Below are 144,179 nucleotides of genomic sequence, written 5' to 3' on the forward strand. Positions count from 1 at the left end.
GGCCAAAATATATACCAGGATGGGGATCTGGGGGCCATGGATACCAGGATGGGGTATATTAGTACAGAATTAGGGCACATTACCCCTATAACTGTGTCAGCAGCAGATCCCCACCATAACAGTGTGTCATGACACTTTTTGCTTCAATTTTTTCCCCCTACTCCAAAACCTAGTTGTGTCTTATGGTCCAGCCACCCTCCGCCTGCTGGCGCCCCAATATTACTAGTATCTGCATCGTGTGAGTGAATTGTATGGGCTTATAATGCATATAGGGGTTTCTGTATGTGGGCTCATACTGCATATCCTTGTAGATTGTGAGCCCTCGCAGGCAGGGTCCTCTCTCCTCCTGTATTAGTTGTTTAAGATTATTGTGCTTGTTTTTTTATGTAAAGGCCATTTTTCCACATGTAAAGGCCATGGAAAGGGTGGCTTTGAAGGTGATCATACTGTATATGTGGGGGCTGTGTGCAAGATCATACTGTAGGGCTGTGTGCAGGGAATCATACTGTACGTAGGAAGACTTAGGGGAATCATACTGCATATATGGGAGCTGTGAGGAAAATCATACCATGTGAGGAGTTTCGTCCTGTGTTTGGGGAGGGCTCTGAGGATCATACTTTCTGTGGGGGATTATGGGGGTCATAAGTCTATGTGGGAGGCTGTGTGTGGGGGGCTTTGGAGACCATCATAACGTGTGAGGGCCGATGAGGAACATGTGCGGTGTGGAGGGAGTCGCTGTGAGATCCATTATACTGTGTGGGAAGCTGTGGGACAGATACTGTGTGGACAGCTGTTGGGCCCTCATACTGTGTGGGGTCCCTCATACTAGGTGGGGAGCTGTGGGTGCCATCATACTATATTAGGAAGCTGTTGGGCCCTCATGATGTGTGGGCTCCCTCATACTAGGTGGGGAGCTGTGGGTGCCACCATACTATGTTGGGAAGCTGTGGGGACATCATACTGTGTGGGGTCCCTCATACTAGGTGGGGAGCTGTGGGTGCCATCATACTATATTAGGAAGCTGTTGGGCCCTCATACTGTGTGGGGTCCCTCATACTAGGTGGGGAGCTGTGGGTGCCATCATATTATATTAGGAGGCTGTTGGGCCCTCATACTGTGTGGTGTCCCTCATACTAGGTGGGAAGCTGTGGGTGTCACCATACTATGTTGGGAAGCTGTGGGGACATCATATTGTGTGGGGGGGCTGTGGGTCCTCATACTGTGTGTGTGGGTGCCATCAGTGGGGCCATCATACTGTATGTATGGGGCTGTGAGGAAAATGAATTGCCCACCCCTGATCTATATGTAGTGAGCGCCCTCTAGCGACTGCAGGAAGAAACGTATCATTGAATGGACGTAGTCTTCATCAGTAAGACTTGACAGAATTTGATCTACTCCTAATTTCCCGGTTTAGAAAATTCAGATTAAGATATTGGTGCATAAGAGTAATAAAACAAGACTCAACTAATTAAGAACACATTTCCTTTAATTATAAAATACTACCTCTACATGTTATCACATGCCGTACTGACTTGTCTTCGTTATATATTTTATAATATATACAATAGAAAATAAAAGGGAAAAAAAAAAGTGCAAGGAACGGCAAATAAGGCATACACAGTACTTTGCTATGGATCAACACACTGGACTTTAGGAAGCGGTTACAAAGGCTAATGCAGTATGTTGTGCTTGGTATGGGATATATAGATGAAGTATAGTAACGGTATACAATAGGGCACCATGTGGCGACTGATGCTTGTGCTGCCCAAGACAGGAGAAGCAACCGTACTGACTTTCCTTGAAGTATTACATATATTGTAGCACGGGTGACAATACTTATATGTCCAAGACACAACTAAAAGTCACGTGTGGAAGTAGATCCAGGATGAGACAACCTTAGAGGATTTGTACAATCACTTTCACTGCACTGGGTTGTCTAGGGTAAGAAAAACATAACTATTTTGTCAACATTTTTTTTACATTTTAACCCCTTACATTTTTGAGGTTTATGATTTGTATTCCGAAGGTTCTCAGTTTACGCTTTCTGCACTCATTATTAGTGCAATGCAGGGGTGATAGAGGGCAAATGGTGCAAACACCTTCTAATAAAACTATTAGAAAAATGAATAAATAAAAAATATTCCCCCAAAGCTGGACAACCCTTTTAAGCCGTGGTTCCTCGGTGTCACGATATTGTATGAAATGTAACATGATTTTGTAGCTTGCCTGTAAGACCCATGCTGCGGGCTAACCCCACCCTCCCCCTTTTCCTTCTCTGTTTCTGCTGTGTGTAGAAGAGGTTTTTATTGCTTCTTGCTGCAAATTCCAGGTTTGGAGCGACTTACTCCTCTGCTCCCACCAAAGGAATTTATACGACCACTGTAGTTGCAATAGACAATTGTACCAGCTGAAACTGGTCTGACCTTTCTTTTAAAACATGAGGCTCTTTGTCCTAATCTTGTAAGATTCTGGGCCACCGATTTGGGCTAGAAAAATAATAAGTATATCTTGCTAACCTCCATCGGCGGATCTATCCGCCACTGTAAGCCTGAGCCTCTAGTTCCAGCAGGGACAGAGTACGGATTTCTCCGGAGCTGTATGTCCCCATTAGCCCAAATTTGGTTTCATTGGAAAGCCAATGGTAAAATAAGAAGAAAGCTGGGTGTGTTATGATTCTGACATGTTTGGGAACGAAAATACGAGACTTCTAAGAATTAGAGTTAAATTTGGCAAGTCTGAAAAGAGAGGACGGACTGGGTAAACCAACCCCTTTAGTGATGTCACGAGGCTGGGGTTTAAAAGTCTCTACCCTTAACCCAGCCTTCAGTCTGAGTTTTTTATTTGAGGAGCTGTTTCTATCCCGACCTCCTGATGCACTGGGACATTTGGGGTTCCACCTATCAGCATGGTTTTGCCTGAAATGAACTGAGAATATGTGAGTTTTACCTATTCTCATTTAATCCCTTTATTTTATACTTACTTTGTACATATTTTCAATGGTCTCATATTGTAACATCTTTATATAACTTTTTATAAACACTGCCTTAAATCTTTTATGGAGTATAATATTTAAAATACTAGATTCGTTCTTCTGCTCTAAAACGTACCCTAAGTCTTTTGAAGGGAATTACGCTACTGTTTTGGGTTAGCTTCGGACCCGTTTAAACGAAACTGGTGGCAGCATACCGTGTGCTGTGCTTTTGGGAGTCGTTGTAGCGACTGCGGCGTTGATAATTATTGTTCCTGCCTGAGTGGGAGTAGTTATATCGCCTCGCTGCAGCGTGCCCAATAGCCAGTACATAGCAGGCAGCCTTTCTGGCGACTAATTACCCTAGGTGCAGTACCTAATCTGACCTGAGGGTAAGGGGGGCGCCAGAGAGCTGCAAGTTCAAGCAGAACTGTAAAGCGGGATATATATAAATCCCTGCAGTTCGTGGTATATTGAAGAGCAGTGGGATAACTAGAATAAGCCCCTGCTGTAAATTAAGAGGTCCATAGACTTGTGTGTGTTTTTTCATCACATTGTAGCAGTGGAGGGATAACTAAGATAAGCCCCCTGCACATGTGATAGCCGTCTGTTGGCCTAAAGTCACCCCAACCCGTGACGTGTGGGTGACGGTTACAGTGTGAATTGTGACATTCGGTACAGTTTCTCGGAACGCCATCACACAGCAAGGCCAGTTTTTTTTTTTTTTAAGCTGAAGCAAAGAAAGGAGCAAAAACAGCTTGGCAGCAGTGTCACAATCTCAGGCTGAAATATTAAATGCCTTTTTTTAAAAAGTAAGGAAAAAAAAAATACTAAAAAAAAAAAAAACTTTATTGGGATTATATGCAGAGCGGCATAAAAATCTTCCAAATACTGTAACAAATACATAAAAAAAAAAATATATAATTGAAGTGGTTTTCTATGATTAGAAAAATGGTCCTTGTGCCCCCCTTATCCACAGGCTGGGTCTGGTATCACAGCGGAGCCTCATTCCCTTCATTACTGCAATGCCACGTACTGCCTACGGACAGAAGTGGCGCTGTTTCTGGAGGAGAAAAAACAAAACAAAGCAGTAGACCCTTTTTTCTAATTCTGAAAAACCTCTTAATGCTGGAATACAATGGGATTATTTTGGAGGTGGGGGTTGGGGTTATGCATTACCCTGTAAACCAACATTACTAACACCCATGAAGCACAGTGAGGAATAATATTTCACACAAATAGAAGGTTGTGAAAGACAAAACTTCAGGTGACATCAAGAACGTGTTCTCCAGATCGTCAGCAAAATGTCCCATCTGTATAGGAAGTCCCGAAAAATCGAAGATGGAGATTATCCCCGTGCACCTACAAGGGCAAACAAAGATATGAGGAGTCCATGAGTTTTCTATGAGAAGAGAAATACAGGTGCAGCAGAGCCGAGATTGTCACTTGGCTCCAATCATGTTTTATTCTAATGGAAAAACACTGAAAATAAAGTCTCCTTATCGGAAAAATGTGTGCCGATTTCACCAGCTGACATTTCATTTGTAGGAAAGTGTCTGGCGAAGAGGGATAGGGCAGTTGGACTTCAACATGTCCCATCCCTCAGTTTTCAGAAGCGATAACGAACCATCTATCTGAAATGGGAAAAATACTCCAGAAGGAAACAAAAAATTAATTCATTAAAATTCCATATATATGAAATTTACACATTTTTTTTTAGAGAGAAAGCATTCATTTTTTTAGACTTGAAATTGACAGCAAACAGAACAATCACGGATACAAATTGCCCCCTATAGAAAATCTACGGCTAGCAATAACATTAGCGGCAAATCCTTGCCACTCTCCACATATCAAATACAACATATCATATAGGGAATTAATCCAGATTAAACGCAACTGTTCGGCTCGGAATATTTTTCTGGATGAAAGTAAAAAAAAAAAAAAAAAATAGAAGAAATGCAAACGAAACCTCAGGATGCATTACATGTACAACGGATTACAGCCCACAATTTGGAGATATTGTAAATGTCATTAAAAAATACATTCCCATACTTAATCAGGATACAAAACTCACACGGATAATTAAATAACAAAATATGCTATACAGCAAAAAAAAAAAAAAGCGCCTACATTGGGATCCATATTATCACCAAGTTTATTTGATAGTAATCAATGTTTAATAAAGACGGGAGGTAAAAAAACATGGTTGGAGGTCAAAGGTTTTTTCCAATGCGCTGCCCAACGCTGTTCAGTGTGTCAGTTTGCGTCCGAAACAAATAAATATCAATCGCGATGTAATCTTTAAGGAATTTCAGATCAATGATTTTATTAACGGCAATGATACTTGTGTAGTTTATCTTATTGAAGTTGCTCTTTGCAGATTACAATATGTGGCTTGTACAACATGCCCCTTCAAAACAAGAATCAGACGCCATTTATCTGATGCGGCTAAGGCTACTTTCACACATCAGGTTTTCACTGTCAGGCTAAATTTAAAAAAAACAGAACCGCAGAATGTTGCCGCCAGATCGTTTTTTTTTTTTTTCCCCATAGACTTGTATTAGCGCCGGATTGCGCCGGATGACCTTGCGTTTCCTCCGGTTTTTGCCCGGCAATTCTACCATTTCCGGTTTCTTGAAAAAACATCCATAGCAGCGTTTTTTTGTTTCTGGCGAAAAAGCCGGAAGTGACAGATCAGGCGCTTCCGGCTGTTTGCTAGAGTAGAAGTCTATGGGAGCCGGAAGATGCCGGATCCAGAAAATGATGGATTCTGGCACCGGATTCCGTTTTGTTTTTTTTAAACTGAACATGCTCCAATTTTTTGTATCCAATAATCTAGATATGCTAGTCGGATCCGTCAAAAAAACGGATCCGTCGCATCAGTTTTGCCCAATCTGCGCCGGATCCAGTTTTTCCAGCATTCGCCGGATTGTGCCTGGCGCTGAAAACCTGATGTGTGAAAGTAGCCTAACCCTGCATATTTTTCCTCCTCTGCAGGATCCAGACACTTTTTCAAGAAACATAAAAGGTGACACTTCTGGCTTTACTTTCCGTGGTATAGAAAAGGTCTACAGACCCTACAGAGGTGGAGATCACAGAAAAAAACTCTTGCTCTAGAATAGAGAGTCCTTTTGGATCTTCACACTCGAAACGAGAGTACCATATGGGTATGGGATCTTATTCTACACTATTAGGACGATAGATCCTTGTTGGACATTCCTCTGTTATTGTGGGTTTGGTCTTCCTCAGTTTTTTTAACTTTTGTGTGGTGTTTGAATAATGATATTTAATTATTTTTTTCACGATTATTTCTTTGTATATCCCTATAGCCAGCTGAATGGTCTTTAAAAATCATTGATACTCTTCAAATCGGATGTGCAGAAACTATAAGAACAGTGTTTCTCAACTCCGGTCCTCGAGAGCCACCAACAGGTCATGTTTTCAGGATTTCCTTACTATTAGGGCCCCTTTCCACTTGTGTGAGAAAAAAAACGGTCCGATTTACGGACCGAAAAAACTGATGTAACGTCTGCGAGTGCCATGCGAGTGTCATGCGAGTGTCATGCAATTTTTTTATCGCAACATCCGTATGACATCCGTATTGCTGTCCGATTTTTACGCACGGGTCTCCTTTGAAAAGCCGGTAATTCAGCGCAGAGTACAGTAAAATCACAGTGACAAGTTAGATTAGAGTAGATATATACACATAGAATAGGTATATATACATATATATATATGTCAGGGAGACACCTATATATATATATATATTTATATTTAATGCAGCGCGAGATAGCTTTAAAGCTGGTAATTCAATTGCCGGCTTTTGCTTTCTCCTTCACAAACCCGACATGATATGAGACCTGGTTTACATACAGTAAACCATCTCATATCACCTTTTTTTTGCATATTCCACACTACTGTTAGTAGTGTGTATATGCAAAATTTGGGCGTTCTAGCTATTATATTTAAGGGTTAAATGGCGGAAAAAATTGGCGTGGGCTCCCGCACAATTTTCTCCGCCAGAGTAGTAAAGCCAGTGACTGAGGGCAGATATTAATAGCCTGGAGAGGGTCCACGGTTATTGCCCCCCCCCCCCCCCCCCCCCGGCTAAAAACACCTGCCCCCAGCCACCCCAGAAAAGGCACATCTGGAAGATGCGCCTATTCTGGCACTTGGCCACTCTCTTCCCATTCCCGTGTAGCGGTGGGATATGGGGTAATGAAGGGTTAATGCCACCTTGCTATTGTAAGGTGACATTAAGCCTAATTAATAATGGAGAGGCGTCAATTATGACACCTATCCATTATTAATCCAATTGAAAGAAAGGGTTAAAAAAATACACACACATTATTAAAAATTATTTTAATGAAATAAAAACAAAGGTTGTTGTAATTTTTTATTTAACGCCCAATCCACTCAGTGAAGACCCTCGTTCTGTGACAAAAAAAAATAATAAACCAACAATATACTTACCTTCCACAGATCTGTAAAGTCCAACGATGTAAATCCTTCTGAAGGGGTTAAAACATTTTGCAGCCAGGAGCTTTGCTAATGCAATGCTGCTCCTTGCTGCAAAACCCCGGGGAATGAGTCTAAATATAGATCAATGAGCTATATTTAGCTTCATTTGCGGTGAGGCGCCCTCTGCTGGATGTTCATAGATCGTGAGAGCTTTCCTTGAACGAGGGTCTTCAGTGATTGGATTGGGCGTTAAATAAAATATTACAACAACCTTTGTTTTTATTTCATTAAAATAATTTTTAATAATGTGTGTGTATTTTTTTAACCCTTTCTTTCAATTGGATTAATAATGGATAGGTGTCATAATTGACGCCTCTCCATTATTAATTAGGCTTAATGTCACCTTACAATTGCAAGGTGGCATTAACCCTTCATTACCCCATATCCCACCGCTACACGGGAATGGGAAGAGAGTGGCCAAGTGCCAGAATAGGCGCATCTTCCAGATGTGCCTTTTCTGGGGTGGCTGGGGGCAGATGTTTTTAGCCAGGGGGGGGGGGGGGCCAATAACCATGGACCCTCTCCAGGCTATTAATATCTGCCCTCAGTCACTGGCTTTACTACTCTGGCGGAGAAAATTGTGCGGGAGCCCACGCCAATTTTTTCCGCCATTTAACCCTTAAATATAATAGCTAGAACGCCCAAATTTTGCATATACACACTACTGACATTAGTAGTGTGGAATATGCAAAAAAAATGGGGATATGAGATGGTTTACTGTATGTAAACCAGGTCTCATATCATGTCGGGTTTGTGAATGAGAAAGCAAAAGCCGGTAATTGAATTACCAGCTTTAAAGCTATCTCGCGCTGCATTAAATATAAATATATATATATATATATAGGTGTCTCCCTGACATATATATATGTATATATACCTATTCTATGTGTATATATCTACTCTCATCTAACCTGTCAGTGTGATTTTACTGTACTCTGCGCTGAATTGCCGGCTTTTCTAAGGACACGGGTGCGTAAAAATCGGACAGCACTCGCATGGTGCGAGTGCTGTGCGTTTTTTTTCTCGCACCCATTGACTTGCATTGGCGAGTCTCGTCCGAGAATCTCAGCAATACGCAGCACGCTGCGATTTTTTTCTCAGCCGACACAGATTTTTCTCAGTCCGATTTCGGCTGGGAAAAAAAAAAATCGCAAATGGAATGTCACCTATTGAAAAACATTGGTCCGAGTGCAATCCGATTTTTTATCGGATTGCACTCGTCCGTTTTCCTCACAAGTGGAGATGAGCCCTTACACAGATGATGGAACTATTGCCTGTGCAAGTGATGAAATTATCACCTGTGCAATACTAAGGAAATCCTGAAAACTTGACCTGTTGAGAAACACTGTATAAGAACATATTCAGTCTCTATTCAGGCATGCCGTGACTAAGGCGGATGTGGAAACGCGTTGGCTGAATGCTGCTCTATGCGCTGTAGTGGTTTACCAGATTACCCTTCTGTTTCACCTTTGGATTAATAAATATATGGAATTTTAATGAATGAAATTTTCTTTCCCGCTGGAGTATTCTTCCCTTTTGGACTGGCTGCTCTACCCGTTCCATGCGGGGATAGATGTGGAGAAGCCTAGAAACAGGTGAGCTGACTTTTCATTTTACAAATCTATCTGAAGTGTGAGCAGTTTACTCCATGGTCTCCATTCAGAACAAATGCACATTCGGCAGGTGTATAAGGTGTATGGACAGGCTATGTGCGGGGCTGTGTATTCATATCCACCACCAGGAGACAAAGATGGTGTCCAGGAGAAGGAAACACAGGGAATGGGAATTTTGCGTCTCCCTTGAGTTTTACTGGACAAGCGACTTTTTAAAAACCAAGTAGCAATTTCAGTTCTGCTACATCTTTAATGGCAGTGAATATTCCTGGGGTTGTACAGCCCCCATAGAAGGCAAAAAGAAGAAAACAAAATAATAGTTTTATGAAGCCAAAGAGAACACAAATTTACTAAGTCTGCACCCTAGATAAAAAAAAAAATATAAAAAAGTTCATACAACTGTCACTCCATAACAGTCAGAAATCAGACAAATGTATATAAACAATAAACGTTCAGGTACACAACTATGACACACACTATTTTGGGGTATATCTGACTACATAATGCATCTCTTATCTGTATTACGGATTTCATTTTCTGCATTACACTGCACCAAATGTCTATAGATCTAACTTTCAATGTTGCATTGTAATTAACTTTGTAAATCTACAGAACAGACCAAAAGTTTGGACACACCTTCCTTACCTTATTGCTTAGGTTTCAATGGCGGAAATGTTTTACCTCTTACCAGCAAATCAGAAACAGAACATCAATCTACATTCCCCATTTTCTCTCTAAACATGTAATGTAATTTGTGCCAACGGATATCAATCAAAAATGACAATTTGTCCATGAAATTGGGCACCCAAAAAAAAACCCTGAGGTTGAGGACAGTCTCACACGTCCAGATTTTTTCCGGTACCGGAATTATCCGTGTCCTTACCGTGAACATCAGTGTGGCACATGTGCGGCAGCCGTGTGCCAACTGGGTACCACATGGACTGTGCAGGAGACAGCGCTACAAGTAGGCGCTGTCCCCTGCATCTGGTGCTGAAGCCGCCATTCATATCTTCTCTCCAGCAGCGTTCGCTAGAGAGAAGATATGAAAAATACTTTTTTTTTTTTTTTTTTTCGTGTTTAAAATAAAGATCCCTGTCCCCAACCCCCTCCCAACCCCTGTGCGCCCGCCCGCTGTTACTAAAATACTCACCCGGCTCCCTCGAAGCGTCCTCTCCGCGCCGCACCTTCTCCTCTATGAGCGGTCACGTGGTGCCGCCCATTATAGTTATGAATATGTGGCTCCACCCCTATGGGAGGTGGAGCCGCATATTCATGACTGTAATCGGCGGCACCACGTGACCGCTTATACAGGAGAAGCTGGCGCTGAGAGGACGCTGCGAGGGAGCCGGGTGAGTATTTTATTAACAACGGGCGGGCGCACAGGGGGTGGGAGGGGGGTGGGGACAGGGATTTTTCATATCTTCTCTACAGCGAACGCTGCTGGAGAGAAGATATGAATGGCGGCTTCAGCACCACGCTGGGGGGACAGTGCTTACTGTAGCGCTGTCTCCTGCACGGCACACGGACTGCACATGGACAGCGTCCATGTGCGGTACGTGTTTTACACGGACCCATTGACTTTAATGGGTCCGTGTAATCCGTGCGCTCCCACGAACACTGACATGTCTCCGTGTTTTGCACACGGACACACGGTCTGTGAAAACACGCTGACAGAGACACATTGATTTTAATGTGTCTACGTGAGTCAGTGTCTCCGGTATGTGAGGAAACTGTCACCTCACGTTCCGGAGCCACTGACGTGTGAAACCGGCCTTATGTGGAGCCCAAGTTACGATCCATTCTGCCAACGTGTGGATCTCGGATTCTAATAGATCCAGCAGACAAGTTTCGCTCACATGAGAGATTTAGTAAAACCTACTGGGTGTGGTGCCATTACTGTAGTGGTTGATCCATGTTGGTTTCCATAGTTTGATATATCTCTTTAAGAAACAGCAGAGCAGTGTCTTCTGAGGTCCTACAAGGAAAAATATATATATGTCACAAGGGCAATGTCACAAGGCCTCCCGACTCTCCAGACAGAGGATGTCCATCCGGATATGATGTTAGGTGCTACACAAGTTCTCACCCCTCACAAACGTTCAGTAGCTGGAAACTATTTGTGGACCACCAAACATCCTAAAACATCAGGCCGATCCACATAAAACTCTGCGATGACGAGTTAGAACATCATTGCACAGACGGAGATAGTTGCCAAAGACAGCCAGACAACCTGTGCAGGAGGCAGAGATGGTTTATAGCCATGTCTGCCTTCACAATCACTGTATAAACCATACCGTACAGCTGTGCTCAAAAGTTTACATACCCCGGCAGAATTTTTGCTTTCTTGGCCTTTTTTCAGAGAATATGAATGATCACACCAAAACTTTTTCCCCCACTCATGGTTAGTGGTTGGGTGAAGCCATTTTTTGTCAAACTACCATGTTTTCTCTTTTTAAATCATAATGACAACCCAAAACATCCAAATGACCCTGATCAAAAGTTCCAGATCCTTTGGTGTTATCAATAGTCTCTGAAAAAAGGCCAAGAAAGCAAAAATTCTGCCAATGTATGTAAACTTTTGAGCACAACTGTATGTACAGAATCCCCCTCCGTTCCCACAGATCATGTGATCATTAGATGCCAAGAGAGAGAGAGAAGGAGCTGCTGGGTCCTAACAGACTCAGATCCGCTCCATAGAAGAGAATGGAGACTAATTTTGCCCTGTAACTGGGGCTAATAACCCAGCCCCAGTAACATGGAGAATCAGCAATAATAAAAATGTATTTAAAACCATGATATGCCCTCAAAAAGGTCTGTTATCACCATAAAGGGGGAAAGCAGAATGTGTGAAATAGAAAAATAAAAAACACACAAAATATGTGACTGATCTATAAAAATGATAGCTATGAAAGGGGAAAAACCAGTTAAAAAATGAATTTCGGTCGTTCTTTCTGGTCTCAAAAAAAGACAATAAAATCCTGAAATGCAGATAAGCAACTCCTTTTGTTTCCGTTTAATTTCTGCCGCCTCGATATCAGTCGTATTTGCAAAGGTCCCATTAAAAAAAAATTAAAAAAAATAAAAAATACACATATTTGGTATCACTGCGTTCAGAAATGCCTGATCTATCAAACTATAAATTAATCTGATCGATAAATGGTGTAACGAGATAAAAATCAAAACGTCAGAATGACAGTTTATTGGTTGCTGCAATATTGCAATAAAATGCAGTAATGGGAGTTCAAAACGTTCCATCAACAAAAATGTCATCTCAAGGCGCAAAATATAAGCCCTTATGAAAAATGAAAACATTACGGGTCTCCGAACATGGCGAGAAAAGCAAGAAAAAAAAAAGTGACACATTCCTGGCATCTTTTTTACCACTTAAAAAAAAAAAAAAAAAAACTAAAAAATAAACTCTACGTGTTTGGTACCAACGTATTCATACTGACCTGGGAAGTCAGGACCATTTCAATTTTCCCCCCTTAAGTATAACCAAAAACTATTGCTATTGTGCACCATAACAGTCCCTCCCTTACCTCCCACCCAAAAATACTCCGCCCTCCCAAAGTGATGTAATCCTATCCTTAGACATAAGGTATGAGCACAAATAAACACCTAATGATTCGTTACACACTCGGGTGCCAGCGTCTCACGAGCAGAGCTCCTTCCATTACGGACAGGGAAAATATTATAGGTACATCCTTGGAAAAGTCTGGAAATATTGGAATCGTTTGCCCACCAAGCTGGATATCTGGCTTCTCCTTCGTTAGCATAATGAAGAATTTTAATTAGGATGGGTCTGGGAGGCCTACCCACAGGCCCAGGTAGGAACTGTATGCGCCCTCTCCACCGTGACCAAGGGAGTTAGGAGTAAGGACCTCTTTCCTAAATTTATCTAGGAGACTTTCTTTTGTCCGGGTCCCATCCCCCCTCTTCCACCTTTTCCGGCACACAACTAGCCTTATGTTATTATGTCTCAGGTGATTTTCCAAGTCGTCTCCTTTAACAAACAGGGCCGTCATGGCCTGTGTGTGGTTCTCAACATCTCCGCAGACAGGGGGGAAGAGCATCCTCCATCTCACTTACTCTGCCTCTCAACCACTCCCTTTTGTACATCATGACGGATTATGGAGATGGTTTTCTTGGCTATATCCCACCTGGCCAGCCTCTGTAGAGTAGCATTACATTTATTGACTGTGGTGAGGACATCCATCAATGAAGGCGTTTCGCCCGTGAGTACATCATCAGGGGCACTATTATTTCCATAGGAGAGTTGGAGACTACAGGGGATTCCTGTGAATGAGTGGCCATTTCATGGGAACCATCATGTTCCTGTGCTGGGCAGGCGCCTTCTTGAGAGTAGGTTTGCTGTTCTCCCTCATATTTCCCCAGCTTCTTGCTGCGCGTCATGGTCCCGTCACAGCCCCAAGTCTCAAGTTCCCAGTACCAGGGGCTTTAGATATCCACCTTTACCTCTGTTACCTTCACACAGATCCTCAGGAACTGACTGTTGGAACAGGCACTAGGACTCAGGGAGGTCGCACGATCCTTCAGCCGAGAGGTGCACAGATTTACTGCCGTTGTCGGGTGGCAAACCCCAGATTGGAGACCGGCAAGAATTCTGCAGCGGTGTCTGCTCCGGGCACAGTACGGCGCCCACACACCAAGTTGGCTGCCGCTGTTCTTCCCACGCGTGGCAGCTTCAGTGATATAAGAGCGCCACAGGACAAGTGTCAGGCACCCACATTACCTACTTACAGCCCCGTCACTTCCTCTCCCCATCCGGCTCCTTAGGGTGTATTTTATTCTTGTGATTAGCGGATTGTAGGGGCTCCATTCCAGCACGTCTGATCAGCTGCAGCATAACCATGGCCCCAAACCCTGGCACCTTTTAGTGTAGCCCATCTCCCTTTCCACCCTACTATAGTCCATGTAATATGTAGGTGACTGTGGTCGTTACCAGTAACATAGGTGACTCTGTAGTGCAAACAGATATTCGTTGAAGCTCTCGATCGGCTTCTCCTGGAGAACGTAGTCGTATCGCTGACCGCCATTTAACATCCCCACATCGAGCTGTACCGGCTCCTCCTTCACAGTAACATCATCTGACGCTACAACTACAAAAATAAAATGTCATTAGCATCACACACTGAATATTGCGTCCTAACGCCAAGATATTTCTTGTCAATTTCAAATGGCGCATTAAAGGGACAATCTATGGCAAACACAGTATCTGAGTGGGTGTGAGCAATAGGGGTCTGTTATTTGTGAAAATTACAATATCTCAATAACTAGGGGGCAAGAAATAGATTTTGGGTAGACTTCCCGTTCAGAAACTTCTTAATCAGAGTTCTTCCTCAACATTGACAGATGTAAGTTTTGCTGACTGCCTGCAGTCACCACCAGAGGGAGTTATTCAGCAGAGTATGCAGAAAGCTCCCGTGCTCCCTCTAGTGGTGGCTGCAGGTAGAGAGAAAGTTATCATTGAAGTCCATGTTAATTCACAGAAACAGGATTCTATATATATTTTTAACTTTTCAATCTATATATATATATATATATATATATATATATATATATATATATATATATATATATATATATATATATATATATATATATATATATATATATATATATATATATATATATTTGTCTAAGGGGTACTTCCATCTGTTTGTCTGTCTGTAACGGAAATCCCGCTTCGCTGATTGGTCACGGGCAGCCGCGACCAATCAGCGACGGGCACAGTCCGGCCGCAAATTCACCCTTCCCTACTCCCCTCCAGTCAGTGCCCCATCCCTACTCCCCAGTCAGTGCCCCCATAGCGGTTTAGCAGTCTGTTAAACGAACTGCGCTATAACACGGTGTAACGCAGTCTGTCAACGCTGCTATTAACCCTGTGTGACCAACTTTTTACTATTGATGCTGCCTATGCAGCATCAATAGTAAAAAGATCTATTGTTAAAAATAAAAAAAATCATTATATTCTCACATTCCGGCGCCTTTCCCGCTCCTCGCGATGCTCCGGTCCCAAGAATGCATTGCGGCAATGACCGGAGATGACGTAGCGGTCTCGCAAGATGATGACGTAGCGGTCTTGCGAGACCACTACATCATCATGTGTTATTGCCGCCGGAAGGTGAGTATATAACAATTTTTTATTTTAATTCTTTTTTTTAACAGGGATATGGTGCCCACATTGCTACGCGGGCTGTGCTATATACTACGTGAGCCGTGTTATATACTGCATGGGCTTTGTTATATACTAAGTCTCTGTGCTATATACTACGTGGGCTGTGCTATATACTACGTGGCTGTGCTATATACTACGTGGCTGTGCTATATACTACGTGGCTGTGCTATATACTACGTGGCTGTGCTATATACTACGTGGCTATGCAATATACAACATGGCTATGCAATATACTACGTGGCTGTGTTATATACTACGTGGCTGTGCTATATACTACTATACATATTCTAGAATACCCGATGCGTTAGAATCAGGCCACCATCTAGTCCTGTATATGCAGCATTCTTTTATCTGGAAGACACCTGTAAGTCATTAATGGGATTGTCCACCCTTAAAGCGTTATTCCCCAAAAAATCAAGTTATCCCTTAGCTACAAGATGGGGAACAACTTGTTGATGGCTAAGGTCAATGCCCTCTGGGACCCCCAGGGATCACAAGATTTGGGGCTCTGCTCCTTTCAGGAAGGGGCTTCCAAATGCCAACCTTGGAATTCCAGAGGTACACATGCCCATCCTACATTCCATTCATTGACTACGAGACTGGCAGAAAATAGCACATTGCTCGCAAATCCTATAGAAAATGAATAAAGTGTAACGGAGCATGCACATCTCCAGCTCCAAAGCCGAGTTCTCGAGATCACTGTGGTTGGACCAGCAGTGATCAGCAAGTTACCCACCAATCCTACGGTCAGAAGCCCCTACAAGGCATGTGTAGAGCGTCACTTACCAGGCATAGCTTCTGGGACAGGTGCAAGTTCAGAAACAGGCAACTCGGCAGCTTCTACAGTTGGAGGTGGTAACGTAGGCACAGGGGGCCGGGTAAATGTCTGCCAGGCTACCCGAAGAGACCCCAAAATGTCTGTACCCATTCGCGTTAGTCCTTCTTTCAGTTCTGTGAGGAAGAAAAAGAACATTACTCATAGATGCATTAAAAACATGGATTCCTTAAAAGGGTTGTCCAGTCTTGGAGTAAAAGTCTGCAGTCTCTTTATGTGACCGCAGACTTCTGAATCCTCACATAGCACAAATTGCGCTGCCTGTATTATCTGGTACCGGCGGCCATGTGACCGCAAGTATGCAATTTGTATACTTCAGGCCACATTCTGACTAGTCGTGTCTGGTCTCACTCAGCTCATTTGTATTGAGCGACCCTGCGTATGTCTAGTAGGCATGTGTCCACATCTATGCAAATAACATGTACCCTCCCGCTTCTGGTACTGGAGAGTCCTCCAAAATCAAAACTTCTCTTTACCTACTCTGTTCTCCTCCATTCTATTACTAATTATTGCTGTGTTCAGGCGACCAGTCCCATAGATAACTGTACAGATAGGACCTCCATTACCTAGATGCATCCTCTTCCTGCCTTTATGGTGAGGGATCAGCATTGGCTCAAACTCCTCTTCCTTCAGAACCATGGGTTCAATCCTGTATGCGACTGGATCAAACTGCAAACATTAAAGAAAAATAGAAATGGAATATTTCAGATTGTTTTTATTTTTTACTGTTACATAGTGGAAAAAAAAAACAAAAAAACCTAAATTGCGATATATGAAGCTACTTACTGGATGATAGATATTGAAGAAACGTTTACAGGTGGGGAACTGGTAATTGGGGTCAAGCCTCTTCAATCCTCGTACAGTCAGAAACATCCCGATTGGAGAACCCCACGCAAAGAATATTTCCGGGTTGAAATTGAGATGTGGGTAATCGATTCGGGCCTGAAAAATAGAGCAGAATAGTTTCACGTGAGCTTTGAACGACTGTCAGGGATAGAGGGTAGACTATTTCATACCTGGAGGACTCACTCTGGCAGAGGAGAAAGTCAATCACCACATAATAAATTGCCTCAATATCGTGGAAAGTTCATGTGAAGTACATAGCTTCTAGAAGAGCCACCTGTATTTGCTTCAAAACCACAGAAATCGCAAGCCAGGATCCTTCACCCCTCAACACTTCAAGCGTGTCTCAGGGCAACTCGTGGCGGACAGTCCTGCCATCCCCACCCCCAGCCCACTTCTCTGTGAGCAGTGCCAGGGGGAAGACTGTTGTCATTCCTCAGTATCCCTCCCTCATCCATGGTCGACACAGTCATCTGCACAGTCCGAGACAATAACGGTGCAGGAAGGAAGACGTAACCATTCCAGCGACACCCCCTCACCCAGGTGCTCCAGTGCCATCTTCGGGACTGTGAAGAAGGCGTCAGGGTCACGTCTAAAAGCACTAATCCTTTCCCTTCCTCAGACCCTCTTCATGGCAGAGGGGGCAACATAGGAAAGCGCAGCCCATGCAACAACAGGACACAATTAAAACGGGAATTTGTTAATTTAAAGATAGGCATAGAAGCTTTATTTAAAAGACAGGCGCCCTACGGCTGGATAGCACCCTGTTTATTTTCAGCCATTACTCGAGCCCCCTTATTTTTCAAAATTTAGGCCATGGCTTCGTTCTACTCCCATTTTCTGATTAAACCACATCCCCAGCCACGACTTAGTCAGTCATTCAGAGCAGCAGAGACTCTCTCGCGCCTTTTTGACTAATCCCTGGTCTTTTTTTACTTCCTATTAAGCGCAGGCTAACAGCACGCCTTTTTTCTGACTCTGCCCCTTCGTCCAGCTGATGCCATTGCTCACGCGGTCTGCAGCCTCCAGCATAGCTCCAGCCGAAGCTGTCTAGGTTTCTGGCTCAGCTCTAGACTCACGCGCAATCCTTCTCTAGCACTCGGATCCCTGCCCACCAGGTTTTCCCCACACAGGACAAGGCAAGCCCTGTTCTGGCTGTCCGATCTTTAAAGGGACTCTGTCACCTGAAATTGGCGGGACTGGTTTTGGGTCATATGGGCGGAGTTTTTGGGTGTTTGATTCACCCTTTCCTTACCCGCTGTCTGCATGCTGGCTGCAATATTGGATTGAAGTTCATTCTCTGTCCTCCATAGTACACGCCTGCGCAAGGTAATCTTGCCTTGCACAGGCGTGTACTACGGAGGACAGAGAGTGAACTTCAATCAGTGCAGCCATCACACCTATAGAGTTTGTGGGTCATTCCAAAATCATTATAGCGTTAGTATGGAATTAGTCTACTACAAGACTGCTCACAGATCAGGATACGGCTTCTGTTCCGACCGCAGCAACTCAAACAGGCAGGTATTTCAGAAATCCTCCCTTCCAAGGACTAGCATGCGCCCTCTCCTCCGAGTGAGTGGCTGCCTTATTTCATTCAGTAACCAACCTAACCAAGGTATCCCAGTACTTGGTAGAGGTCCCAACACAACTACCTGACAAGCCCTCTGACCCTGCGGCTCTGATCCTTTCCCAAGATATATCAGACGCATGCAGCTATGGCAGACCATGTAAAGGTTCAGAAAGCGGGCACATTCGAGCTCCACGTCTGGACCCCTTTGCTGCCTACATCATCCAGGATTACTTCCATGTCTCGTTCCTCTTTCCCCGAGGTAGTACCGTCCTCCATCTGAGTCAAGAGTCCTATCTAGATTCAAACCAGACCCTCCAAGCCTGAGGTCGCCGGTCATTTAGATCCCTTGTCCCTGGCAGGGTGCACCCGCCTATAGTATATACAGGAACATCACACCTGTCCCTATGGTCAAGTCCACAGATCCACTAGAAATGTGCCACAACCACGATTTATTAGTACTATACCCCTGTCATTGTCAAGACAGTGCTTCTGCGGTAGCTAGTAGGTCAGAAACAATGTGTCACCAGACTCCTACCACAGTTATTAAATGCTATACAAACGGAGAACCGTTTTAACTCTTTCCACCATCTTACTGAGTCAGACCCACCAGCTTCCCAGAGCGTAGCTACGGAGTGGTTACCTATGCGTCAACCGTCTGGTACTCTGTCCACTCTCTGCAGTGTGTCAAACACACCAACCTCAATGACCACAGTTAGACCAATTTTTTCCTATGGCAACAACTGCCTGGTGCTTCACCAGTTCCATGACCATAGCTGTGGAGCGGTTACCTATGCAGACTTACACCGGTTCTCTGTCCACTATCCATAGAGTGTCAGACCTACTAGCTCCCATTCTTCGCATCTATGAAGTGGTTGCCTATCCCGTTAACTGTCTAGTTTTCAATCCACTATCCACAGTGTTTTTGTCGTCTTTTTTGTTTCCACAGAAAGGGACCACTTCAAGTCTTATCAAGCTACAGGCATGGTACTAGAATTATACAAGGAAGTCCAAGACTATTATTTTAGGCAATTCAACAACTACACATATCAAACTTAGAAACGAATAATGAATCGAATACCGAAGCATAATTAAAATTTGACTTTATTTATAATTAAAACTTAATAAAATAAGCTGAGATGTCACAATAGGGGACGCTTATAGGTGGCACTCAAAATACATAAAATATAATATGTGTACTTAAATTTATAATGACTTCAAAGTACCATGGGGAGCAATGGATAAATGGAATGAATCGGGTAATGTGCACAAACATCAATAATACACTTCTTGTACAGACAATAGATCACTATTATGGTGTTATTCCTTGCTATAAATAATGATTAAGACCATAAAACTCTCAGAAGTAATGGTGCTATGTTATAGGTGTATGGACTAGGTGCTGCCCTCTTAAATTAATATTTGCAACAGTGTGAATGAATCAACAAATAACGCAGCCCGTAACGCTGTGTGAATTACCTAGAGCACCTAGGAGAGACGCGGTGGAAAGAATAGTGATAAAGTACTTAGTGCTTTATTTTATTTACCTGGTTGTAGTTATACTATGAAAGAGCCTTCCCTTCAGATGGCTGGTCATCACAGCCACCCTGCAAACGTTATCTTGCCTATCCCTCCTGCGGGCAGAATCTTTTTTCACAGTTGGTGCCAAGATCCTTCCTCCTAGCGTACGAATTCTCGTACGAATTCTCGGCCCTTCTCCTTGGATCAGAATTTAGTTCTCCGGCCCACCTCGGGCGAAGCATCTCCTGACTGGAAGGAGCCTTTTTCTCCCCCCCCTTTCTGTTTCCGCTCTTGACCTTCACGATCAGTGGTAGGCAGTGTCCTTGGATACTTGTCTCCCGGGTTGAGGAGCAGTCTTTAAAGAGCTCACAGCCCTGAGCCGCTGGAAAGACCCTCTAACATCCCTCCGAAGTTCAGAGTCTGCAGTATCTGCCATAACTGAGTTACATAATCTCCAGAGATCAACTCTAAATAGGGTATTCTTGTGTTTTTGGGTGCCAAATTAAAATGTTTTCTCCGCAGCCTCACCCCTGGTGTCAACCTTACGGTCTGGCCCAGAAGACCCGGTTTTGGTCCAATGGAGTCTTCCAGATTGTCCCGAATTGCCTTCTCGTGATCCTCGTTTGTCCAGCACTGTCCTCCAAGGGTCCTCTCTTCCTCCTGAATTGTCAGCCTCCTAGTTTACATCATGGCTGCAGAAGCCGCAGCCTTCAAGGTGGTTACACCAATTCCCTTTTAGGCACTTTGTACCTTTTCATCTCTTTCTCTGGATTGGCCTCTTCTCAACCAGGATCTCGTCAGAGCTGCGCCTCTACATTTCCAGGACAAGACTCCTCAGACGCTCGGACTTTCTTTTTTTGTGGTTTCTGCAGGGGGTCGTCCTGCTTCATATACCTCCATTGTCCGATGCACCCGCTTTTTCTTATCTTCGGAAAAGACTGATCTCAATTAGGATCACAGCTCCCTCCTCATGACATTGGAAGCTTAATGGGCTGTTCATCCTTGGGCCTGCTAGGCTGCTTCCTGGTCTTTGGTCCACACCTTTCCACACATGGTTCTCCTATGCTTCAGCTAACACCAGCGCTAACATGGGGGCCCTGCATGCAACAATGAACCGGCCTTACACTGTTTCTTTCCACACCAGGGACTGTTTCAGGTCGTCTCATGGTTTCCTGTGTCCCCAATAAAGCGATAGAGAAAAGAAGATTTTGGGTACTTACTGTAAAATCTTTTTCTCTGAGACTTCATTGGGGAACACAGCACCCGCCCTTGTTTTACCCTAAATTGAACCAAGAATGGCACTCTCTTTTCCAGCTGCTTTCTCACAAATTGGTTTGCTCTCTGCCAGTCGGTGGGTGTAGCCTGCTTGGGGGGTGGAGTTAGCTTGTTTTTCTGCCTAGTCGCAGTGTATAATAAAATATGATATACACAGTGAAGGAAATAATTATTTGATCCCTTGCTGATTTTGTAAGTTTGCCCACTGACAAAGACATGAACAGTCTATAATTTTAAGGGTCGGTTAATTGTAACATTGAGAGTCAGAATCCAGAAAATCACATTGTATACATTATATAAATTTATTTGCATTTTGCAGTGAGAAATAAGTATTTGATCCCTCTGGCAAACAAGACTTAATACTTGGTGTCAAAACCCTTGTTGGCAAGCACAGCAGTCAGACTTTTTTTTTTACAGTTGATGATGAGGTTTGCGCACATGTCAGGAGGAATTTTGGTCCACGCCTCTTTGCAGATCATCTCTAAATTATTAAGATTTTGAGGCTGTCGCTTGGCAACTCGGAGATTCAACTCCCTCCATAAGTTTTCCATGAGATTAAGGTCTGGAGACTGGCTAGACCACTCCATGACCTTAATGTGCTCCTTTGTTGCCTTGGATGTATGTTTTGGGTCATTGTCTTGCTGGAAGACTCAGCAACGACCAATTTTTAATGTCCTGAAGGAGGGAAGGAGGTTGTCACTAAGGATTTTACGGTACATGGCTCCATCCATTCTCCCATTGATTCGGTAAAGTAGTCCTGTGCCATTAGCAGAGAAACACCCCCAAAACATAATGTTTCCACCTCCATGCTTGACAGTGGGGATGGTGTTCTTTGGGTCATAGGCAGCATTTCTCTTCCTCCAAACACGGCGAGTTGAGTTAATGCCAAAGAGATCAATTTTTGACTCATCTGACCACAGCACCTTCTCCCAATCACTCACAGAATCATCCAGGTGTCTGGGGACGGACCTGCACATGTGCCTTCTTGAGCAGGGGAACCTTGCGGGCACTACAGGATTGTAAACCTTTATGGCGTAATGTGTTACAAATGGTTTTCTTGGTGACTGTGGTCCCAGCTGCCTTGAGTTCATTAACAAGTTCTCCCCGTGTAGTTTTAGGCAGATCTTTCATCTTCCTCATGATCAAGGATACCCCACGGGATAGGATTTTGCATGGCGCCCCAGATCGATGTCGATTGACAGTCATTTTGTATTTCTTCCATTTTCTTACTATTGCACCAACAGTTGTCTACTTCTCACTCAGCATCTTACGTGTAGTTTTGCAGCCAATTTCAGCTTTCTGCAGGTCGATGACCTTGTCCCTCACATCCTTATAAAGCTCTTGGGTCTTGCCCATGTTGTAGAGGTTAGAGTCTGACTGATTAATTGAGTCTGTGGACAGGAGTCTTTTATAAAGATGACTATGTAAGACAGCTGTCTTTAATGCAGGTAATGAGTTGATTAGGAGCTTCTAACTGGTCTGTAGGAGCCAGAACTCTTAATGGTTGTAGGGGGATCAAATACTTATTTCTTACTGCAAAATGCAAATACATTTATACAGGGTGGGCCATGTATATGGATACACCTAAATAAAATGGGAATGGTTGATGATATCAACTTCCTGTTTGTGGCACATTAGTATATGTGAGGTGGAAAACTTTTCAAGATGGGTGGTGACCATGGCGGCCATTTTGAAGTCGGCCATTTTGGATCCAACTTTATTTTTTCCAATGGGAAAAGGGTCATGTGACATCAAACTTATTGAGACTCTCACAATGAATGGCTCAGAGAAAAGGATTTTACGGTGAGTACACAAAAATCCCTATTTCTCCTTCGCCTCATAGGGGGACACAGACCGTGAGACGTCCCAAAGCAGTCCCTGGGTGGGGACAACGTCAGATCAGGCCCTGTGTAACCGCTACTTACAAGTACGCCACCTCGGCCTGCAGAGTCCTGCCTAGACTCACTTCTGTGGAAGTGTGGGAATTATAGTGCTTCAAGAATGCATGCGGACTGGACGAATCCGCAAGCTTGCAGGCGTGCCTTACGACGCCTGGTGCCTAGAACCCTCGATAGGCTGACATCTAGCACGGAAGGACTCCTGGATGGTGAAACGAATCCACCATGTTATTATGGCCTGATGAAACGGCTAAACCCTTCCTGAAAACGTCAGGAAGCCTTCGAGACGTACCTACTCAGAGCACTCACTTCGTCCAGAATATGGGGAACTCATTCCATTTTGTGGACTGGTGCCGAAAGAGATGAGGGAAGAACTATGCCCTCATAACAGTGGTAATACAGTACCACCTTGGTAACAAGGGATGGGGATGGCCTGAGGACAACCTTGCCTTGAAGGTAATAAGGGAAAAAAGTCTGAAAGAGCAGAGCAGCTAGCTCCAAAGACTCGTCAGAGAGGATATTGCAGAGAAAAAAAAAAGGGCGACCTTCCCTGATAGTAAAGTCTGCCCGGATGAAAAGGAGTCTACTGTAAGACTCCTAGGACCATTAAGGTCCCAATGATCTAATGGCATGTGATAGGGAAGAACTACGTGTGAAAACTCCCTGTGAGAGGGTCCCTACTTGCAGTTTTGCTGCAATAAGGCGGGAAGATACTAGCTCCGCAAACAAAAACTGACGTGGTCAGTACGGATCTCGGAGGATCACTAGGGCCCTTTCGGCTTCCAAAAGGCTTTCAGAAGTAGTGGAAGGGGAGTTATGGAAACTGGTACCACGGCAGAACCAGAGCATGCAGTGCGATGGCTCTTGGATCTCGAGGCAGAACCATGAACTCGAGTACATTGGCATTTAGTCTGGACGCCATCCGATCTACAACTGGAGCTTCAGTGAAGGCAGATCTGATGGAAGACCTCGGTGAAGTTCCCACTGACTTGAGGTGGAACCCTGACGGCTGAATTTGTTTGCCGTCCAGAGTTCTACTCCTGGGATATATACTGCCGAGATCACTGAATGATAGATCTCGGCCCATCAGAGAATGTGAGGTGCCTCGGTCATGGTGCCTGACCGTGGGTACCTGCTAGATGATTGACGTATGGCACCGCCGTGGCATTATCCAATTGAATTCGGATAGGGTGACCCGCCAGAAGGCAGTGGACCTGCTGTAGGACTACCGTTCGGATCTCCAGAGCAATGATAGGGAGAAGAAGACTGGCATTGGTAGTTACTGATAACCATTGAACCGAGAGAAAGGCCCTGGATGAAGAAGGGGCACAGAGACTATCGTCTGAACGTCTGTTTGCCTTGCTGAAAACGAGCGGAGCGAAGGAAACCGCTTCCATTGTCATCACCATTTTTCCTCAGAACCCTCCTAGCAAATCGAATAAAATGAGCGGAGGAGTAATCAAGTGCGTGAGCTACGTGTTGAAGGGCCATGACCTTGTCTCGAAGGAGAATTACCATCCTTCTGGAAGTGTGCAGGATCATCCTCATAAGATATCTGCTGGGCTGGAAATGAGGAGAACTTGTCTAAGTTTAGCTGCCAGCCCAGGTGAGAGGGTATCGCAGGTGATATAGACGACTCGGCGTAGTCTTGGAAGGGCGGCTAGACAGTCGACCAAACAGGGCAGGACGACCATGTCTCTAGAGTGCAAGAGAAACATGACATCTGCCATGACCCTTGCGAACACTCTGGGTGCGGAAGCAAGGCCAAAGGACAAGGTTGTGACTTGAAAATGCTGTTCACGAATGGAAAAGCGAAGGAATTTTTGAAGAGGGTAAGCATCCCGAATGTCGATGGATGCCGGAAACTGCAACTTTTTCTGTTGAAGTAATGGCTGAGCGGAGGAACTCCATCCAAAGAAGGAGGACCATGTCAAAGGTTGTTAGAAGTTTGAGGTCCAGGGTCGGTCTTACTTTTCGTAAAGTGGGAAAATATTCTGAAAAGTTCCCAGGCTCGAGTTCATATGAGGACATCCAGGGCGCCTCACCGCATCTGAAGGTAACTACAGGTCATTGACCTACTTTCCATTCATTCGCTGGGGTTTTACTGGCATGAGCACAGCTGCATTAGCAGAGCTCCTGCTTGTAAAATTAGTTAACCCCTTCAGATGGATTTACAGCGTGGGACGAGACTGATCATCGGAAGGTATGGGATATTGCTTTTTTTTTATTTTACCTTTTTTACAGAGCGAGGGTCTTCAGGCGGATTACCAGTATAATAAACTATTCCAACAACCTGTGTATTTATTTCATTAAAAGACTTTGTAATACTGTGTGTGTTTTTTACCCATTTCATACTAATGGATTAATAATGGATAGGTGTCATAATTGACACCTCTCCATTATTAATCTGGCTTAATGTCACCATACCATAGCAAGGTGACATTAACCCTTCATTACCACATCCCACCGCTACACGGGAATGGGAAGAGAGTGGCCAAGTGCCAGAATAGGCGCATTTTCCAGATGTGCCTTTTCTGGGGTGGCTGGGGGCAGATGTTTTTAGCTGGGGGGGGGGGGGGACAATAACCATGGACTCTCTCCAGGCTATTAATATCTGCCCTCAGTCACTGGCTTTACCATTCTGGCGGAGAAAATTGCGCGGGAGCCCACGCCAATTTTTTCCGCGATTTAACCCTTTAATTTAATAGCCAGAGCGCCCAAATTTTGCACATACACACTACTAACATTAGTAGTGTGGAATATGCAAAAAAAAGGGATATGAGATGGTTTACTGTATGTAAACCATGTCTCATATCATGTCGGGTTTGAGAAGGAGATGGGAAAAGCTGGCAATTGAATTACCAGTATATATATATATATATATATATATATGTATATATATGTGTGTATGTGTGTGTGTGTGTGTGTGTGTGTGTGTGTGTGTGTGTGTGTGTGTGTGTGTGTGTGTGTGTGTGTGTGTGTATCTATATCTATATATATATATCTATATATATCTATCTATCTATCTATCTATCTATCTATCTATCTATCTATCTATCTCTATATATATATATATACACCCCTATACTATGTGCAGACATTTATCTTGGCTATTCTATTCAGTGTGATTTTACTGTACTGAATTGCCGGCTTTTCTAACACCGCTGCATATTTCTCGCAAGTCACACTCCTGGTCCGTGTGTAATCCATATTTTTCTGGCCCCCGTAGACTTTCATTGGCGTATTTTTGCACAATACGATGACAAACGCAGCATGCTGCGATTTTCTACAGCCGTAGAAGACCGTATGATACGGATCAGTAAAATATGGCTGATAGGAGCTGGGGCATAAAGAAGCATTGTACCGTATTCAATCCGTATTTTCAGCACCCCTCTTACGTCTGTAAAACACGGTAGTGTGACGCCGGCCTTAGTGTCAACCTCCTAATGGCAGCAGCATACACCACGGTCTGTGTCCCCCAATGAGGTGAAGGAGAAATAATTGTGCTATGCAAAGTGATTTAAGACACAAAAAAATAATAAATGAATAATGTAGGCAGTGTATCAACTTATACATACACATACATACACCCACACTCACTTATAACTATTCGCAGACCAAGGCTGAAGCACATCTGACTGTTTCTTACCTGTCCAATTCCCACATCGCCGTATTCATAATTGGCCATACTGGAAGTGCTGCCAGACATGGACGGAGGTGGCGTAAATTCTTTCTTTGGAGACGACCCCGGGGCCGTGCATTTTGTGTCCTAGAATTAAGAAGTAAATAAAGATTAATTCTTCTGTTTTCAATAGTTTTATAAGACTCATTTACTGCAGAGAATCTCGTTTATTAAATGCCCGAGATTGGAATTAAAATATAAGGTCACTCAAAAGTATGGAATCTGCTAACATGGAAATCAACATTAAAAAAAAACAAAAAACAAAAACAGCCCAAGAAAATACTCACATGAAGAGGAGGTCTTCTGTGTTTTATATAGTGGACAATTTTTTGCCTTGGTCCCAAAGGAATGCCCATATTCTCCAAGTCTTGCTCAGAGCACAAACCCTATACACACAAGGGGCAAAATTAGTCTACAGAGCCGCACCTCTCAAAAAGGACAGTAACCTCATGGGTTAAACTTAGGAACAGCCGGAAGGGTCAGACTCACCAAAGCGTCTATGTCCATCTTTTCTCGCTCAAACACATGAGTGAACTCCGGCAGCTCCAGCTGATTCATGACGTCTTCCAGCGTCTGCTTGTTTGTCTTTAATTCTGATTTCAGTACGGAAGTCTGCACAAAAAAAGAAAAAATATTCACATTTAGGGTGTCCCAATGTATAGGATCACCCATACCGCCAAAGCGGCACCAATAACCATAGCGGCAAAATTGCACTTCTGCAGTGGATCGAACTTTATAAAGTCCTACAAAGAGTAGGGTCTCGCGTAGAGGTGGCCGCTAACCGAAAAGGCGGCCTGTGCCATCGTGAAAGGTTCAGAGGCTTGTAAAAGCAGTTAGGATGAAGGGGAGCTGGAGGACCACCTCTTACCTGATGGCACTCGTGGATTTCCTTTTTCATTAGCCGGCCTGGCGCAATATCAGACCAGCTAATCAAAAGAGGAGCAACGAATGCCGGCAGGTAAGAGGTGGTGCTCCTACTCCAGTTCTGTAGCCATAGACCACCGTCATGTCTGATGGTATAAGAAAAAAACAAAACTATAACAGCTGAATCTACACGCTGGAAAGTAGGAGCGAGTGGTCTAGGTTACCTTTGCCTTGAGAGGAACATTTTCTTCAGCATCCACTTGATTAGTGAGCAGATCAAAGAGAATCAGAGATCCTATAGAGGAGACAGTAGTACGGTGTCACAATGGGCATTTAGTCTTTTTAGGGATCATATTCCAGTAATAAGTTTATTATCCCACCTCAAAAAATATATAATTATATTATGGCTGCAATAGGATAAAACCAGGAAAAAAAAAATCAAAAGGGCCCTAACTTTGTAAATACATTGTATTACTTTTCATAGAGTCCAGAGCTGCAATCGCAATTCTGCTGGCCGTCACAGTCAACAAGCTGGTGAACAGACACCCCCTGAAGTCCTACAATACACAGGACAGTTAGTTTTTTCCTGTAGAGTGTGTGGTGTAAAGATGGCACCTCCAAGACTGAAAATCACCAAGGCATACTCTCGGCAGGCATTAAGCCTGCAATGAATTCTGGGAGATCTCAGCTCTGAAGGTTTGAAAACTGTAAATGTGAGCAATAGAAATCTGCTTTAACCCCTTCTCACAAATGGACACAACTGTACATCCAGATTGTACGTGATTTCCCACGTTTAGTTACATCTGAGGGATGGATTGGGTACAGTAGTTATGCCATGGTCATCCACACCAGGAGGCGGCCATTATACACAGCTGCGCTCCTGCTGAGTGTGCGGAGATCGAAACCAACTCCGATCCCAGCACTTTTACCCCTTCAATAATGAGAGGGGCTTGTGAGGAGGACTCCCTTTGTCAAAAAAAAAAAAAATGAATAAATAAGTATCACCGGAATTGTATTGACGTGCAAAATGCACTATGTAAAAAAAAAAAAAAAAAAACTTATCACTGACAAACAATTCCAGATTTGATTGTCTTTGAAAGGTTCAGGATTGCTACCAAAAGACTTAAAAAGTGATCAAACGAGGTTGTATATACCCAACAATGGTGCCAGTAAAACAACTGCTTTTCCCACAAAAAAAAAAAAACAACAAAAGCAAGCCCTCATATATCTGCAGAGAAATGGCAATTACGGGTCTCAGAATATACTGACCCATAAAAAGTAAATATTTTTTAAAGCATTGCTCGTGCAAAACTTACAAAACTTTTATAAATCTAGAATGGTCATGACTGTATCGAGCCGCAGAATAAAGATAACACGACAATTATATCCAAGGGTGAGTGGTGCATATAAAAAAAAAAATGTAGAAACTATGTCTTTTTTTGTTTATTATGTCTCCCATAAAGTTTATCACGAGCGATCAAAGAAAACTACAGCTTGCCACACACAAAATAAGATATCATACATTTTAACCGGCGGGAAAAAAAAAAAGAAAAAAAAAAAGATTTGTCTGGGACTACAGCGATCCAAAAGCAATTTATTTTTTTTCAGAGAAGTGTAGTAATTGTATAAAGGTAATAAAAGAAAAAAGAAAAAAAAAGAAAACTGCAGAATGACACATTTGGCAAGAAAGCTGACATGAGATCATATCACATGTAATGATGATGATTTTCTGACCCAGATTACACATGAATCACTGAACGGGCAAAGATCAACACAAACCGACTGCACAACTATATTGTGGCGCCAGGTACAAGATTCAGCAGCTGATACAGAGGCTTCACCTAGAAGACAACGTGACGGGCTTCATCCCCATACACAGAGATGGTGTATGTGCGAGGTGTAAGAGCACGATCACACTGCGGCCATTTCACAATCTCGGCCGGACCCTGCCCCTATTCATACTGACGTCGTAGGATACGTGGTAAGGGCTTAAGACCAATGGATACACGTTGTCGTTGTGGGACGGCCATTTTTACCCACTCTTTCTTATGGTGAAGCCATGAACACTGACCTAAACTGAGGCAAGTGAGGCCTGCAGTTCTTTGGATGTTGTTGTGGGGTCTTTTGTGACCTCTAGGATGAGTCATCGCTGCACTCTTGGGGTAATTTTGGTCAGCTAGGCACTCCTGGGAAGGTTCTACACTGTTCCATGCTTTGCCATTTGTGGATAATGGCTCTCACTGTGGTTCACTGGAGTCCAAAAGCTTAAGGCCATGTTCACACGATCCTTTTTTTCATGCGGAATTGCCGCGATTTTCCCGCTGCGGGTCCGCAGCTGTTTTCCATGCAGGGTACATTACATTGTACCCTATGGAAAACAGGAACTGCTGTGCCCACAATGCGGAAAATCAAAAAAAAAAGCCGCGCTGAATAGCTGCGGGAAAAAAGAAGTACCATGTCACTTCTTTTCTCGGAGCCGCAGCGGTTCTGCACCCATTGACCTCCATTGTGAGGTCAAACCCGCAGTAAAACCCGCAGATGAAAAAAATATCTGCGGGTTTTACTGCGGTTTGTGGTGCAGAACCGCTGCAGCAGGAAGTGCGGGGAAGCGGGCGGAAGTGCGTGGGCGGAGTGTGGCTGCCCCCCCGTGCTCCGATCCCGCCCCCCCGTGCTCCAATCCCACCGCCCCGTGCTCCGATGCCCCCCCCCCCAGTGCTCCGATGCCACCCCCGTGCCCTAATCTCCCCCCCTTATACTTACCCGGCGTCCCGGTGTCCGTCCGGCCGTCTTCTCCCTGGGCGCCGCCATCTTGCAAAATGGCGGGCGCATGCGCAGTGCGCCCGCCGAATCTGCCGGCCGGCAGATTCGTTCCAAAGTGCATTTTGATCACTGAGATATAATCTCAGTGATCAAAATAAAAAAAAATAGTAAATGACACCCCCCCCCCCCTTTGTCACCCCCATAGGTAGGGACAATAAAAAAAAATTAAGAAATTTTTTTTTTTCCACTAAGGTTAGAATAGGGTTAGGGTTAGGGTTAGGGGTAGGGTTAGGGGTAGGGTATTTTCAGCCATTACCCTGAAAAACTTCCTAGAAAACACACAGACTCTGCATAGAAAACTGCATAAAAAAAAGGATCAAAAAACGCATCAAAAAAGGACAAAAAAAGGACCAAAAAAAGGACCTGCGTTTTCTGCCAAGAGCTGCAGTTTTTTAAAAAACAGTCCTGAAAAAAAAAGGATGGAAATCAGGAACGTGTGAACATACCCTTAGGTTACTTTATAACATTTTCCAGACTGAAAGATCTCAATTACTTTGATTCTCATTTGTTCCACAATTTATTTGGATCACGACATGATGTCTAGCTTTTAAGGAGCTTTTGGTCTACTTCACTTTGTCAGACAGGTCCTATTTAAGTGATTTCTTGATTGAGAACAGGTGTGGAAGTAATCAGGCCTGGGTGTGGCTAGGGAATTTGAACTCAGTTTCCCAAAGATGTGATAAAGCACAATTAATTTAGGTTTTAAGGGGGGAAAGGAGGGGGGCAATCCCTTTATCACACAGGGTCCTTTAGGTTTGGATTTCTTTTTTCCTTAATAAAGACCTTCATTTAAAAACTGCATTTTGTGATTACTTCTGTTATCTTTGTCTAATATTTAAATTTGTTTGGTGATCTGTAACATATTAATGTGGCAGACATGGAAAAGAATAGGAAATCAGGAAGGGGGGGGGGGCCCAAACACTTTTTCACACAACTGTACAATAAAAAATAATACATTTACAAAATACATCAAATTCAAAACTGTAACTCATCTAAAAAAAGAAAGAAAAGGAAATACAAGCCCTCATGCTGCTATATCGATGGGAAAATTAAAAAATATATATATTTAAAAAATATAGCAAAAATGAAAATGGGAAATGGGCTGTATCCTTGAAGGTTAATGCCTAGAAGACCACTTTTGCTTGGATATTGAACTAGTACTGTATGCAGGAAACGTGCTGGGTCTCTTTCTCCACTGTAACATTAAAGGCCACCTTACCACAAATGTTATGGCCCAATACGTGGCCCATGAAGGATAAGTACCTCGGGCGACATGTTGCCCTCTATCCACCTACCAAGACTGTGTCCTGTGACTGAGATTCGCCCCTTGAATTTGGGGTTCCTCTCCAAGAACAGGCGGTAGATGCGATTCATCTCCCCACACACGGTGTTCGCGATGGTCTGGCAGTACGTCGGGCTGTTGTAGAAGAACAGGTCCAGTATGGTCTCATTGGTGAACTGCCGGAGGCGGCAGATGCTGGGCAGCGTGATCCTCTGGATGTCACTAGGGAGCATTAATAGAAGTCAAATTAAAAACAGATAAAAAAAAAAAAGGAAAACTTTTTTACAGTTAGGGACAATGAGAAACTGGGGTGTTTTAATCCCTTCACTACGGGGCGATTTTCCTTTTTTTTTTTTTGTGACTTTTTATTTTTCCCCCTTGTATTCTTACAAGAACCATAACAATTGTTTCCTGTCTACATAATCGTACGAGAGGTTGGTGGGTTGTAGTTTAGAATTACATTTTTCACTTTACAATATAATGTACCGAGAAATGGAAAGAAAAAGAAATCCAAAAGTGAAATGTTGAGAGAATAAAACCACTTTTTCGCCACTTTTTATTGGGCGGGGGAGGGGTTTAAGACATTCACTGTGCGGTAAAACTGACCAGGCAGCATGATGTTCCAGGTCAGTGCGATTACAAAGATACCAAACTTGTAACGTCCTTAACCCATGCCATACCTTGTGCCCGTATCACATATACTTATGTACCACGGTTGAGAACGGACATTGTATCTTTCATCTGGTTGATAAAATGAACGTTCCCCTTAAAGGGTTACTCCCATCTCGAAGATCCAATCCCTATATATAGTAGGTGTATTATTATTATTATTATTATTAATAATATTAGCAAATACCTCAAATTAGAAATGTAGTATAGTTCTTCTGATTAGCTATGTCACCTACCTACAGAGCACTGCAGTAGCTTAGGTATCCATAGTTACGACTACTCATATAGTTCGTTATTTAGCAGTTAGTGGACGTAACCATGGATATCTAAGCTATTGTAATGCCCTACACATGAGGCAAGTGACTTAGTGAATCAGAAGAACTATACTACATTTCTAATTATAGGTATTTGCTCATATTATTATTACTACACCTACTACATATTGGGATAGGATCTTGGAGATGTTATCTTAATCCTCTAAGTGAGATAATCTTCGGTGACAAGTTATCGAGATGGTGCGCTGCGAGGCATGGTAACCTTTGCTACTTATATCGCCCTCTTCCAAGTCACGTCAGCGGTGTCCATGCAGTGGGGCGGTGCACGTACTTGTCAACTCCGGTGGCATCAGCATGGAGAGCGCTGTGCCAGTCCACGGGGAGAAACTCTACCCGTCCGATCCGTTCTTCTTCTAAGGATTTCTTAAAGTGCGCGTGGAGCAGATTCAGAGATACAAGTCGGAAATCATTTACTGAGAAAAGTAAAAAAAAACAAAAAACAATGGAGGTCAGGTACATGACGGCCAGTGATGGAGACGGCGATCCATGCTGACTTCTTTATGTGACGGTACTCACCACATTGCACAATACTTCGAAACTGTAAGTCACAGGCCGGGCCGATGCCATGAACCATGAAGACCAAGTGATCAATCTGGGGTGGCTCACCTAAAACAAAGTGAATTGGGGCTTAATGGTCTGCTGGAAGCGGGGGGAGGTAAAGCTGCCGGATTCATGGTCTGGACTCGCAGCTGGGATACGGAATGATCAGACATTTTTATAGTTGTGTGATAACAAGTAAGAAAAATCCAAGTTTCAGGACATAATAATCACCCCCTGAATCCAGGAACTTGCGACCTAAAGGAATGTCCGGCTATATTTCCCATTGAGAGTGGATATATCAGCCCGATAATCCAGCACCTACCAAGTGCCACAGTTATGGAAGGTATGAGATCTGCTGTCCTTGCTAACAGGCTGCAGTGGTAACATCACAACTACACTGCAGTCAATCCCTGAGCTCAGCAGCCTGTGCCATGTACGACAGAGCTGGTGATCGGCTGCAGTGGTCACACACACAGTAGTTGTCAGATCACCATTGCAAGACCGGGACCATGGTTCTGTTCCAACAGAAAAAGTGAGTAACGCCAAGATCAGTATTTTTAACCAGCGGCTCCTGGGAGGAAAGAAGAAGTTAATTTTCTCCCAGTAGCCGCACTTTCAGTAAGGCAGCCGGCCGGCATTGTAACCTGGTTATGGAGGAAAAATAGAGTTTTTCCGATGTGACAGATTTCCTTTAAAAATTATAAATGGAAAAGCCCTTTAAAAATAAACACTCCAGAAAATGTATTTTTATGCCCAGAACAGTGCCCAGAGGGATGGAGCACGACTACCTGCGGTGTTCTTGGAGTCGTGGAATTCTCTAAGTAATGTTTCGCTTCTAGGCGCACACGCTGCGTCATTAACAGACGTCTACATCCCATAATTTGCGTGTGAAGGCAAAACTCACCTTGAGGTATCTCCACCGAGATATTGTCTACTCCTCTCTTTACAGTCCGAGGCCGACCCTGCTCACTTGGGGTGGCTCCCCATTCATCTACGATTCCTGTTGGCTGGTAGTGAACCATAAGCTGCAAATTAGAAAGACAGTAAGAGGACCAGAAATTTAATCTGATCACTATTCATATATTAACCTATAGGCTGTATATATTCTAATAAGAGACCTCAGCTGCCTACAATAAACCATGTCTGAAAATCCAGCATGTGTCCAAATAGGAGGAAATGATCAAGCCAAGAAGCGGACCCCACAGCGGTCCCACCAGCCCCTTCATTTTTTTACGTATTTCACACTCTAAACTTAGGCCCCTGATTCACCAAGGCTCGCATTTTTCACACCGGTCCTGATGAAGGGAGGGCTGAACCATGATGCGGAAATTTCAATAAAAGCTGTTCGACCCAATAATGTTGCGCATCTTTTAGCTGCCGAGCGTCAATAGAAGAAAAGTACATTTCTCTATTAATTTAAGCCACTTTTATCGAGTCAAGAATTTCTGGGCCCCGCTTAGCCTGGACCTCTGCCCTTAATTAAGTTCTACCCACTTTTTCCAAAAAGTTGGTAGAGACTGGTGTAAATCTACTAAAAGTTGAAAATTCTTTGCAACATTTCAAAAACATTTTTTTTTAAGCCAGAATGCTTGCGAAAACTGAGGAATATGAAACTTATTCCTTGCAACGACAGAGTCTGCAGGTAGTTCACATCGGCCATAGTTAGGGTGGACCGAACCTCCTAATAAAGTTAACTTGAGTCACTGAAACTAGGAATAAAAAAAATGTATAGTAAATAAAAAAAAATAAAAAAAATATTTTATTTTGATTTTTTTAAACAATAATAATAGCCGCTTCCTTTCACAAAGAGGAAAGCAGAAATGTTTTGTTCCACTTTATCAAGAAAAAGAATATATATAAAAAAAATCACTGACATAGCTGCACACAAACATTTACAGCATTGTGGGGTTGCAATTGCATTGAAAAAGTCGTCTTCATTCACCTTGGGATTATGCAAAATAATTAGGTCTCTAGATGGCGATTCCAATCTCTTTTTCCACTCATTTCGGGTTACTGCCTGCATGAAGGCATCCTGGGAGGGTAAACAAATATTAATTTACAGACATGTCTATGGAAAATTACTACTGACATAGAACCTATATGGGAGTTACGGAAACAGACAATTTCAGCCATGAGTGATTATGCCCCTAGGGATCAACCACAGGCACTGGATGGACAGCGATTTTCCTGGTAAGGTCAGATATTTGGCTGGGATGCCAGGAGCAGAGTCTTTTAAGGAGGGTCATTTCTGATGAAGACCCCTTCCCCACAGTCTTTCATTATATAGAATAATATAATAGGAAATGACCTCTAAGATCTCACTGAAGTTCTCTGGATACGGAACATATTTGCTGTCCTTATCCCCTTTGTAGAACCAGGTGCATCTCTGTACGACGGAGTCCTCTTCATCCCAGTACACAGACAGTCGCCTGCGACTGCCCAGGTAAACGTCATATCGGCCACCACAAACCGGCACAACAATACCGTTTGGATTCTCTCCTGATAAAAACAGGGGAAAAAAAAGAGAAACATTATAGAGCCGGAAATGTTACAAAATTCAGGTCGAAGAGCGTCAAAATGACTATGATGGCACCAAATCCTCAAGTTCTGGAGCTGCCCATGAACAGATGTCAGAATCCGCCAACAACCTAAAGTCCATGTGGCTGACGATCCTGCACTAAATAGTGGGCAGACTTCTGCACTTCTATTTTTAAGACCCATTTAACACTCCAGCACGTGGACCTGCAAGTTCAGAGCTCAGTGATAGTCTCCTCTGAAGCTGCTCCCTTGGTGGACATAAACCTAACTTGCTAAAGGTACCTTCACACTGAACGATATCGCTAGCGATCCGTGACGTTGCAGCGTCCTGGCTAGCGATATCGTTCAGTGTGACAGCGACCAACGATCAGGCCCCTGCTGGGAGATCGTTGGTCGCTGCAGAAAGTCCAGAACTTTATTTCGTCGCTGGACTCCCTGCTGACATCGCTGAATCGGCGTGTGTGACGCCGATCCAGCGATGTCTTCACTGGTAACCAGGGTAAACATCGGGTTACTAAGCGCAGGGCCACGCTTAGTAACCTGATGTTTACCCTGGTTACCATCGTTAAAGTAAAAAAAACAAACACTACATACTTACCTTCAGCTGTCTGTCCTCCGGCGCTCTGCTTCCTGCACTGGCTGTGAGCGCCGGCCAGCCGGAAAGCACAGCGGTGACGTCACCGCTCTGCTTTCCAGCCGCTGTGCTCACAGTCAGTGCAGGAAGCAGAGCGCCGGGGACAGACAGCGGAAGGTAACTATGTAGAGTTTGGTTTTTTTACTTTTACGATGGTAACCAGGGTAAACATCGGGTTACTAAGCGCGGCCCTGCGCTTAGTAACCCGATGTTTACCCTGGTTACCGGCATCGTTGGTCACTGGAGAGCTGTCTGTGTGACAGCTCTCCAGCGACCAAACAGCGACGCTGCAGCGATCGACATCGTTGTCGGTATCGCTGCAGCGTCGCTTAGTGTGAAGGTACCCCAAGATCATATTGAAGGACCCAGGGGGGCCATTGTTTCTTTTTGCAAGTATAGTAAGTAAAATAGTATAGTTTATCCTTCCAATGTACATTGGTCAGCACATGAGCTGTATACACCAAAACAGTGGGTGAATATTAATCAGAATTATTTCATCATTTATTATTTTAATACCAAATGGGCCAACACGTGTTGGTATATGTGCAATGTGGGACATCACTATGACGCATGGTAAGGTTTTAATACTAGAGGTTAGGACTATCCTGATTTGGGTCACCGAGGCGCTGGTGGGATGGCCTTTTTGATTAAAAAAAAAAAGCGTAAAGCGGTGTTTACAAAGTGCCCTGTGCTATTAAAATGCACTTTTAGCCTTTACTTATAGCAGGGTTTATGTTCCTGTTGTCTTCTTTTTTCCTGTTAAATGGCCAGTGTGAACATTCTCCTTTTCTTTCATACCAACTTGTGTGCCGGTTCGTTTTTTTCGATTTGGCGCCCCATAAAGTCAAGTTTTAGGAAAAACACACAGACTTTTTTTTTTTTTCCTCTGCCATCCAGCTACACCCTAATGTTGTAAAACCAAAGCGCAACAATGGTGGTCATAGCCGTAGGCTCATCGAGCAGCCAGATTTTACATTAGTAGACCCATTAAGGATTGGGCATGTAAAACTCAGCATGTTCCATCTTCTAGGTCAGTGTTCCCCAACTCCGGTCCTCAAGAGCCACCAACAGGTCAAGTTTTCAGGATTTCCTTAGTATTGCACAGGTGATGGAATTATTGCCTGTGCAGGTGATGCAATTATCACCTGTGCAATACTAAGGAAATCCTGAAAACATGACCTGTTGGTGGCTCTTCAGGACCGGAGTTGGGGAACACTGCTCTAGGTCCTAAAGGCTAGGATGTTGAGGATCCATTACACATTTATTCTGCCAGCACCTACCCACAATCATGAATTGTCTATGAGGAGATTACCATCTCGAAGATTAAAAGCTTAACTAATGTGCTAAACTTTATAATTAATGAGATTAAATCTCAAACACGTAAATCCAATTACTCCGATCCCGCTAGGTACAGATTCCTCCATAGCCGACAGAGGATGTTACGAATAAGCCACAACCACAGGAATGATTTTCACACCATTTAAAGCATCATACGTGGTCAGATATAATGGTTTTGTCACCACAGATCTACTATTCATCATTAATAATTAGAGCTATGCAGATATTAAAGGGCTGGGATTACTGCAGTGAATATAAGAAAATAATGCGCCTGCTCTGGGGTTGCCATGGTAGTGTCAGTGGCAACAGATTTCTACTCATGTGACCTCTATTTATAAAAAGCTTGAGCGACGGTCACATGACAAGCCAGAGCAAGCGCAATGTGTACAAGACAGCAGTTTGAGGGGGGGCGTGGCCTGACTTCTGATGGTGCAGGTTGCATAGTGTGGGAGCTCCATTCCCAGGACTCATAAAGCGGCACACAGCAGTGCACAGACGGTGCTTTCTCCTCCAGAACTCCCCACTCCTGCTCCTTACCGTTCGGTGAGTGTATGGGGAAATCTAAAGCCGGCACAGGGGACCCTTCCAGGCGCATTGTGGACTTCTTTGCAGCCACCCCTCAGCAGCCTCAGAGGCCCAAGATGGCGCCGCTTTCTCCTAGATCCTCCAGAACTGCACGCCGAGGCTCTCAGTCTTCTGCCTCAAGCACAGCAGCGGCTGATCTCTCAGAGGCTCCAGTTACAGCAGGGCTGCTCAGTCATGCTTGGTGACCTCCGTACCTCCCTGCAGGAGGATATGCGTTCCATGATGGCAGAGCTCAGGGGGGAGGTGGAGGAGCTGGGAGGCCGCACGAATCATCTTGAAAATAAAATGTCTGAACTGGTAGCTTCTCACAATGATTTGTGGGAAGTTCATGATAACCTGCAGCTGCTTGTTACCAAAACTCATGCTAAAACCCTGGATTTGGAAGACAGATCCAGGAGAAATAATGTGAAACTAAGAGGCATTGCTGAATCAATTGGGGCTGATGATCTCAGAGCCTTTCTACAAGACTTTGTCATATCTGTTCTCCCACTTTATTCCAAAGATGACGTTGTGATCGACCGTATTCATCGGATCCCTAAACCCTCAGGCCTTGACCCTGCGGTACCCAGAGATGTACTAGCTCGCATCCATTTTTTTGTTATGAAGGAGGAATTTCTGCAAGCACTAAGATCGAAGCCGTCGCTACCTGAACGATTTGCTACCATTGCAGTGTTCCCTGACCTGTCTCCGGGAACTCTAGCCCTCCGCAGGGCTTTTGCACCATACACCTCAATCCTGAGGGAAAAGGGTATATTATACCGCTGGGGTTTCCCCACCAAACTTTGCATTCGTAAAGACGGTTCATTTACCACGTGCCTATCCCCGTCGCAAGCAGCCAAGACCCTGTCCCAATGGGGTTTTGACCCTCCTGTGCCCACTCCTGCCTCTGCTTCCACCAAACCTGGAGGATCTGGTCCCCGGAGACGCCGTATTACCCCTGACTGGAAGGTCGCCTGAAGTGTCTATTTTAACCATTTCCTGGCTGGAAGAATTTATTTTTTCCTTTTTCCCGCTCAGTTCTAGTTCTCTTTTTCTTTTTTCTCTTCTTTTTTTTTGCTTGCTGAGTTTTTTGCTGAGGCTGGTTCCTGGCAGGACTCCGCTCAGCATATTGCCCCATTGGTGAACTGTTTTCTATTTTCACCTCAGACTCAGGATTTCCCTGGATGTTCCCTTGTTTAAATGTTTGGATTTTGTATGTTTGTTTTTCCCTTCTCCTCCTTCCCTCCCTCTCCCACCTCCTTTCCCTCTTCCCCCCCCCTCGTCGCAGATGGAGTTTGCGAGGTATCCCACGACAGGTTTATGCTTTTTTTGTGGGTAATGGGTTTGCGTATCTTCTTCAGCAAATTGTGTAACATATTACAATGAGTATTTCTTTATATTCTATTAATGTTAACGGCCTCAACTCCCCTGGTAAGAGATCGATTGTCTGGCGTCAGCTCGCTAAATCCAAACACGATATTATATGCTTACAGGAGACTCATTTACTAGAACGGGACAATATAAGAATGTATTCGAATCTATACCCCCACCAATTTTTTGCGAATGGGAAGACCAAAAAGGCTGGGGTGGCAATTTTTTTTAGCAAGGTTAACTCTTTCCAGCTAATTAGTTCTACAGCCGACCCCGCGGGCAGATACATTATAATTTTATGTTTAATCAACAATACCCCTTACACCATTGCCTCTGTGTATGGCCCAAATTTTGGTCAGGTTAAATTTCTAAATAATTTATTTCAAATCTTAGGTAATTATCAGCATGGTCATAAATTAGTTGCCGGAGACTTCAACATTCCAGTATCCAAGAATCTGGACTGTTCATCGTCGGCCGTGGCCAGGGGTGATGCGGGCCAGCTAATTAGCTCCTACAATTTACACGATCTCTGGAGATATCTCCATTGTAATGAGAGAGACTACACATTTTGGTCCCCTCGTCATGGTTCTTACAGTAGAATTGATTATATTTTAGTAGATGATGTCGCTCTCCCTCACTGCATGTCTGCAAATATAGGTAATATCACTTGGTCTGATCATGCTCCTGTGTCAGTCTCCCTAGAAGACCCTCTTGCAATCAGACCCCCTTCACACTGGCGCCTTAATGACCACCTTCTCTCCGAGCAAGCGAACTCTACACTAATTGAAAACTCTTTGCAGGAATTCTTTGCCTTTAATGACTCGGCGGATGTGCGTGAGGACTCCCTCTGGTTTGCTCACAAGGCAGTGGCTCGTGGCCTTTTCATTAAGATGGCTGCGACAGCTAAACGCAAGTATAACCTAAACCTTCAATCTGCCTTGGCTGAAGTGGCCCGGCTGGAGTCTTGCCACAAAGCCTGCCCCTCCCCTCAATTATTTTCCAATCTTTCTGATGCACGCCTGCGCCTTCGCCAGCTCCTCCTCCATAGAGCAGAAAATTCGCTCAGGAAATCGAAAGCCAAATTCTACTCCATGGGTGACAGGGCAGGCGCCTTACTAGCTAAACGCGTTAAAAAAAAAGAAGCCCAAACCAAAATTGCTTATCTTCTTAAGTCAGATGGTTCTCGGATTTACAACCCAATCCATATCGCTGAAGAATTTGCCTCATACTACTCCTCATTATATAACCTAGATTCTGACGTAAATACTCCTCAACCTTCTCAGGACTCAATTAACGCTTTTTTGAATAAAGCGAATCTCCCCACTGTTAATCCGGAGCAGTTGTCGCTCCTTAACCCCTTTACCCCCAAGGGTGGTTTGCACGTTAATGACTAGGCCAATTTTTACAATTCTGACCACTGTCCCTTTATGAGGTTATAACTCTGGAACGCTTCAATGGATCCTGGTGATTCTGACATTGTTTTCTCGTGACATATTGTACTTCATGACAATGGTAAAAATTCTTTGATAGTACCTGCGTTTATTTGTGAAAAAAACGGAAATTTGGCGAAAATTATGAAAATTTCGCAATTTTCCAACTTTGAATTTTTATGCAATTAAATCACAGAGATATGTCACACAAAATACTTAATAAGTAACATTTCCCACATGTCTACTTTACATCAGCACAATTTTGGAACCAAAATTTTTTTTTGTTAGGGAGTTATAAGGGTTAAAAGTTGACCAGCAATTTCTCATTTTTACAACACCATTTTATTTTAGGGACCACATCTCATTTGAAGTCATTTTGAGGGGTCTATATGATAGAAAATACCCAAGTGTGACACCATTCTAAAAACTACACCCCTCAAGGTCTTCAAAACCATATTCAAGAAGTTTATTAACCCTTCTGGTGCTTCACAGGAATTTTTTGAATGTTTAAAAAAAAAAATGAACATTTAACTTTTTTTCACAAAAAATTTAATTCAGCTCCAATTTGTTTTATTTTACCAAGGGTAACAGGAGAAAATAGACCCCAAACCTTGTTGTACAATTTGTCCTAAGTACGCCGATACCCCATATGTGGGGGTAAACCACTGTTTGGGCGCATGGCAGAGCTCGGAAGCGAAGGAGCGCCATTTGACTTTTCAATGCAAAATTGACTGGAATTGAGATGGGACGCCATGTTTCGTTTGGAGAGCCCCTGATGTGGCTAAACATTGAAACCCCCCACAAGTGACACCATTTTGGAAAGTAGACCCCCTAAGGAACTTATCTAGAGGTGTGGTGAGCACTTTGACCCACCAAGTGCTTCACAGAAGTTTATAATGCAGAGCTGTAAAAATAAAACAAAATTTTTTTCCCACAAAAATTATTTTTTTAGCCCCCAGTTTTGTATTTTCCTGAGGGTAACAGGAGAAATTGGACCCCAAAATTTGTTGCCCAATTTGTCCTGAGTGCGATGATACACCATATGTGGGGGGAACCACTGTTTGGGCACATGGGAGGGCTCAGAAGGGAAGGAGTGCCATTTGAATGCAGACTTAGATGGAATGGTCTGCAGGTGTCACATTGCATTTGCAGAGCCCCTAATGTACCTAAACAGTAGAAACCTCCCACAAGTGACACCATTTTGGAAACTAGACCCCCTAAGGAACTCATCTAGATGTGTTGTGATAGCTTTGAACCCCCAAGTGTTTCACTACAGTTTGTAACGCAGAGCCGTGAAAATGAAAAAAAAAAAATCTTTCCCCCCAAAATTATTTTTTAGCCCCCAGTTTTGTATTTTCCCGAGGGTAACAGGAGAAATTCTACCCCAAAAGTTGTTGTCCAATTTGTCCTGAGTACGCTGATACCCCGTATGTTGGGGGAAACCACTGTTTGGGCGCATGGCAGAGCTCGGAAGGGAAGGAGCGCCATTTGGAATGCAGACTTAGATGGAATGGTCTGCAGACGTCACATTGCGTTTGCAGAACCCCTAATGTACCTAAACAGTAGAAACCCCCCACAAGTGACCCCATATTGGAAACTAGACCCCCCAGGGAACTAATCTAGATGTGTTGTGAGAACTTTGAACCCCCAAGTGTTTCACTACAGTTTATAACGCAGAGCCGTGAAAATAAAAAATCCTTTTTTTTCCCACAAAAAATATGTTTTAGCCCCGAGTTTTGTATTTTCCCAAGGGTAACAGGAGAAATTGGACCCCAAAAGTTGTTGTCCCATTTGTCCTGTGTACGCTGATACCCCATATGTTGGGGTAAACCCCTGTTTGGGCACACGGGAGAGCTCAGAAGGGAAGAAGCGCTGTTTTACTTTTTCAACGCAGAATTGGCTGGAATTGAGATCGGACGCCATGTCGCGTTTGGAGAGCCCCTGATGTGCCTAAACAGTGGAAACCCCACAATTATAACTGAAACCCTAATCCAAACACACCCCTAACCCTAATCCCAACAGTAACCCTAACCACACCTCTAACCCTAATCCCAACCCTATTCCCAACCGTAAATGTAATCTAAATCCTAACTGTAACTTTAGCCCCAACCCAAACTGTAGCCCTAGCCCTAATCCTAACCCTAGCCCTAACCCTAGCCCTAACCCTAGCCCTAGCCCTAACCCTAGCCCTAACCCTAACGGGAAAATGGAAATAAATACATTTTTTTAATTTTTCCCTAACTAAGGGGGTGATGAAGGGGGGTTTGATTTACTTTTATAGCAGGTTTTTTAGCGGATTTTTATGATTGGCAGCCGTCACACACTGAAAGACGCTTTTTATTGCAAAAAATATTTTTTGCGTTACCACATTTTGAGAGCTATAATTTTTCTATATTTTGGTCCACAGAGTCATGTGAGGTCTTGTTTTTTGCGGGACGAGTTGACGTTTTTATTGGTAACATTTTCGGGCACGTGACATTTTTTGATCGCTTTTTATTCCGATTTTTGTGAGGCAGAATGACCAAAAACCAGCTATTCATGAATTTCTTTTCGGGGAGGCGTTTATACCGTTCCGCGTTTGGTAAAATTGATAAAGCAGTTTTATTCTTCGGGTCAGTGCGATTACAGCGACACCTCATTTATATCATTTTTTTATGTTTTGGCGCTTTTATACGATAAAAACTATTTTATAGAAAAAATAATTATTTTGGCATCGCTTTATTCTCAGGACTATAACTTTTTTATTTTTTTGCTGATGATGCTGTATGGCGGCTCGTTTTTTGCGGGACAAGATGACGCTTTCAGCGGTACCATGGTTATTTATATCTGTCTTTTTGATCGCGTGTTATTCCACTTTTTGTTCGGCGGTATGATAATAAAGCGTTGTTTTTTGCCTCGTTTTTTTTTTTCTTACGGTGTTTACTGAAGGGGTTAACTAGTGGGCCAGGTTTATAGGTCGGGCCGTTACGGACGCGGCGATACTAAATATGTGTACTTTTATTGTTTGGTTTTTTTTTTATTTAGATAAAGAAATGTATTTATGGGAATAATAAATTATTTTATTTTTTCATTTTGGAATATTTTTTTTTATTTTTTTTTTTTACACATTTGAAAATTTTTTTTTTTTTACTTTTTTACTTTGTCCCAGGGGGGGACATGACAGATCGGTGATCTGACAGTTTGCACAGCACTCTGTCAGATCACCGATCTGAGAGCAGTGCAGGCTGCTTCACAGTGCCTGCTCTGAGCAGGCTCTGTGAAGCCACCTCCCTCCCTGCAGGACCCGGATCCGCGGCCATCTTGGATCCGGGGCTTGAGCAGGGAGGGAGGGAGGTAAGACCCTCGCAGCAACGCGATCACATCGCGTTGCTGCGGGGGGCTCAGGGAAGCCCGCAGGGAGCCCCCTCCCTGCGCGGTGCTTCCCTGCACCGCCGGCACATTGCGATCATCTTTGATCGCGGTGTGCCAGGGGTTAATGTGCCGGGGGCGGTCCGTGACCGCTCCTGGCACAGTGTCGGATGTCAGCTGCGATAGGCAGCTGACACCCGGCCGCGATCGGTGGCGCACCCCCCGTGAGCGCCGCCGATCGCGCTGGACGTACCATCCCGTCCATGGTCATAGGGGCCCACCCCACATGGACGGGATAGTACGTCCGATGTCAGAAAGGGGTTAACGGCCCTATAGAAGCAACTGAAATCTCCCAAATAATCAAAGAGGCCAAAAAACGCTCTGCCCCGGGTCCAGATGGCTTTTCCTTCTCATACTATTATTATTATACATTTTTATAGCGCCATTTATTCCATGGCGCTTTACATGTGAATACGGGGCAAATATAGACAAATACATTAAACATGAGCAGATAACAAGGCACACGAGTACATAAGGAGGGAGGACCCTGCCCGCGAGGGCTCACAGTCTGCAGGGGGTGGGTGAGGATACACTAGGAGAGGGAAAAGCTGGCTGTGCGGCTGTTCAGTAGGTTGAGGATCACTGCAGGCTGTAGGCTTGTCGGAAGAGATGAGTCTTCAGGTTCTTTTTGAAGGTTTCTATGGTAGGCGCAAGTCTGATGTGTTGGGGTAGAGAGTTCCAGAGTATGGGGGAAGCACGGGAGAAGTCTTGGATGCGGTTATGGGAAGAAGAGATGAGAGGGGAGTAGAGTAGGAGATCTTGTGAGGATCGGAGGTTGCGTGTAGGTAGGTACCGGGAGACCATGTCACAGATGTATGGAGGAGACAGGTTGTGGATGGCTTTGTATGTCAGTGTGAGGGTTTTGAACTGTAGTCTCTGGGCGATAGGAAGCCAGTGAAGGGCTTGACACAGGGGAGAGGCTGGGGAATAGGTGGATTAGTCGGGCAGCAGAGTGTAGGATGGATTGGAGTGGTGCCAGAGTGCTAGAGGGGAGTCCAGAGAGTAGGAGGTTGCAGTAGTCGAGGCGGGAGATGATAAGGGCATGCACTAGCGTTTTTGCAGTGTTGCAATACTACTCTCATTTTCTCACTATCCTCTCTCCTTTTCTCATTCGTTTATTTAACTACTGGCGCTCTATGGGTACTATTGAGAGAGAGGGTCTGGAGGCTTGTATCTCGACACTTCCTAAACCTGGGAAACCTATGACCTCTCCTGGCAATTTTCATCCCATCGCCCTTCTAAATTGTGATGTAAAGATATATGCTAAGGTCTGGGCCAATAGGTTATTGTCGGTGCTCCCATCCTTGGTTCACTCAGACCAGGTTGGGTTTGTCCCGGGTAGGCAAACTAGAGATGGTACGAGACGCTTGATCGACCTGCTGGATGTGGTGGAGAGGCGGAGCCTCCCCAGTGTGTTCCTGTCTCTCGACACGGAAAAGGCGTTCGATCGGGTGCACTGGGGCTATATAGCATCTACTTTGCACAAATTTGGTCTTACTGGCCAGATTTTTTCAGCTATTATGGCTTTGTATTCCAATCCTTGTGCCTCAGTTCGCTCAGCCGGCTTTAAATCCCGTATATTTTCTATTTCAAATGGGACCCGGCAGGGTTGCCCCCTCTCCCCCATCATCTTTGCTTTAGTCATGGAGCCCCTGGCGGCTGCGGTGAGGCAATGCCCTGACATTAGGGGGGGTAATGGTGGGAAGTCAGGAGCACAAAATTGGCCTCTACGCCGACGATGTGGTGTTGTCTTGCTCTGCTCCTCTACAGTCACTATCTGCAGTGTCTTCCATTCTTACCCAATTTGCTGAAGCCTCCTATTATAAGCTAAATCTGTCCAAGTCCACAATTTTTCCCCTATTTATCTCTTCCTCTCTCCAACTTCAAATCCAAAATATTTACCCTTTTATATGGTCTCCGCTCGGATTCACTTATCTAGGTATTCAAATTACCCATATTAAAAACATTGTTCGACTTAACTGTGATTCAACCCTCCACGAAATTAAAAAAGAAATTGACCAGCTTGCCTGCTCTCATCTATCCTGGATGGCTAGGATACAAACGTCTAAGATGTTAATTCTCCCTAAACTTATATATCTTTTTAGATGCCTCCCCTTCGCTATCCCCTCTAAGTACCTCTCTGCTTTTCAAGCAATTATTGACCGTTTTATTTGGAATAACAAGCCACATAGAATAAAACGCTCCCTAATGTCTCTCCCATATGCCAGGGGAGGTCTTGGTGCCCCTAATATCCACCTTTACCACAAAGCTGCTCTCCTAGACCCCCTTAAGATTTGGTGGGAGGGGAACTCCTCCCTCCAGTGGCTCCATATTGAGTCGTGCTTTGCCCCTAGGGGTTCCCTCAAACTTTTGCTGGAGATCTGTTTGCTCCAGCCGCCCAGTTGGAGCTCCCCTCTTAAAACAATTTGCTCCGCCACTAAGGTCTGGACAAGTCTCTGCCCTACTTACCTCCCTTTTATATTTGACTACGTCTCTATTCAAGCATTAGAATACGCAATAGATGGTTTGTCTCTCTCTGCCTGGGGGGACTGCGGAATACACCGAGTGAATGATCTCTATAATGAGTCGGGCCTGAGATCATTTGCGGACCTCACTGCTCGCTATAACTTGCCTCCTAGGGCTTTTTTTCAGTGTTTCCAAATTCGTAGCCTCCTTAAACATTGCAACTCCTTCGGTGTGGCCGTGTCCCCCCTGGGTATGGAGACCCCAATCCACAGATTTTTCAGACCAAACACGTGGATTGATCATGGCATTTCCATCATTTATAAATCCCTCCTCTCCCATGATTTCTCTGAGAGACTCCCATTTATGTCCACTTGGGAGGGTGCCCTTGCATTCGAGGCTTCCCCGGAGGATTGGAGCATGGCTATGCTGCATCCTTCCAAATTCTCTTCGTGTCTTGGTCACCTCGACCAAAGCAAAAAAATTCAGCTCCTATGGTACTTCACTCCTGTTAAATTAGCTAAATTTTATCCCTCCTCTGCCCCATTATGCTGGAAAAATTGTGGTGTTTCTGGTTTGCTGGCTCATGTATGGTGGAGTTGCCCTAGTGTGCAAATATTTTGGCGTCAGGTTGAAGCGATTCTTTCAGAGGTGACCCATCTTCCTATCAACCTAACTGGCCCTCTAGCAGTATTGGGTATATCTCTCTTGGACTTCCCATCTTCCCTTCAACCCATTATTTCTAATATTCTTGTAGCGGCCCGACAATGTATTGCAAAGCACTGGAAATCTTCTAATATTCCCTCCAGACCTGAATTGATATCCAAAATTAATCTGCACTTTAGTTATGAGTCGATTACTGCGGACTGTCTTGCAAAAAAGAACAAGGTCCTTACGTGGTGGGACCCTTGGGTCTCCTCACCCTTTATTTCCTCGCCTGACCACCATCCCCCTTCTTCTGCCAGCTGACTCAATTGTTTGATATCATAGCTATGTATGCACCCATGTATTGTAATTTTTTTTTGTTTCATTCTTGATCGTGGATATTTACATTTATGTCTGCCTCTTCCCCTCCCCCTTCCTCCCCCTTTTTCCTTTCCTTGTTGCATTTTAATTGTACTGTTTTCTCAATAAAAATTGAATGGTTAAAAAAAAAAAAAAGCCAGCAGTTTGAAAAAGTTTCTTAAAAAGAAAGAAAAAAAAAAAAAAGGACTGAAGAAGAAAACACAATAAGGACAGTAATTAGGTCTACTGTAAGCAGGAAAAAAAAACGTATCCTATAATAGGACATTTTCATTTCAAATTTTGCAGGTTTTTACAGGATTTATCACCTATCCAAATGATATGATTGCTGGGAGGTCCTATCGTTGGGACCCTCACATATCTGGTGCATTTCCAAGTCCCCCCATGAAGGGAACACTAGTGCTCATATGTGACCATTCTCTTCTACAGGAATAAGGATATAAAAGAAGAAGACAGCACATAGAAGTGAATGGACCGATGGTCATGCATGCTCACCACCACTACATTCACAAAAGGAACTTGAAGAGGAGTATTCGCATCTCCAAGATCCTATCCCGATATGTACAAGATGTAATGATAATAATATTAGAAAATACCTCCATTTAGAAATGTACTAAGTTCTTCTGATTCGCTATCTCTCTCACTCCATGTGCAGGGCATTGCAGTAGCTTAAGCATCTATGGCTACAACCAGTCATATTAGTGCCAGTTAGTTAGTGCTCATAACCATGGATACCTAAGCTACTGCAATGCCCTGCACATGGGGCAAGTGACATAGCGAATCAGAAGAACTATACTACATTTCTAATTGGAGGTATCTGCTAATAATATTATTACACCTACTACATATTGGGATGGGATCTTGGAGATGGGAATACCCCTTTAAGGATACACATTTTCACGGTGGTCTGAGTATTCAGATCCTAGAAATATTTTATATTTGAGCGTTGTAGAACTTTTCATTGCTAATCACTTAAGGGGGGGTCTGTTGATGCATAGACAGATACAGAAACACACTCAGGTTTCCGTCATACATATATGTTTCCATGATGGAAACCCCTATAATTGCTGCATCAGTGGAAAAGTTGCACAACTTTATAATAAACCTTATGCTAAAATAAAAAAAGAAAAAGGGACAATAGAGAGATAGAGAGCACAAGGTATGCTACAAAGCTGGAGAAAATGTTAGATTATTTTACATTGAAACCCCCCCAAACTCTACGCGACCTGTGTGAACGATGTTTTTGGTAATCCTATAGGTGCACCCATACGGGAGGTCTTCTACAGGGCTTCCTTACCAGAGCAGAACGCTGCCTCCAGTATGTCGGAGTCCTCCTTGCTGAAGGGGTTCCAGGAGCTTCTGCCATCATGTGTCCTGGCATAGAACCAGTGCGGGGCCACCACCTCGTAGTACATTGTTGTCTCCATCGTCTCAGTAGAGACCGGGTACAAGATCGGTGGAGGGGTCTCCAGTATATTGAATGTGTCCAGTGACGCCATGTGCTAGAATGACAAAGTAAACTAATGAAAGAGTCAGCGGAGGCGATGCTGCACTTACACAGGCCGGGGATCCTTCTTCTATCTGACTAATATCACAGAGAAGACTTTGTCCCCTCCTTCCACGGTGTTACGTAAGATCAGCTCTGTAGGAAAAGCTGGGGGGGTTGGTATAAACACTTAGACTTCTATATTGACCATGGGAGGTTTTGACTATTGTGTTCAGAAACCAGTATGTAGAAATCAGCTAAAACTTTGCCAACTTCTTTACGGATCGTTGTTTGCACATAAAGGGCAACTACGTTTTCTGAGAACTTTTGGCACGTTAGAGACTTGGGTGCCAGATCCTGAGACTTCCACCAATCACTGAAATAAAGTTGGTGACACACTGCGCTCCTCCAAGAGTGAAGACCAGGTTTTAGCAACCTCTGAAGATCTCAGCTTCTGGACACCCACTGATAAAAACGTCTGACGCTTCTCTATGACATTTCAAAAGTTTAATTCTAGACATTCTACCCTCTAATGATTGTATGTCTCATCAGAAATCTTACTACAGTCAAACGCTGGAGTAAGGTACTCCACCGCTTGTCATGAATTAGCTGTGACGTCAGACCATTTTGACAAAGCTGGGCAAAACTGGCATAAAACCAACAAAAATGGCAAAATTATTCGACAACCTCATGGGGCGCAAAACTGTTGAGACTTATCAATCTTTCATGCTTTTTTCTTGTGACCATCAACTAATAAAGCTGGAGAAGCAAAAAGCACAAATAGTGTCTTATCTCAGACAAATGAAATAAAATATTGTAGGTACGCTCACCTGATCGGGTTGGGACAGTCACAACTCCCATAAAACCATGTAATGGCTGCTGCTGGACCACCAATAACATGCCGGGCAGAAAAAGAGGACTACGTGGTTCAGAGTCCGCGCTGCCCTAGGTTCAAAGGTGCAGTCACACACAAGGATAAAGCATGAATGCGGTTTGTGTCAACGCGTTTCAAGGTTTCTGTCAAAATTACATATTTTTGTATTTTGCGTTCACTCTGTATATGCTACAATGACGTGGTATCATGACTGCTAAGATTCGCTACTTAGAGCCTTTTTTCCGAATACATTGTCCATATATTTCTGCAGTTTTTGAGTTGTATGCTCATTGTGGTTTGGTCTTGATGAAGAGCTTTGGAAACCTTGAAACGCGTTGCCACAATAAACCCCATTCATGCTTTAACCTTGTGTGTGTCTGCACCTTTGAACCTTGGACAGCGTGGACTCAACCACCGTATTCCTCTTTTTCTGCATGAAATTTCTGGTGAAGAGACTTTGATGAATCGGGGCCACAATGTTTTGACTGCAGTGGTGACATCACGTAGTCAGCGCACATCACCGCTGTAGCTAATCACTGAGCTCAGGATCACAGTTACCCGAACATGATTCGGGTCAGTTTTTACTGTCCCCAGTCTCATAATCGCTGTTATTGAGAAAAAAAAAAAAGGCTGATTTCCCCATTCATTTCTCTCTCCTCTGAAATGATCTAGAGGAGAAATGGGGTCCCCCAAGCCCCACGGTAGCTCCACCATCCCCAGCCCTCCACGTTTTCTTCCTGGAAGAAAATGGAGAGTGCATGCGTAGTGCGCCTGGCCCGCCGAGATCTGCCAGACGGTACCCGACAACAATACAAAATTTTTCCTATTGGTTTATTTTGATCATTGTGATAGACCCTATCACAGTCATCAAAATAAAAAAAAAATAGTAAATCAAATTCCCCTTTGTCACCCCCTTAGTTAGGTAAAAATAATAAAACTAAAAAAAAAAAATGCATTTTTCCCCATTCTTTACAGTTATGGTTGGGGCTAGGGTAAGGTTGGGGTTACGGTTGTGGTGTTGGGGCTATAGCTGTGGTTAGGGTTAGGATTGGAATTAGGGTTGGGATTAGGGGTGTGTCGGGGTTAGGACTGTGTTGGGGTTGGAGTTATACAGTGGAAACCCCCCAATTCTAAGTACATCAGGGGGTCTCCAAACCCAACATGGCACCCGCCATTGATTCCGCCAATTTTGCGTTGAAAAAGTCAAACGGTGCTCCCTCCCTTCTGAGCCCTGCCATGCTCTAAAACAGTGGCTTTCCCCCACATCGGCGATATCGGCGTACTCAGGAGAAATTGCATAACACATTTTGTGGTTCATTTGCTCGCGATACCCTTGTGAAAATAAAAAAGTTTGGGTCTAGTAAATTTTTTGTGAAAAAAAGTTAAATGTTAATATTTTCCTTCTATACCTCTTTAGTTCTCGTGAAGCACATGAAGGGTTAATAAACTTCTTGAATGTGGTTTTGCGCACCTTGTGGGGTGCAGATTTTTTAGAATGGTGTCACTTTTGGGTATTTTATGTCATACTGACCCCCCCAAAGTCACTTCAAATGTGAGGTGGTCGGAAAAATGAGAAATTGCCGGTCAACTTTTAACCCTTATAACTTCCTAACAAAAAAAAAATTAAAAAACTGTTTCTAAGATTGTGCTGATGTAAAGTTGACATGTGGGAAATGTTATTTATTAACTATTTTGTCTGACACGACTCTTTACTTTAAGGACACAAAAATTAAAAAAAGTTTGAAAATTGTTAAATTTTTAAAATTTTTGCCTAATTTCCATTTTTTCCATAAATAAATGCAAGTCACATCCAATAAATTTTACCACTAACAACTGTCACGAAAAAACAAATCTAAGAATCAGTGGGATACGTTGAAGCGTTCCAGAGCTATAACCTCATACAGTGACAGTGATCAGACTTGTAAAAAAAATGGCTTGGTCATTAAGGTCAAAATTGGCTCATTCACTAAAGGGTTAAAGTGGTTGCCCCCTTTCTGGGAGGGGGGGGGGGGGGAAGAGGGAAATAAAAAAACAAAAACAAAACAACCTTGGCTTTCCTCACCCTACCCTGGTCCAGCGTTGTGTCTCCATCACTTGCCCTTATTTGGCTGCAGCGGTGACGTCTTTCCTGCACATGACTAGGCAGTTGGTCACCAATCAGCCATCATGTGTGGATCATCTGTACGTCATCACTAGTGGAGATCGACCAGCAAAACAACCAGCATGGCGCCACTGAAGACATGACGGATTTATTGGGCCTTATTGAGACATCAGTATTTTTCGTCAGAAGTGGCACAAAAACTCAGAAGAGCTGCAAATCTTCTATTATACCTTCTCTCTCTCTGTAGGATCCACTACTGATTTTTGCTTAACCCCTTTACCCCCAAGGGTGGTTTGCACGTTAATGACCGGGCCAATTTTTACAATTCTGACCACTGTCCCTTTATGAGGTTATAACCCTGGAACGCTTCAACAGATCCCGGTGATTCTGACTTTGTTTTTTCATGACATATTGTACTTCATGTTAGTGGTAACATTTCCTTGACATTACTTGAGTTTGTGAAAAAAAAAAAATGGAATTTTGGCAAAAATTTAAAAATTTTGCAATTTTCCAACTTTGAATTACAGAGATATGTCACACAAAATACTTACCATAATAAAGTAACATTTCCCACATGTCTACTTTACATCAGCACAATTTTGGAACCAACATTTTTTTTTTGCTAGGGAGTTATAAGGGTTAAATTTGACCAGCGATTTCTCATTTTTACAACACCATTTTATTTTTTAGGGACCACATCACATTTGAAGTCACTTTGAGGGGCCTATATGGCTGAAAATACCCAAAAGTGACACCATTCTAAAAACTGCACCCCTCAAGGTGCTCAAGACCACATTCAAGAAGTTTATTAACCCTTCCGGTGTTTCACAGGAATTTTTTGAATGTTTTTTAAAAAAAAAAAAAAGAACATTAACTTTTTTTTTTTTTTCACAAAAATTTTTTACTTCTGATACAATTTCTTTTAGTTTCCCAAGGCTAACAAGAGAAATTGGACCCCAAATGTTGTTGTACAATTTGTCCTGAGGAGACCGATACCCCATATTTGGGAGAAAACTACTGTTTGGGCGCATGGCAGAGCTCGGAAGGGAAGAAATGGTGTTTTGGAATGCAGACTGATGGAATGGTCTGTGGGCGTCACATTGCGTTTGCAGAGCCCCTGATGTACCTAAACAGTAGAAACCCCCCAACAAGTGACCCCATATTGGAAACTAGACCCCCCAAGGAACTTGTCTAGATTGTGGTGATCACTTAGAACTCCCAAGTGTTTCACTAAAGTTTATAACGTAGAGCCGTAAAAATAAAAAACCTTTTTTTCCCCACAAAAATGATTTTTTAGCCCTCAGTTTTGTATTTTCCCATGGGTAACAGGAGAAATTGGACCCCAAAAGTTGTTGTACAATTTGTTCTGAGTACGCTGATATCCCATATGTGGGGGTAAACCACTGTTTGGGCGCACGGCAGAGCTCGGAAGGGAAGGAGCACCGTTTCACTTTTTCAACGCAGAATTGCATGGATTGAGATCGGACGTCACAATTCTAACTCCAACCCTAACCCCAACACACCCTTAAGCCTAATTCCAACCCTAACCACACCCCTAACCCAAACACACCCCTAACCCTAATCCCAACCCACCCCTAACCTCAACACACCCCTAACCCTAATCCCAACCCTAACCATACCCGACACACCCTTAACCCAACCGTAATCCAAACCCTAACCCCAACTCTAGCCCCAACCCTAACTTTAGCCCCAGCCCTAAGTTTAGCCCCAAATGGAAATAAATACATGTTTTTATTTTATTATTTTTCCCTACCTAAGGCGGTGATAAAGGGGGGGGGTTTGATTTACTATTTATTGCGGGTTTTTATGATTGGCAGCTGTCATACACTAAAAGACGCTTTTTATTGCAAAAAATATTTTTTTGCGTTACCACATTTTGAGAGCTATAATTTTTCCATATTTTGGTCCACAGAGTCATGTGAGGTCTTGTTTTTTTCGGGAAGAGTTGTCGTTTTTATTAGTATCATTTTTGGGCACATGACTTTTTTTTGATCGCTTTTTATTCTGATTTTTGTGGTTAGGCAGAATAAACAATCACATCGCGTTGCTCCGAGGGTCTCAGGGAAGCACGCAGGGAGCCCCCCTATGCTTCCCTATGCAGCCGGAATGCTGCGATCATGTTTGATCGCAGTGTGCCGGGGGTTAATGTACCAGGAGCGGTCCGTGAGCGCGGCTGTTCGCGTTAGACGTACTATCCGGTTGGTGGTCATACGGGCCCATACCACCTCGACGGGATAGTACATCTAATGTCAAAAAGGGGTTAAAAATACTGAGGCAAAATACTGACATGTGAATAAGGCCAAGTTAGTCATCTCCAGTTTCCTGCAGTGTGGCAATTTCTAAAGAATCCTGGACAGTTCTTATAATTGAGTATCTACAGACAATATTTCCATTCCCAGTGATGCAATAGTTTTCACCTCTCAAAGAAAACCAGGTCAAAAGTGACCAGTTTTTGCTCTTATTTTATTCCCACTGTTCCCTTGAGTATTCAGTCTTTGTGGGTTTATATATAATTAATTTTACCATCCAGCTAGAGAAATGGATTTTTTTTTTTTTTTTATTTGCTGCTAATTTTTATGGTCTTTACAAGGGCACGTGGCTCTAGGGTGACAATGCAGAGCAGCCTAAAGACACGCCCCAGAGGATCCTGTGAGCCACACCCCCTAGGTAAAGACTACAAAACATTTGCACTATGTAAAAAGAGCTATAACAGAACCAAAGACAGACAAAAAATTCTTGGTGGGAGAAGATAAGTAAGAAGAGATCACGTGAAGCATGTGCAGGACATGATCTAAAGGCATCTATTTAACTGAGTAGATGAGGGTAACGTAAAGGCTATCAAAATTGCAGCATCAGTGGCTTTACATTAAACAGTGAGCAAATTACAAACATAAGAATAAAAAAGTTTAAAAAGTTATGTGCACGCTGAATATTTATTCTGAATTTTCAGAGCAAAAGCGCAATGTTTTTGAGATACAGAAAGTTTACTCTTAATTTCAGTTCCAAAAAAAAAAAAACCTTTGTGCACATAACCCAAGTTGGAATCCACCAATAACATATTAGAGAATAGATTTTGTAACCCAGACAAGCATTTTGGGTAAGCACTGACATACAAAAGCAAATTTTAGGACATTGACGGCCAACTATGATGCCTAAAATGGACACGGTTCAAAATTGTGCCATTTAGATGTGTATTCAAACTGGCGTTTCAAGCTCAAATTTTCAGACAAGATGAAGATTACAAATTCATACTCAACTGGTTAGATGTTAAATGACAATCTGTCCCCCTGAGGGCAATATAATGTAGGGACAGAGATCCCGATTCCAGAGATGTGTCACTTAATGGCTTTCTTGCTGTAGTTTTGGATAACAGATGTCTCAGCTGCAGCTCTGCTAGTCTTCTCAATGATGAGCTCTGTCTATCCGCCATCTGTATCACACACTATTGGTCAGAAGCTTTCTGTCTACACTGTGCATAATCAATCTTGCCAGTGGGGGTTAGACAGAGCTCATCAATGAGAAGACTAGCAGAGCTGCAGCAGAGAAAACGGAGTTTATCACAACTACAGAAACAAGCCAAGTAAATGACACTGCACTGGAATCAATAGCTCTCAAACTGAGAAGTATAACCTGATGACAGAATACATTAAAGATGGCCAATGACTGTATTCCGGCTGACCACGCTGTTGTGGCTTTTCTTTAGCTTTTTTTATGAAGTCACAAAAGCATTTTCTTACTAAGCAGATACCGTATTTTATTTTTGATGCATGTATCAATTGATATGAAGGGGGACGACAATGAAATTTTATTTTTTTTTTCCACAATGCAAATTGGGATCAGCTGACTAATTTGTATGGGAGCCTCCTGATAGGTGGTATTTTAATGAGATAAGCCACCATCAAATGGTGTCTGGCAGTGGCTTCCTACCCTTTTCCAACCAAGAACACATGCACACTTTACAGTTCCAACAAGGTACTGAAGACACATCTTTTCCGTAATTTGGTAAATTATAAAATGTTGAATCCACACCCAAAAATAATGCAAAAAAAAACAAAGCAAAAAACATCATCAGGTGTAGCCGTGTATCCATATAGCCTACTCTTGTGGAGTCTAGGATATTTCCTGGACTAAATTCTATACATCAAATTCTATTGCCTTATCTTCAGAAGCAGGATTTCGAGAAACACAGATGTAGGATTCTAAAGCATTTTTGGGAAAAACAAAAAACAACCAAACACTCACACAAATTTGGCGTTTTTGTAAGGAACGACTTATTGTAGATGTGTGAACATTGACTCCCATCAAAGAAGCGGCATTCTGAAGGTCTTTCAGAGTCGTCAATGGCTGCAGCGAGAAATCCTCAACTAACCTCCTGAATACATGGCTGCACAGCTTAGGAGGGCGACCTGACCTTGGTAGAGTCTCTGTAGTGTGGTAGGTCTTCCATTTGACAACGATACTGCGCACTGTGCTTACGTGGAGAGTCAGTGCCTTTGAAATTTTTTTATACCCTTCTCCAGCTTTGTAGAGCGCTACAACGCTGTCCCGCACGTCTTGAGAAAGCTGCTTGTTCTTCATGTTGCTTTTGATGACCACCAAGGAACAGTACCCGAGGCTGATCTACAAGTTAAACAAACTTTAATTACACAGCGAAGAATATGGGTTGATTTCTAGAAAAAAAAGAAAGAGAAAGTTCTCTTATTTAAGGTGCCTGTAGCTTCTACAATACTGAAGGCAATGTCCAATAACTGCCCCTATATCAGAGCTTGTGTTGGCTTAACGTGACCCACTTGCCCGAGAACACTTTCAGTCCTAAAAAAAAAGACTTCTAAAAGGTCGGCCATTTTTATCTGTCGTGAGCCAGCTATTTGCAGGTCGCAGTGCAGTGAGCACTTGTATGGCCAGATCAGAGGAGTACACAGCCATTTGTCATTATGCAAGCATTTCAGCTGGGTCAATATGGAGCTAAACCCATTCCATAACATCTCTGATGGATGTGTTGGCAACGCACAGCTGATTGATGAAAGTGAAAAAAAAATAAAAATGATAAGCTTAAACACGGCATTGGCACCCAACATAAACCTGTCATGAGTTAAGTCTACCTCTCCTGCAAGCCTGTAGAACAAAAGTGACAATACGTAAGCAGATGTTGGTGGGACAACACTCCAGCCTTGGACTTTACCAAAGTATCGGAAGCCTTTTCTAGGATCACGTAAGTGTTTGAAAGTCGAGCATAAACAAACAATGTCTGAAACAAAGTTCAGCATCTACTCATCACCTTCATTTTTGGCACCAATCATCTAAAAAGGTATTGGAAAACCATTTACAGGATATATACAGCTTGTACCGATAGCCTGTATCTTCTGGTGGCCAAGCGACGAGGCTTGTGAACATGAGCAAGTCAAAAACGGTACGAGATGTATGGAAATGGACATCATGAATGCTTACGGTGCCACAGAATCTACACAAAAAAAAAAAAAACAGTGCTGTAAATGAAAGCGATCCTGGTTATACAACCCACAAGTTGACCAGAAGTGCTCAATCTAAGTAGCTTTATACATGTATGGTACATGACAATCTTTGACCATGTCGTGCTGAAGTCGAGCTGTCCAGATGGTCATTGATTCTAATTGAAAAGTCTTCAAAAGGATATTGTAAATCCTAATGGAGAACTTGAACTTTGTAGAAATATTGAGTACTTAAAGATTTTTTTTTTAACAGTGTAAGTCTGCAATAGCTTCTCATCTAGACCTGACCGGAAATTGGTGGCTTGACAAAGACCTATCTAATAAGGTTGAAACGTATCCGTCTCCCTTTATTATGTGACACATTAATAAAGACGAAGCTTTTTTTGCTACTGTGGATGCAGTTATCGCTCTCTCTGTAACTGATGGAAGAAACACAAAGCCGGAGAAGGGTACGAGAAAATTCCAAAGTGTTGGTCCACCACCAAGGTGCACTGTTGTCCTGGCTGCTTGCAGACAATCACAATCGTTAACTGTGGGACTGTTGGTTCTTCATCAGCTCAACAATAGACATTTGGATGTATTGTAGACTTCGATACATCATGAGGTTTTCGTTTTAAGTCATCTTTAGTCTTGTATATCTTTTTGCACTGGTGGATTTTGCACCAAAATCAGTCAATATGGGGTACAATGTTTGATGAATTGGCACAAATTCAAAAGATGATTATTCTTTTGGCTCTTTTGCATCTTTTTAGCGTAAATTAACAAAAAAAATGATTTGATCCTCTAAATAATCTTTAAAATGTTAGGTACAAAAAAAAAAAAAAAAAAGTTTGACAGATTTTTATTCTTCACTAAGGTTCTGGACTGTAAATGAGCATAAATATTAATAAAGAGACCAAAATGTTGAACATCTGGATAACCAAAACCACACACAATGGCAAAATTAAATTAAAAAAAAAAAACAAAACAAAACAAAACAAAACACAGAAGACACCAAGTAAGGATAACTTTAAAAAGGGCCCAAAGAAAATAATATATATTTTTTTTTTTTTTAAAGTGTCTGTTAGAGAACCATTTTTATTGCAGAAAAAGTGTGCAAACACAATAAATCAGACCCTATGTTTCTTCTTCATGGTGCTCGGCATCCTAAAAATGGATTACGGTATTGGTTTGGGAAAATCAGATTCTAAAGACTTTATTGAGGAATTCTGAGTTATGAGAGTAGTCATCAATTTTATATACTCATCTCTTAAGGCCACCATGCACATTAGATAAAAGATGTCCAAATCCAACAATTTCAGAAGGACTGGTCTGTCATTTGATGTGTATGGAGGCCCCCAGACTCTCACCAACAAATGAGATTGAGGAAAATCAGCATTGAACAGTTGAACTATAGCTTTCTTTTTGAGAAAATAAGCCTAGTTTTTGAATGAACATTCAACTGAGACAAGCATTCTTGTGTATGAGGGAGTATGGAAAGCGGTGGTGTGAACATCTCAGTGCTTTGTCAGAGTATTTCGTCCAGAAGCTGCTTGACCTTGTCTTCAAAATGTAGAAATCTTGGCCAAAAGTTAGGAGAGCAGAAATGTTGAAATTGGTGCCGTAGGTTAGGAGCGAAAGGCTCCCTATAGGGAGGGAGTACAACATCAGTGTTAGAGAAGCTGTGCCGACGGGAACCTGTTCATAAACATAGGACATCGTAGATCAACCTTATGGACCAGCACAGCCGACAGACCCACCAACAGCGCAGCTAAGCTGGAGAGCGGTCACAGGAGCCGCTTGTGTGCTAGAATCAGTGGCCATAGTCCGGCACAAGTAATAGAGGAAGACGATCAAGCTTCGTTATAGAAGCGGGGAAAGCTTGTGGGTCTAGGGACACTTGGATGTTACATCTATTTGAGCCCTAATATAACCTGGAGTTGTGAATAAATCGGCACCATGGCCGACACAGAATAACTAAAGACCTATTCCCATTTCATAAAGTGAAGACCTATCGCTAGGATATGTCATGACTTTACGATCAGTGGGGGACCGACCAAAGATCTTTATTAATGGTGTAGATGGGAGTTTCCTTCACTGGGACATTTCCATCCACCCTCCACAGAACGGCCCTATATGGGTAAATGTGGCCACAGATCCCAGAGGTGGCCAGGAAACCTGCTGCGGAGAGAAAGAGAGGAGACAGATCACTTCATCCCTTTACGAGATGGGAACACCCTTGAACACCAAAAAAGTTGTTGGTTATTCACATTGGGAAATGGTGGTCTGAAGCCACACCACCAATTAGCCTCATATGAAGGTCCCCTTATGTCTCACTCACGTTTTTTTTTTGTAGCATTTAAGAATGGAAACTGATGCGTGATATGGGGGACACACAAGGCGCAGCACAGAAATGTCTGAGTGAGGAGTAATTCAAGCTGTAAAAAAAATAAAGAAAATGAAGAACTTCTCTGAAGACCTAAAAAACAGCCAAAAATGTAGAAGAAAAAAAAAAAACCAACTCATCCAAAACGTAGCTTTCAGGGGTTATTCCTCCCCCGAGATTGGGGCTTGGCATTCCTGAATGGAGTAGAGATATGCAAGCTCATCCTCCACTCCATTCATGGTCAACGTGACTATAGAAGAAAGTCATATACAGTACTTAGCTATATCAGGCAGTCCCATAGACAATGAACGGAGCAGAAGAGGAGCATCACACCTCCGCTGCATGCAGGACGCTCTAGGGGTTCTAGAGTCCTAATCTTAAGATTGTCATCCCCTATCCTGCAGCCAGGCACATATGGAAGAGGGCCCCTGTGCAAAAATAGTATGGGCTCTTTGTAGTCAACTAGTGGGTTTGTAAGAGAAGCCGCTGTCGAACCTGAAGTGGACCCGCTACCTCTTGAGCCCTTTTGGCAACTGCACATGCTGCACCAATGGCAAGTCTTCCTGTCTGGATAACAATTGTTTTTTCTGGAGAAACTCTTTAAGATCATAACTTTAAAAGTCAAAAACGTATCTGCCCTCCAGGATCCCCCTGTGATTTCCCCTCACTTGTAACAAAAATTCTCTTTCCTATTAATACAACTATTAAAATCCACTAAAGACAGTTGGTAGTTTCCCATCATATTAACTTTTAGATCCACAATCGCCCACAGAAGTTCCCATCACTAGACTGTAGAGCAACTCACTAAAATTATTCTAGTTCTTCTACATCAGGGGTGCACAGACATTTTTTTTTTTTTAAGGCATAAGGGTTGGATTTTCATCTTTTTCTAATTTAGGCTACAAAAACTTTTGCTGCCAATTTTCTTTTCACACAGTATATGAGGGATTATGCTTGTTTGTTTAGGGCGGGAGACCGGTGCAGTCTGGTAATAGGCTGTACGGAAATCCGGGTAGCACGTCAAAGGAAAAAAAAAAAACGGACCATATTTCATTAGTGATTTTCATCAGAGTTTGCCCGAGCGTACGTGGGGAAAAAAAAAAAAAAAAAAGTCCTCCACCTTCTCCTAACAGTCCGTGAAAAATTGGAATTCACTCAGACGTCATCTGAATGCAGCCTGATTTTGTTCACAAATCAACAAAGAAATGTAAATACCCCTCTAAGGATGAAAATTCTTTACAACAAATTCAGTCCCAGCCAACCCAACAAGTTTCGCCTTGGCAGGCTTCCTCAAAGGGCTGGGGTTATAATCGGATGCACAGTACAGACCAAAAGTTTGGACACACCTTCTCATTTAAAGATTTTTCTGTATGTTTGTGACTATGAAAATTGTAAATTCACACTGAAGGCATCAAAACTATGAATTAACACATGTGGAATTATATACTTAACAAAAAAGTGTGAAAGAACTGAAATTATATTCTAGGTTCTTCAAAGTAGCCACCTTTTGCTTTGATGACTGCTTTGCACACTCTTGGCATTCTCTTGATGAGCGTCACACTTTTTTGTTAAGTACATAATTCCACATGTGTTAATTCATAGTTTTGATGCCTTCAGTGTGAATGTACAATTTTCATAGTCATGAAAATACAGAAAAATCTTTAAATGAGAAGGTGTGTCCAAACTTTTGATCTGTACTGTACATCAATAACATTGATACTTACCTTATGATTTATTGTGGAGCCACAGACTGCAGCCGTGAACAGTCAGTATTTCTAGTGACTGATTAGGATAGCTAATATAAAGTAGGAATCTCCAATTTAGGAGTCTGATTGCAAAAACAAAATAAACAATACAGGATCACTGTAGCAAATTTTAAGGTTATTGACTACTTTTTTAATTGAGATTGAATAAAAGTCATGTTTTATCACATCTCTTAACATGGGGTCCATTTACCAGTTTGAGTAATTTGCTGTAAATTATTTTTTTCACAGACCTATATACTTGCATTTCCGATTTTGTTCGACCCTTGTATCAAAATCAGATACGTCTCTGTTATTTTTCACTTGGTCCATGAAATATCGCGGACATGTCAATGACCCTTTTCAATAATATAGCTACGAGCGATATCTGTGAAAAATACAGATTGAACTTTTAAGGGAAAAAACGGGAGTCTGAATGAGACTGAAGTTGCAAGCTGCTAGCGGGAATGTCACAGACGTCGCGACAGTTCAGTCCGGCTGTACACGGAGCCTCAGTGACTGTAGGTATCTCGATGATGTCACCGCCAGTCACTGAGGCTGCACTCGCAGCAGTTCATTCCCCAGTGGTTCTCAGCCTGGACGGTCGCATCTTGGCACCGTCCAGGTTGAAAACGGTTTTTCTCCCATAGATTACGGCATGGGACATAACGACAGACAGATATGGTATATTGTTGTTTTATTATTTTTGGTTTATTACAGGAGATCGAGGGCTTCGGTGGAATTAGGCGAGGTCGTAAGTATGGTTTAATTGAGATTATTAAAGGAGTCTGTCATTTTTTCAAATAAAGGACTTTATTCTGGCTGTCTTTATTTATAATACAACTATAGGATTAGTAATGGATAGGTGTCTTATAAACGCCTCTCCATTACTAAGCCGTGGGTTTGATGTCACCTGGCAATACAAAGGTGACAACAACCCCACAAATATGAACCCCACTTGCCACCGCTACAGGGCAAGTGGGAAGAGCCGGCAAAGCATCAGAATTGGCGCCGCTAATAGATTCGCCTTTTCTGGGCAGCTGAAGGCTGCTATTTTTAGGCTGGGGCGGACCCCATATATCCATGGCACCTTAACAGCCTGAGAATACCTGCCCCCAGCTGTCTGCTTTAGCAAGGATGGTTGTCAAAAATGGGGGGACCCAAGGCCATTTTTTAAAATTATTTATTTAAATAAATAATATGGCGTGGGACCCTTCTTTTCTTGATAACTAGCCTTGCTAAAGCTGAGGGTTGCAGCCTCCAGCTGTGAGTTTTGCCTGGCTGGTTAACAAAAATACAGGGGAACCCACACAGTTTTTTTTTTTTTATTATTATTTACAGCGCAGAAATTATTTACAGCGCAGAAGCGGCTGATGAAGACTCCCATCCGTCGCTCCTACTGTCACTGTTATTAGCAGCAGCAGGTGTTGGATGATGGAAGCAGTTGTCCCATCAGCTGATAACAGTGACCGGAGGTAAAATGATTTCACCACCGATCAGAAGCGGTGTTTGCCGCGCTGCCATGCACAAAACAGCACGACAAACACTCGGTGTTCAGGCAGCCGAACCTGAACAGTAACACAGACTCCCTGGTGAAGTCTGTGCGCAAACAGTAGGCGTTTGGTACGGTTGCCGAACTTTACTGTACGGGTTCGCCCATCTCTACTGTTTACATCCAATCTTGAACATATATGCAAATGACACAGGCGCATGGCTCGTTGCACTGGGCCGCTCGTTGCAGGTGATGCAACCTGCCACCATTTCTTTTCATATGGACTTTACACCGTCTTCCAACTTATTATGCAAATGCTACTTTTCTTCCGATTTTCCTAAATGGTGGATGCAGATGTGTCTGTACAAATGTTCAATTCAACCGTTAAAATGTGATTTATCCTCTATTTGACAAACCTCCCAATAAGATTTTTATCAAAGTAAAAAAAACCTCAAACCGTATTGTTCCAAATTATTCTGCACAGCAGAGTTGTAAAGAGTTGAAAATGGTCATTTGTTGAATTTTCAGCGTTAAGCGGTCACATTTACTGAAATCAAAAACATCTTAACAGGTTTCAGGTTAACATAGGACCCCTTCCTTGATATCACCTTCACAATTCTTGCATCCATTGAACTTGTGAATTTTTGGAGAGTTTCTGCTTTTATTTTTTGTCTTAAAGTCAGAATAGCCTCCCAGAGCTGCTGTTTTGATGTGAACTGCCTCCCATCCTCCAAAGGTTCTCTATAGGGTTGAGGTCAGGGAAAGATGGTGGCCACACCATGAGTTTATCTCTTTTTTGCCCATAGCAGCCAATGACTTGGAGGTTTCCTTGCAGAATGAGATGGGGCATTATCATGCATGAAGAGGATTTTGGATGGCATGGTTCTTTGTTTTGTACCATGGAAGAAAGTTGTCAGTCAGAACTGCTATATACATTGCCGAGGTCATTTTCACACCTTCAGGGATCCTAAAGGTGCCAACCAGCTGTTTCCCCATAGTTCTGGCCCTAAACATGACTCCAAGACATCACAGCATGGTTGGAACATGGTGACCATCCAACTATCCACTACTCCATCCATCTGGACCATGCAGGGTTGAGAGGCACTCCTCCATAAACAAGGCTGTTCTTGGCTACATTCACACATTCAGTATTTTACCTCGGTATTTGTAAGCCAAAATCAGGAGTGGGTAAAAAATACAGAAGTGGTGACGTATTTCTACTATACATTTCCTCTGATTGTTCCAATCCTGATTTTCACTTAAAAATACTGATATAACATTCTGACCAAATATTCAAAGTGTGAACGTGGCTATTAAATTAGTAGTCATGTACATCTCGGCCTACAGCAACTGTTTCTGCTTGTGAGCACTGTTTAGGAGTAGCCGAATAGTAGGTTTATGCACAACTGCAAGCCTCTCGGATCCTACACCTTGAGATTCCTGGAACTTCAAAGCCACCGGCAGCTTCAAATATCTTTTTGCTGGTTTGTAATGGTAATTTAGCAGCTGCTCTCTTAATCTGATAAATTTGTCTGCCAGAAACCTTCCTTATTATGCCTTTATCTGCACAAACCCATCTGTTCTCTGCATCAGTCACAAATCTTTTCACAGTACAATGATCTTGCCTAATTATAAATGAAATATTGAATGTTTTCATACCTTGCTTATGCTTTATGACAGCAGATAGATCATTTTTCATTCCCATGTGGTCAGTTTTATAGTTTTGAACATCCTTCGTAGGGCTCTTTCAGACGTCAGTGTGTCCGGCACGTGTGGCAACAGTTTTCACACGTACTGGAGGCACTTACACAAGTAGACCCATTCAAGTGAATGGGTCTGTGGACATGTCAGTGTGTTTCCATGGACCATGTCTCTGTGGGCAAAATACGCTGACATGTCCTTTTTTTTTTTTTTTTAACAGCAGCACGGGCCCCAAAACGGCCTGCACATGCGCACACTCATGACACACAGACGACATCAGTGTGTCATGTACCGGCGCCTGGGAATCAGCACTCTACCCCGGCGTCGGGTGCTGAAGACAGCTCCCATCATTCTCCCCAGCACTGCCGGCGATCAGCACTAGCAGAGGACAATGTTGAAAGTTGTATTCAACTGATAGCAGCAACAGCAGGTGGTGACTGATGGGAGTATTAATTAGCCGCCGCCTGTGCTATAAATTAAAAAGGAAAAAAAAAAAAAAAAAAAAAACACATGGTTTCCCTGCATTTTTGATAACCAGTCAAGCAAAACTGACAGCCATCAGCTTCAGCAAGGCTGGTTATCAAGTATAGAAGGAACTACATACCGTATTTTTTAATTAAATAAATTATTTTTTTTAAAAACAGCGTGGGAACCCCCCACTTTGACAACCAGCCAAGCTAAAGCAGACAGCTGGGGGCTGGTATTCTCAGGCTGGTAAGGGGCCATGGATATTGACCTCCCCCAGTCTAAAAATAAAAGCCTGCAGCCGCCCAGACAAGGCACATCTATCAGATGTACCAATTTTGGCGTTTTGCCCTGCTCTTTCCACTTGCCCTGTAGTGGTGGCAAGTATCAGGATGTGTGAAAGAGTCCTTAAGTAATTTTCCTATAATTGAGCTCACCTAATTATCTCAGGTGTTTGAGATAGATTTCAGTGATCCAAAGACTCTGATGCACCAACTAACCATGAGTTTATCGGAAAAATAAAATAAAAAATAGCCGGATTACTTACCGGTAATGCTATTTTAATGAGTCCACGACAGCACCCACTGGAGAAATAGGGATCCGCCCCAAGGAACAGGAAACCTACAGAAGAATAAAAGGGGCAGTCCGCCTCTCCTCCTCAGGAGGAGGACCGCCAGTATTAGGCAAATATTTACAATATATCTTAAACTTATTTACTCTATAAGAAGTAATTCAATTGATTTTTATTTTATTAGGGAGGGATGTGACTGGGTGCTGTCGTGGACTCATTAAAAGAGCATTACCAGTAAGTAATCCGGCTATTTACTCTTCGCCACGACAGCACCCACTGGAGAGATTTCCAGAGACCAACACCTGGGGAGGACCACCATGCTGAGGATAGTCCTGCCAAAGTGTAGGCCAGAAGTTGATGAAAGATCTCGCCTAAAGTGGTTATAGAAGGTAGAGGGAGCCAACCACGTTGCCGCCTTACATATGTCCTCAATTGGAACGTTTCCCCTTTCGGCCCAGGAAGAAGCTATGGCTCTGGTGGAGTGTGCTTTAATGCCGTTCGGGGGTTTCTTATTTTTAATGGAGTAGGCCAACCGGATAGCATCTCTTATCCACCAAGATAATGTGGCTCTTGTGACTCCATACCCCTTCCTTCTGCCCTGGAAGGATATGAGTAGAGCCCACACTGCCTCCAGCTACTAGTTCTTTCAATATATTGTAAAACTACTCTCCTGACGTCTAGAGTGTGAAACTTTTGTTCTTCGGGAGTGGAGGAATCTTTAAAGAAAGTGGGAACATGTATCTCTTGTGATCTATGGAATTTTCCCGCTACCTTAGGGAGGTATAAGGGGTCTGGTTTTAAAATTAGTCTGTCCTGAAATGTTAGAAGGAAAGGTGGATCTATTGATAGGGCCTGAATGTCGCTGACTCTTCTAGCCAATGTTAGTGCTACCAAGAAGGCCGTTTTTAACGATAGGTGTTTTAGAGACGCTGTATCTATAAGCTCAAAAGGAGGTTCTGGTAGAGTCTAGGACTAGGTTTAGATCCCAAGGAGATACTCTAGCGATGTGGACAGGAGTAACTCGTTCACAGGCCATGATGAAACGGGACACCCATTTATTCTCTGCAACATTATGGCCATAGAGGGCGCCTAGAGCGGATACTTGGACTTTTAGCGTATTAACAGAAAGACCTAACTCTTTCCCTTTTTGTAGGAATTCTAATATAGGTCTTATTGGAATTTCTGAGGGGTTGGAACTTGTATGGAACTGAAGAAATTTTTTCCATATTTTGGTATAAATCTTTGTAGTAGATGGTTTCCTGCTAAGCAGGAGTGTATCGATTAGACCTTTTGAAAAACCTCTATAATTTAATATCTGCCTTTCAAATTCCAGGCCGTCAAGTGGAGGTTGTCCACTTGGGGGTGGAAGAAAGGTCCCTGAGAGAGTTGGTCTGGGATTGAGGGAAGGACCCATGGATCTGTCACTGACATTGATTGCAGGCACGAGAACCACAGTCTCTTGGGCCAAAATGGTGCTATTAATATTATTCTGGCCTGTTCCTCTCTGATTTTCTGTATGATTTGTGGAAGTAGAATTATCGGAGGGAAAGCATATGCCAGATTGAATTGCCAAGGTATTTGAAGAGCATCTAGAATGTCCGGGTGGTCTGCACAGGACCGAGATGCAAATTTCTGTACTTGTCTGTTTTGTTTCGTAGCAAACAGGTCTATCTGGGGCCGGCCTCATAATAAATGTTATTTTGTGAAAAATGCGAGGATTCAGACACCATTCTCCTTGATGTAGAGTGTGTCGACTTAGAAAGTCTGCCTGTTGATTGCTCTCTCCTTTGATGTGGATGGCAAAGAGGGACAACAGATGCTTTTCGGCCAGGATCAAGATGTTCTCTGCGGAAGACATCAGAGCGTCTGACCGAGTACCCCCTTGTTTGTTTAAGTAAGCCACTGTCGCAGTGTTGTCCGAACAGACTCGGACGTGGTTTCCTTGAAGCTGTGGAAGAAATTGACGTAGTGCATAGTTTACCGCATTTAGCTCTTTTAAATTAGATGAATATAGGATCTCTTGTTCATTCCATATTCCCTGGCAGAAACACATATATGCGCCCCACCCGTGGGGACTAGCATCAGTAGTCAAAGTGTGGGATGGTGTTATCAACCAAGGGTCACCCCCCGCTAAATGCTTACTATCTAACCACCATTATAAGGATGCTAGGACCCCCTCTGATCAGGTTATTTTTGATTCGAGGTGGCCAAGGAGTTATTTCTGTTCCCGAAGAATTTGATGTTGCAATGTTCGGGTATGGAATTGTGCCCACTGGACGGCTGTAGTACAGGTTGAAAGGGATCCTAATAAGGACATTCCTTTCCTCAGAGACATTCGGGGTTTGTGAATGGCAGCAGATACTTTTTCCTCTATTAGAGATATTTTTACCTGAGGGAGTAGACATCTTTGTTTTGTAGAATCTAGATTGAACCCTAGAAATGTCTGGAGGGAAAGTGGGATAAGTCTGGATTTTGGATGATGATGATGAAGTTGATGATCCAGCCCAGGTCCTGTAAAGATGAGACAGTGTCAGCCAAGCGTTTAGCACACTAAGGGACGAATTTCCGACAACTAAAAAGTCATCCAAATAGGGGATGATTAAAGTGTCCTTTTGACGAAGGTAGGCCATCACCTCTAACATTACTTTGGTGAAGATCCTTGGTGCCGTGGAGAGACCAAAGGGCATGGCCGTGTACTGGAAATGATGAATCTCCCCTTCGAGTTTTACTGCGACTCTGAAGTATCTTTGATATCTGTTATGGATAGGGAGATGGTAGTAAGCATCTTTCAAATCAATGCCGCCCATTTTACAGTTTGGATAGAGGAGCTTAAATGGTGGATCTAATGGATTCCATTTTAAATTTATAATTTTTAATAAATGTATTGAGTTTTCTAAGATTTATAATTGTTCTGAACGACCCATCGGGCTTAGGGATTAGAAATAATGGAGAGTAGAACCCACTACTCTCTTGTCCTCTTGGTAGTTTCACTAAGACATTTATATCAATGAGACTTTGAATCTCAAGTTCAAGGGCCCTTTGTTGTATCGGTGAGCCAAGGTTTGTTATTATGAATGAATCGTGGGGAATTCGGAGGAATTCTATCTTAATTCCTTCTCTAATAATATTTAAAATCCACAAATTTGATGTTATCTTTTGCCATTGAGGCAGGAATAGTTTTAGCCTACCACCTACAGGGGTGACCGGTGTTTTAATATTTATTGTCTCTACGGAAGGGGGGCCTTTAAACATAGTACCCCTTTGTTTTTCTTCCTTTGTGGCCCACCGCGATGGTCTTTCATTTGGTCTTCTTTTACCAAACGGTCTTCTCCTGAAAGTCTTCCTATAAAATGGAATTGAGAGGTCAGGGAAGGCTTTTTTCCTTTCTTTTGCTTTTTTAAAGGATGTCATCCTGAGCTTTCCCGAAAAGAAACTCACCCTCGCATGGGATAGGGATAGCACAGATTTTTGTCTTTGACTGCGTATCTCCCTTCCAACTCTTCATCCATAAGGCTCGTCGGGCATTATTCACTAGACCTGCTGATCTTGCTACAAGACATAGAGTGTCAGGTGATGCGTCAGCCATGAAGGCTGCAGCCCCTCTAATCAATGGTATAGTGTCTTGCACTTTCTGTCTAGAAACTCTTTGCTCTACCTGTTGATCCAATTGATCAATCCAGAGAAGCATGGACCTAGCAGTACATGCACTGGCAATAGCCGGCTTAAATATATCTGTGGAAGCTTCCCATGTTCTTTTTAATGCCGATTCTGCTTTCCGGTCTAAAGGATCAGAAAGTAGGCCTGCGTCTTCTACTGGTAAGGTGGATTGTTTTGAAGTGGAGGCGACTGCTGCGTCCACTTTTGGAAATTAGTCCATGATATAAGCTCATCATCGCTAAACGGGTACTTCCTTTTGGAGGCTGACGGGAGAAAACCTCTGGTCTTGTTTTTCCCATTCTCTCCTTATCAATGCTTTCACGGCAGGGATAAACGGAAACGCTCTCCTTTTCCTCTCCAACATGATATTTTGCGTCGTTTGGTCATCCTTTGTATCTTCACAACCTATTGTATTTCTGATTGATTTTACTAGGTTGTCAACCCCATCAAGGGGAAAACAAGACCGACCTTCAATTTCAGATGGTACTGAAGAGGAGGATGATGCATGTGAAGAGTCTGAGTTGATTACGCCATCATCATCGGACTCAGAGCTGGACACTATTTTTTCTACTAGTTTTTTTAGGAGGTGCATTTGATTGGGTGATGGCCTGTAACTCTTCCCTGAATATGACCCGTATATCCGTAACGGACACGGATGGTCCCTGCATGGTTTCACTAATGCATTGCTTCCAGAGTTTTTTAGGATAGGAATCTGGGAGGGGTTGATCACACAACGCACACTGTTTAAGTTTGGATTTCTGTTTCTTTTTGGCCTCGGGGGGAAAATGTTGTGGAAAAGAGCTTCAGCTTAATAGGTAGAGGGTTTTTACACTTACCCAGTGAAGCTATATGGTACCGGATCAGGTGGCCAAAGCGCCGTTCTGGACTTTGAATCTGCTGCATCACTCTTACGGCTGACGTCCGAGGACCTCCTGCTGGCTGAATCACTCGCTGGATCCACTGTCTTGCCTGGGGATGACAAGTTGCATCGCCTGTGCGCCCGCAACCATCCCCCTTATTAAGCAGAATATCAGCGGTTTTTTTTTTTTTTTTTTTTTACTACTAGCGCGAAACCACGCTTTCCCCAACCGCTGTGCTGTATGTCCCGAAAGTGCTAAGATCACGTCCGGTTAGGCAATGGAGTTTTCCGCCGGTCTGCGCATGCGCGGCCGCATCTCACCTCGGCCCACGCTATGGAGCGGCGTTCCCAGCTGCTGCTGCTTCTGGCGACTGTACGGTGAACCCCCCTATGTTGTCCGACGTCCCGGAGCTCTCCCTAGCCCGCACCTCACCGCAGTGCTCGTCAGTGAGACCGGGTGGCCTCTCCCGGATCCAGCCCTCACTGTGCCGGTCAGACGAGGGGGGAGCCGTCAAACGGAAACTACCCCGACGCTGCATCTGGACCGCATCCCCTGCCGTTCCCGCAGAGACCGCACAGGCGGATCCCCCTGGCCCAGGTATGGTCTTCTGAGAATCCGGAGAATCCAGAGATCCTGTCCCCTGGGAACAGGAAAACTAAACTGAGGAGGAGAGGCGGACCGCCCCTTTTATTCTTCTGTAGGTTTCCTGTTCCTTGGGGCGGATCCCTATCTCTCCAGTGGGTGCTGTCGTGGCGAAGGGTAAAAAAAAAAAAAAAAAAAAAAATCACATTTTATGATACTTAAATACAATTTGCATAATAATTTAGAACGCGAGGTAGGTGGCCGCATGAATACACCAGTTACATGTGAGCCAGGCCTGGTGCCCAGTTTCAGACGCAATGTGTGAATGAATGAATGAATTTGTTCCTGAGAGTTCTAATTCCCTAATGAACAAACAGTGACCGTAAGACATCAATATCCATTTTTTGGCAAAGTTGGGTAACAACAACATGACTGCCGTTAAAGGGAATACCTGTCTCTGATCACTCCTGCATCCGAAGGTGAGCTGGGTCGGTGACATCACCTCCATAGAGATCTGCCGACTTGTGCGTGTGAGCGACAGGTATCGGGCATCTGCTTTATTCTAATGAAAAGAACATGTGCGTGTTACCTGCCACCTACGCACACGAGCCAGCAGATATATGTGGATGTGATGGCACAAGCCCAGCTGTACCCCTGATGTGAAAGTAGACCAAACCAGAATACCCCTTTAAAGGACGTGTACTGACGGACACTGGATCTGTGATCCCTCTGCATGAGCCACAGTTGGGATTGGGGGTGACCATGTGTTCCCTCTACCAATCAGGGCAGGTAGTAGCGTGCATGTATTCATAGCGTGCATGTACATGACCGAACACCCCTGATTTTGCTATGTGGCAATATAGAGAGGTATTATAACTTGGTGCATCTGTCACTAATGCTAAGTTCACAAGAAACTTTCCAAAGTTGTAAGTTTTTCAAAAAAGATCATATTCAGGAAGTGTTTTTTCCCCCTTGCTGCGTTTTTGGAGTTTTTCTTTTCTTAAAGAACTTTGGAAAAGTTTTTCCTTTATGTATTTTTGCTGTGCAGCCCTCCATTTGGCCAGTGCCTAGTTAGGAATGGATTCCATCAGGATCCGCTTTATACAACTAACGCGCACCTTTTTTTTTTTTACCCCACCGGGAGTTTTTCCAAAAAATAAAAGTTGACAAAAAAACCAAACTCGAGCAAATGACAAACCCTTCCAAAGAAGGAGCGTTTCATGAAGATGAGTTTTTGGAGCAGAAAGGGTAGGTATAGGTATCCGATGCAGAAGATACTTCAGGAATACGCCAGAGGTGTTTTTCCTGCCTTTGTGGCTTATTATATGTCGGGAGAGCTGCGGACAGTAGCTAAAAGCTTAAAAAGGAGGACGGTGTACGCAGTTCTAACATTGCTGTGTATATGCTCACTCTTTTTTGCATTATTGGCCAATTCATGAGCCCACCGGCCACGACAAGGTGACCTTTCTTCAACGGGAGCCTAAATCTAACATTTATCAGACATGCCACTCCTGAACTAAAATCCTACAAATATAAGATTCAGCCCTAAGATGAAGTAATGTGCGCAAATTTGGTCCGATCTCAGACTGCAATGCACGGACTGGCAGCGGCTCTCGCAACCCGAGAGCGACAGCTGCATAGAAATACATGAAACGGTCACTCTCAGGTCAGGAGAGCCGCTGACAGCCCGTGCATTACAAGTTTCCCCCCCACCAGACATTTGTTTTTTTCTCTAAAACTCTTCAAGTAAAGCTATTAAAAAAAATACTCATTAACAGCAAGGATATGTGCACACAGTGTCTTTGTCAGGAGGATTCTGCCCGGAATGTTACAAATAGAGAACATATGCACCGTAACGTCAGAACGACTTGCTGTGCACATATTCCGTCTTTTCTCACTTTTTACCAGATGCCATGAATCTCAAGAAGTGAGCTGACCATTCATCTGCTGGTTCCTCAGATGAGCGGTGAGACCACCCTGCTGAGTGACGGTGAGAGAAGCCATTATACATGTCACTTAGCCAACACATAGAATGAGAAAACAGCTGAGTGACCCTGCGGACAGACGAGGACGAGTCAAGGACTTTATACAACACTGTATCATTTACAAGAAAGTGGCTACATTTTTATTATATGTTTTGCCCTTATTCTTACTGGAAATTACCATGTAGATTTTATTTGCAAAAGTAGTTACCCCTCCTTTAAAGGCTATTCATAAAATAATAGGTTATCCCCTATCCCTAATACTTTGATCATTGGTGAGGAGAAAGGTCCGTCTGCTGGAACTCCACCCCTCCACCCCCGATCCGGAGATCATGGCTTTGGAACGCAGGTATCACGCTCCACAATAAAAAGAGTGGAGGCAGACCGCTGCTTCGTTTGGTTTCCAGAGCTCCGATTCCTAAAGACTATTCACAAAAGTTACCCCCTATCCATAATATTCTGATCACTGGCGAAGAGAGGGGTCAATCTGCTGCAACACCAATTCCCAATTCCTGAGATCATGGCTTAGGAAGGCATCAGGCTCCAAGACTATTCACAAAAGTTATCCCCCATCACCAATATTCTGATCACTGGTGAAGAGAGGGGGTCGGTCTGCTGGAGCCTCCCCCAATCCTGAGATCATGGTTTAGGAAGGCATCAGGCTCCAAGACTATTCACAAAAGTCATCCCCCATCACCAATATTCTGATCACTGGTGAAGAGAGGGGGTCGGTCTGCTGGAGCCTCCCCCAATCCTGAGATCATGGCTTAGGAAGGCATCAGGCTCCACAATAAAAAGAGTGGAGGCAGATCGCTGATTTGATTGGCTTCCGGATCTCCGCAAAAAAAGAAAACCCCTATGGAGTTTTCTATATCTATCTATCTACTAGATGGTGGTCCGATTCTAACGCATCGGGTATTACAGAATATGCATGTCCACGTAGTATATTGCCCGGCCACGTACTATACTGCCCGGCCACGTACTATACTGCCCGGCCACGTACTATATTGCCCGGCCACGTACTATACTGCCCAGCCAGGTACTATACTGCCCGGCCACGTACTATATTGCCCGGCCACGTACTATATTGCCCGGCCACGTACTATATTGCCCGGCCACGTACTATACTGCCCAGCCAGGTACTATACTGCCCAGCCACGTAGTATATTGCCCAGCCACGTAGTATATTGCCCAGCCACGTAGTATATTGCCCAGCCACGTAGTATATTGCCCAGCCACGTAGTATATTGCCCAGCCACGTAGTATATTGCCCAGCCACGTAGTATACAGCACAGAGCATATTGCCCAGCTACGTATGTCACAGGTTAAAAAATAAACACATACTCACCTTCCGATCCGAGGGCCCCTTGTAGTTCTGTCGCAAGCTTCCGGTCCCAGGGTGTGATGACGTCGCGGCCACATGACCGTGACGTCATGGCAGGTCCTTCTCGTGTATGCGCGCAGGACCTGTGATGACGTCGTGGTCACATGACCGTGATGTCATGGAAGGTCCTTGTCGCATACCATCCTTAGCACCGGAACGTCGCGAAGAGCGGGAAAGGCGCCGGAGGGTGAGTATATGATGATTTTTTATTTTTTTTAATTATTTTTAACATTAGATCTTTTTACTATTGAGGCTGCATAGGCAGCATCAATAGTAAAAACTTGGTCACACAGGGTTAATAACGGCGGTAACGGAGTGAGTTACCCGCGGCATAACGCGGTCCGTTACCGCCGGCATTAACCCTGTGCGAGCGGTGACTGCGGGGAGTTTGGAGCGGGCGCTGGGCACTGACTGCAGGGGAGGGACTAATCGGACTGTGGCCGTCGCTGATTGGTCGCTGCAGCCATGACATGATATATTTATAACTAGATGGTGGTCCGATTCTAACAATCGGGTATTCTAGAATATACATGTCCACGTAGTATATTGCACAGCCACGTAGTATATTGCCCAGCCACGTAGTATATTGCACAGCCACATAGTATATTGCCCAGCCACATAGTATACAGCACAGAGCCACATAGTATATTGCCCAGCCACGTAGTATACAGCACAGAGCCACGTAGTATATTGCCCAGCCACGTAGTATATTGCCCAGCCACGTAGTATATTGCCCAGCCACGTAGTATATTGCCCAGCCACGTAGTATATTGCCCAGCCACGTAGTATATTGCACAGCCACATAGTATATTGCCCAGCCACATAGTATACAGCACAGAGCCACATAGTATATTGCCCAGCCACGTAGTATATTGCCCAGCCACGTAGTATATTGCCCAGCCACGTAGTATATTGCCCAGCCACGTAGTATATTGCCCAGCCACGTAGTATATTGCCCAGCCACGTAGTATATTGCCCAGCCACGTAGTATATTGCCCAGCCACGTAGTATACAGCACAGAGCCACGTAGTATATTGCCCAGCCACGTAGTATATTGCCCAGCCACGTAGTATATTGCCCAGCCACGTAGTATATTGCACAGCCACATAGTATATTGCCCAGCCACATAGTATACAGCACAGAGCCACATAGTATATTGCCCAGCCACGTAGTATATTGCACAGCCACATAGTATATTGCCCAGCCACATAGTATACAGCACAGAGCCACGTAGTATATTGCCCAGCCACGTAGTATATTGCACAGCCACATAGTATATTGCCCAGCCACATAGTATACAGCACAGAGCCACGTAGTATATTGCCCAGCCACATAGTATATTGCACAGCCACATAGTATATTGCCCAGCCACGTAGTATACAGCACAGAGCCACGTAGTATATTGCCCAGTCACGTAGTATATTGCCGAGCCACGTAGTATATTGCCCAGCCACGTAGTATATTGCCCAGCCACGTAGTATACAGCACAGAGCCACGTAGTATATTGCACAGCCACGTAGTATATTGCCCAGCCACGTAGTATATTGCACAGCCACGTAGTATACAGCACAGAGCCATGTAGTATATTGCCCAGTCACGTAGTATATTGCCGAGCCACGTAGTATATTGCCCAGCCACGTAGTATATAGCAGAGCCACGTAGTATATTGCCCAGCCACGTAGTATATTGTCCAGCACAGAGCCACGTAGTATAGACTTAAAAAAAAAAAATAAACATATACTCACCTATAGCCCGTTGAAAGTCCCGCTATACTTACCCTCCACCGCCTTTGCCGCTCCTCGCCACGCTCCTGGGATCGCTCCATTGCAAGCGGCAGCTTCCGGTCCCAGGGCTGGTGTGAACAGGACCTATGATGACGTTGCGGTCACATGACCGTGACGTTACGGCAGGTCCTTGTCGCACACCAGCCCTGGGACGGGAGCGGAAGCTGCCACGTGCAATGGAGCGGTCCCGGGAGCGGCAAAGGGTAAGTATAGCAGGTTTTTTGTTTTTTTTATTATTTTTAACATGACATTTTTACTATTGATGCTGCATAGGCAGCATCAATAGCAAATAGTTGGGGACACACAGGGTTAATAGCGGCGGTAACGGAGTGCGTTACACCGCGGGCCGTTACCGCTGCCATTAACCCTGTGTGAGCGGTGAGTGGAGGGGATTATGGAGCGGGCGCCGGGCAGTGAGTGCAGGGGAGGGACTAATCGGACTGTGCCCGTCGCTGATTGGTCGCGGCAACCGTGACAGGCAGCTGCCGAGACCAATCAGCGAACGAATAACCGTGACAGAAGGACAGACAGACGTGACCCTTAGACAATTATGTATATAGATGTACTCTCCTTCCCTGGGTCCAGCTCTGAGTCTCTGCCCACGTCACGTCGTTAGCGATGCAGCCAATCAGTGAGCTCAGTAACATTTAGCAGGGCGCTGCGTCTACACGGGGCAGAGTCACTAATTGGCTGTGGACATGACGAAAGCGCTGCAGACAATACCAGGGACCAGTAGCGGCGGCAAACACTCAAAGCTGGACCTGAGGAGAGTGACTCCAGCACGGTTTGTTATTTTTATTTAAACTGCACCCAGGAACTGGGACTTTCTGAAAAGGGGACAACTCCCTTTAATGATTTGGGAATAACCCTTTAAAAAAAAAAAAAAAGAGTAACGAAATAATAAATAACCCTTTTCTATTTCCAACAAAAGCCAAGAATTTTCAGGGATTTTTTTTTTTATTAATATTTTACATTTGCAAGACGTGTATCATGTTATAAAATATATATATTTAATTTTTTACTAATATTTTTAATTTTATTTATTTAGCTATGTAATCAAAGCATAATAAATACTAATTTACTAATTAAAAAAAACTAATTTTAGTAAGGTTTTTCTGCAATTTTAATAAACGACAAATATGATGATTTTTGCTAGGGGGTTGAATACTTTTGCACTGCACATGACACGCAGGACTGTGTGCACTGCTGCCTCCTGAGGCTTGTAGTCCTACATCACGTGATGATACAATATATCGCACTGCACACGTACACACACGACATGCTGCGGCTTATGGTCACTCCAGTCAGCGCCGTCTGTAAATCTGCGCAGGCATACAATCCTCCCCCCGGCCCATAGAGGGCGCCCTCTGGCACTGAGGCCCGGGTATAACAGTACAGTCTATGCACTTACCACTAACAGGCCGCCATGTTGAATCCGAGCGCCGCCCACTGTCCAATTATCACGTGACCATGTCCTCCTGGCTGTTTTACTTTGTAGTGAACGGGTCACGTGATTTATTTATTTTTTTTCCTTTTGTCTGGGGAGAAAGGAGATGAGCTAGCTCTCGCGAGACTTGAGCTTTCTGAGGCGAAAACGCCATTACTAGTCAGGGAAAATTTGCCAGCACTACGACTCCCACTCTCCTCGTCGTCCAGTATAACATGTTGAACATGTTATACAGAGATATGGGCAATGGGGGATTTATTTATTTTTTTTGTGGAAAAGTAGTTGTTTTTTTTTTCAAAAATAAGAATATACAAATAGTGGTGCAAGTGTGAAGGATTCTGCTGTGAATACGACAGTAACCAAACTGATAAATCCTTATTTTTAGTATAGAAATGCTCAATAAGTAACCAATGGTGATATAGTATAATGGTAATAGCAGGTAAGGGATTGAAAAGCACCATAAATATTACACCAAATCTGCGTATACAGTTTTGCACACTAAAATACCTAAAGTGTGTGTACGAGGTGTACGGAGCGGAGCCGCGTGTGTACGAGGTGTACGGAGCGGAGCCGCGTGTGTACGAGGTGTACGGAGCGGAGCCGCGTGTGTACGAGGTGTACGGAGCGGAGCCACGTGTGTACGAGGTGTACGGAGCGGAGCCGCGTGTGTACGAGGTGTACGGAGCGGAGCCGCGTGTGTACGAGGTGTACGGAGCACAGCCGCATGTGTACGAGGTGCACGGAGCGGAGCCGCGTGTGTACGAGGTGTACGGAGCGGAGCCACGTGTGTACGAGGTGTACGGAGCGGAGCCGCGTGTGTACGAGGTGTACGGAGCACAGCCGCATGTGTACGAGGTGCACGGAGCGGAGCCGCGTGTGTACGAGGTGTACGGAGCGGAGCCACGTGTGTACGAGGTGTACGGAGCGGAGCCGCGTGTGTACGAGGTGTACGGAGCACAGCCGCATGTGTACGAGGTGCACGGAGCGGAGCCGCGTGTGTACGAGGTGTACGGAGCGGAGCCACGTGTGTACGAGGTGTACGGAGCGGAGCCGCGTGTGTACGAGGTGTACGGAGCACAGCCGCGTGTGTACGAGGTGCACGGAGCGGAGCCGCGTGTGTACGAGGTGTACGGAGCGGAGCCGCGTGTGTACGAGGTGTACGGAGCGGAGCCGCGTGTGTACGAGGTGTACGGAGCACAGCCGCATGTGTACAAGGTGCACGGAGCGGAGCCGCGTGTGTACGAGGTGTACGGAGCGGAGCCACGTGTGTACGAGGTGTACGGAGCGGAGCCGCGTGTGTACGAGGTGTACGGAGCACAGCCGCGTGTGTACGAGGTGCACGGAGCGGAGCCGCGTGTGTACGAGGTGTACGGAGCGGAGCCGCGTGTGTACGAGGTGTACGGAGCACAGCCGCATGTGTACGAGGTGCACGGAGCGGAGCCGCGTGTGTACGAGGTGTACGGAGCGGAGCCACGTGTGTACGAGGTGTACGGAGCGGAGCCGCGTGTGTACGAGGTGTACGGAGCACAGCCGCGTGTGTACGAGGTGCACGGAGCGGAGCCGCGTGTGTACGAGGTGTACGGAGCGGAGCCGCGTGTGTACGAGGTGTACGGAGCACAGCCGCATGTGTACGAGGTGCACGGAGCGGAGCCGCGTGTGTACGAGGTGTACGGAGCGGAGCCACGTGTGTACGAGGTGTACGGAGCGGAGCCGCGTGTGTACGAGGTGTACGGAGCACAGCCGCATGTGTACGAGGTGCACGGAGCGGAGCCGCGTGTGTACGAGGTGTACGGAGCGGAGCCACGTGTGTACGAGGTGTACGGAGCGGAGCCGCGTGTGTACGAGGTGTACGGAGCACAGCCGCGTGTGTACGAGGTGCACGGAGCGGAGCCGCGTGTGTACGAGGTGTACGGAGCGGAGCCGCGTGTGTACGAGGTGTACGGAGCGGAGCCGGGGGTGTACGAGGTGTACGGAGCGGAGCCGGGGGTGTATGAGGTGTACGGAGCGGAGCCGTGTGTGTATGAGGTGTATGGAGCGGAGCCGCGTGTGTACGAGGTGTGCAGAGTGGAGCCGCGTGTGTACGAGGTGTATGGAGCGGAGCAGCGGGTGTACGAGGTGTTCGGAGCGGAGCAGCATGTGTACGAGGTGTACGGTGTGGAGCCGTGTGTATACGAGGGGTACGGAGCGGAGCCGCATGCGTACGGAGCGGAGCCGCGTGTGTATGATGTGTGCGGAGCCACGTGTGTATGAGGTGCACGGAGCGGAGCCGCTTGTGTACGAAGCAGAGCCGTGTGTACAAGGTGTCATGCGTGTGTACGAGGTGCGGAGCCGCATGTGTACGAGATGTACGGAGCGGAGCCGTGTGTACAAGGTGTCATGCGTGTGTACGAGGTGCGGAGCCGCATGTGTACGAGATGTACGGAGCTGAGCCGTGTGTACAAGGTGTCATGCGTGTGTAAGAGGTGCGGAGCCGCAGGTGTACGAGGTGTACAGAGCGGAGCCATGTGTACAAAGTGTCATGCGTGTGTACGAGGTGCGGAGCCGCATGTGTACGAGGTGTACGGAGCAGAGCCGTGTGTGTACGAGGTGTTTGGAGCGCAGTCGCGTGCGTACGAAGCGCAGTTGCGTGTATACGGAGCAGAGCCGCTTGTGTACGAGGTGTACGGAGCAGAGGCGCATCTGTATGTGGCGCCCCAGGGTCCTGGTCGTCACAGTAATGTCGCTTTCCTCACGGGAAGAGTGATGCTACGTTTGGAGGCAAGAAAGGATAACTGTAACCAGGTACCACAAACATGCAACACATTCACACTCCAGGCCACCAGGGGGAGCTTTTGATCCTATTTACTAGGTGACTCACCATCTACTATATAATTGTCTAAGGGTCACTTCCGTCTGTCTGTCTGTCACGGATATTCATTGGTCGCGGCCTCTGTCTGTCATGGAAATCCAAGTCGCTGATTGGTCGTGGCAAAACGCCCATGACCATTGCCACGACCAATCAGCGACGGCTATAGTCCGGCAGCGAAATGGCCGCTGCTTTACTATCCTGCAGTCAGCGCTGAGCACTCACACAGGGTTAATTCCAGAGTTAACGGACCGCGGTGTAACGCACTCCATTAACGCAGCTATTAACCCTGTGTGACCAACTTACACAGCATCAATAGTAAAACGATCTAATGTTACAAATAATAATTAAAAAAAAGGTTATTCTCACCCTCCGACGTCACCTGCTGTCCTCGGCAGGGCAAGCGGCAGGTTCCAGTGCCCAGGATGCTATGCGAGAAGGACCTGCCATGACATCACGATCATGTGACCGCGACGTCATCACAGGTCCTGCGCTCATACCAACCCTGGGACCGGAAGCTGCCGCGTGCACCGCACACAAGCGCCAGGACTTCAAGGGGTCTTCGGAAGGTGAGTATATATTTATTTTTTGTTTTAAGTCTTTTTTAACCACGCATACAGGGCCGTATTTGCCACTAGGCACTTGAGGGCACGTGCCTAGGGCGGCGGGATGCGGGGGGGCGCCCTTGAGCTAGGTTTTTTCTTTTTTTTTCTTTTTTTTTTTTTATAAAACTCCGGGGTCAAGTTTCCGCCCCCCCTCCTCCCTCCCTCCTTCCCGCCCCCCCCTCCTCCCTCCTTCCCGCCCCCCTCCCTCCCTCCCTGAAGACGTAATACTCACCTTCCTCCAGCGGTGGCTGCAACTGCGTCTCAGCGCCTGCAGCGCGTCCTGTCTTCAGCGGTCACATGGTACCGATCATTAAGGGTGATGAATATGCGCATATTCATCACCCTTAATTAGCGCTACCATGTGACCGCTGAAGACAGGAAGGAAGACGCTGAGATGCCAGGAAGTTCTGTGCTGCGCGCCGGTGAGAGGTAAGTATGACAGGGAAAAAAAGTGGGGTGCCGTGCACACAGGGGGGGAAGGATGGGGAGCCGTGCATACAGGGGAGAAGGATGGGGAGCCGTGCATACAGGGGAGAAGGATGGGGAGCCGTGCATACAGGGGAGAAGGATGGGGAGCCGTGCATACAGGGGAGAAGGAAGGGGAGCCGTGCATACAGGGGAGAAGGATGGGGAGCCGTGCACACAGGGGAGAAGGATGGGGAGCCGTGCACACAGGGGAGAAGGATGGGGAGCCGTGCACACAGGGGAGAAGGATGGGGAGCCGTGCACACAGGGGAGAAGGATGGGGAGCCGTGCATACAGGGGAGAAGGATGGGGAGCCGTGCATACAGGGGAGAAGGATGGGGAGCCGTGCACACAGGGGAGAAGGATGGGGAGCCGTGCATACAAGGGAGAAGGATGGGAACCGTGCACACAGGGGAGAAGGATGGGGAGCCGTGCACACAGGGGAGAAGGATGGGGAGCCGTGCACACAGGGGAGAAGGATGGGGAGCCGTGCATACAGGGGAGAAGGATGGGGAGCCGTGCATACAGGGGAGAAGGATGGGGAGCCGTGCATACAGGGGAGAAGGATGGGGAGCCGTGCATACAGGGGAGAAGGATGGGGAGCCGTGCACACAGGGGAGAAGGATGGGGAGCCGTGCACACAGGGGAGAAGGATGGGGAGCCGTGCACACAGGGGAGAAGGATGGGGAGCCGTGCACGCAGGGGAGAAGGATGGGGAGCCGTGCACGCAGGGGAGAAGGATGGGGAGCCGTGCACGCAGGGGAGAAGGATGGGGAGCAGTGAACGCAGGGGAGAAGGATGGGGAGCCGTGCATACAGGGGAGAAGGATGGGGAGCCGTGCACGCAGGGGAGAAGGATGGGGAGCCATGAACGCAGGGGAGAAGGATGGGGGAGCCGTGAACGCAGGGGAGAAGGATGGGGGAGCCATGAACGCAGGGTGGGAGGATGGGGGAGCCATGAACGCAGGGGAGAAGGATGGGGGAGCCATGAACGCAGGGGAGGATGGGGAGCCATGAACGCAGAGTGGGAGGATGGGGGAGCCATGAACGCAGAGTGGGAGGATGGGGGAGCCATGAACGCAGGGGAGAAGGATGGGGGAGCCATGAACGCAGGGGAGAAGGATGGGGAGCCATGAACGCAGGGTGGGAGGATGGGGGAGCCATGAACGCAGGGTGGGAGGATGGGGGAGCCATGAACGCAGGGGAGAAGGATGGGGGAGCCATGAACGCAGGGGAGAAGGATGGGGAGCCATGAACGCAGAGTGGGAGGATGGGGGAGCCATGAACGCATGGGAGAAGGATGGGGGAGCCATGAACGCAGGGGAGAAGGATGGGGAGCCATGAACGCAGAGTGGGAGGATGGGGGAGCCATGCTTGCAGGGGAGAAGGATGGGGGAGCCATGAACGCAGGGTGGGAGGATGGGGGAGGCATGAACGCAGTGTGGGAGGATGGAGTATAAATATGGAGTATAAATACTGGGCCCTATAAGGGGGACACAGTGTGAGAGGACAGTGTGAAGAGGGGACCGGTATAGAAAGGAGAGGTCAGTGTGAAGAGCATGTACCATAAGAGGGACAGTGTGGGGGTCATACTTTGTGCAGACAATATAGTGAGGGGCAATTTTTTATTTGGGAGCATTATAATGACACTTGTATCTTTAAGGGCGTCATGTGGAGACTTTCTGCAAAAGAGCGGCGAAGATGGAAGTCTGCAGAGACGGCTGTGGATGAGAAAAAACTCATCATGGGATCTGGACAAGATGAAGAAAAGGAGAACGGCTCCAGAGGCGACGTCATCTATCAGGTACCTGGATGTAAATGTTATTTGTGATGCTAACTCTCATGTTTTTATATATGCTAGGAGATTTAAAGGGACACTGTCACCTGAATTTGGAGGGAAAAATTTTCAGCCATAGGGGTGGGGTTTTCGGGTGTTTGATTCACCCTTTCCATACCCGCTGGCTGCATGCTGGCTGCAATATTGGATTGAAGCTCATTCTCTGTCCTCCGTAGTACATACTGTACCTGCACAATCTGCAATCTTGCCTTGTGCAGGCGTGTACTATGGAGGACAGAGAATGAGCTTCAATCCAATATTGCAGCCAGCATGCAGCCAGCGGGTAAGGAAAGGGTGAATCAAACACCCGAAAACCCCGCCCCTATGGCTGAAAATTGTTCCCTCCAAATTCAGGTGACAGAGTCCCTTTTAAAGGGGATGTCCAGGCTTGTGATGAGTCTGCAGTCATTCTTTGTGACTGCAGACTTCTGAATTCTCACAGTGCACACTGCACGCTGTCAGGATTCTCTCATGCTGGGGATTTACATTAATGCGATCATGTGCTGACTAGACATGCGTGACCTCCGTCAATGAAAATGAACTGAGCGAGGCCGGGCACATCTAGTCGGAATGTGGTCAGAAGTATACAAATCACATACTTGTGCTGACATGACTGTCCACCGGCAAGGGAGAATCCTAAAAGTGTGCAGTGCATGCGTTGTGAGAATTCAGAAGCTGCGATGTCAGGATTCAGCTCTGCAAGTTCCAGTAGTCGTCACATGGACACGTCACTCATATGCGATTTTCAGACTTAGAGTATGTGTCCACGTTCAGGATTGCATCAGGATTTGGTCAGTATTTTACATCAGTATTTGTAGCCAAAACCAGGAGTGGGTGATAAATACAGAAGTGGTGCATATGTTTCTATTATAGTTTTCCTCTAAGGCTATGTGTCCACTTTCAGGATGGCCGGCGGTATCGCCGGAGCGGCTTAGCCGCTCTGCGGTAAGCCCCGCCCCCTTTCTGGGACGCGATGATGCCGGATGTGTTCACAGCACACATCCGGCATCATCGCACCCCACCATAGCGCCCTGTGCTATATCTTGCGGCGACGCAGCGTCGCCGCAAGATATACGGACATGCTGCGATCTGAAAAGACGCGCAGCATGTCCGGAGTCGCAGGGCCACCGCGTGCGTGTTACCACGCATAGTGGAGACGGGATTTCATTAAATCCCCTCCACTATGCTGTAACATCTGGACGCTGCGTGTTTGACGTTGCGGCTCTATGCAGCGTCAGACACGCAGCGTTTCCTGCACGTGGAAACAGACCCTAATTGTTCCACTCCTGGTTTTGGCTTACAAATACTGATGAAAAATCCTGACCAAATCCTGATGCAATCCTGAACGTGGACACATACTCTTATGGTCCTGTGACAACGAGCTTCTCTTCTGCTTCTCTTAGTTTTTCACTGAACATTGAGAGCATTAGGGAGAGGAGCTCGTGGGCACATGACTGAGTGTGCAAATCACATATGTCCTTGGCGGAGGGGGGGCACCAAAATGAATTCTTTCCCCGGGTGCCAGAAACCCTAGATACACCTCTGCCGGTATCCTACTGCGAGCGGCGATTACCGGGTCCGGTGGAGGGAGGTCTGTGCACAGGCAGTGAGGCAGGGACTGAGGGTGTGCACAGAGAGGATGGAGACCCGGACACTGCCCGTCCCAGTCTACGCCGTAGCCTAGAGCCCTCATTATCATAGGAATATGTCAGTTAATAAATTGCTTTTCTGAAGCTTTATAGTGTAGTTATAGGTCAGGGAGGGTTGGATAGGGATGAGCTAGCAAGGTGCAGGGACAGGTAGTGATGGCTACTTGCGAACATGTGCGGCAATTGCGGTTTTGCACTTACGATGATACATAAAACACTGCTAGTAGTGTTTTTTCTCATTGCTGCAAGTACCGCATTTGCCGGATGGCGGCAAAACCGCAAGTGCCGCACATGTCTGTAAGTCCCATAGGGAATGAATGAGGCCGAATGCAGTGTTGCCCTAAGTGATCCATTACGCGGCAGATGCGGAAAAACTGCCGGATCTGCTGCAAAAGGCGACTTTCACATCAGCGATTTTTGCCAAAGTCACTGCCGATAGTGTTATACTCACCAAAGGGGGAGGCAGCACTAAAAGTGCCTAGGGCAGCAGAAACTCTAAATACGGCCCTGCACGCATATAGTGCCCACATTGCTATATACTACGTGGGCTGTGTTACATACTGCGTGGGCTCTGTTATATACTACATCTATGTGCTATATACGATGTAGCTGGGCAATATACAACGTGACTGTCCAATATACTACGTAGCTGTGCAATATACTATGTGGCTGTGTCGGTTCTGTTATATACTACATCGACTGTGCAATATACTACGTGGCTCTGTTATATACTACGTGGCAGTGCAATATACTATGATATACGACGTGGCTATGTTATATACTACATGGCTCTGCTACATACTATGTGGCTGACCAATATACTACGTACCTGTGCAAAACACTACGTGGCTATGTTATATACTACGTGGCTGTGTTATATACTACGTAGCTCTGCTATATACTATGTACGCTGTGTTACATTCTACGTCGGTTGTGTTCTATACTACTGTGCAATATAGCATGTAGCCTGTGCTATATACTACCTACATATTCTAGAATACCAGATACGTTAGAATCGGGCCACGTTCTAGTATATACAGTATATAACTGGTAGTCTGTAGGGAAAGTTAGAAAGTTCCAGACATCCGTCTGAGGAGGACAGAGGGTTTACAGAGCTGTGCATGCCCTCAGAGCTGCAGCTCCCAGAAAGACATTTTAGAAAGCAGAATTGATTGCAGCGAGCGTGCGAGAGATTAAGCACAGGAGAGGATACCAGCAGGGGACCAGCCCCAAGCAGGCTGCCTCCTTCTGAGGCGCAGAACACCGGTAGCCGGTATACCGAGGTTGTAAGGACCTCCACACAGAGAGAGAGAGAGAGAGAGAGAGAGAGAGAGAGAGAGAATCTGTGAGGACCTTATGTGAAGCTTAGCAGTAAGGGACTACACCACTACAGCGCAAAGGAAAGCTTTTACTTTCCACCTGGATAAGGGGACTGTGGACTTGCCTCCGAACCGGCCGGACCCTGCCTGCCCTGTGATCTGGTGCCCTGGACTGTGGCTGCTGAAGTCTTCAGTAAACGAGGTAAAGAGACTGCAACCTTGTGTCCTCGTTCCTTACTGCACCTCTCACTATACCACCATTTACACACTGGGAGGCCCTGGGGATATATTTCACCTGTGGGAAGGTATACCATGTAGATGCCATAACATCACCCCAGCGGACCCCTTAAAGCAGCGTCAGTCACCCTGACCGAATACCACAGGTGGCATCACGAACATAAACTTTATTCCCTTTAAAGACCGTTCCCTTTTACATGGGCACCCAGGGCCACGGACCGGGTTGCAGCCACCGTGACATCCCCCTGTGAACACCGGTACCGAGTACCCCCAACCTGCGGGGAGACTCATCTTTTAGTTGTACGGAGTGCAGCCGCGTGTGTATGAGGTGTATGGAGCGGAGCCGTGTGTGCAAGGTGTATGGAGCAGAGTCATGTGTGTGTATGAAGTGTACGAAGTGGAGCCGCATGTGTACGAGGTGTACGGAGCGTACGCTAGCTGTGTCGGATCAGAGCAGATATTGCTCCTCGCTCTGACACTGACTGGCAGAGGAAACATGGAGAGGTCTTTATCAGTGGCATACCGGAGCTGCAGCGACGTGAGCAGTCAGCGGTGCGGCGCAGCTGGATGACATCATTCAGCGCCACGGGAGTGGAAGCTGCCGGCTGCTGTAAGGGAGTGCATTGCAAGGTGTGTGTGTGTGTGTGTGTGTGTGTGTGTGTGTGTGTGTGTGTGTGTGTGTGTGTGTGTGTGTGTATGTATGTATAGTGATGGAGCAGACAATAATGGGGGTGTGAAGGCAATGATGCGGTGGGGTAACCATTTATGACCATTATACTGTACGCAGTATCATGTGGGGCCATAATATTGTACCCAGCATCATATGGCACCATTATACTGTACAAAGCATCATGTGAGGCAATTATACAGTATGCAGCATCATGTGGGCCCATTATACTGCACGGAGCATCACATGGGGCCAGTATACTGCACGCAACATCATGTGGGCCATTATACTGTACGCAGCATTATGTGTGGCCATTATACAGTATGGTGCATCATTTGTGGCCATTATACAGTATGGAGCACTGTGTGGCCATTATACAGTATGGAGCACTGTGTGGCCATTATACAGTATGGAGCACTGTGTGGCCATTATACAGTATGGAGCATAATGTGTGGCCATTATACAATGGAGCATAATGTGTGGCCATTTTACAGTATGGAGCATCATGTGTGGCCATTATACAGTATGGAGCACTGTGTGGCCATTATACGGTATGGAGCACCATGTGGCCATTATACAGTATTGAGCATCATGTGTGGCCATTATACAGTATAGAGCATAATGTGTGGCCATTATACAATGGAGCATCATGTGTGGCCATTATACAGTATGGAGCATCATGTGGGGCCATTATACAGAATAGAGCATAATGTGTGACCATTATACAATGGAGCATCATGTGTGGCCACCCATTATACAGTATGGAGCATCATGTGGGGCCATTATACAGTATGGAGCATCATGTGGGGCCATTATACAGTATGGAGCATCATGTGTGGCCATTATACAGTATGGAGCATCATGTGTGGCCATTATACAGTATTGAGCATCATGTGTGGCCATTATACAGTATTGAGCATCATGTGTGGCCATTATACAGTATGGAGCATCATGTGTAGCCACTATACAGTATTGAGCACTGTGTGGCCATTTTTTTTGTTTATAATTATTATTTATGAAACAGTGTGATCAGCAGTGCTAAATGGGTGTGGTAGGGGCTTGGAAATGGGTGTGACTAGTTGTAAAATGGGTGTGGTCAGAGGCGTGGCCTATAATTTGCCGCTGTGCGCGCCGCAAACTTCAATCCTTCAAAAGTTGGGAGATATGCCATGCCTAAAGGTGTTCAGTCTTAGAGATATTCAGTCTTAAAAATATTACCGGCAAGAAACCATAACTAAACTGTCTATTACCGTATGAGGCAGCGCATAGTGCCAGCACTAGAGGACCTGGTGTCTGTCTCGGTATTATGCCAACATAGGCAGTCGGATGGTGCGATGTCGGAGAGCTGTCCCGGGTGGTTACCTCAGTAAAAAAAAAAAAGTTCAACCTCGCTGTTAAGTATGGGGGGTCATATATACCATCAGATGCCCATGCCACAAATTCTATGTGGGACGTACCAAACGTCCACTTAATGTGAGGACAAATGAACACATTAGAAATATAAAGAAAAAGTTCACAGGCCACCCCTTATCCAAACATTTTGTAGAAAACCATGGGGGGTGGTACCAAACATGGTGGTTACTGGTCTTGAAATTGTACATCCAGATTGGAGAAAAGGCAATTTTATTAAATCCATGTCTCGACACTAATTCCTAGAGGACTTAACAGTGAGGTTTTTTGTTTTTTACTGAATTAACATCACCTGACCTTCGGGTTAGATATTTAAGGGCTTTCATCCAGCAGGGGGACAATCCCTGAGGAAGGAAACCGTGTTTCTGAAATGCGTTGGTTTAATGGTCCTTCCTACGATACGGTAATATTTTTAAGACTAAATGTCTCTAAGACTGAACGCCTTTAGGTAATTTATTGTGCAAAATTGCATATGCAGATGTGGTGTAATATACATGGTGCTTTTCAATCCCTTACCTGCTATTACCATTACACTATATCACCATTGGTTACCATACTTACTGGGCATTTATTTACTAAAAATAAGGATTTATCAGTGCGAATACACTCTTTTATGATTTTTTTTCCACTTATCACATGATGCTAAACACGATTGATTAAAATCACATGTATTTGCAATAAGGAAAAAGTAAAACGAAAAGAAGACCAAAAAAAAAAAGCAATAATATAACCAAATCCGGGGAAACTACAATTAGCACAATCACAGCAGACAGCGATCAAAACAAAAAAAAATAAAAACTTTTCTTGGGAAACAAAAAACAAACAAACAAATAATGTACATATTATGTACATCACTGAGGTATATACATCACATGAGGCAGACACTGGGGTATATACGTCACATGAGGCAGACACTGGGGTATATACGTCACATGAGACAGACACTGGGGTATATACATCACATGAGACAGACACTGGGGTATATACATCACATGAGACAGACACTGGGGTATATACATCACATGAGACAGACACTGGGGTATATACATCACATGAGACAGACACTGGGGTATATACATCACATGAGACAGACACTGGGGTATATACATCACATGAGACAGACACTGGGGTATATACATCACATGAGACAGACACTGGGGTATATACATCACATGAGGCAGACACTGGGGTATATACATCACATGAGGCAGACACTGGGGTATATACATCACATGAGACAGACACTGGGGTATATACATCACATGAGACAGACACTGGGGTATATACATCACATGAGACAGACGCTGGGGTATATACATCACATGAGACAGACACTGGGGTATATACATCACATGAGGCAGACACTGGGGTATATACATCACATGAGACAGACACTGGGGTATATACATCACATGAGACAGACACTGGGGTATATACATCACATGAGACAGACACTGGGGTATATACATCACATGAGACAGACGCTGGGGTATATACATCACATGAGACAGACACTGGGGTATATACATCACATGAGACAGACGCTGGGGTATATACATCACATGAGACAGACGCTGGGGTATATACATCACATGAGACAGACGCTGGGGTATATACAGTTAGGGCCAGAAATATTTGGACAGTGACACAAGTTTTGTTATTTTAGCTGTTTACAAAAACATGTTCAGAAATACAATTATATATATAATATGGGCTGAAAGTGCACACTCCCAGCTGCAATATGATAGTTTCCACATCCAAATCGGAGAAAGGGTTTAGGAATCATAGCTCTGTAATGCATAGCGTCCTCTTTTTCAAGGGACCAAAAGTAATTGGACAATGGACTCTAAGGGCTGCAATTAACTCTGAAGGCGTCTCCCTCGTTAACCTGTAATCAATGAAGTAGTTAAAAGGTCAGGGGTGGATTCCAGGTGTGTGGTTTTGCATTTGGAAGCTGTTGCTGTGAGCAGACAACATGCGGTCAAAGGAACTCTCAATTGAGGTGAAGCAGAACATCCTGAGGCTGAAAAAAAAGAAAAAATCCATCAGAGAGATAGCAGACATGCTTGGAGTAGCAGAATCAACAGTTGGGTACATTCTGAGAAAAAAGGAATTGACTGGTGAGCTTGGGAACTCAAAAAGGCCTGGGCGTCCACGGATGACAACACTGGTGGATGATCGCCGCATACTTAATTTGGTGAAGAAGAACCCGTTCACAACATCAACTGAAGTCCAGAACACTCTCAGTGAAGTAGGTGTATCTGTCTCTAAGTCAACAGTAAAGAGAAGACTCCATGACAGTAAATACAAAGGGTTCACATCTAGATGCAAACCATTCATCAATACCAAAAATAGACAGGCCAGAGTTAAATTTGCAGAAAAACACCTCAAGAAGCCAGCTCAGTTCTGGAAAAGTATTCTATGGACAGATGAGACAAAGATCAACCTGTACCAGAATGATGGGAAGAAAAAAGTTTGGAGAAGAAAGGGAACGGCACATGATCCAAGGCACACCACATCCTCTGTAAAACATGGTGGAGGCAACGTGATGGCATGGGCATGCATGGCTTTCAATGGCACTGGGTCACTTGTGTTTATTGATGACATAAGAGCAGACAAGAGTAGCCGGATGAATTCTGAAGTGTACCGGGATATACTTTCAGCCCAGATTCAGCCAAATGCTGCAAAGTTGATTGGACGGCGCTTCATAGTACAGATGGACAATGACCCCAAGCATACAGCCAAAGCTACCCAGGAGTTCATGAGAGCCAAAAAGTGGAACATTCTGCAATGGCCAAGTCAATCTCCAGATCTAAACCCAATTGAGCATGCATTTCACTTGCTCAAATCCAGACTTAAGACGGAAAGACCCACAAACAAGCAAGACCTGAAGGCTGCGGCTGTAAAGGTCTGGCAAAGCATTAAGAAGGAGGAAACCCAGCGTTTGGTGATGTCCATGGGTTCCAGACTTAAGGCAGTGATTGCCTCCAAAGGATTTGCAACAAAATATTGAAAATAAAAATATTTTGTTTGGGTTATGTTTATTTGTCCAATTACTTTTGACCTCCTAAAATGTGGAGTGTTTGTAAAGAAATGTGTACAATTCCTACATTTTCTATCAGATATTTTTGTTCAACCCTTCAAATTAAACGTTACAATCTGCACTTGAATTCTGTTGTAGAGGTTTCATTTCAAATCCAATGTGGTGGCATGCAGAGCCCAACTCGTGAAAATTGTGTCACTGTCCAAATATTTCTGGCCCTAACTGTACATCACAGGAGACAGACACTGGGGTATATACATCACATGAGACAGACACTGGGGTATATACATCACTGGGGCTGACACTGGGGTATATAAATCACTGGGGCAGATACTGGGGTATATACATCACTGGGGCAGACACTGGGGTATATACATCACATGAGGCAGACACTGGGGTATATAAATCACTGGGGCAGACACTGGGGTATATACATCACTGGGGCAGACACTGGGGTATATACATCACTGGGGCAGACACTGGGGTATATACATCACTGGGGCAGACACTGGGGTATATACATCACTGACACTGGGGTATATACATCACATGAGACAGACACTGAGGTATATAAATCACTGGGGCAGACACTGGGCTTTATATACATCACTGGGGCAGACACTGGGGTATATACATCACTGCGGCTGACACTGGGGTATATACATCACTGGGGCTGACACTGGGGTATATACATCACTGGGGCTGACACTGGAGTATATACATCACTGGGGCTGACACTGGGGTATATACATCACTGGGGCTGACACTGGGGTATATACATCACTGGGGCTGACACTGGGGTATATACATCACTGGGGCTGACACTGGAGTATATACATCACTGGGGCTGACACTGGGGTATATACATCACTGGGGCTGACACTGGAGTATATACATCACTGGGGCTGACACTGGGGTATATACATCACTGGGGCTGACACTGGAGTATATACATCACTGGGGCTGACACTGGAGTATATACATCACTGGGGCTGACACTGGAGTATATACATCACTGGGGCTGACACTGGAGTATATACATCACTGGGGCTGACACTGGAGTATATACATCACTGGGGCTGACACTGGAGTATATACATCACTGGGGCTGACACTGGAGTATATACATCACTGGGGCTGACACTGGGGTATATACATCACTGGGGCTGACACTGGAGTATATACATCACTGGGGCTGACACTGGGGTATATACATCACTGGGGCTGACACTGGGGTATATACATCACTGGGGCTGACACTGGAGTATATACATCACTGGGGCTGACACTGGAGTATATACATCACTGGGGCTGACACTGGGGTATATACATCACTGGGGCTGACACTGGGGTATATACATCACTGGGGCTGACACTGGGGTATATACATCACTGACACTGGGGTATATACATCACTGGGGCTGACACTGGGGTATATACATCACTGGGGCTGACACTGGGGTATATACATCACTGACACTGGGGTATATACATCACTGACACTGGGGTATATACATCACTGGGGCTGACACTGGGGTATATACATCACTGGGGCTGACACTGGGGTATATACATCACTGGGGCTGACACTGGGGTATATACATCACTGGGGCTGACACTGGGGTATATACATCACTGGGGCTGACACTGGGGTATATACTTCACTGGGGCTGACACTGGGGTATATACAACACTGGGGCTGACACTGGGGTATGTATTGTATACAGTACAAAAAGGAAAAAAAATAACCAGCTCACCTGCGGCGTGTACAAGTGCGGAACCCGTGTAGTCTCACATGTGGTGATCAAAAAATAGGTTAATCCAGCTTCTTATAAAATTAAATTTTATTTATCAAAAATTAAAAAGGAAGATGATGACAGACAAGATGTAACATAACAAGTGGCTACGAGTTTCGAATACAAAGTGTCCTTTCCCAAGCTACACATACTAAAACCTTCATGGAATTTATACCATGATTAACCAATTAGAAGGTATTCACTCATCACATGATGCTAAACACGATTGATTAAAATCACATGCATTTATAATAAGGAAAAAGAAAAAAGAAACCCAAAATCCCAGCAATAATATAACCAAATCCCAGAAAACTACAATTGGCATAATTACAGCAGACAGCATTCAAAACCCCCAAAAAGTAAAAAAAAAATTTGAGAAACAAACAATTTTTTTTTACATATTTATGTACATCACTGGGGCTGACACTGTGGTATATATATATATCACATGAGACAGACACTGGGGTATATACATCACATGAGGCAGACACTGGGGTATATACATCACATGAGACAGACACTGGGGTATATACATCACATGAGACAGACACTGGGGTATATACATCACATGAGACAGACACTGGGGTATATACATCACATGAGGCAGACACTGGGGTATATACATCACATGAGACAGACACTGGGGTATATACATCACATGAGACAGACACTGGGGTACATACATCACATGAGACAGACACTGGGGTATATACATCACATGAGACAGACACTGGGGTATATACATCACATGAGGCAGACACTGGGGTATATACATCACATGAGACAGACACTGGGGTATATACATCACATGAGACAGACACTGGGGTATATACATCACATGAGACAGACACTGGGGTATATACATCACATGAGGCAGACACTGGGGTATATACATCACATGAGGCAGACACTGGGGTATATACATCACATGAGACAGACACTGGGGTATATACATCACATGAGACAGACACTGGGGTATATACATCACATGAGACAGACACTGGGGTATATACATCACATGAGACAGACACTGGAGTATATACATCACATGAGACAGACACTGGAGTATATACATCACATGAGACAGACACTGGGGTATATACATCACATGAGACAGATACTGGGGTATATACATCACATGAGGCAGACACTGGGGTATATACATCACATGAGACAGACACTGGGGTATATACATCACATAAGAGACACTGGGGTATATACATCACATAAGACAGACACTGGGGTATATACATCACATGAGACAGACACTGGGGTATATACATCATATGAGACAGACACTGGAGTATATACATCACATGAGACAGACACTGGGGTATATACATCACATGAGACAGATACTGGGGTATATACATCACATGAGACAGACACTGGGGTACATACATCACATGAGACAGACAAACTTACACAGCATCAATAGTAAAACGATCTAATGTTACAAATAATAATTAAAAAAAAGGTTATTCTCACCCTCCGACGTCACCTGTTGTCCTCGGCAGTGCAAGCGGCAGGTTCCAGTGCCCAGGATGCTATGCGAGAAGGACCTGCCATGACATCACGATCATGTGACCGCGACGTCATCACAGGTCCTGCGCTCATACCAACCCTGGGACCGGAAGCTGCCGCGTGCACCGCACACAAGCGCCAGGACTTCAAGGGGTCTTCGGAAGGTGAGTATATATTTATTTTTTGTTTTAAGTCTTTTTTAACCACGCATATAGTGCCCACATTGCTATATACTACGTGGGCTGTGTTACATACTGCGTGGGCTCTGTTATATACTACATCTATGTGCTATATACGATGTAGCTGGGCAATATACAACGTGACTGTCCAATATACTACGTAGCTGTGCAATATACTATGTGGCTGTGTCGGTTCTGTTATATACTACATCGACTGTGCAATATACTACGTGGCTGTGCAATATACTATGATATACGACGTGGCTATGTTATATACTACATGGCTCTGCTACATACTATGTGGCTGACCAATATACTACGTACCTGTGCAAAACACTACGTGGCTATGTTATATACTACGTGGCTGTGTTATATACTACGTAGCTCTGCTATATACTATGTACGCTGTGTTACATTCTACGTCGGTTGTGTTCTATACTACTGTGCAATATAGCATGTAGCCTGTGCTATATACTACCTACATATTCTAGAATACCAGATACGTTAGAATCGGGCCACGTTCTAGTATATACAGTATATAACTGGTAGTCTGTAGGGAAAGTTAGAAAGTTCCAGACATCCGTCTGAGGAGGACAGAGGGTTTACAGAGCTGTGCATGCCCTCAGAGCTGCAGCTCCCAGAAAGACATTTTAGAAAGCAGAATTGATTGCAGCGAGCGTGCGAGAGATTAAGCACAGGAGAGGATACCAGCAGGGGACCAGCCCCAAGCAGGCTGCCTCCTTCTGAGGCGCAGAACACCGGTAGCCGGTATACCGAGGTTGTAAGGACCTCCACAGAGAGAGAGAGAGAGAGAGAATCTGTGAGGACCTCTGAGGACCTTATGTGAAGCTTAGCAGTAAGGGACTACACCACTACAGCGCAAAGGAAAGCTTTTACTTTCCACCTGGATAAGGGGACTGTGGACTTGCCTCCGAACCGGCCAGACCCTGCCTGCCCTGTGATCTGGTGCCCTGGACTGTGGCTGCTGAAGTCTTCAGTAAACGAGGTAAAGAGACTGCAACCTTGTGTCCTCGTTCCTTACTGCACCTCTCACTATACCACCATTTACACACTGGGAGGCCCTGGGGATATATTTCACCTGTGGGAAGGTATACCATGTAGATGCCATAACATCACCCCAGCGGACCCCTTAAAGCAGCGTCAGTCACCCTGACCGAATACCACAGGTGGCGTCACGAACATAAACTTTATTCCCTTTAAAGACCGTTCCCTTTTACATGGGCACCCAGGGCCACGGACCGGGTTGCAGCCACCGTGACATCCCCCTGTGAACACCGGTACCGAGTACCCCCAACCTGCGGGGAGACTCATCTTTGAGTTGTACGGAGTGCAGCCGCGTGTGTATGAGGTGTATGGAGCGGAGCCGTGTGTGCAAGGTGTATGGAGCAGAGTCATGTGTGTGTATGAAGTGTACGAAGCGGAGCCGCATGTGTACGAGGTGTACGGAGCGTACGCTAGCTGTGTCGGATCAGAGCAGATATTGCTCCTCGCTCTGACACTGACTGGCAGAGGAAACATGGAGAGGTCTTTATCAGTGGCATACCGGAGCTGCAGCGACGTGAGCAGTCAGCGGTGCGGCGCAGCTGGATGACATCATTCAGCGCCACGGGAGTGGAAGCTGCCGGCTGCTGTAAGGGAGTGCATTGCAAGGTGTGTGTGTGTGTGTGTGTGTGTGTGTGTGTGTGTGTGTGTGTGTGTGTATGTGTGTGTGTGTGTGTGTATGTATGTATGTATGTATAGTGATGGAGCAGACAATAATGGGGGTGTGAAGGCAATGATGGGGTGGGGTAACCATGTATGACCATTATACTGTACGCAGTATCATGTGGGGCCATAATATTGTACCCAGCATCATATGGCACCATTATACTATACAAAGCATCATGTGAGGCAATTATACAGTATGCAGCATCATGTGGGCCCATTATACTGCACGGAGCATCACATGGGGCCAGTATACTGCACGCAACATCATGTGGGCCATTATACTGTACGCAGCATTATGTGTGGCCATTATACAGTATGGTGCATCATTTGTGGCCATTATACAGTATGGAGCACTGTGTGGCCATTATACAGTATGGAGCACTGTGTGGCCATTATACAGTATGGAGCACTGTGTGGCCATTATACAGTATGGAGCATAATGTGTGGCCATTATACAATGGAGCATAATGTGTGGCCATTTTACAGTATGGAGCATCATGTGTGGCCATTATACAGTATGGAGCACTGTGTGGCCATTATACGGTATGGAGCACCATGTGGCCATTATACAGTATTGAGCATCATGTGTGGCCATTATACAGTATAGAGCATAATGTGTGGCCATTATACAATGGAGCATCATGTGTGGCCATTATACAGTATGGAGCATCATGTGGGGCCATTATACAGAATAGAGCATAATGTGTGGCCATTATACAATGGAGCATCATGTGTGGCCACCCATTATACAGTATGGAGCATCATGTGGGGCCATTATACAGTATGGAGCATCATGTGGGGCCATTATACAGTATGGAGCATCATGTGTAGCCATTATACAGTATGGAGCATCATGAGTGGCCATTATACAGTATGGAGCATCATGTGTGGCCATTATACAGTATGGAGCATCATGTGTGGCCATTATACAGTATGGAGCATCATGTGTGGCCATTATACAGTATGGAGCATCATGTGTGGCCATTATACAGTATGGAGCATCATGTGTGGCCATTATACAGTATGGAGCATCATGTGGGGCCATTATACAGTATGGAGCATCATGTGGGGCCATTATACAGTATGGAGCATCATGTGTAGCCATTATACAGTATGGAGCATCATGTGTGGCCATTATACAGTATGGAGCATAATGTGTGGCCATTATACAGTATTGAGCATCATGTGTGGCCATTATACAGTATGGAGCATGCTCCATACATCACATGAGACAGACGCTGGGGTATATACAGTTAGGGCCAGAAATATTTGGACAGTGACACAAGTTTTGTTATTTTAGCTGTTTACAAAAACATGTTCAGAAATACAATTATATATATAATATGGGCTGAAAGTGCACACTCCCAGCTGCAATATGATAGTTTCCACATCCAAATCGGAGAAAGGGTTTAGGAATCATAGCTTTGTAATGCATAGCGTCCTCTTTTTCAAGGGACCAAAAGTAATTGGACAATGGACTCTAAGGGCTGCAATTAACTCTGAAGGCGTCTCCCTCGTTAACCTGTAATCAATGAAGTAGTTAAAAGGTCAGGGGTGGATTCCAGGTGTGTGGTTTTGCATTTGGAAGCTGTTGCTGTGAGCAGACAACATGCGGTCAAAGGAACTCTCAATTGAGGTGAAGCAGAACATCCTGAGGCTGAAAAAAAAGAAAAAATCCATCAGAGAGATAGCAGACATGCTTGGAGTAGCAAAATCAACAGTTGGGTACATTCTGAGAAAAAAGGAATTGACTGGTGAGCTTGGGAACTCAAAAAGGCCTGGGCGTCCACGGATGACAACAGTGGTGGATGATCGCCGCATACTTAATTTGGTGAAGAAGAACCCGTTCACAACATCAACTGAAGTCCAGAACACTCTCAGTGAAGTAGGTGTATCTGTCTCTAAGTCAACAGTAAAGAGAAGACTCCATGACAGTAAATACAAAGGGTTCACATCTAGATGCAAACCATTCATCAATACCAAAAATAGACAGGCCAGAGTTAAATTTGCAGAAAAACACCTCAAGAAGCCAGCTCAGTTCTGGAAAAGTATTCTATGGACAGATGAGACAAAGATCAACCTGTACCAGAATGATGGGAAGAAAAAAAGTTTGGAGAAGAAAGGGAACCGCACATGATCCAAGGCACACCACATCCTCTGTAAAACATGGTGGAGGCAACGTGATGGCATGGGCATGCATGGCTTTCAATGGCACTGGGTCACTTGTGTTTATTGATGACATAAGAGCAGACAAGAGTAGCCGGATGAATTCTGAAGTGTACCGGGATATACTTTCAGCCCAGATTCAGCCAAATGCTGCAAAGTTGATTGGACGGCGCTTCATAGTACAGATGGACAATGACCCCAAGCATACAGCCAAAGCTACCCAGGAGTTCATGAGTGCCAAAAAGTGGAACATTCTGCAATGGCCAAGTCAATCTCCAGATCTAAACCCAATTGAGCATGCATTTCACTTGCTCAAATCCAGACTTAAGATGGAAAGACCCACAAACAAGCAAGACCTGAAGGCTGCGGCTGTAAAGGCCTGGCAAAGCATTAAGAAGGAGGAAACCCAGCGTTTGGTGATGTCCATGGGTTCCAGACTTAAGGCAGTGATTGCCTCCAAAGGATTTGCAACAAAATATTGAAAATAAAAATATTTTGTTTGGGTTATGTTTATTTGTCCAATTACTTTTGACCTCCTAAAATGTGGAGTGTTTGTAAAGAAATGTGTACAATTCCTACATTTTCTATCAGATATTTTTGTTCAACCCTTCAAATTAAACGTTACAATCTGCACTTGAATTCTGTTGTAGAGGTTTCATTTCAAATCCAATGTGGTGGCATGCAGAGCCCAACTCGCGAAAATTGTGTCACTGTCCAAATATTTCTGGCCCTAACTGTACATCACATGAGACAGACACTGGGGTATATACATCACATGAGACAGACACTGGGGTATATACATCACATGAGACAGACACTGGGGTATATACATCACTGGGGCTGACACTGGGGTATATAAATCACTGGGGCAGATACTGGGGTATATACATCACTGGGGCAGACACTGGGGTATATACATCACATGAGGCAGACACTGGGGTATATAAATCACTGGGGCAGACACTGGGGTATATAAATCACTGGGGCAGACACTGGGGTATATACATCACTGGGGCAGACACTGGGGTATATACATCACTGGGGCTGACACTGGGGTATATACATCACTGACACTGGGGTATATACATCACATGAGACAGACACTGAGGTATATAAATCACTGGGGCAGACACTGGGCTTTATATACATCACTGGGGCAGACACTGGGGTATATACATCACTGGGGCTGATACTGGGGTATATACATCACTGGGGCTGACACTGGGGTATATACATCACTGGGGCTGACACTGGGGTATATACATCACTGGGGCTGACACTGGGGTTTATATACATCACTGGGGCAGACACTGGGGTATATACATCACTGGGGCTGACACTGGGGTATATACATCACTGGGGCTGACACTGGGGTATATACATCACTGGGGCTGACACTGGAGTATATACATCACTGGGGCTGACACTGGAGTATATACATCACTGGGGCTGACACTGGGGTATATACATCACTGGGGCTGACACTGGGGTATATACATCACTGGGGCTGACACTGGGGTATATACATCACTGGGGCTGACACTGGAGTATATACATCACTGGGGCTGACACTGGGGTATATACATCACTGGGGCTGACACTGGGGTATATACATCACTGGGGCTGACACTGGAATATATACATCACTGGGGCTGACACTGGAGTATATACATCACTGGGGCTGACACTGGAGTATATACATCACTGGGGCTGACACTGGAGTATATACATCACTGGGGCTGACACTGGAGTATATACATCACTGGGGCTGACACTGGAGTATATACATCACTGGGGCTGACACTGGAGTATATACATCACTGGGGCTGACACTGGAGTATATACATCACTGGGGCTGACACTGGAGTATATACATCACTGGGGCTGACACTGGGGTATATACATCACTGGGGCTGACACTGGAGTATATACATCACTGGGGCTGACACTGGGGTATATACATCACTGGGGCTGACACTGGAGTATATACATCACTGACACTGGGGTATATACATCACTGGGGCTGACACTGGGGTATATACATCACTGGGGCTGACACTGGGGTATATACATCACTGACACTGGGGTATATACATCACTGGGGCTGACACTGGGGTATATACATCACTGGGGCAGACACTGGGGTATATACATCACTGGGGCTGACACTGGGGTATATACATCACTGGGGCTGACACTGGGGTATATACATCACTGACACTGGGGTATATACATCACTGACACTGGGGTATATACATCACTGACACTGGGGTATATACATCACTGACACTGGGGTATATACATCACTGACACTGGGGTATATACATCACTGGGGCTGACACTGGGGTATATACATCACTGGGGCTGACACTGGGGTATATACATCACTGGGGCTGACACTGGGGTATATACATCACTGGGGCTGACACTGGGGTATATACTTCACTGGGGCTGACACTGGGGTATATACATCACTGGGGCTGACACTGGGGTATATACATCACTGGGGCTGACACTGGGGTATATACATCACTGGGGCTGACACTGGGGTATATACATCACTGGGGTATGTATTGTATACAGTACAAAAAGGAAAAAAAATAACCAGCTCACCTGCGGCGTGTACAAGTGCGGAACCCGTGTAGTCTCACATGTGGTGATCAAAAAATAGGTGTTAATCCAGCTTCTTATAAAATTAAATTTTATTTATCAAAAATTAAAAAGGAAGATGATGACAGACAAGATGTAACATAACAAGTGGCTACGAGTTTCGAATACAAAGTGTCCTTTCCCAAGCTACACATACTAAAACCTTAATGGAATTTATACCATGATTAACCAATTAGAAGGTATTCACTCATCACATGATGCTAAACACGATTGATTAAAATCACATGCATTTATAATAAGGAAAAAGAAAAAAGAAACCCAAAATCCCAGCAATAATATAACCAAATCCCAGAAAACTACAATTGGCATAATTACAGCAGACAGCATTCAAAACCCCCAAAAAGTAAAAAAAAAATTTGAGAAACAAACAATTTTTTTTTACATATTTATGTACATCACTGGGGCTGACACTGTGGTATATATATATATCACATGAGACAGACACTGGGGTATATACATCACATGAGGCAGACACTGGGGTATATACATCACATGAGACAGACACTGGGGTACATACATCACATGAGACAGACACTGGGGTACATACATCACATGAGAGAGACAATGGGGTATATACATCACATGAGACAGACACTGGGGTATATACATCACATGAGGCAGACACTGGGGTATATACATCACATGAGACAGACACTGGGGTATATACATCACATAAGAGACACTGGGGTATATACATCACATAAGACAGACACTGGGGTATATACATCACATGAGAGAGACAATGGGGTACATACATCACATGAGAGAGACAATGGGGTATATACATCACATGAGACAGACAATGGGGTATATACATCACATGAGACAGACACTGGGGTATATACATCACATGAGGCAGACACTGAGGTACATACATCACATGAGACAGACACTGGGGTATATACATCACATGAGACAGACACTGGGGTATATACATCACATGAGACAGACACTGGGGTATATACATCACATGAGACAGACACTGGGGTATATACATCACATGAGGCAGACACTGGGGTATATACATCACATGAGACAGACACTGGGGTATATACATCACATGAGACAGACACTGGGGTATATACATCACATGAGACAGACACTGGGGTATATACATCACATAAGAGACACTGGGGTATATACATCACATAAGACAGACACTGGGGTATATACATCACATGAGACAGACACTGGGGTATATACATCACATGAGACAGACACTGGGGTATATACATCACATGAGACAGACACTGGGGTACATACATCACATGAGACAGACACTGGGGTATATACATCACATGAGACAGACACTGGGGTATATACATCACATAAGAGACACTGGGGTATATACATCACATAAGACAGACACTGGGGTATATACATCACATGAGACAGACACTGGGGTATATACATCACATGAGACAGACACTGGGGTATATACATCACATGAGGCAGACACTGGGGTATATACATCACATGAGGCAGACACTGGGGTATATACATCACATGAGGCAGACACTGGGGTATATACATCACATGAGACAGACACTGAGGTATATACATCACATGAGACAGACACTGGGGTATATACATCACATGAGGCAGACACTGGGGTATATACATCACATGAGACAGACACTGAGGTATATACATCACATGAGACAGACACTGGGGTATATACATCACATGAGGCAGACACTGGAGTATATACATCACATGAGGCAGACACTGGGGTATATACATCACATGAGGCAGACACTGGGGTATATACATCACATGAGGCAGACACTGGGGTATATACATCACATGAGGCAGACACTGGGGTATATACATCACATGAGGCAGACACTGGGGTATATACATCACATGAGGCAGACACTGAGGTATATACATCACATGAGACAGACATTGGGATATATACATCACATGAGACAGACACTGGGGTATATACATCACTGGGGCAGACACTGAGGTATATACATCACATGAGACAGACACTGGGGTATATACATCACATGAGACAGACACTGGGGTATATACATCACATGAAGCAGACACTGAGGTATATACATCACATGAGACAGACACTGGGGTATATACATCACATAAGAGACACTGGGGTATATACATCACATAAGACAGACACTGGGGTATATACATCACATGAGACAGACACTGGGGTATATACATCACATGAGACAGACACTGGAGTATATACATCACATGAGACAGACACTGGGGTATATACATCACATGAGACAGATACTGGGGTATATACATCACATGAGACAGACACTGGGGTACATACATCACATGAGACAGACAAACTTACACAGCATCAATAGTAAAACGATCTAATGTTACAAATAATAATTAAAAAAAAGGTTATTCTCACCCTCCGACGTCACCTGTTGTCCTCGGCAGTGCAAGCGGCAGGTTCCAGTGCCCAGGATGCTATGCGAGAAGGACCTGCCATGACATCACGATCATGTGACCGCGACGTCATCACAGGTCCTGCGCTCATACCAACCCTGGGACCGGAAGCTGCCGCGTGCACCGCACACAAGCGCCAGGACTTCAAGGGGTCTTCGGAAGGTGAGTATATATTTATTTTTTGTTTTAAGTCTTTTTTAACCACGCATATAGTGCCCACATTGCTATATACTACGTGGGCTGTGTTACATACTGCGTGGGCTCTGTTATATACTACATCTATGTGCTATATACGATGTAGCTGGGCAATATACAACGTGACTGTCCAATATACTACGTAGCTGTGCAATATACTATGTGGCTGTGTCGGTTCTGTTATATACTACATCGACTGTGCAATATACTACGTGGCTGTGCAATATACTATGATATACGACGTGGCTATGTTATATACTACATGGCTCTGCTACATACTATGTGGCTGACCAATATACTACGTACCTGTGCAAAACACTACGTGGCTATGTTATATACTACGTGGCTGTGTTATATACTACGTAGCTCTGCTATATACTATGTACGCTGTGTTACATTCTACGTCGGTTGTGTTCTATACTACTGTGCAATATAGCATGTAGCCTGTGCTATATACTACCTACATATTCTAGAATACCAGATACGTTAGAATCGGGCCACGTTCTAGTATATACAGTATATAACTGGTAGTCTGTAGGGAAAGTTAGAAAGTTCCAGACATCCGTCTGAGGAGGACAGAGGGTTTACAGAGCTGTGCATGCCCTCAGAGCTGCAGCTCCCAGAAAGACATTTTAGAAAGCAGAATTGATTGCAGCGAGCGTGCGAGAGATTAAGCACAGGAGAGGATACCAGCAGGGGACCAGCCCCAAGCAGGCTGCCTCCTTCTGAGGCGCAGAACACCGGTAGCCGGTATACCGAGGTTGTAAGGACCTCCACAGAGAGAGAGAGAGAGAGAGAATCTGTGAGGACCTCTGAGGACCTTATGTGAAGCTTAGCAGTAAGGGACTACACCACTACAGCGCAAAGGAAAGCTTTTACTTTCCACCTGGATAAGGGGACTGTGGACTTGCCTCCGAACCGGCCAGACCCTGCCTGCCCTGTGATCTGGTGCCCTGGACTGTGGCTGCTGAAGTCTTCAGTAAACGAGGTAAAGAGACTGCAACCTTGTGTCCTCGTTCCTTACTGCACCTCTCACTATACCACCATTTACACACTGGGAGGCCCTGGGGATATATTTCACCTGTGGGAAGGTATACCATGTAGATGCCATAACATCACCCCAGCGGACCCCTTAAAGCAGCGTCAGTCACCCTGACCGAATACCACAGGTGGCGTCACGAACATAAACTTTATTCCCTTTAAAGACCGTTCCCTTTTACATGGGCACCCAGGGCCACGGACCGGGTTGCAGCCACCGTGACATCCCCCTGTGAACACCGGTACCGAGTACCCCCAACCTGCGGGGAGACTCATCTTTGAGTTGTACGGAGTGCAGCCGCGTGTGTATGAGGTGTATGGAGCGGAGCCGTGTGTGCAAGGTGTATGGAGCAGAGTCATGTGTGTGTATGAAGTGTACGAAGCGGAGCCGCATGTGTACGAGGTGTACGGAGCGTACGCTAGCTGTGTCGGATCAGAGCAGATATTGCTCCTCGCTCTGACACTGACTGGCAGAGGAAACATGGAGAGGTCTTTATCAGTGGCATACCGGAGCTGCAGCGACGTGAGCAGTCAGCGGTGCGGCGCAGCTGGATGACATCATTCAGCGCCACGGGAGTGGAAGCTGCCGGCTGCTGTAAGGGAGTGCATTGCAAGGTGTGTGTGTGTGTGTGTGTGTGTGTGTGTGTGTGTGTGTGTGTGTGTGTATGTGTGTGTGTGTGTGTGTGTATGTATGTATGTATGTATAGTGATGGAGCAGACAATAATGGGGGTGTGAAGGCAATGATGGGGTGGGGTAACCATGTATGACCATTATACTGTACGCAGTATCATGTGGGGCCATAATATTGTACCCAGCATCATATGGCACCATTATACTATACAAAGCATCATGTGAGGCAATTATACAGTATGCAGCATCATGTGGGCCCATTATACTGCACGGAGCATCACATGGGGCCAGTATACTGCACGCAACATCATGTGGGCCATTATACTGTACGCAGCATTATGTGTGGCCATTATACAGTATGGTGCATCATTTGTGGCCATTATACAGTATGGAGCACTGTGTGGCCATTATACAGTATGGAGCACTGTGTGGCCATTATACAGTATGGAGCACTGTGTGGCCATTATACAGTATGGAGCATAATGTGTGGCCATTATACAATGGAGCATAATGTGTGGCCATTTTACAGTATGGAGCATCATGTGTGGCCATTATACAGTATGGAGCACTGTGTGGCCATTATACGGTATGGAGCACCATGTGGCCATTATACAGTATTGAGCATCATGTGTGGCCATTATACAGTATAGAGCATAATGTGTGGCCATTATACAATGGAGCATCATGTGTGGCCATTATACAGTATGGAGCATCATGTGGGGCCATTATACAGAATAGAGCATAATGTGTGGCCATTATACAATGGAGCATCATGTGTGGCCACCCATTATACAGTATGGAGCATCATGTGGGGCCATTATACAGTATGGAGCATCATGTGGGGCCATTATACAGTATGGAGCATCATGTGTAGCCATTATACAGTATGGAGCATCATGAGTGGCCATTATACAGTATGGAGCATCATGTGTGGCCATTATACAGTATGGAGCATCATGTGTGGCCATTATACAGTATGGAGCATCATGTGTGGCCATTATACAGTATGGAGCATCATGTGTGGCCATTATACAGTATGGAGCATCATGTGTGGCCATTATACAGTATGGAGCATCATGTGGGGCCATTATACAGTATGGAGCATCATGTGGGGCCATTATACAGTATGGAGCATCATGTGTAGCCATTATACAGTATGGAGCATCATGTGTGGCCATTATACAGTATGGAGCATAATGTGTGGCCATTATACAGTATTGAGCATCATGTGTGGCCATTATACAGTATGGAGCATGCTCCATACATCACATGAGACAGACGCTGGGGTATATACAGTTAGGGCCAGAAATATTTGGACAGTGACACAAGTTTTGTTATTTTAGCTGTTTACAAAAACATGTTCAGAAATACAATCATATATATAATATGGGCTGAAAGTGCACACTCCCAGCTGCAATATGATAGTTTCCACATCCAAATCGGAGAAAGGGTTTAGGAATCATAGCTTTGTAATGCATAGCGTCCTCTTTTTCAAGGGACCAAAAGTAATTGGACAATGGACTCTAAGGGCTGCAATTAACTCTGAAGGCGTCTCCCTCGTTAACCTGTAATCAATGAAGTAGTTAAAAGGTCAGGGGTGGATTCCAGGTGTGTGGTTTTGCATTTGGAAGCTGTTGCTGTGAGCAGACAACATGCGGTCAAAGGAACTCTCAATTGAGGTGAAGCAGAACATCCTGAGGCTGAAAAAAAAGAAAAAATCCATCAGAGAGATAGCAGACATGCTTGGAGTAGCAAAATCAACAGTTGGGTACATTCTGAGAAAAAAGGAATTGACTGGTGAGCTTGGGAACTCAAAAAGGCCTGGGCGTCCACGGATGACAACAGTGGTGGATGATCGCCGCATACTTAATTTGGTGAAGAAGAACCCGTTCACAACATCAACTGAAGTCCAGAACACTCTCAGTGAAGTAGGTGTATCTGTCTCTAAGTCAACAGTAAAGAGAAGACTCCATGACAGTAAATACAAAGGGTTCACATCTAGATGCAAACCATTCATCAATACCAAAAATAGACAGGCCAGAGTTAAATTTGCAGAAAAACACCTCAAGAAGCCAGCTCAGTTCTGGAAAAGTATTCTATGGACAGATGAGACAAAGATCAACCTGTACCAGAATGATGGGAAGAAAAAAGTTTGGAGAAGAAAGGGAACCGCACATGATCCAAGGCACACCACATCCTCTGTAAAACATGGTGGAGGCAACGTGATGGCATGGGCATGCATGGCTTTCAATGGCACTGGGTCACTTGTGTTTATTGATGACATAAGAGCAGACAAGAGTAGCCGGATGAATTCTGAAGTGTACCGGGATATACTTTCAGCCCAGATTCAGCCAAATGCTGCAAAGTTGATTGGACGGCGCTTCATAGTACAGATGGACAATGACCCCAAGCATACAGCCAAAGCTACCCAGGAGTTCATGAGTGCCAAAAAGTGGAACATTCTGCAATGGCCAAGTCAATCTCCAGATCTAAACCCAATTGAGCATGCATTTCACTTGCTCAAATCCAGACTTAAGATGGAAAGACCCACAAACAAGCAAGACCTGAAGGCTGCGGCTGTAAAGGCCTGGCAAAGCATTAAGAAGGAGGAAACCCAGCGTTTGGTGATGTCCATGGGTTCCAGACTTAAGGCAGTGATTGCCTCCAAAGGATTTGCAACAAAATATTGAAAATAAAAATATTTTGTTTGGGTTATGTTTATTTGTCCAATTACTTTTGACCTCCTAAAATGTGGAGTGTTTGTAAAGAAATGTGTACAATTCCTACATTTTCTATCAGATATTTTTGTTCAACCCTTCAAATTAAACGTTACAATCTGCACTTGAATTCTGTTGTAGAGGTTTCATTTCAAATCCAATGTGGTGGCATGCAGAGCCCAACTCGCGAAAATTGTGTCACTGTCCAAATATTTCTGGCCCTAACTGTACATCACATGAGACAGACACTGGGGTATATACATCACATGAGACAGACACTGGGGTATATACATCACATGAGACAGACACTGGGGTATATACATCACTGGGGCTGACACTGGGGTATATAAATCACTGGGGCAGATACTGGGGTATATACATCACTGGGGCAGACACTGGGGTATATACATCACATGAGGCAGACACTGGGGTATATAAATCACTGGGGCAGACACTGGGGTATATAAATCACTGGGGCAGACACTGGGGTATATACATCACTGGGGCTGACACTGGGGTATATACATCACTGACACTGGGGTATATACATCACATGAGACAGACACTGAGGTATATAAATCACTGGGGCAGACACTGGGCTTTATATACATCACTGGGGCAGACACTGGGGTATATACATCACTGGGGCAGACACTGGGGTATATACATCACTGGGGCTGACACTGGGGTATATACATCACTGACACTGGGGTATATACATCACATGAGACAGACACTGAGGTATATAAATCACTGGGGCAGACACTGGGCTTTATATACATCACTGGGGCAGACACTGGGGTATATACATCACTGGGGCTGACACTGGGGTATATACATCACTGGGGCTGACACTGGGGTATATACATCACTGGGGCTGACACTGGGGTATATACATCACTGGGGCAGACACTGGGGTTTATATACATCACTGGGGCAGACACTGGGGTATATACATCACTGGGGCTGACACTGGGGTATATACATCACTGGGGCTGACACTGGGGTATATACATCACTGGGGCTGACACTGGAGTATATACATCACTGGGGCTGACACTGGAGTATATACATCACTGGGGCTGACACTGGGGTATATACATCACTGGGGCTGACACTGGGGTATATACATCACTGGGGCTGACACTGGGGTATATACATCACTGGGGCTGACACTGGGGTATAAACATCACTGGGGCTGACACTGGAGTATATACATCACTGGGGCTGACACTGGGGTATATACATCACTGGGGCTGACACTGGGGTATATACATCACTGGGGCTGACACTGGAATATATACATCACTGGGGCTGACACTGGAGTATATACATCACTGGGGCTGACACTGGAGTATATACATCACTGGGGCTGACACTGGAGTATATACATCACTGGGGCTGACACTGGAGTATATACATCACTGGGGCTGACACTGGAGTATATACATCACTGGGGCTGACACTGGAGTATATACATCACTGGGGCTGACACTGGAGTATATACATCACTGGGGCTGACACTGGGGTATATACATCACTGGGGCTGACACTGGAGTATATACATCACTGGGGCTGACACTGGGGTATATACATCACTGGGGCTGACACTGGAGTATATACATCACTGACACTGGGGTATATACATCACTGGGGCTGACACTGGGGTATATACATCACTGACACTGGGGTATATACATCACTGGGGCTGACACTGGGGTATATACATCACTGGGGCAGACACTGGGGTATATACATCACTGGGGCTGACACTGGGGTATATACATCACTGGGGCTGACACTGGGGTATATACATCACTGACACTGGGGTATATACATCACTGACACTGGGGTATATACATCACTGACACTGGGGTATATACATCACTGACACTGGGGTATATACATCACTGACACTGGGGTATATACATCACTGGGGCTGACACTGGGGTATATACATCACTGGGGCTGACACTGGGGTATATACATCACTGGGGCTGACACTGGGGTATATACATCACTGGGGCTGACACTGGGGTATATACTTCACTGGGGCTGACACTGGGGTATATACATCACTGGGGCTGACACTGGGGTATATACATCACTGGGGCTGACACTGGGGTATATACATCACTGGGGCTGACACTGGGGTATATACATCACTGGGGTATGTATTGTATACAGTACAAAAAGGAAAAAAAATAACCAGCTCACCTGCGGCGTGTACAAGTGCGGAACCCGTGTAGTCTCACATGTGGTGATCAAAAAATAGGTGTTAATCCAGCTTCTTATAAAATTAAATTTTATTTATCAAAAATTAAAAAGGAAGATGATGACAGACAAGATGTAACATAACAAGTGGCTACGAGTTTCGAATACAAAGTGTCCTTTCCCAAGCTACACATACTAAAACCTTAATGGAATTTATACCATGATTAACCAATTAGAAGGTATTCACTCATCACATGATGCTAAACACGATTGATTAAAATCACATGCATTTATAATAAGGAAAAAGAAAAAAGAAACCCAAAATCCCAGCAATAATATAACCAAATCCCAGAAAACTACAATTGGCATAATTACAGCAGACAGCATTCAAAACCCCCAAAAAGTAAAAAAAAAATTTGAGAAACAAACAATTTTTTTTTACATATTTATGTACATCACTGGGGCTGACACTGTGGTATATATATATATCACATGAGACAGACACTGGGGTATATACATCACATGAGGCAGACACTGGGGTATATACATCACATGAGACAGACACTGGGGTACATACATCACATGAGACAGACACTGGGGTACATACATCACATGAGAGAGACAATGGGGTATATACATCACATGAGACAGACACTGGGGTATATACATCACATGAGGCAGACACTGGGGTATATACATCACATGAGACAGACACTGGGGTATATACATCACATGAGAGAGACAATGGGGTATATACATCACATGAGACAGACAATGGGGTATATACATCACATGAGACAGACACTGGGGTATATACATCACATGAGGCAGACACTGAGGTACATACATCACATGAGACAGACACTGGGGTATATACATCACATGAGACAGACACTGGGGTATATACATCACATGAGACAGACACTGGGGTATATACATCACATGAGACAGACACTGGGGTATATACATCACATGAGGCAGACACTGGGGTATATACATCACATGAGACAGACACTGGGGTATATACATCACATAAGAGACACTGGGGTATATACATCACATGAGACAGACACTGGGGTATATACATCACATGAGGCAGACACTGGGGTATATACATCACATGAGACAGACACTGGGGTATATACATCACATAAGAGACACTGGGGTATATACATCACATAAGACAGACACTGGGGTATATACATCACATGAGACAGACACTGGGGTATATACATCACATGAGACAGACACTGGGGTATATACATCACATGAGGCAGACACTGGGGTATATACATCACATGAGGCAGACACTGGGGTATATACATCACATGAGGCAGACACTGGGGTATATACATCACATGAGACAGACACTGAGGTATATACATCACATGAGACAGACACTGGGGTATATACATCACATGAGACAGACACTGGGGTATATACATCACATGAGGCAGACACTGGGGTATATACATCACATGAGACAGACACTGAGGTATATACATCACATGAGACAGACACTGGGGTATATACATCACATGAGGCAGACACTGGAGTATATACATCACATGAGGCAGACACTGGGGTATATACATCACATGAGGCAGACACTGGGGTATATACATCACATGAGGCAGACACTGGGGTATATACATCACATGAGGCAGACACTGGGGTATATACATCACATGAGGCAGACACTGGGGTATATACATCACATGAGGCAGACACTGAGGTATATACATCACATGAGACAGACATTGGGATATATACATCACATGAGACAGACACTGGGGTATATACATCACTGGGGCAGACACTGAGGTATATACATCACATGAGACAGACACTGGGGTATATACATCACATGAGACAGACACTGGGGTATATACATCACATGAAGCAGACACTGAGGTATATACATCACTGGGGCAGACACTGGGGTATATACATCACATGGGGCAGACACTGGGGTATATACATCACATAAGAGACACTGGGGTATATACATCACATGAGACAGACACTGGGGTATATACATCACATGAGACAGACACTGGGGTATATACATCACATGAGGCAGACACTGGGGTATATACATCACATGAGACAGACACTGGGGTATATACATCACATGAGACAGACATTGGGGTATATACATCACATGAGACAGACACTGGGGTATATACATCACATGAGACAGACACTGGGGTATATACATCACATGAGACAGACACTGGGGTATATACATCACATGAGGCAGACACTGGGGTATATACATCACATGAGACATACACTGAGGTACATACATCACATGAGACAGACACTGGGGTATATACATCACATGAGGCAGACACTGGGGTATATACATCACATGAGACAGACATTGGGATATATACATCACATGAGACAGACACTGGGGTATATACATCACATGAGGCAGACACTGAGGTATATACATCACATGAGACAGACACTGGGGTATATACATCACATGAGACAGACACTGGGGTATATACATCACATGAAGCAGACACTGAGGTATATACATCACTGGGGCAGACACTGGGGTATATACATCACATGGGGCAGACACTGGGGTATATACATCACATAAGAGACACTGGGGTATATACATCACATAAGACAGACACTGGGGTATATACATCACATGAGACAGACACTGGGGTATATACATCACATGAGACAGACACTGGGGTATATACATCACATGAGGCAGACACTGGGGTATATACATCACATGAGACATACACTGAGGTACATACATCACATGAGACAGACACTGGGGTATATACATCACATGAGGCAGACACTGGGGTATATACATCACATGAGACAGACACTGGGGTATATACATCACATAAGAGACACTGGGGTATATACATCACATGAGACAGACACTGGGGTATATACATCACATGAGGCAGACACTGGGGTATATACATCACATAAGACAGACACTGGGGTATATACATCACATGAGGCAGACACTGGGGTATATACATCACATGAGACAGATACTGGGGTATATACATCACATGAGGCAGACACTGGGGTATATACATCACATGAGACAGACACTGGGGTATATACATCACATGAGACAGACACTGGAGTATATACATCACATGAGACATACACTGGGGTATATACATCACATGAGACATACACTGGGGTATATACATCACATGAGACAGATACTGGGGTATATACATCACATGAGGCAGACACTGGGGTATATACATCACATGAGGCAGACACTGGGGTATATACATCACATGAGACAGATACTGGGGTATATACATCACATGAGGCAGACACTGGGGTATATACATCACATGAGGCAGACACTGGGGTATATACATCACATGAGACAGACACTGAGGTATATACATCACATGAGACAGACACTGGGGTATATACATCACATGAGACAGACACTGGGGTATATACATCACATGAGGCAGACACTGGGGTATATACATCACATGAGGCAGACACTGGGGTATATACATCACATGAGACAGACACTGAGGTATATACATCACATGAGACAGACACTGGGGTATATACATCACATGAGGCAGACACTGGAGTATATACATCACATGAGGCAGACACTGGGGTATATACATCACATGAGGCAGACACTGGGGTATATACATCACATGAGGCAGACACTGGGGTATATACATCACATGAGGCAGACACTGGGGTATATACATCACATGAGGCAGACACTGGGGTATATACATCACATGAGGCAGACACTGGGGTATATACATCACATGAGGCAGACACTGAGGTATATACATCACATGAGACAGACATTGGGATATATACATCACATGAGACAGATACTGGGGTATATACATCACATGAGACAGACACTGGAGTATATACATCACATAAGACAGACACTGGGGTATATACATCACATGAGACAGACACTGGGGTATATACATCACTGGGGCTGACACTGGGGTATATACATCACATGAGACAGACACTGGGGTATATACATCACATGAAGCAGACACTGAGGTATATACATCACTGGGGCAGACACTGGGGTATATACATCACATGGGGCAGACACTGGGGTATATACATCACATGAGGCAGACACTGGGGTATATACATCACATGAGGCAGACACTGGGGTATATACGTCACATGAGACATACACTGGGGTATATACATCACATGAGACAGACACTGGGGTATATACATCACATGAGACAGACACTGGGGTATATACATCACATGAAGCAGACACTGGGGTATATACATCACATGGGGCAGACACTGGGGTATATACATCACATGAGGCAGACACTGGAGTATATACATCACATGAGGCAGACACTGGGGTATATACATCACATGGGGCAGACACTGGGGTATATACATCACATGAGGCAGACACTGGGGTATATACATCACATGAAGCAGACACTGGGGTATATACATCACATGGGGCAGACACTGGGGTATATACATCACATGGGGCAGACACTGGGGTATATACATCACATGAGACAGACACTGGGGTATATACATCACATGAGGCAGACACTGGGGTATATACATCACATGAGGCAGACACTGGGGTATATACATCACATGAGGCAGACACTGGGGTATATACATCACATGAGGCAGACACTGGGGTATATACATCACATGGGGCAGACACTGGGGTATATACATCACATGAGGCAGACACTGGGGTATATACATCACATGAGGCAGACACTGGGGTATATACATCACATGGGGCAGACACTGGGGTATATACATCACATGGGGCAGACACTGGGGTATATACATCACATGAGACAGACACTGGGGTATATACATCACATGAGGCAGACACTGGGGTATATACATCACATGAGGCAGACACTGGGGTATATACATCACTGGGGCTGACACTGGGGTATATACATCACATGAGACAGACATTGGGATATATACATCACATGAGACAGACACTGGGGTATATACATCACTGGGGCTGACACTGGGGTATATACATCACATGAGACAGACACTGGGGTATATACATCACATGAAGCAGACACTGAGGTATATACATCACTGGGGCAGACACTGGGGTATATACATCACATGGGGCAGACACTGGGGTATATACATCACATGAGGCAGACACTGGGGTATATACGTCACATGAGACATACACTGGGGTATATACATCACATGAGACAGACACTGGGGTATATACATCACATGAGACAGACACTGGGGTATATACATCACATGAAGCAGACACTGAGGTATATACATCACATGAGACAGACATTGGGATATATACATCACATGAGACAGACACTGGGGTATATACATCACTGGGGCTGACACTGGGGTATATACATCACATGAGACAGACACTGGGGTATATACATCACATGAAGCAGACACTGAGGTATATACATCACTGGGGCAGACACTGGGGTATATACATCACATGGGGCAGACACTGGGGTATATACATCACATGAGGCAGACACTGGGGTATATACGTCACATGAGACATACACTGGGGTATATACATCACATGAGACAGACACTGGGGTATATACATCACATGAGACATACACTGGGGTATATACATCACATGAGACAGACACTGGGGTATATACATCACATGAGACAGACACTGGGGTATATACATCACATGAAGCAGACACTGGGGTATATACATCACATGAGGCAGACACTGGGGTATATACATCACATGGGGCAGACACTGGGGTATATACATCACATGAGGCAGACACTGGGGTATATACATCACATGAAGCAGACACTGGGGTATATACATCACATGAGACAGACACTGGGGTATATACATCACATGAAGCAGACACTGGGGTATATACATCACATGAAGCAGACACTGAGGTATATACATCACTGGGACAGACACTGGGGTATATACATCACATGAAACAGACACTGGGGTATATACATCACATGAGACAGATACTGGGGTATATACATCACATGAGACAGACACTGGGGTATATACATCACTGGGACAGACATTGGGGTATATACATCACATGAGGCAGACACTGGGGTATATACATCACATGAGACAGACACTGGGGTATATACATCACATGAGGCAGACACTGGGGTATATACATCACATGAGGCAGATACTGGGGTATAAACATCACATAAGACAGACACTGGGGTATATACATCACATGAGACAGACACTGGGGTATATACATCACATGAGACAGACACTGGGGTATATACATCACATGAGACAGACACTGGGGTATATACATCACATGAGGCAGACACTGGGGTATATACATCACATAAGACAGACACTGGGGTATATACATCACATGAGACAGACACTGGGGTATATACATCACATGAGGCAGACACTGGGGTATATACATCACATGAAGCAGACACTGAGGTATATACATCACTGGGACAGACATTGGGGTATATACATCACATGAGACAGACACTGGGGTATATACATCACATGAGACAGACACTGGGGTATATACATCACATGAGACAGACACTGGGGTATATACATCACATAAGACAGACACTGGGGTATATACATCACATGAGGCAGACACTGGGGTATATACATCACATGAGACAGACACTGGGGTATATACATCACATAAGACAGACACTGGGGTATATACATCACATGAGACAGACACTGGGGTATATACATCACATGAGGCAGACACTGGGGTATATACATCACATGAGACAGACACTGGGGTATATACATCACATAAGACAGACACTGGGGTATATACATCACATGAGGCAGACACTGGGGTATATACATCACATGAAGCAGACACTGAGGTATATACATCACTGGGACAGACACTGGGGTATATACATCCCATGAGACAGACGCTGGGGTATATACATCACATGAGACAGACACTGGGGTATATACATCACATAAGACAGACACTGGGGTATATACATCACATAAGACAGACACTGGGGTATATACATCACATGAGACAGACACTGGGGTATATACATCACATAAGACAGACACTGGGGTATATACATCACATGAGGCAGACACTGGGGTATATACATCACATGAGACAGACACTGGGGTATATACATCACATGAGGCAGACACTGGGGTATATACATCACATGAGACAGACACTGGGGTATATACATCACATGAGGCAGACACTGGGGTATATACATCACATGAGACAGACACTGGAGTATATACATCACATGAGACAGATACTGGGGTATATACATCACATGAGGCAGACACTGGGGTATATACATCACATGAGACAGACACTGGGGTATATACATCACATGAGACAGATACTGGGGTATATACATCACATAAGACAGACACTGGGGTATATACATCACATGAGGCAGACACTGGGGTATATACATCACATGAAGCAGACACTGAGGTATATACATCACATGAGGCAGACACTGGGGTATATACATCACATAAGACAGACACTGGGGTATATACATCACTGGGACAGACACTGGGGTATATACATCACATGAGGCAGACACTGAGGTATATACATCACATAAGACAGATACTGGGGTATATACATCACATAAGACAGACACTGGGGTATATACATCACATGAGGCAGACACTGGGGTATATACATCACATGAGACAGACACTGGGGTATATACATCACATGAGGCAGACACTGGGGTATATACATCACATGAGACAGACACTGGGGTATATACATCACATGAGGCAGACACTGGGGTATATACATCACATAAGACAGATACTGGGGTATATACATCACATAAGACAGACACTGGGGTATATACATCACATAAGACAGACACTGGGGTATATACATCACATGAGGCAGACACTGGGGTATATACATCACATGAGACAGACACTGGGGTACATACATCACATGAGGCAGACACTGGGGTATATACATCACATGAGACAGACACTGGGGTATATACATCACATGAGGCAGACACTGGGGTATATACATCACATGAGACAGACACTGGGGTATATACATCACATGAGACAGACACTGGGGTACATACATCACATGAGACAGATACTGGGGTATATACATCACATGAGGCAGACACTGGGGTATATACATCACATGAGACAGACACTGGGGTATATACATCACATGAGACAGATACTGGGGTATATACATCACATAAGACAGACACTGGGGTATATACATCACATGAAGCAGACACTGAGGTATATACATCACATGAGGCAGACACTGGGGTATATACATCACATGAAGCAGACACTGAGGTATATACATCACATGAGGCAGACACTGGGGTATATACATCACATAAGACAGACACTGGGGTATATACATCACTGGGACAGACACTGGGGTATATACATCACATGAGGCAGACACTGAGGTATATACATCACATAAGACAGATACTGGGGTATATACATCACATGAGGCAGACACTGAGGTATATACATCACATAAGACAGATACTGGGGTATATACATCACATAAGACAGACACTGGGGTATATACATCACATGAGACAGACGCTGGGGTATATACATCACTGGAACAGACATTGGTGTATATATCACATGAGACAGACACTGGGGTATATACATCACATGAGACAGACACTGGGGTATATACATCACATGAGACAGACACTGGGGTATATACATCACATGAGACAGATACTGGGGTATATACATCACATGAGACAGACACTGGGGTATATACATCACATGAAGCAGACACTGAGGTATATACATCACATGAGGCAGACACTGGGGTATATACATCACATAAGACAGACACTGGGGTATATACATCACTGGGACAGACATTGGGGTATATACATCACATAAGACAGACACTGGGGTATATACATCACATGAGGCAGACACTGAGGTATATACATCACATAAGACAGACACTGAGGTATATACATCACATGAGGCAGACACTGGGGTATATACATCACATAAGACAGACACTGGGGTATATACATCACTGGGACAGACACTGGGGTATATACATCACATGAGGCAGACACTGAGGTATATACATCACATAAGACAGACACTGGGGTATATACATCACATGAGGCAGACACTGAGGTATATACATCACATAAGACAGATACTGGGGTATATACATCACATAAGACAGACACTGGGGTATATACATCACATGAGACAGACGCTGGGGTATATACATCACTGGAACAGACATTGGTGTATATATCACATGAGACAGACACTGGGGTATATACATCACATGAGACAGACACTGGGGTATATACATCACATGAGACAGACACTGGGGTATATACATCACATGAGACAGATACTGGGGTATATACATCACATGAGACAGACACTGGGGTATATACATCACATGAAGCAGACACTGAGGTATATACATCACATGAGGCAGACACTGGGGTATATACATCACATAAGACAGACACTGGGGTATATACATCACTGGGACAGACATTGGGGTATATACATCACATAAGACAGACACTGGGGTATATACATCACATGAGGCAGACACTGAGGTATATACATCACATAAGACAGATACTGGGGTATATACATCACATAAGACAGACACTGGGGTATATACATCACATGAGGCAGACACTGAGGTATATACATCACATAAGACAGATACTGGGGTATATACATCACATAAGACAGACACTGGGGTATATACATCACATGAGGCAGACACTGAGGTATATACATCACATAAGACAGATACTGGGGTATATACATCACATGAGACAGATACTGGGGTATATACATCACATGAGACAGACGCTGGGGTATATACATCACATGAGGCAGACACTGGGGTATATACATCACTGGAACAGACACTGGGGTATATACATCACATGAGACAGACACTGGGGTATATACATCACATGAGACAGACACTGGGGTATATACATCACATGAGACAGACACTGGGGTATATACATCACATGAGACAGACACTGGGGTATATACATCACATGAAGCAGACACTGAGGTATATACATCACTGGGACAGACATTGGGGTATATACATCACATGAGACAGACGCTGGGGTATATACATCACATGAGGCAGACACTGGGGTATATACATCACATGAGACAGACACTGGGGTATATACATCACATGAGACAGATACTGGGGTATATACATCGTCTTATTTTGGTCGTCTTATTTTGGTCGTCTTATTTTGGTCGTCACATGAGACAGACACTGGGGTATATACATCACATGAGACAGACACTGGGGTATATACATCACATGAGACAGACACTGGGGTATATACATCACATGAGACAGATACTGGGGTATATACATCGTCTTATTTTGGTCGTCTTATTTTGCTTTAATTATTGTATTGTTAACGTTGTTACTTATGACTTTTGTGTTTGAAACTGTTAAACTGTAAAGCGCTGCGGAATATGTTGGCGCTATATAAATAAAGATTATTATTATTATTATTATTATACATCACATGAGACAGACACTGGGGTATATACATCACATGAGACAGACACTGGGGTATATACATCACATGAGGCAGACACTGGGGTATATACATCACATGAGACAGATACTGGGGTATATACATCACTGGAACAGACATTGGGGTATATACATCACATGAGACAGATACTGGGGTATATACATCACTGGAACAGACATTGGGGTATATACATCACATGAGACAGACACTGGGGTATATACATCACATGAGACAGATACTGGGGTATATACATCACATGAGACAGACACTGGGGTATATATATCACATGACACAGACACTGGGGTATATACATCACATGACACAGACACTGGGGTATATACATCACATGAGACAGATACTGGGGTATATACATCACATGAGACAGACACTGGGGTATATACATCACATAAGACAGATACTGGGGTATATACATCACATGAGACAGACATTGGGGTATATATATCACATGAGACAGACACTGGGGTATATACATCACATGAGACAGACACTGGGGTATATACATCACATGAGACAGACACTGGGGTATATACATCACATGAGACAGACACTGGGGTATATACATCACATGAGACAGACACTGGGGTATATACATCACATGAGACAGATACTGGGGTATATACATCACATAAGAGACACTGGGGTATATACATCACATAAGACAGACACTGGGGTATATACATCACATAAGACACACACTGGGATATATACATCACATAAGAGACACTGGGGTATATACATCACATGAGACAGACACTGGGGTATATACATCACATGAGACAGACACTAGGGTATATACATCACATGAGACAGACACTGGGGTATATACATCACATAAGAGACACTGGGGTATATACATCACATGAGACAGATACTGGGGTATATACATCACATAAGAGACACTGGGGTTTATACATCACTGGGGCAGACACTGGGGTATATACATCACTGGGGCTGACATTGGGGTATATACATCACTGGGGCTGACACTGGGGCACATACAGTGGGGAAAAAAGTATTTAGTCAGCCACCAATTGTGCAAATTGTCCCATCTAAAAAGATGACAGAGGCTTGTATTTGACATCATAGGTAGACCACAACTATGAGTGTCAGAATGAGAAAACAAATCCAGAAGATCGCTTTGTCTGATTTGACAAGATTTATTATGCAAATTATGGTGGAAAGTAAGTATTTGGTCAACTGAAACATGCAACATTTCTGGCTCTCACAGACCTGTAAATTCTTCTTTAAGAGGCTCCTCTGTCCTCCACTCATTACCTGTAGTAATGACACCTGTCTGAACTTATTATCAGTATAAAAGACACCTGTCCACAACCTCAAACAGTCACACTCCAAACTCCACTATGGTGAAAACCAAAGAGCTGTCGAAGGACACCAGAAACAAAACTGTAGTTCTGCACCAGGCTGGGAAGACTGAATCTGCAATATGCAAACAGCTTGGTGTGATGAAATCAACTATGGGAGCAATAGTCAGAAAATGGAAGACATACAAGACCACTGATAATCTCCCTCGATCTGGGGCTCCACGCAAAATCTCACCCCATGGGGTCAAAATGATAACAAGAACGGTCAGCAAAAATCCCAGAACCACACAGGGGGGAACTAGAGAATGACCAGCATAGAGCTGGGACCACCATAACAAAGGCTACCACCAGTAACACACTACGTCGCCAGAGACTCAGATCCTGCAGTGTCAGATGTGTCCCCCTTCTTAAGCCAGTACATGTCCGGGCCAGTCTAAAGTTTGCTAGAGAGCATTTGGATTATCCAGAAGAGTATTGGGAGAATGTCATATTGTCTAATGAAACCAAAGTAGAACTGTTTGGTAAAAACAAAACTCGTCGTGTTTGGAGGAGACAGAATGCTGAGTTGCATCCAAAGAACACCATCCCTACTGTGAAGCATGAGAGTGGCAACATCATGCTTTGGGGCTGTTTATGTGCAAAGTGACCAGGACAACTGATCCGTGTACATGAACGAATGAATGGGGCCATGTATCGTGAGATTTTGAGTGCGAAACTCCTTGCATCATCAAGGGCATTGAAGACGAAACGTGGATGGATCTTTCAGCATGATAATGATCCCAAGCACACTGCCAGGGCAATGAAGGAGTGGCTTCGTAAGAAGCTTATGAAGGTCCTGGAGTGGCCTAGCCTGTCTCCAGATCTCAACCTGTCACGATTCCCCTGACCGCTGTCACCAATTGGTCAGGATTCCCACCGTGACCGTCACCCCTACGTCACGGATTAAGGTGACTTTAGGCCAACAGACGGCTATCACATGTGCAGGGGGGCTTATCTTAGTTATCCCTCCACTCCACGATGTGATGAGAAAACACACACAAGGCTATTGACCTCTTAGTTTACAGCAGGGGCTTATTCTAGCTATCCCACTGCTTTTCTATATACCACGAACTACAGGGATTTATGTATATCCCACTTACAGTACCACTTAACACTTGCAGCTCTCTGGCGCCCCCTTACTCTCAGGTCAGATTAGGTACTGCACCCTGGGTGAGTAGTCGCCAGAAAGGCTGCCTGCTATGTACTGGCTATTGGGCACGCTGCAGCGACGCGATAACTACTCCCACTTAGGCAGGATCAATAATTAGCAATGCCGCAGTCGCTTCAGCGTAACCCAAAAGTCAGCGCACTCTCGCTGCCACCAGCTTCGATTAAACGGGTCCGAAGCTAACCCAACACAGTAGCGTAATTCTCTTCAAGAGACAGGGTACGGGTTTTAGAGCATGGAGAATGAACTAACATATAATAGTATATCCCATTAAAAAAATTAGGCAGTGCTTTATCAAAAATATTTTATAAAGATGTTACAAATGAGACAATTGCAAATATGTACAAGGGTAATTATAACATAAAGGGAATAAATGAGAAAAAGCAACACTCACATGTTTAAAGCATGACAGGCAACCATACGTCCCAGCTCATTTGGACGTGTGCAGGGCTCTTCCAGGAGAAGACAAGAAATCAAGCAGAAAGTGACTCCTCAGAGCCTGCCAGACACTTAAAACATTAAGGCTGTGACATCACAGAAAGGCTGGCTTATCCAGACCCTCCTCTCTCTACATTCTGCCTAAACTTTAAACTATTTTCTCTGATTTCTATAACTTCACTACAAAACATGTCAGAGTCCTAACATACTCCTCATTCATCTCGGATTAACGTGAACATTCTAATGAGATCAAATATGTCCTATCTGGGATACATATTTACAGAGAAATCCCTACTTCTTTACCAGATGGAGTTAGAAGCCCGTGTTTCGGGGAATGGGTAGGTACACCGAGTGAGAATAAGAATATATATTTTCATATGTCTAGCTTAAATCGTTTGCCTAATATCTAACAAAAACTAAACAAAGAATCTTTCATGGATCCTCGAAGTTTCTACTTCACTTATAGCTGAACAAGAGCTTACACAGGAAATGCCGGTCGTAAATATCTTTGGCTCTCCTAACCCCCACACTCTCTGAGAAGGAAAGCCAGGAATTTGCAGTATCACTCAAAGAAGGGGGGCTTAGCCCACGCAGGCTAGCAAGAGAACTACTTATGATATTTCATACCATATCGTGACACCTCCCCCTTTTGGTGTGCGCTAGGGAGGCAGTACCCCACGGTATGCCTTCATGGGCACCTCAGTAGGTTCACCCTGGCGGGAGAGTCCATCTGCATTCCCATGCTCTTTGCCTGTTTTGTGTTCAATGGTGAAGTCAAACTGCTGAAGGGCAAGGCTCCAGCGTAGCAACTTGCCGTTGGTTCCACACATTGCGTTTAGCCAGCGCAGAGGGTTGTGGTCGGTCACCACAGTGAAGGGGCGACCGTACAAGTAGTGCTGCAAGCGCTGCAGGGCCCAGACTATGGCCAGGCACTCCTTCTCGATTGTGGAGTAGGCCACTTCCCTCGGCAAAAGTTTCCGGCTCAGGTATAACACGGGGTGCTCTTGGTCCTCCGAGTCAACCTGGCTGAGCACAGCACCAAGGCCAAACTCACTGGCGTCGGTCTGCACCAAGTACGGTCGACTGCTGTCGACTGCTTTCAACACAGGGGCGTTGCACAGTGCGGTTTTCAACGCCTGGAAGGCCCCCTCACAGCCATCTGTCCAGTTGACGATGTGGGGTAGCTTCTTCCTGGTGAGGTCCGTCAAAGGTTTTGCCAGGCTACTATAGTGCTGTACGAAGCGCCTATAGTGCCCTGCAGTGCCCAAGAAGGACATCACCTGTTTCTTGGTCACGGGAGTGGGCCAGTTCACGATCACTCCCACTTTGTCAGGCTCTGGCTTCAGGGTGTTCCCGCCTACCCGGTGCCCCAGGTAGTGAACCTCCCTCATGCCCATCTGACACTTTCCCGGCTTGATAGTCAGTCCTGCTTGGTGAATTCGCCTGAGCACCTCCTCGAGATGCTGCAGGTGTTCCTCCCAGGAGGAACTGAAGATGGCAATGTCATCCAAGTACGCCACGGCGTACGTCTCCAGTCCCTGAAGCAGGAGGTTGACCATCCGCTGGAAAGTGGCAGGGGCATTCTTCATGCCGAAGGGCATGACCGTGGACTCGTACAGTCCAAAGGGTGTGATAAAGGCGGACTTCTCCTGCGCCTCGGGGCTCAGGGGAATCTGCCAGTATCCTCGACTCAGATCCATTATTGTTAGGTAATCTGCGCCAGCTAACTTCCCAAGCAGCTCCTCGATGCGCGGCATTGGGTGCGCATCCGAGGCTGTGATGGCGTTGAGCCCCCTGTAGTCCACGCAGAACCGGGTGGTCCGGTCCTTCTTTGGCACGAGAACTACAGGTGATTCCCACGCACTCTTTGACCGTCGAATCACCCCCAGCTGTAACATCTCATTGATCTCTTGGCGCATAATTTGCTGCACCTGGTCAGAGATTCGATAGGGTGTTCGCCGTAGTGGGGCGTGATTCCCGGAGTCCACCTCGTGGACGGCTAACTCAGTCCTCCCAGGTCGGTTGGAGAACACAACCCGGAAGGGTTCCAGTGTGGTTTGCAACTGCAACCGCTGGGGTTCAGTTAATGAGGCGCTTACCTCCACGTCCTCGATGGACCCATTGGCCTTGGCTTGGGCCAGCATGTCCAGGAGGGTGTCTTCCTCACAGTCTTCGGGCAAGCTGCAGACCGGTAGGACAAAAGGTTCACGTTCGTGATGAGCCTTCATCATGTTGACGTGAAAGGCCTTTCGCCTACCCCGAGCGTGGTCAAGCGTGACCACGTAAGTGACCGGGTTGAGCTGTTGGTGGACGACGTACGGGCCCTCCCAGGCTGCCTGAAGCTTATCCGTTGGTATGGGGACCAGCACCCACACCTTTTGACCCACGTGGTAGATCCGCTCCCGGGCGTTCTGGTCGTACCAGTGCTTCTGATCAGCCTGAGCCTGCGTCATGTTGTCATGCACCAACTGCGTCAAGGTCTGCATCTTGTCACGGAAGCGCATGACATACTCCACTAGGGACACTTCAGAAGGGTTCGGCTCCTCTTCCCAGGATTCTCTTACCAACCCAAGGGGTCCCCGAACTCGCCTGCCGTACAGGAGCTCGAAGGGGGAGAACCCCGTCGAGGCCTGTGGAACCTCTCGGTAAGCGAACAGCAGGTGTGGGAGGTACCGCTCCCAGTCGCGCCCTTGAGTCTCAACCAGCATGCGTAGCATCTGTTTGAGGGTACCATTGAAGCGTTCACACAGGCCATTGGTCTGTGGGTGATACGCACTCGATACCAGGTGCTTCACCTGCATTCTCTCACAGAGAGCCTCCATTAGGCGAGACATAAATTGGGTCCCTTGATCAGTAAGCATTTCCCTGGGAAATCCTACACGTGAAAAGATGGCCAACAGGGCATCCGCCACCTTATCTGCCCTAGTTGACGACAGAGCTACTGCCTCTGGGTACCGGGTAGCATAGTCTACCACAGTAAGGATGTATTGCTTTCCAGAGCTGCTGGGGACGGCCAGCGGGCCCACAATGTCCACCGCGATCCTCTGGAAAGGCTCCTCTATCACTGGCAAAGGGATCAGGGGAGCCTTAAGAGCAGGCCCCGCCTTCCCCACTCTTTGACAAGTGATACAGGAGCGGCAGTAGTTTGACACATCTGTCCCCATCTTAGGCCAATAGAAGTGTTGAGACAGCCGGGCCTTAGTTTTGCTGATCCCCAAGTGTCCAGCTAGCGGGATCTCATGGGCAATCCGCAACAACTCACCCCGGAATTGCTGCGGGACGACCAGCTGTCTTTCCCTCAACCACTCCTTTTGTGATTCTCCGGGTACTGTCTCCCGGTACAACCTTCCTCGTTCCCAGAACACCTTCTCCTTATCAGCCTCGGAGAAGTGCGTCCCGGCAAGTTGTCTCAAACTCTCTAGGCTCGCATCTGTGTGCAGAGCGGCCTGAAACTCCTGGCTAGGGGAAGCCAGAAGCGACGTCAGGGTCCCTTCCCCACGGGAACCCTCTTGGACCTGCTTTGGGTCCACCTCTGGTTCAGTCACAGTGGTGACTGAGGAGGGTCCGGAAGGCTGACAGTTATCTGCGTTCCGGGCACTCTGACTGCGGGTGACAGCAGCTACGTAGGCGGTCTCCCCGGGGATTTCTAAAGACCCATCAGCCGGCGCTGCTATGGGCTCTACCTCCCCATCCACCCCCAACACTCCAGGGGCAGTGCTACTTATGGGCCAGTTACCTTCCTCGGTGGCACTGGTCACTTTCATGGCATCACCTTCCTCACGGTTCCCATGCATCTCCCCATTTCCTGTAGCACCGACACTTGCCCCTGTTAGGGGTTCCTCAGCCGTCTCACTCCGCAGAGCGACGTGGCTGGGCACGCCTGTACCTATGGACACATTAACCTTCACAGAAAAATCATTGTCAGGTTCAGCTGGCACAGGTACAACATTTTCACCATCAATCCTAGGAAAAAAATGGTTAATAGATGCATCATTACAAGATAAAGCATGGTCAGGTAACACATGCGATTTCCCATCATCATCATCATCAGGGTTAACTTTACCCTTATTAGTAGATTGGGGAGGGGTATCAGTGACGTAGTGGGCAACCAACCTCCCCAAATCAGTCCCCAACAAAACATCAGTAGGCAAATTATCAGACAGCCCCACTTCCTTCACCCCGCTCCCGGCACCCCAATCAATAAAAACCCGGGCCATCGGTAAGGGACAGCTGATGCCCCCAATCCCAGTGACAGTTAGGGTTTTCCCCGGAATGATTTCTTCGGGGGCCGCCAGTTCGGGTCGGATGAGGGTTCGTTCAGCCCCGGTGTCCTTGAGGCCTGTAGCAACATGGCCTCCCACAGTGACGGGCTGTACGTTGTCACACACCCTCCCAACCACACCACCCACCAAAAGAACCACTGCATTAGGCCCTGGGGCCTTGGCTGGGGGGTTCTTCGGCCTGTCTGGACAGAAGGTACTGATATGCCCAGGCCGCTTGCAGTAGTAACACTGGCGAGGTTCGGTGGTAGGTCTGGTGTTGTTGGCCACAGGGCCAGCACCTCTGGTGTGTTGGCTGGCAGGGGTACTGGCGTTGGATGCAGGCTTACCCCCTCTCCAGCTGGTGGTGACTGGCTTCCGCACTTCCGATCTACGGTTGGCCTCATAGGCATCGGCAATCTGCGCTGCTTTCGTCACGTCTTTGGGTTCTCTGTCCATCACGAACTGTCGCACCTCAGCTGGGCAAAGATGAAAGAACTGGTCTTTGATCATCAGGTCTCGCAGCTGTCCAAAGGTGGTCACTGACAGTCCTTGGATCCACTGGTCAAAGTGGGTCCCCAGTCCATGCACCACATCACTGTAACTGTCGTGTGGGCCACGTTGGAGGGTCCGGAACTTTCTACGGTACACCTCGGGTGTAAGCTGGTACTTGGCCATCAGAGCCTGCTTGATGGCCTCATAGTCACCATCTTGTTCTTGAGTGAGGGCAGCAAACGCCTCCAGAGCTTTACCTCTCAGCCCTGGTGTCAGGTATCGTGCCCATTCATCTATAGGCAGCCGGTACTGTCTGCAGGCTTTCTCAAAGGCCCGCAGAAAAGTGTCCAAGTCCCCGTCCTTCTCCATAACAGGGAAGTGATCGGGCTGGGGCTTAGGTATCTGAGCGCTGCTGGGCTCACGTCTCTGGGCGGTGGAGGGCATCCCCCCCGCCGGAGCATCTCCAGTTCATGTTCTCGCTGGGCTTGGCGCTCGGCTCTCTCAGCCTCCCGCTCGGCTCTCTCAGCCTCCCGCTCGGCTCGCTCAGCCTCCCGCTCGGCTCGGGCCTCTCTCTCAGCTCGGGCCTCTCTCTCGGCTTGCTGGGCCTGGGCCTCCTGCCGGTATTGCTGAATCAGCTGCCGACGTCCCTCATGGTCGTCAGTGGGGAATTCTTTCAAGGCCGCCTGCAGGTGGGGGTCCAATTCGCCCGGATTGCTAACAGGGCCAGCATTCAGTGGTTGGACCTCTGCTGCAGCACCACGTTCGCTGGTGCTGGCTTCTGCGGCCTCTGGGCTCTGTGACCTGGCTTGGTCGGCTTCCCATTGCACCAGAACTGCGACCAGTTGGGCTTTGTTTTTGCCCGCAAAGTCAATGTGCTGTGACTTGCATAAGGCAACAAGGGTGTCTCTCGTCTGCTGCTCATAGAAGGTTTCTCCCGGCACAACCATGGTTGCCAAATAAAAGATAGGATAGAAAAACGAAGAGAAAGGGAGGGGATAATTACCCATACACAATTGTCTCAAGACTAATAAAACACTGAGTTCGTTCTCCAAACTTATTTGCGCAGAGTCCTCGCAAGAACTTTCTGCAAGTTTTTAGTGAGAGGAATGATTACTCAAACCAAATCACTAATGCTCTAAGATATCCCACTGCCTTGCCACCAATTGTCACGATTCCCCTGACCGCTGTCACCAATTGGTCAGGATTCCCACCGTGACCGTCACCTCTACGTCACGGATTGAGGTGACTTTAGGCCAACAGACGGCTATCACATGTGCAGGGGGGCTTATCTTAGTTATCCCTCCACTCCACAATGTGATGAGAAAACACACACAAGGCTATTGACCTCTTAGTTTACAGCAGGGGCTTATTCTAGGTATCCCACTGCTTTTCTATATACCACGAACTGCAGGGATTTATGTATATCCCACTTACAGTACCACTTAACACTTGCAGCTCTCTGGCGCCCCCTTACTCTCAGGTCAGATTAGGTACTGCACCCTGGGTGAGTAGTCGCCAGAAAGGCTGCCTGCTATGTACTGGCTATTGGGCACGCTGCAGCGACGCGATAACTACTCCCACTTAGGCAGGATCAATAATTATCAATGCCGCAGTCGCTTCAGCGTAACCCAAAAGTCAGCGCACTCTCGCTGCCACCAGCTTCGATTAAACGGGTCCGAAGCTAACCCAACACAGTAGCGTAATTCTCTTCAAGAGACAGGGTACGGGTTTTAGAGCATGGAGATTGAACTAACATATAATAGTATATCCCATTAAAAAAATTAGGCAGTGCTTTATCAAAAATATTTTATAAAGATGTTACAAATGAGACAATTGCAAATATGTACAAGGGTAATTATAACATAAAGGGAATAAATGAGAAAAAGCAACACTCACATGTTTAAAGCATGACAGGCAACCATACGTCCCAGCTCATTTGGACGTGTGCAGGGCTCTTCCAGGAGAAGACAAGAAATCAAGCAGAAAGTGACTCCTCAGAGCCTGCCAGACACTTAAAACATTAAGGCTGTGACATCACAGAAAGGCTGGCTTATCCAGACCCTCCTCTCTCTACATTCTGCCTAAACTTTAAACTATTTTCTCTGATTTCTATAACTTCACTACAAAACATGTCAGAGTCCTAACATACTCCTCATTCATCTCGGATTAACGTGAACATTCTAATGAGATCAAATATGTCCTATCTGGGATACATATTTACAGAGAAATCCCTACTTCTTTACCAGATGGAGTTAGAAGCCCGTGTTTCGGGGAATGGGTAGGTACACCGAGTGAGAATAAGAATATATTTTCGTATGTCTAGCTTAAATCGTTTGCCTAATATCTAACAAAAACTAAACAAAGAATCTTTCATGGATCCTCGAAGTTTCTACTTCACTTATAGCTGAACAAGAGCTTATACAGGAAATGCCGGTCGTAAATATCTTTGGCTCTCCTAACCCCCACACTCTCTGAGAAGGAAAGCCAGGAATTTGCAGTATCACTCCAAGAAGGGGGGCTTAGCCCACGCAGGCTAGCAAGAGAACTACTTATGATATTTCATACCATATCGTGATACAACCCCATAGAAATTCTTTGGAGGGAGTTGAAAGTCTATGTTGCCCAGCGACAGGCCCAAAACATCACTGCTCTAGAGGAGATCTGCATGAAGGAATGGACCAACATACCACCAACAGTGTGTGCCAACCTTGTAAAGACTTACACAAAATGTTTGACCTACCTGAAAATATCACATGAGGGAGGACTTTATTTAGTCTAGATGCTAACATCTTTGAATATATTTTAAGACCACAATTAAGAAGTGAGATTGGTCTAAAATTTTCAAATTTTATAGGACGTTTGCCTGGTTTTGGAAGGGTAGCTATAGTGGCTTCAAGGTATGTGGATGAGATACTCTCTTCATTCTGCCTGAAAGAGAAAAGGCTGAGTAGGTACGGAGACAGTTGTGATATAAAGGTTTTATAGGATTTGTTAGGAAGTCTGTTTAAACCAAGAGTAGATTGGGATTTAAGCGAAACAGAAAAAAATAGAAGTGCACTCACCGGTCCAAAAAAATGAAAATCCTTTATTCAGAACATATGCAGGTGGCTAGAGGGGAATGTGGAGCGAAAGGACGACGTCCGTTTCGCGCAACTGCGCTTCTACGGGTCCTGAACTACGTCATCAGGACCCGTAGAAGCGCATTTGCGTGAAACGGCCGTCGTCCTTTCGCTCCACGTTCCCCTCTAGCCACCTGCATATGTTCTGAATTAAGGATTTTCATTTTTTGGACCGGAGAGTGCACTTCTATTTTTCTCTGTTTTGCTTGGATTATCATGGACTTTGATTGTGCACCCGAGTGTCCTTTTTAGGCTTATATGGTGCAGCAGCATTAATAAGTTAATGTGGTGGCATTGGGTAGTTATCAGTAGCAATGCCGTGTATCTTTTTCTACATGAATGCATAGATTGGGATTTAGTTGTTTTGATCATAGATATAATTTCCTAAGTGGAAAAAGGTGGCGTTTAGGTCTTGCAACTGTATATCACTAGCTACCGGGAGGTTAATTGAATAAAAGTAAAACAGCTATATCTTGAGTTTGGGGTTAAGGACTGCAGAGTCTGATTTGAGATTATATAACTTTGAATAGTATGTAGCAACAGAATTGGCAATTTCAGATGGGTCGGATACTCTATTTTTCCCTGGGAATCCTCTAAACATTCTCTTCTAGAATTAGCTGTAAGCTTTTTAACTCTGAGCAAGGAGGGCACTCGCCCTACCTCCCATTGCATAGTATCTGGCCTTACCGCTGTGATGGTCTTCAGTAAGGAAAGAGGGCCTCAAACTGGCCCGGGAACTGGGACCCTAACTATCCCTGTACGGGGGTACTCTTGAAGGTAGAGAGGCCCAAGACTCAGATGTTACTATGCTCCTATTAACCCCTTAACGGCCGACAATACGCCTTTTATCGGCGGCAGTTAAGGGTACTTAAACCACAGCGCCGTTAATTAACGGCTCTGTGGAAAAAGTGTATAGCGCCCCCCCAGAGTCGGATTTTCTCTGGGGTCTCGGTTACCGGGGTAGCCGAGACCCCAGAGAACATGAGTTGGATCATTTTTTACTGACCCCTGGGTTGCGATCGCCGGTAATTAACCGTTTACCAGCTGTCGCAAAAAAAAAAAGCAATTTGCTATTTAATTTCTCTGTCTTCCGATGTGATCGCACATTGGAGGACAGAGAAATGGGGTCCCCGATCGCCCCCCGATACTCACCCTTCTCCCCCGGTGCTCCTCGTGGTTCCCCATGGGCGCTGCCATCTTTTTTTCCGGCAAAAAAATGGCTGGCGCATGCGCAGTGCGCCTGCCGGCCGACACCCGGAAGATCTTTGGTCCTCCTGCTTCTTCTCCTGGTCACCACCATCTTCCTCTGGGAAGAAAATGGCGGGCGCATGCGCAGTCCGCTTACCATGATCTGCCGGCCGACAGAGGAAAATTCTTCCTTTAGTTTTATTTTGGTCACTGTGAGATCCTATCACAGTGATCAAAATAAACAAAAAATTGTAAATAACCCCCCTTTAGCACCCCCTTAGTTAGGAAAAAATAATAAAATAAAAAAAGTATGTATTTCCATTTTCCAATTAGGGTTAGGGCTAGGGTTAGGGTTAGTGTTGGGGCTAAAGTTAGGGTTGGGCCTAAAGTTAGGGTTGGGGCTAGGGTTAGGGCTAGGGTTAGTGCTAGGGTTGGGGCTAAAGTTAGGGTTAGGGTTGGGGCTAGGGTTAGGCTAAGTTCACACTTGCGTTGTGCAGTCCGTTCAACACATCCGTTAAACGGACTGCACTAACGCAAGTGCCAACGTTGGCACAGTGCTAGCGCAGATGGAGCATCTGCTAGCTCCATCTGCGCTAGCAGTGTGCTAGCAGTGACAGACCCGGAAACGCTGCAGCCCGCGTCTCGGATCCGTCACCTAGTGACGGCACATCGCTAGCGCACGCCCGATGCGTCCGCCATTGAAAGTAATGGCGGCGTTAACGGACTACGCTACACCGCGTTATGCCGCGGTGTAACGTAGTCCATTAAATGGGTCACACTAACGCAGTGTGAACCCAGCCTTAGGGCTAGGGTTAGGGTTGGGGCTAAAATTAGGGTTAGGGTTGGGGCTAGGGTTAGGGCTAGGGTTGGGGCTAAAGTTAGGGTTAGAGTTGGGATTAGGGTTGGGATTAGGGTTAGGGTTGGCATTAGGGTTAAGTTTGGGATTAAAGTTAAGGTTAGGGTTGAGATTAGGGGTGTATTGGGTTAGCGTTAGGTTTGAGATTAGGATTGGGGGTGTGTTGGGTTTATGGTTTTGATTAGGGTTATGGTTAGGGTTGGGATTAGGGTTAGGGGTGTGTTGGGGTTAGGGCTGGAGTTAGAATTGGGGGGTTTCAACTGTTTAGGTACATCAGGGTGTCTCCAAATGAGACAGCCAATTTTGCGCTCAAATTGTGCTGTCTCCCTTCTGAGCTCTGCCGTGCGCCCAAACAGTGGTTTACCGCCACATATGGGGCATCAGCGTACCAAGTACTAGTTGGACAACAACTTTTGGGGTCGAGTTTCTCCTGTTACCCTTGTGAAAATAAAAAAATTGGGTGCTAAAAAATCATTTTTGTGGATAAAAAATTATTTTTTATTTTCACGGCCCTGCGTCAAACTTCTGTCAAGCACTTAGGCGTTCAAAATGCTCACCACACATCTAGATAAGTTCCTTGGGGGGTCTAGTTTCCAAAATGGGGTCACTTGTGGGGGGTTTCTACTGTTTAGGTACATCAGGGGCTTTGCAAACGCAACATAACGCACGCAGACCATTCTATCAAAGTCTGCATTCCAAAATGGCGCTCCTTCCCTTCCGAGCTCTGAAATGCGCCCAAACAGTGGTCCCCCCCCCCCACATATGGGCCATCAGCGTAGTCAAGATAAATTGCCCAATAAATTTTGAGGTCCAATTTCTCCTGTTACCCTTATGAAAGTAAAAATTTGGGGGTGAAAGATCATTTTTGTGGAAAAAATAAGATTTTTTATTTTCATGACTCTACATTATAAACTTCTGTGAAGTAGTTGGGGGTTCAGAGTTCTCACCACACATCTAGATAAGCTCTTTGGGGTGTCTACTTTCCAAAATGGGGTCACTTGTGGGGGGTTTCTACTGTTTAGGTACATCAGGAGCTCTGCAAATGCAGCATGACGCCCGCAGACCATTCCATCAAAGTCTGCATTTTAAAACGTCACTACTTCTCTTCCGAGCCCTGATGTGTGCCCAAACAGTGCCCCCCCACACACACATGGGGTATCAGCGTACTCAGGACAAATTGGACAACAGCTTTTGGGGTCCAAATTCTCCTGTTACCCTTGTGAAAATAAAAAGTTAAAGGCTAAAAAAATCATTTTTGTGGAAAAAATTTTTTTTTTTTTATTTTCACGACTCTGCTTTATAAACTTCTGTGAAGCACTTGGGCATTCAAATTGCTCACCACACATCTAGATAAGTTCCTTGGGGGGGTCTAGTTTCCAAAATGGGGTCACTTGTGGGGGGTTTCTACTGTTTAGGTACATCAGGGTTCTGCATACGCAACATAACGTCCACAGACCATTCTGCATTCAAAGTCTGCATTCCAAAACGGCGCTCCTTCCCTTCCGAACTCTGCCATGCGCCCAAACAGTGGTCTCCCCCACATATGGGGTATCAGCGTACTCAGGATAAATTGCGCAATACATTTTGTGGTCCAATTTCTCATGTTACCCTTGAGAAAATACAAAATTGCGAGCTAAAAAATCATTTTTAAGGAAAAAAAAAGGATTGTTTATTTTCACGGCTCTACATTATAAACTTCTGTGAAGCACTTGGGGGTTCAAAGTGCTCACCACACATCTAGATAAGTTCCATAATGGGTCTAATTTCCAAAATGGGGTCACTTGTCGGGGGTTTCCACTGTTTAGGTACATCAGGGGCTCTCCAAACGCGACATGGTGTCCGATCTCAATTCCAATTCTGCATGAAAAAGTCAAACGGCACTCCTCTTCAAAGCTCTGCGGTGCGCCCAAACAGTGGTTTACCCCAACATATGGGGTATCTACGTACTCAGGACAAATTGCTCAACAACTTCCGTGGTCTAATTTCTCCTGTTACCCTTGTGAAAATAAAAATTTGGGGGCAAAAAGATCATTTTTGTAGAAAAAAAATTTGATTTTTTATTTTCACGGCTCTACGTTATAAACTTCTGTGAAGCACCTGGGGGTTTAAAGTGCTCACCACACATCTAGAAAGGTTCCTTAACCCCTTCCTGACCTTTGAGGCAGCGTATGCGTCATGAAAACCTGTGCCAATCCGACCTGTGACGCAGCATATGCGTCATGGTCGCATCGCGCTCCTGCAGGCCGAGTGAAAGGGTTAACATGAATTTCACCCGACCTGCAGGGACAGGGGGAGTGGTACTTTAGCCCGGGGGGGGGGGGGGGGAGGTGGCTTAGTGTTAAAAATCATTATTGCTCAAAAATATCTCATCAAGACTTAACCAGGTGCGTTATTCTTAAAATAAAAATGTCATGATATTCTGACGAAAGTATAGTGGTTTATTGAGTTATCCACCATCGCAACAAAAACATAAAAGGTAGATGAAACAATTACAAACAGAGTGTCCATGTGTAAATATCAGCGCTTCTCCTGTTACTCATCTTTCCAGGGTCCTGAATGGTAGAAGTCATCTGTCTGTGTGAAAGTCTGAAGTCATCATGGCATGGAGTAGCTAACAGCTGTTGTTCCTCATGTCTTGTCCCATGTCCATGGAGAATGATGGTGAAGGAAGGGAGGTGACCGTCCCACGTGACAAAAACCCCCCACACCCTCCTAAGAGACGTTTATATATGGTTTCTACAGATCACGTGTCTTCTGTATATGGAGTTAACTTATACTCTGAGCTACATACACAAAAATAGCTTTTGATAGTGTCAGCAAGAAACCATGTGCTCGGTACAGAATAATTAATATTTAACAATTCCCCCTTTTGAGGGTGACAGACATTGATTGGAACCCTCAAATTAAAATATTAATAAAATCTTCTTTCTTCTTTGGCAAAATGATGTAATAAATAATATCAATAATAATATTGTTATATGTTCTCAATAATATAATGATATGTAACTTCATGTTATGGTAGGCCGTGACTAATATTCATATAAAATATATATAATACTTCCCTATATCTACTTGAAGCATCTCAGGTCTGATGTCATCTGGTCTTCATATTGATGTCTTCTTGGTTCTTTTAAACAATCTTTATTATAAGTCTTTTGTAATAGATGATAACATGTAGATATGTAGAGACTGTGTGTCATGTGTCAATCAAAGTCCATAAATTCAAATGTTGATAAGAAAACAAAGTTCATAGATGAAATGCAGCTTTAATATCTGTGCAGTGTCACCTTTAGAGACCTGGACTTACGTTGGCTCGCCTTGGAAATCATCTAGAATCCTCATATCATCCGCACTGGTCTTGGGACAGGTGTGACGTCTTTGGTCAGCACAGCAAGGGTTACATTGACTCTTCCTTGCTAAACATAGCACCATAACCAGTCCTTAGTGCACAGGACACATGTCAGGGTTATTGTATCGTCCTGACAATTACCTGAGTGTTCACCAGCTTTCATGGAAGTCTTATAGGTGATAGGAAACCACTGGAACGTAATAACACAGTTCATCTTTGATACTGTACTCAGTTGTCAGTGATGGATGCTGTAGTTGTTGTCAGTAGTGACATGAATTGTATTTGACACAGTCTATTATTTCTCAGAAATCATAGCATTGTTACCTTGTGGAACTTCTGGATAACGGCTTTTCTTCTTGCAACTTTTAAGAATCAATTGAATTTAGAAAAATGAAAAGTCTTTATTAACGTATCTCCGGTATCTTGATTGAAGTCTTCATTCCCTATTCTATACCAAATCTGGTAATTTCCCTAACTTATAATATCACAGCGTACCATAGCAATCAATAATATCCATATAATTATTAAATGATATTAAAATGGAGTTTATATTTAGAAAAATAAAATAATAATAATAATAATAATAATGATAAATGATAGTATATTATTAACCATATTCTTCATGTGATAGGACATTTTTATGTCACAGGTGTAATTTCTTTTTGAACCCATAGATGTCAGTATGTCTTTTATGTAACAAGTGCTGATATTTAGTATTAAAACTTTATTAATTTATGTTCAGTAGACCAATAATATGTAAGTATGTATAGTCATGAACCAAAATAAGAATATATATATATGAATAGATAAATGAATGAATGAATGAATTGTTGTATTTAACTCAGAATTGAAACATTTCTTATATAATGAAACCATATGATCACTATATTTGATAAAGCAATATGCTTGTAGACATTACTCTATTAAATATTGATTTTTCCTTGATGAAAAATAAGAATGAAAAATAAAAATTGAAAGAAAAGTGGAAAAAAATGAAAAATAAAAATGAGAATAAAAAATAAAAATAAAAATAAGGCCTTTATATGTTGATGACAAATGCTGAGATTATGTCTCAGTAACACATTCCCTTAATATTTTCCCCATGTAGATGTTGTCATAACCTTGGATCACCAAAATATTGAAATTATGCAGCTTTGCACATAATACCCTTCATTAGAGGAAAAAAAAATGACTTTATAATATTTATTGTTATTATACCCAATAATACCTTATTAATATTTCTTCTTTATTAAAATGTGAGAAAAAGAGGTATTGATGAAATGTGATGATGTGATCAGGATCAAAAACACATTTCCCCCTTAATATCAAAAAATATTATTTTGTGAAAAAAATTAATTTGTAAAAAACCCAAGTGAAAAATAATTATTTTTATAACTGTCATATCAACTTGTGCCATATATTTGTTTGAAGATGTGTACTCATCTATGTAACCATAAAAAAACACTGAATATGAAAAAAATTATAATTTGGAAAATATTATTGTACTTATTCACTAATAATCACTAAAGAAATATATGTTGAATAATAATATTTAAATATATCTTAATATTCTAATAATTTAACTGAATCTTATTATTTATTAACACAAGGTGGTTTTTTTTCTTTCAAACATACCATAAATCATGAGGCCTCAGTCAAACTGTGCATCCACATTCCACATTCCACATACCACGCTCTGGTCACTCTTACATCACATCTCATGTCAAATTCACTCAGCAGCTGCTCATATGTTCTCTCACCTGTCACATGTGACTCACATAGACGTTCACAATACATTTCACATACAAAGAATAAAAAACATGTATATTAACCCAAAATATTGTATCCTAATTATCAATCAATGCGCATTGTAATCTATTAAATTTAGTATTCTAATATTTCTTTGAATATTCCCCAAATATTATCTAACAGTATCAGTATGTTTTAAACTATAGAAAGGACTGGACTCATTTACAAGAAACTTGAGTTGAATGTTCTAACGCTATTTCGGTACAAGCCTGTAACTAAGACCCTTTGAATGTAAGGCTGAGGAAAATTCCTAAAATTAAAAAAACAAGGCTATATGATATTTCTTAACTCACATATGTCACACCATGCAGTGGGAGGAAAAAAAAAAACACGTTTTAGATTATTACAGAAAGAAAATTTACATGTAGTACACACATTTTTAGGTTGTTAGATATATTATTTATTTTTAAGTGTTAAATATATAAAAATCATGCAGTTAATATAACTTCCTGTGTGAATAAGACATAAATTCATGAAACAGGTATTTTTGTTCAATCCTCGCTTTGAAAGTAAAATTCTAAGGGAAAATGAAAGATAAAGGTTATTTTCATATTTATTTCAAAACAAAATAATTTAGATATCTTATACATATGTATATACTTAATAAATGTATTTAATTGTAATTCTAAATATTTTTTACTGGAGTATATTTTAATTATTTCGCTATATATATAAAAATGCAGTTAATATAATCTCTACTTATACAAATATGCTACAGTATTTACTGTATATTATATTAATATATGTAACTGCAGAATTATATTGAAATACATAGTAACATAGTAACATAGTTAGTAAGGCCGAAAAAAGACATTTGTCCATCCAGTTCAGCCTATATTCCATCATAATAAATACCCAGATCTACGTCCTTCTACAGAACCTAATAATTGTATGATACAATATTGTTCTGCTCCAGGAAGACATCCAGGCCTCTCTTGAACCCCTCGACTGAGTTCGCCATCACCACCTCCTCAGGCAAGCAATTCCAGATTCTCACTGCCCTAACAGTAAAGAATCATCTTCTATGTTGGTGGAAAAACCTTCTCTCCTCCAGACGCAAAGAATGCCCCCTTGTGCCCGTCACCTTCCTTGGTATAAACAGATCCTCAGCGAGATATTTGTATTGTCCCCTTATATACTTATACATGGTTATTAGATCGCCCCTCAGTCGTCTTTTTTCTAGACTAAATAATCCTAATTTCGCTAATCTATCTGGGTATTGTAGTTCTCCCATCCCCTTTATTAATTTTGTTGCCCTCCTTTGTACTCTCTCTAGTTCCATTATATCCTTCCTGAGCACCGGTGCCCAAAACTGGACACAGTACTCCATGTGCGGTCTAACTAGGGATTTGTACAGAGGCAGTATAATGCTCTCATCATGTGTATCCAGACCTCTTTTAATGCACCCCATGATCCTGTTTGCCTTGGCAGCTGCTGCCTGGCACTGGCTGCTCCAGGTAAGTTTATCATTAACTAGGATCCCCAAGTCCTTCTCCCTGTCAGATTTACCCAGTGGTTTCCCGTTCAGTGTGTAATGGTGATATTGATTCCCTCTTCCCATGTGTATAACCTTACATTTATCATTGTTAAACCTCATCTGCCACCTTTCAGCCCAAGTTTCCAACTTATCCAGATCCATCTGTAGCAGAATACTATCTTCTCTTGTATTAACTGCTTTACATAGTTTTGTATCATCTGCAAATATCGATATTTTACTGTGTAAACCTTCTACCAGATCATTAATGAATATGTTGAAGAGAACAGGTCCCAATACTGACCCCTGCGGTACCCCACTGGTCACAGCGACCCAGTTAGAGACTATACCATTTATAACCACCCTCTGCTTTCTATCACTAAGCCAGTTACTAACCCATTTACACACATTTTCCCCCAGACCAAGCATTCTCATTTTGTGTACCAACCTCTTGTGCGGCACGGTATCAAACGCTTTGGAAAAATCGAGATATACCACGTCCAATGACTCACCGTGGTCCAGTCTATAGCTTACCTCTTCATAAAAACTGATTAGATTGGTTTGACAGGAGCGATTTCTCATAAACCCATGCTGATATGGAGTTAAACAGTTATTCTCATTGAGATAATCCAGAATAACATCCCTCAGAAACCCTTCAAATATTTTACCAACAATAGAGGTTAGACTTACTGGCCTATAATTTCCAGGTTCACTTTTAGAGCCCTTTTTGAATATTGGCACCACATTTGCTATGCGCCAGTCCTGCGGAACAGACCCTGTCGCTATAGAGTCACTAAAAATAAGAAATAATGGTTTATCTATTACATTACTTAGTTCTCTTAGTACTCGTGGGTGTATGCCATCCGGACCCGGAGATTTATCTATTTTAATCTTATTTAGCCGGTTTCGCACCTCTTCTTGGGTTAGATTGGTGACCCTTAATATAGGGTTTTCATTGTTTCTTGGGATTTCACCTAGCATTTCATTTTCCACCGTGAATACCGTGGAGAAGAAGGTGTTTAATATGTTAGCTTTTTCCTCGTCATCTACAACCATTCTTTCCTCACTATTTTTTAAGGGGCCTACATTTTCAGTTTTTATTCTTTTACTATTGATATAGTTGAAGAACAGTTTGGGATTAGTTTTACTCTCCTTAGCAATGTGCTTCTCTGTTTCCTTTTTGGCAGCTTTAATTAGTTTTTTAGATAAAGTATTTTTCTCCCTATAGTTTTTTAGAGCTTCAATGGTGCCATCCTGCTTTAGTAGTGCAAATGCTTTCTTTTTACTGTTAATTGCCTGTCTTACTTCTTTGTTTAGCCACATTGGGTTTTTCCTATTTCTAGTCCTTTTATTCCCACAAGGTATAAACCGCTTACACTGCCTATTTAGGATGTTCTTAAACATTTCCCATTTATTATCTGTATTCTCATTTCTGAGGATATTGTCCCAGTCTACCAGATTAAGGGCATCTCTAAGCTGTTCAAACTTTGCCTTCCTAAAGTTCAATGTTTTTGTGACTCCCTGACAAGTCCCCCTAGTGAAAGACAGGTGAAACTGCACAATATTGTGGTCGCTATTTCCTAAATGCCCAACCACCTGCAGATTTGTTATTCTGTCAGGTCTATTAGATAGTATTAGGTCTAAAAGTGCTGCTCCTCTGGTTGGATTCTGCACCAATTGTGAAAGATAATTTTTCTTGGTTATTAGCAGAAACCTGTTGCCTTTATGGGTTTCACAGGTTTCTGTTTCCCAGTTAATATCCGGGTAGTTAAAGTCCCCCATAACCAGGACCTCATTATGGGTTGCAGCTTCATCTATCTGCTTTAGAAGTAGACTTTCCATGCTTTCTGTTATATTTGGGGGTTTGTAACAGACCCCAATGAGAATTTTGTTACCATTTTTCCCTCCATGAATTTCAACCCATATGGACTCGACATCCTCATTCCCTTCGCTAATATCCTCCCTTAAAGTGGACTTTAGACAAGACTTTACATAGAGACAAACCCCTCCTCCTCTCCGATTTTTACGATCCTTTCTAAACAGACTGTAACCCTGTAAGTTAACTGCCCAGTCATAGCTTTCATCTAACCATGTCTCGGTTATTCCCACTATGTCAAAGTTACCTGTAGATATTTCTGCTTCTAGTTCTTCCATCTTGTTTGTCAGGCTTCTGGCGTTTGCGAGCATGCAGTTTAGAGGATTTTGTTTTGTTCCAATCTCCTCACTGTGGATTGTTTTAGAAATGTTCTTACCTCCCTTCTGAGTATGTTTTCCTGGGTCGTCTTTGTTCGAGTCTAATGTTTTTCTTCCCGTCCCCTCTTCTTCTAGTTTAACGCCCTCCTGATGAGTGTAGCGAGTCTTCTGGCGAATGTGTGTTTCCCAGGTTTGTTGAGGTGCAGTCCGTCTCTGGCGAGGAGTCCATCATACCAGTAATTCACACCGTGGTCCAGGAATCCAAATCCTTGT

General features: G+C 44.5%; 1 protein-coding gene across 5 annotated transcripts; it reads right to left on the minus strand.

Moving 5' to 3' along the window:
- Positions 1-1,468: 1,468 nt before the first annotated feature.
- Positions 1,469-102,283, minus strand: DDHD2 (DDHD domain containing 2). 5 transcript variants are annotated; one of them, XM_069766876.1, is made up of 19 exons: positions 102,266-102,283; positions 56,926-57,303; positions 49,499-49,703; positions 35,741-35,931; positions 35,375-35,464; positions 34,337-34,457; positions 33,409-33,498; positions 33,164-33,305; positions 31,902-32,110; positions 28,011-28,081; positions 27,412-27,534; positions 27,210-27,308; positions 26,890-27,009; positions 16,923-17,078; positions 16,703-16,805; positions 16,088-16,252; positions 14,066-14,222; positions 10,982-11,077; positions 1,469-4,330 (listed from the first exon to the last, which is right to left on the minus strand). In XM_069766876.1, the coding sequence occupies exons 2-18, from the start codon at positions 57,259-57,261 to the stop codon at positions 10,996-10,998; spliced, it is 2,460 nt and encodes an 819-aa protein (XP_069622977.1). In that variant the 5' UTR covers positions 57,262-57,303; positions 102,266-102,283; the 3' UTR covers positions 1,469-4,330; positions 10,982-10,995. The 5 variants fall into 5 exon arrangements, with proteins under 5 accessions (XP_069622977.1, XP_069622975.1, XP_069622974.1 ...); XM_069766874.1 differs by lacking the exon at positions 102,266-102,283 and adding an exon at positions 94,017-94,089; XM_069766873.1 differs by lacking the exon at positions 102,266-102,283 and adding an exon at positions 78,148-78,184.
- Positions 102,284-144,179: the final 41,896 nt, after the last annotated feature.

Source organism: Ranitomeya imitator, chromosome 4, assembly GCF_032444005.1.
Source record: "Ranitomeya imitator isolate aRanImi1 chromosome 4, aRanImi1.pri, whole genome shotgun sequence".
Taxonomy (NCBI): Eukaryota; Metazoa; Chordata; class Amphibia; order Anura; family Dendrobatidae; genus Ranitomeya; species Ranitomeya imitator.

Coding starts and splice junctions, on each gene's coding strand:
- DDHD2 (XM_069766876.1), bottom strand. CDS start 57,261: ATGAAGAACAAGCAGCTTTCTCAAGACGTGCGGGACAGCGTTGTAGCG. Junction 35,932..49,498: donor GGAGGCAGCGTTCTGCTCTG/GTAAGGAAGCCC, acceptor TGTTTTTATCAG/GAGAGAATCCAAACGGTATT. Junction 27,309..27,411: donor AGATGGACATAGACGCTTTG/GTGAGTCTGACC, acceptor TTGTGTGTATAG/GGTTTGTGCTCTGAGCAAGA.